We start from the raw sequence: 121070 nt of genomic DNA on the forward strand, positions 1-121070 counted from the left end.
CGAACCGCCAACCCTCACAACGACCGACGCGAAGAGCCCATCTCCGCCTACGACGTAACGCCAGGAAAGGAACCGACCTCGCCTTCATAGACAATAAAACTGCGCTACACCTCTGTACTGGAGTATATATATTATATTTCGATAACTATTACAAGGATTCTACGTTATTGAAAGGAAGAAGCCTCCCCGCGCCCTGAATCCTGCTCTTCTCCGCGGATCCCGAACCCAGTGTCGTCCCGCGGCACAACAGAGAAATGATTAAAGCTCTACAAGTATGGAAATTGATATAATCCTCGAAAGCTTCCGACTTAGTTTAGAAATGCATGGATTGATTTATGCTAAATATATTGGTAACGGTGATAGCAATGTATTAAAAAAATTAAGAGATTTCCCGTCGTATGCGAATATTGTTGTGGAGAAGATTGAATGCACGAATCATCTTCTCCGCAATATGTGTAATAAAATACGCGAAGCGGGTAGTAGTGGTGGTAGAAATATGTCCAAATTAAAAAAAATTGTTACGAACAGCGTAATGAAAATTCGGAACGCTGTAGTAAAAGCTGTAAAGTTTCGTCGAAATTGCAAAGGATCTCGAGGTCAAAATGTCGCAGGATTAATAAAAGATTTATTAAATATACTCAGCCATGTATTCGGTGAGCATAAAGGTTGTTCTTCTCTTAAATATTTTTGTACCGGAGAAAGAAGGTGAAAAAAATCTTGTGCCTCAATTACAAAAGGCTGGGCTATTATTAAAAATTGAAATTGCAATGAAACGTGTAATAGAACATGCTGATAGTTTACTGTATCAATTTACAAGTAATTCCGTGGAAAGTGGCAATGGAATTATTAGTAAATTTATTGGTGGCAAACGTATTAATTTTGCAAAAAAAGGTTCTTATCAAGCCTGCGTGAAAACATCTGTAGTACAATTTAATACTGTGCAAGCATTAAGTTCTACTTGTCACGCAATAGGTAAAGAACCTCCTGCGTGTACAAAAATAATAGAAAAAAGGAATATTTAAAAAAATAAAAACTATCAGCAACACGCGCGTGCGGCAAAAGAATTAGGTCTTTCTATTCGTACATCAAAATATTTTGCTAAAACTTTTACGGCCGATAAAGATTACGGACCAAATGCGGAACGACCAAATATAGAAGATCATATGTACGAATAGCTGAGATCTAATCATTATCAATTGTTAAAAGATCAACAATGCAATCGTGCTGTATTGGAATGGTGCTACACGGGGTCAGCATGAAAATCCGGAGTGGCACAACATACAGCGAAATCTTCTCACTGCTTCAAACTTTGGAAAAGTTTGCAGCAAAAGAGAAACAACTTCGTGCCAAAATCTTGTAAAAGCAATTCTTTATCCTCCTCGACTGACGAATGTGGCTGTTGAGTGGGGTAAAGAAAAAGAGATGGTGGCCCGAGAGCAATTGCAGGTAGAGTTGGGAATAGAAATCAATGATGGTGGAATATTTATTGATGAAGAAATTTCATATCTTGCTGCAACGCCTGACGGCATTATCGGAAACGATACTGTCGTTGAGATTAAATGTCCTTATGCGGCGCGGCAAGTGTCTCCTACCGATGCAATGCTTAATAAGATTGCAGATGTTCATCGAATTTTCGATAAAACGAATGACACTCGTATAAATCAAAGACACACGTACTATTTCCAAATACAGGGGCAGCTCCACATAACGCAAAGAAAATATTGCATTTTTGCTGTGTGGACACCCTTTGGATTAAAGTACACGTTTGTCGAGCGTGATGACAGATTTTGGGAATCAAAAATGTTACCACTGCTTAAACGATTTTACGAGGACTGCCTGGTTCCTGAGATAATTGATAGTAGAGCGGAAAGAAATATGCCAATTCGGGAACCGCAGTATGTCATCGAAGCACAGAAAGCGACTCAGAAAAAGAAATAGTGTCATTGAACTATTAAAAATATGTAATTATATTAAATATTTATATATACATATATAATATAATAAAAATGATCAATTTTTTCTGAATATAATGGTCAATGACATCCTGAGTCGCTTGGGAAGAGATGGTGGGAAAATTCTGCTTATTACTATTATGTAAAGAAATGATTTTAAAAAATATATAAATATTATTATAATAATTAAAATATATTTTATTGTTGCAATTTATTTTATGTTATTGTTTTTAATTTTTAAATTATGAAAATAATGCATTGCAGAATCGAGATCGCAATTTAAACTGACAAGTGTGATTGCGTCACAAAGTGTTTGACGTAATAATTTTTATTTTGCAATGCATTGTTTTTGAAAATATATAGTAATAAGCAGATAAAAATGAAACATATTAAATATTTATAAATATATAAGAAACTACGTTGAGAGACATGTATATTAATTAAAAGTACTTTAAATATACTGTATATTAATTATAGTACTTCCCACTATGTGGTTGAAGTCACTTTGCGATGCAATCACTTAACTCAGTTTAAATTGCGATCCAGTCGAATTTATTAATTTGTACTGTATATAACATTATCCACAGAAACAATGGCAATCTTATTATCTCTGAATTATTATTAACTTTAAAATAATTATTAAATTAATAATACCATTTGACACACGCACACCACACACACACATGTTTTCATATATGCATTGCTTGCCATTGTTAAGTGTATACATATTTTTATCCCGTTAAATATCATAAAATAAAATTACACTGAAAAAATTGTACATAATAGTATTTTTATTTTTATCATTTTTAAATTTAAATTATTATTCTTATTTATATTAATATATCTATTATATTATTAAATTTTATTTACATTTATATTTTTATTTATATATTCTATATATATTTTTTGTACACAGCATTTTTTAGGATAAGAATATAAAATCTTTTAGCGCTTTTGTTGTTATGTTTCCGACAAGCGCAAAGGATTATGTTTTTATTATAACAAATTAATAATTTAATATAATACAAATATAATTGATGGTTTTTCAGATTTTAAAATCGATAATTTTAGCACAATTTCTATAATTACTTTGATATTAATTTGTGCACAGCATATTGATACTTATTGCAGATTGAAAATGGAACAGATGTCTGAAGGGCGGATCATTTTAAGCACTCTATGTATATAAGTTAAATATATACATAGAGTGCTTAAAATGAGCACTCTATGTATATATTTAACTTATATACATAGAGTGCTTAAAATTTATTAACCGCACATGAAGGAAGTAAATTTATAAAATTATTTTAATAACAATAAAAATTACTACATAACAATAACTTAACAATAAATTAAATACATAATTTATCAATATTTCAATGTTGATAATTAAATTTAGTGCGGTGACACTTTTAATATGCGACGTGCCTGAGCGCGCGAAGTTTTGTCATGCTAATTGGTCAACTTTAAACTCTTACGATTTGAAAACTATTGTAGCCTTGACATTTTGGTATTAGGATTTTCGTCTCTAAATGACCTCAGGAATCCATCATTAACAGGTGATTCGGTAAGTCTGGGATACCCTGTATATAATTTTAGTTACAATTTGGATACATATATACATATATATATATATATATATATATATATATATATATATATATATAAATATGTAAATATAAATTTTATAAAAAGTGGGCGCCCATTAGCCTTGTTACATTACTGCTTTCTGCCACAAGAGACCAGAAAGTATTTTCAGGCCGTATCTCGATAATCCTATATGCTTGAAGAGGAACAAGGAACAGCGCAATTGCGCGATCTTTTTCTATCTTACAAGCGTCCACGCGAGCAATACAATAGTGTTGGTACGTATATCATTTCTCAATGTTGGTGACAGTGACGCTGGAATTTTCTCGTCGGTCCTGTCGATCCTTAAGGGTCTACCGGAGCGACGAGAAAATTCCAGCGTCACTGCTACCAAATTGAAAAATGAACTATTATTCAATGTGTTGGTGTACGTCTGTATACGTACAAACATTATTGCATTTTAAGAAAGACGAAGACGACATTATTGTCTTTCATTGTCTCTTCTTAGCAAGCGGTGCTGCCAACTCAATTTCTTACAATTAGCTGTACTTGCACTTTAGGTACAGATACAATATTCTATTCGGTAATATTTTGCCTCGAAAAAGTTATATTTCTTTATAAAACTTTTTTTGCAACATTTCTTGCAAAGTTTATTACCCCGCTAAAGAGCCGGATTTTGCATTTTGGCTTTTAAAAAATTTATAATAATTACAATCGGTGCATCTGGTCTATATGCTTCATTCACGATCAGTATACCTTATTCATGTCAATTTTATGAAATTTTATTTTAAGCCTTTTTTCCAAAAAATCGCTCTTTAGCGGGCTGCGAGAAATCCTCCTGAATAAGAATATCATTGTTAAATATGATTCTTTCTTAATTTATAGCCGAAATATCGTCGAAAAGAATTTGTAGTTCCGAAGTCTCCACATGAGGTCTCCACCGTGGGTCCTCTCGACCCTTAAGGGCTGGCAGGGCCGACCAGAAAATTCCAGCGTCAATGTCACCAACATTGAGAAATAAATTCTTATTTAATGTATTGGTGTATGCCTGTATACGTACAAACATCATTGCATTTCAAGAGAGACGAAGACGACATTATTGTCTTTCATTGTCTCTTCTTAGCAAGCGGTGCTGCCAACTCAATTTCTTACAATTAGCTGCACTTGCACTTTAGGTACAAATACAATATTCTATTCGGTAATATTTTGCCTCGAAGAAGTTATATTTCTTTTTAAAACTTTTTTTGCAACATTCCTTGCAAAGTTTATTACCCCGCTAAAGAGCCAGATTTTGCATTTTGGCTTTTAAAAAATTTATAATAATTACAATCGGTGCACCTGGTCTATATGCTTCATTCACAATCAGTATACCTTATTCATGTCAACTTTATGAAATTTTATTTTAAGCCTTTTTTTTCAAAAAATCGCTCTTTAGGGGGCTGCGAGCAATCCTCCTAAATAAGAATATCACTGTTAAATATGATTCTTTCTTAATTTATAGCCGAAATATCGTCGAAAAGAATTTGTAGTTCCGAAGTCTCCGCATGAGATCTCCACCGTGTCGTTTGCCGACCCTTAATAATCCATAGCTTGTTAAAAACTTCTCTGTTATGCAAAAACTGTATTCGTTCCGTTTGTAAAAAAAAAAAAAAATGAAATACCAAATTATTCGAAACTAGTACCAATACGTTGTTTTAAAGAAAACGCATTGTTTTTTGTTAATCAAGCAACATTTAATGCATTTTTACAAATGGAACGTATATTCCGACAATGTGAAAAAAATGTACGATTCTAAACCACATATTAACATAAAAAATGAATTACAAAAACTATTTTTAACTTATATACAGTGCAATTTCATACCCAATTGTCATAAATTAAAATTAAAAATTTTTCAAAGATTTGTTTTATTTAGATGTAAGATCGCATGTAAGACATAAAAAAAAAAAAAAATTTTGATAGCAAAACAATGGCGATGCATAATACGATATAAAAAATAAAATTTATTATTTATATAACTCGTATCTTTTAATTTAAAGCCTTACAAAGGTTAATTTCGCGGCATTAACTGAAACATGGCGGCACCAATCAACATCGAAGACCTTATTTTGCGACTCTTATTTGAGGGTCTCTAGTTCTGTTCAGTGCAGTGGACTATGAACTCAGAGTAACAATAAAGAACAAATCTCGAATTCGCTATTAGCTACGTACAAAGAACAAACCTCACGTACTAGTGTTGAATGACACTTTCGTGGTTAGTTTTGCAATCTTTGATGTTTCGTCAGCCAATTTGTCCAAAGAGTTTCTCTCATTTGAATATAAAACAGGAAAAAGACGGATATTAAATTCTTTTTATTGAAAAAAAGAAAATGTTTAATATGGAAAACGGCGAGACTGCGGAAAATAGTTCTCAGAAAACACCAAAGCAATTGCAAAAGGAAGCCAAAAAGTTGGCAAAGTTGGAAAAATTTAAACAAAAACTAGAGAAAAAGGAAAATGAAAAGCCGACAAAGGTGAAAGAAAAACAAGATGTAAGTATATACTTGGATATATGTTAAATTTTTTGGTTCTAAAATAGTACAGAAAACATGTATATTATTTAATATCTTAATTATCCATATGGATCCTGCTATTCATTATACAGCTTTCGTAAATCTGAATTTAATTACTTTAATTAGTTATGTTTTATGTTTTGGATTATTTAGTTATATCATTATGAATATATCTATGAAATATATATATATATATATATATATATAAAACATTTGTTAATAAGTATCACTAAGAAATCCAAGAAAAGATTCCAAGACATCTGTTTATATTGCTAGCACTCCCTAGAGTTTTTTTTTTTAGAACTTGAACTAAGATTATAAATGCAAGCGTTGAAGAAAGAAAAAGTGAATAAATTGAGTATAAAAAGTGTAAACAAAATAAAACTAAGGTTAACTATATAGGTTTATAATGCAAATAGAAAATATAATTGTATATTTGTATGTACATAGTATCTAATTTAATAATTTAACATATTTTAGAAAAATGATAAGAAGAAAGAGATTACATCAATCTGTACTATTAACGTACCATCTGGAAAGAAAAAAGATGTTTCAGGTCTAATGCCAGATACATATAATCCACAATATGTAGAAACTGCATGGTATGCTTGGTGGGAAAAAGAAGGCTTTTTTAAACCAGAATATGGAGTATGTTAATATATAGAAGACAGATTAAAAACAATTATTTAAATTTATATAAATATACATGCATGCATACACACACATACACAAGATTAAAACATATTTATTTAAAATATTCATCTCTATTTTAGAGAAAAGATATATTCAAAGAAAACATGAAAGAAAAATTTGTAATGATAATACCACCACCTAATGTGACTGGTTTTTTACATCTTGGACATGCTCTGACTAATGCTGTGGAAGATTCTATTACTAGATGGTAGATATTATATAAGTTGGAATAATTTTTTAAGATTTTTTTTTATATAAGTAGAATATTAAAATTACTGTCTTTATTTAGGAATCGTATGAAAGGTCGTATGACCCTTTGGAATCCAGGTTGTGATCATGCAGGTATTGCTACTCAAGTGGTTGTAGAGAAAAAGCTTTGGAAAGAAGAAAAGAAAACTCGTCATGATATTGGTAGAGCAGAATTTATCAAGAGAATATGGCAATGGAAGCATGAGTAAGCATAACCTTTAAAAAAAATATTTCTTTTTGTAAGATTATAAAAAATATAGATGTTAATATAATATTATCTAATAGTGATATTTGAAATATTTTCTAGAAAGGGCGACAGAATTTATTCACAATTAAGGACGATAGGTGGTTCCTTTGATTGGAGTCGTGCTTGTTTTACAATGGATCCTAAATTATGTAAAGCTGTAACAGAAGCGTTTGTGCGCTTGCATGATGAAGGCATTATTTATCGTAGCAATCGTTTAGTTAATTGGTCATGTGCTCTAAAAAGTGCAATATCAGATATTGAAGTGAGTACTATATTCAAATATTTTTTAAACAAATTTATCTATTTTTTTATTTATAAATCAATATGAGAATTTTCTTAAAAATATGTTAAAAATAGGTTGATAAGGTGGAATTAAATGGTCGAACTCTACTGACGATACCTGGCTATGAAAAGAAAGTAGAATTTGGTGTTTTGATATTTTTCGCTTATCAGCTCTTTAATTCGAAAGATAAAATAACTGTAGCAACTACTCGTATTGAAACTATGCTAGGAGATACTGCTATTGCTGTGCATCCAAACGATAGTAGATATGCGCAATATATCGGAAAATACGTGCAGCATCCATTTTGTGATAGATGCATACCTATTATAGCAGATGAATTTGTTGACATAAACTTTGGCACAGGTAAATATGTACTGGTAAATATGTAGCTTAATAAGTTAAGTGAAAATGTTAAAACTGGAGTGATTATGAAACCATATCTAATGAAATTATTCTTTAGGCGCTGTAAAGATTACGCCAGCTCATGATCCAAATGATTATGAAGTAGGGAAAAGACACAATTTATCATTCATAAATATTTTCGATGATGATGGAAATATTGCTGCAAACTGTGGAAAATTTACGGTATGATTTTTTCTTTATATACATATATATATATATATAGCATTGCATTATTCTCTCCTTTCCCTTTCAATTAAAGTATAATCAATAGAAAAATAACTTCTCATGAAAAAATAAAAAATATCGAACTATTTTTTTTAGACAAGATTGTTTCTGAGGAAAATAATTTTAAAAATTTTACAATTAATATATTTTTTATACTTCCTTTTGAATAATGTTTCTAACAATCTTGTTATATGTTTTATATATAATATATAATATAATTGAATTATATATTTCCTTATATTTTATAATTATATATATATATATATGTATACATATGCAGGGTGTCCCATAACTTTGCAACATATTTTTAAATGTATAAAAATATAAGCACGTGTTTTATTCAGTTCTTTTTTTTTTTGCTTGGACACGGCTCTCATCAAGGTACTAAACTAAACATCTGGTCTATTTTCCCAATGACAAGTTATTGTTTCCTTCAGATGATGCTATTGGTATTTCATAGATAGTGTTAATTCTCCAGCGTTAGTTGTTATTTTATACACTATGTGGTGCTCTTGCCCATAGTTATTACTGGTAATTGACAACAAAGCTTTTCGTCTTGTTTCTTGTTATGACTTTGGGAAGTAAACCTTTTTTTTTTTTGCTTTCTTGGACACGTCTCGCATCGAAGCACTAAATATATGATCACTTTAAATTAGAGGAAAAAAATTCTGCAACAATTCTAATCTTTTAACGTGAAAGCTTGAAGTTTTTACTACAAAATCGTTTTTTAAAAATTTTTCTACGATTGTTTTTTACTGAGTTACCTTTGATTAAATAAAAAGTAAATACGGTAAATATGTATATTAGGGGACCCCTCGCCGATAACCTTGACCTTGACATATGTTGTCAAGGTCATGACCCTGAGTAACGTTCAAAAGGTTTTAGTCGGCGCTCGTTGTTTATTAAAAAGTTATAAACAAAAATAGTTTCAGTTATTATATCTTAGCCCTTTGATATATGTATATGTAAAGGAAAAGAGACAAAAAAAGTTTACATACACACACACACACACACACACACACACACACACACGCGCGCGCGCGGAGGGGTGCAAGGAAGGGCCTTCGGTCTCCCCTCCCGCACCTACCCCGTCCACCTCGCTTCGCGTGGAAAGTTGCAAATGCCATATTGCATAGATTACTCTATTGACATAAATGACATGTTACATATAGTTTACATTGTTTACACATAGACTATCATAATTTATGGATAAATGCCTAATCCAGATAAAAATAATTTTGATATTTTAAATGTAAAGCCACTCGCGAGCCCTTTTTTAAGTGTATAATTTAAATTTTAAATATTTTTAAAAAAAATAAGAAAATATTATTACCTGTATATTACTAATGGAACTTTTTTACTTATATATTAAAAGCTATAGTCCAGATTAATTTGATGACAAATGACATAAAAAGTTATTAAAGGTTAAATTAAACTTGAAAATTTATATTAATTTTTCAAATTAAATTTTTTTAAAAACAAAGTCTTGTATAAAAAGATTTTATTTTACATTTTCTAACTTATTTTCGCACAAATAGTTACTTCTTTCCCTTTTGTGAATTTTGGATGTGTCTTTGTATTATATACATAAAATACTTTATTTAAATTGTATTACAGTCGGACCTCTTATCCTACGACATTTTCGATCCGGAATCTTCCCCTTAAACCTCTGATCCTACGACAAAAATTTGAGAGTGGGGATATAATTCCCCTTTTGCGGCCGTAGCATGAGAGGATTTTTTGTCGTAGGATAAGAGGTTTCGTAGCATAAGAGGGTCGTAGGATAAAAGGTCTGACTGTATATGCATGTATATGAAATGTATATAAGATAAACATATATTATCTTATTTATAGGGAATGAAAAGATTCGAAGCCAGGGTGGCTATCATCAAAGAATTGACAGAGAGAAACCTCTTGATTAGTATAAAAGATAATGCAATGATAATACCCATATGCAGTCGATCGAAAGATGTCGTTGAGCCTCTCGTGAAACCACAATGGTATGTAACATATTGTATATACTATAACTATCAACTTTTAAAATCATCTAATATTTTTAGGTATGTCAAGTGTAATGAAATGGCTGCTCAAGCTAAGGAAGCAGTAAGCAAAGGTGCCCTGAAAATAATTCCAGAGCAGTTTAAAAAAACTTGGTACATTTGGATGGATGGTATCCGAGACTGGTGTATCTCGCGTCAACTCTGGTGGGGTCATCGTATTCCTGCTTATGCAATTAAATGTATTAATTCTCATATGAATAAAAACGAGGTAATTTTGAAGAAATAACTCGCGAGTGGCTTTACAATTTGTATGTATCAAATCTTTTAATCAGCTATATGTAGATATAATTAATCAAAGATGTGAAAATTTTATATAGGCAGATGAATATTGGGTCAGTGCACATTCTGAAGCTGAAGCCAGAGACAAAGCAGCCAAGAGATTAGGTGTTAACATAGATGACATTATTGCAGAACAAGATCCTGATGTATTAGACACTTGGTTCTCTTCTGCTCTTTTTCCATTCTCCATTTTTGGCTGGCCAGATGAAGTATGTACATACTACTTATAGATACTACATATTATTGAATTTTCTTCTAAGAAACAAAACTATATAACTTAGGTTGTGATCAAGATTACTATGAATGCTTTAAAACATCATTTTATCTTTATTTTCATGAAATATAGAACGAAAGTAGAATGATGTTTTAAAATATACACCTTGAGCACAGTCTTGACCAGAGCTTATAAAAATGTATATATTTAAGTATTTATAAGAGTAAATAATACATATATTTCAGTTTATGTAAAATTATGTCAAATTATACTTACCTACTTTTTACTTATCTATCCTCTATATTTTATGTCGAAATTTATGAGGAATCGATTTATATTAAAAAATTAGAATGATCTCATTTAAGAAATCTAGGTTGATATGTTCATGTAACCTTGAAATAACTTTGAAATAACCTTTAAGATTACCTTTTTTCTTTTTTAAAACCCTATAAATTTTTTCTGAAATATTTTGTACGACATTAAATTTTGGAAAAAAATATCTTATGATACTTTATGCAAAACATCCTGTATACATAACTTCAATATATTGACTAGGATATATTTTTCAGACTCCTGAGCTCAAGACATTTTATCCAGGTACACTGTTAGAAACTGGCCATGATATACTTTTCTTTTGGGTAGCTAGGATGGTTTTTATGGGTCAAAAACTATTGGGACAGTTGCCTTTCAAGTATGTTATAATGCTATCTAATATATCATATAATTTGTTTTGAAAAAAAAGAGAGAGTATGTATGTGTATGCATGTGTGTAAACAAAATGTATGTTCTGTTTGTAAAAATAACATTAAAATATTTTATATAGAGAAGTATATCTACATGCAATGGTGAGAGATGCACATGGAAGAAAAATGAGTAAATCTTTGGGAAATGTAATAGATCCTATGGATGTAATTAAAGGAATATCTTTAGAAGTATGTATGAATAATTTTATTTATATATGTATGAACAATTAATAATTTTACAAGATTTTTAAACAAGATAATTAAACAAGATTTTTCCTTGTTTTATTTAAAAAAATAAATATAAATATTCGAGATAGGACGCATACTTATATACACACATATATATATATATATATATATATATATATATATATATATATACACACAATATATATATGCATGTTTAATATGTATGTATGTATGTATATTAGTATAGTATTTTTTAATTGTCAAAATATTTCAGAATCTCCAAAAGCAATTGCTGGATTCGAATTTAGATCCGAAAGAACTAGAACGAGCTCGAGAAGGTCAAAGGCGTGATTATCCACAAGGCATTCCTGAATGTGGTACAGATGCTTTGCGATTCGCTCTCTGTGCTTATACCACTCAAGGACGAGATATAAATCTTGATATACTCCGTGTACAAGGGTACAGATTTTTCTGCAACAAAATATGGAATGCTACTAAATTTGCACTTATCTATCTTGGACCTAAATTTGAACATAATACGAATGATGTAATAAATTTTAGTATTTTTTTAAAAGAGCCATTTGTAATCTAATAAGAAGTTAAAAGTTTAATTGAATTTTTATTTAGAAATACAATAATAATGCTACTTCTAATATTGACATGATTGGCGATGGCGAGTGGTATCAACGAGCTTTGAATGAGGCCTGTGTACAGGAAGCGCTAAATAATTATTTAGCAACTTATTCATATCTTGATGGTTATACACCCTCACAACTTGATTCGAAAGTTTACCAAACATTAAAGGAATTAAATATTAATTTTACAAATTATTTGCATCTTAAACGTTGGTATAATCATATTGCAACATTTACGGATGAAGAAAAAATTACATTCCGTACAGAACAAAATAAAATAATACCACAACTTACATATACATGTCAAAGAAATAATAATAATATGTTTACGGTAATATCCTGTTTAATATATAAATAATAATTTAATAATTAAATAATAACAAATATCTTATTACTATAAAAAAAGCAAAAGTTCAACTTTTTTGGTACTTATATATATATTTTCTATTATATTATAGCTGAGTGGACATGAGACAAATGTAGATTTATGGATGTTATCACGACTTAGTTATGCTGCAAAAACTTGTGATGAAGCATTAGCACAATATGATTTTGCATTAGCTACTTCTGTCTGTTACAATTTATGGTTATATGACTTATGCGATATTTATTTGGTGAGTAACATTTTTTAAATATATGATATATACATAATAAAAATATCTTAAATATAATATATGCATAAGATAAAAAGATATTTTTGTGTACAATTTAAGTAATAACAATTCACATTTTTAGGAATATCTTAAACCTATATTTCAAAATGAGAATAAAATGGCAAAGTGGACGGCGCAAAAAGTATTATTTAAAACATTAGATGTCGGATTACGTTTATTGAATCCATTTATGCCATTTATAACAGAAGAACTCTACCAACGCTTACATTATAAAAAATTAATATATCCAAGTATATGTATAAGTCCATATCCAGATAGTTCTGAGGTAATTATTTTACTTATAATATTAATAATGACTTATTAAAATAAATCAATTAAAATGAAATTTTAATTCCATAGAGTCAGAACATACATCAAAATGTAAATATACATGTATATATATTTTTTAATTTGATATTTGATCTATTGATACATGTGACATATTTCAGTGCCGTTGGAGAAACCAGGAAATTGAAAAGAATGTTGACTTTGTGCAAAAAATAATTAAAAATATTAGATCTACCCGAGCGACTTACAATTTGCTTAATAAAATGAAAACTGAAGCATATATCATATGTGACAATTCAATTTTGAAAAAAACGATTGTTCAATACAAATTACTCATAGAAACTCTTGCATATTCTATTCTTAGCACAAAGAAACTCCTGGAAGGTTGTGCTATCATTACTATAAATGATAAAGTTCAAGTGCATCTTTTACTTAAGGTAATTAATGTACTATGTATATGTTATATATATATATATATATATATATATATATATATATATATATATATATATTATATTAATTGTAATTATAAATATTTATTATGTTAATATGAATATTTTATAGGGTTTGGTTGAACCAAAGAAGGAGTTAGAAAAACTAAAAAAAAAAGAAAAACAATTGATTGAACTTATACAGAAATTAAAACAAGATTTAGCTGTACCCAATTATAATACAAAAGTCCCACTTGATGTTCAAAAAAATAACAGAGAAAAATTGGCAAACAGTGAACGCGAATTGCAACAAATAATGGATGCAGTAATAGTCTTACAAAAAATGTAAAAGTATATACATAAAATAGAAAATTTTACAAACTCTACAACTGAATATAGATATATAATTTATTTATTGAGTTACTTAATAGTAAGTACCTTATTTATTGACCTATTTAATAGTAAAAAGAATATAAAAAGAGATTATATATAATTATGCTTTTTTTTTAATTATGTTTATAAATTAAATATAAAAAAATAAGAATGTGTGTGTAAATGATTTAAAACGTATTTATACAAAGTATACGCGAATTCATTTGTAAAAAAATAGATATTTTTTTAGAGATATTTAATCCATATTTATAGATACTTAATACAGAAAAAAGAAAGACAATACATAAAAAAAGGTTCTTTAAAATATATTTTTGCATATGCAGAACATTATGAAATGTACTCTAAAAATGCTCTAACTTTAATTATAATTTGCAGAAACAAATTATAATTAAAAATTTCGGTTTATTAAATTATCTTCTAAATTTCTGTTTATTAAATTATCTTCTACTACAGATATAACATTGACGAAAAATCATATTAATTTTATTTCTTGTCAAAAATTTTGTATACCGTTACTCGAGTTCAATAACACAATTTGATATAATTTTTTTCTTTTTTATGAATTAATAAATAAACTATGAATTTCGATTAATTAGAAGATATTTGTTGGAAATGTCGATGTGCAAATTGAAACGTATGCACATTTATTAATGTAAAAACTAATTAAAAAAGAAATTCTCACATAAAATATTTTACGAATCTATTGAGCTCATGAACAGTGGTATACTAAAAAGAAATAATTTATTTCGATGTTAATCATACCAAACAAAATTAAATAATTTCTTGTTTTTGACATAATTCAATATGATTACTATAGTAGGAAAACAACAGCCTTAAAAGTATTAAAAATATAAGTTAAGTATTAAAAATATAAATTAAATATATGATACATGAAAAACGACATATCCATATGTATGAATTATATGTATTTCATAAAAATAATATTTCAATATAATATGCTGAATATATAAGATGTAATAATAAGCTATATATAATAAAACAAGTATATGATAAGTATCTTGCACTGCAATGGTATCTTGAATGAATAAAGGCAATTATATTGTCTGAAAATCTTCTCAAAAATAATAATTTACAACGCAAGAATATATAACCATGTACACATTAAGGGCCGGTTGTTTCAACAATAGGTAACTTTTACCTTGTTGGTAACTATATCTTTGTCTCTTTTTTTTAAATTTTATCTGAAAGAGATGAGTTACCAACAAGGTAAAAGTTACCCAACGTTGGAACAACCGGCCCTAAAACATTTGAAAGTATACAAAAACGCAAAATATAATAAGTTTCTTACCGGCTCCAAACTTTACAAACAAAAATACCGAACGCGTGCACTAAATACACTTCTCTATATAACGCTATAACGGTAAAAATTGAAAGAAAAACAACAAGAACCAGAAAGAAACTCATCTCACAGATCTCAAACGCAATATATGTATAATGTGACAAAGCGCACATAATCGTCGCTCAATACACTGGACAACTGAAAATAACAAAATCGGACGTTGTTTATAAGTCGCTAATAATAAATCAAAACTTCTAAATAATTAAATAGAGGAAATCTCAAAGCGCGAAGTTTCTTAAACTCTTAACATATTTTCGACAATAGACAGACGTGTATGCATAATGTAAGCATTCTGTATCTTCCTATCGATTTAAACTTTTTTTAGCATATATAAAACAGCACTTCCGATATAAGCCTCTTATTCAGAATAAAGAGCTTCGCATCTAAAATTTCTACATTATTCCAATAAAATTCGTGATTATTCTGTCTGTGATCCGCGATAACAGATTTTTGTTTTTGTTAATATGATTTTTATGTTCAGTGATTCTTGTTTTTAAAAGTCTGCTCGTCTGACCGACATGCGAGGCATCGTAGTCTTTACATGAAATTTTGTACACTACATTGTTATATAAAAAATTATGGAAAAACATTCTTATATCTTTATGAACGTAGCTTATTCATTTATTCGAGTACAAGATTCTTATTACATTTTGCGTGTCGGCGTACTTTTAAGTATTTTAATGTGTTATATGAATTATATGTATTATAAGAATATTTATTCTTATGTTGTATTGCTGAAGATGGTCCAAAAATGAACCGAAAATAAATGCGTTTTTTTTATTTAAAAAAAGTTGAGTTTTTATTTGCGTTTTTACATCCTACGCTGATCTTAATATATGTTTCTCTATAACGTAATTCTTATAAAACATTGCAATAAATATGCAATAGTAATTAAAATTGATATAATTATTTTACAACAATGATTTATAAATTATAAAATGATATATTTTTTTACTTATTCCCTGCTCATTATCACTTTTGCCTTAATAATACGTGTTAACATTTTCATTTAAATGTGTAAACGAGTAAACGTGTTTTCGTTTAAACGTATAGTATTCAAAAACACGTATTCGGAAATAAACGTTTCTAATAAATGGATATGCTAATTACACGTATAATAACGAATATCCGTTTATTCGAATATCGTTTATTAAACGGTATAAAGTATACGCGGCATAAAATGTACTTATTACTATGAATGTATCCTCTGACTCTTCGCGGCATGAAGTATGAGAGAAATGACATATAATAAACGTATAATATATAAATATAATAAAATATAAATGTAATAGTATATAAATATAAAATATAATACAATATAATAATAAATAATATAGTATAATATAATAATATATAAATATAATAAACGTATAATAGTAAACGTTCTTTTTTTAAGTAAATCAACGGATAAATGTTTCACGATTACACGTATATATTCGAAAAACGGTATAAAATCTGAACCCTAGTTTTAAATTGATATCTATGTAAATATATAAAATTCACGCGTAATTGAATATTTAATAAAAATGTAGACAAAAAAAATAAACGAAATCAATGTAAAATTATAATAATGGCATCTTATACAGATTGCGCGCGCGCGCGCGCGAGAGAGAGAGAGAGAGGGAGGGAGAGGGAAAGGGAGAGGGAGAGGGAGAGAGGGAAAGGGAGAGAGAGAGAGCACTCTGATAGCATAATGACGATAAATTTGTATCATAAAATGATCAAAATTAGACGTCCTAAGTGAGGTCTTTATCGAGTTCTGAAAATGTGAATACATCACATCCATTTTATTGACCGTAAAAATAGGATATTAGACTAATAATATAATTACCGAAATTTTGTAAATAAAACTGAATATTATACTCGCATTTTACATCTCAAAAAGACAATATACAAATAAAGACTATTTTCTCATTTCACTATATGAACCTACACATGTCTAAAATAATTAAAGAGTAAAAAGAAACAGGAGGGAGCATATGGCTCGAGCTAAACGGACGGAAATGCCTATATATACCAGCATAAAAGTGGACACTCAAAATGGCTGCTTATAGGCGCCAAAATTGAATGGCTTTTCGGAGATGCTGAAAGAATAAAGTTTTAAATACAAAAATATAGAATATACTTAATATTTTTAATAAAATCAACTCAATAAGATTAAATTGAAATATATAATTTTAATATGCAACAAATAAAATAATATATATTAATAATATTGAAATTTTAACACATTGTTTACTGTTCTTTAAATAGTATATCTAAATAAAATATTAAATTCTTGTTATTATATTGATAACAATTATTAACCAATGAAATGTTATCCCATAATTTCGCGCTGTTGTTATGCCACAAGTCTGATAATGCACCATAATTTTATTTCATTATTTTTTTTAGAATTAATAATTGTGCAAAATAATACGCGCATGCGTGTCTCTCTGACGACAGTAGCAGACGATGCTAATAAGCGTCAAAAAAGTGGACACTCAAAATGGCGGCTTCCGTCAGCGATTTGACTAGCCCCCACCACCGATACATTCCCTCCTGTTTCTTTTTACTCTTTGAAAATAATATATAGAAGTCTGTAAGCTGATCTAAAAAATGACATTTTATAAGTGTTCATTATTAGTGACTAATGTCTTAGACGACTAAAATAGATACCTAAAACTAGATGTTATTTGACGTCACTCTTCTATTTCTACTAGGGTAATAATATACAATACTGTTATTTTTATGATTACAATATATTTTTTCACAGGTTTTTTTTCAACATTTGAATTATATGTTTTAAACACACAAAATATTATAATATTAAATTATATTTAAATTTTGTGGTTTTTCAGATTTATCATTTTTTTTTAGTTCTTTTGTTATATTAATTGTTCTCCAATAGAAATTATGCAACAAATGACATTCTCGCAATATATATATAATCTGCTTGATAACAAAAATGTAATTGAAAATATTGATAATAAAAATAGAAAAACCACTTTAATAAAATATAATATAACAAATATTAATAGTTTTAATACAAAAAATATACAGAGAGGAATTATACAAAAGTATGCTCTTATAATCTAAAAAAAATATATAAAATTTATTGTGTAAAACAGCACTTGACGGTTGACTATATATATGTGTAGTATAACATAATTATTGGCTAATTCTGAGGATTTTATAACAAAGTATTAATGCGGATAATTGATGGTAAAGATATTTAAATGTATAACAAAAACAAAACTAATGATATATTTACAATTATGATATATATGCATGTATATGTGTATATATAAATTATACTAATATTTACTCAAACTTTGTCCAATTATTTGGTGATTTAATAGCAGATGTGTTTAGTGTTAAATTGAATGTGTCTATCGTATCAACATTATTAATGTTGTTATCTGGTACACTTCGATTACATATAGCAGTGTTTTTTATAGATGGATTATCACTATTAGTTAAGCTAAATTTACTAAAATCTATACCATACGCTTGTAATAAGTCCATATCACCTACGTTATCGGATACCTTCGGCTTGTCATTGTTTTTGTGCGATGATTGTTGAAAATAAGGATATAAAGGGTTACTAAGACCTTCATTCATTTCAGGTAAATGTAACGATTGACTCATCTGTTTTGTGCTTGAAAGCTCGGGAATCTTAGATAGAAGTGGATCAAAATCGTCATTACTAGTCGTTGAATCTAAGCGTATTAAATCTGGGACATCAGAAGAATCCTGTAAAAAAATACATACTGATAATTAAATTTTAATATTTAATTGAAGCAATAAATAAGAAACTTAAGTACAAGTTTTACCTTGTAGTCTAAAAATGTTCTTTCTCATTTAATGTTAATGTTCGATTTTATCTAAATATGTAAATTCTATTATGTGTATGTACGGGCACGTCGTGTGTGTGCGTGTGCGCGCACGCGCGCGTGTGTGTGTGCGTGTATGCGTGCATGTGCGCGTGTTTATGTTTCAGGATTAAATATTCTAACTTAAAATACGAGTTCAGAATTCCAAAATAAGTAAGAAAGTTTATCTATTAGAGAATATGCATGCAAACGCTTTGTCCAAAAAATATTGATATTTAAATATTTTAAATATAATTCACACTCTTTTTTGACTAGAAAATATGAAAAATCGAAAATATTTATAAATTTTGTTCAAAATAATAGTTTAAACACAGAGACAAACTTAGTATCTTTTTCTCACAACATCAATGACAAAAGCGGACAGGTATAAAGAAAAATAATGTATAGAAGAAACGATACCGCTTCCCTCAAATTTTACGGTATGGAAGTGAAGTAAAGACCTCTGTCTCGCGCGCTATTATGTTTACAGTACCACAAACTGCACGTTGTTATGAATTTCAGGTATTTTCAAGTAAAAAACGAGAATCACAACTTCTGAGGCGTATTTAAATATATGTGAGTGATACATATTAAATGTAATAATTTTATTCAGATAATTATAATATAAATATAAATTAATAAAATAAATAATTAAGATAGTTTATAATTAAATGAAAAAATTATTCCTTATTAAATGATTTTAAGGAAAATCCTAATGTTTTTACGTTTCATCATTTAGTTATTATTGTTTTTAATTATTATTTTAACATTTACTTGTTGTATAATTAGTATTCTTTTGCAGTTATATATTGTTAATATTGTTATTATAAAGTCCACACTGACCACACAAAAAGGCCTAAAGTTTAATTAGGCTCTTGCCAAAAAAAATCTGGGTAGATTTAAATTAGTATCAAAAGCAACTCGCTAAGGAAATTTTCGAGAAGTATATAATAAGAGTAATAATTACATTTTGCAGACTTAATATTCATTTCTAAAAGCTTTAAACGATTTATAATTTGCGACAAAATAATTCAAAACAGAGTTCTATTTATAATTTTATGCGTTTTAATGTATATGTGTATTTTAATATATATTTTGATTTGTATGTATTTTACGTGTTCAAATGTGTGTTTTCTGTATTATATTTATAAATAGGTCTTGATTTTTATCGTAAATTATATATCATCTAAAAAGACAGAAATATTAAATTAAATTTGAATATGAAAAAGTAGTAAGCGAATGAACTATTGAAAATATAAAAAGGTTTTAAATATCGATCTATATTCCACTTAAATAACTAAAAAATCCAGATCCTCGATTTTTGTCAATTTGTTAAATTGTATATGTACAATTCCTGCTCGCCAATTTAATGTAAAATTATGTTAATAGATCCTACTTGATTTCTCCACTCAATCTGTCAACTTTAGCAATAATAATAGTTTAATAGTTAATAGTTAATATTTTAATAGTTAAAGAATTTATATGACAATTTGTTCTCGATAGACTTGTCTATTTCGGCAGTTGTATTTTTTATATCATATTTTTGTAGAGTTTGTGCTTTCTACGAGTTATATAGAGATAACTTTGTATTAATAGTCATACAATAACTTTTCATTTATCATCCTTAGCAATAACTTTGAATATTTCTTAAATAAAGCGTTTATGGGCATATCTCTACAGAAATTTTTTTTTTATTTTGAGTAATTCTTTACAAAAACTTTCACAAAACGGATCACTTTTGACATATATTATAGAGAGTTTATTCCTGAGTACTTGAAATCAATCGGCGCTCTCTTAAAGTTTTTGAAATATTTTATATTAAAATTCAGTTATTTTTAAACTACATTAAGAGTAGGAATCAGAAAAAAATAGTCTTGATTTTCATACCTATATGTTGACAAAATAATGATTCTGAGTAATTTTAAAAAAATGTTCGCTAATTATTAATAAACAATTATATTTATTAACAAAAATTTATTTATTAACGAATAAAGTTAATGATGTAACTAAGTGTTAAAACGTTCTAATTTGAGCTTCACTGAACATAATATTTCAACATTAGTTACATATTCACAAGTTATGTAAACAATAAAATAATTTAAAAAATAAACAAAAAAATAATTAAAAAAGAGATAATAAATAAATTTCAGTTGGAACGCAAAGACTACTATATTAGTATTAAATATTAAAGTATTAAGTAAAATGTATTGACAAAGAGAGATCGGAAATATCCCTCACTGATTATGCTGAGCTTTAAATATGTTGCAGTTTAGGGCAAAATAAAAAATACACATAAAATACAACATCTTTTTTAATTTATATAAAATTATTTTTAAAATTATTTTGAAATAATTTTTTAAGTCATTCATGGTTCATCAAGAGGTGATATTTCCTTAAAAATCAATTTTTATTAGTTGTCATCGAAAAAAGATGAGAGATAAAATAATATTTTCAATATAAGTTTATTCAATATTATTTTATTTGTATAATACTTATTTTTCATACATATAAAACACCGAAAATAGTATAGAATATATCACAATACATTATCTGGACTTTTATAACATTATTCTTTTTTTTATTCAAGAAAAATTTACAGTAACAAAATTCTTGCACTATTATTGAATTTAAAATTTAAATTTTGCATACAGGGTGGGCCAAATAACCTGTGACAGGCTATTTTCTCCGAAATTATTGGAGATAGAGACTTGAATTTTTTTTTACGTTAAATGGCAAATGGGGGCTGCTTACGTGGCGCGTAGGAAAATTTTTTGGAGGACTTTTAGAGAGACAAAAAAATAGTACCCCTTATTTTTTAAATGGAACACCCTACATATTTTTTTATATTCTTGTAGCTTATCTCGAGAGCTTTTCGAAACACTATAATAAAATGTTTTTTCATTAAATATTTTTCGAATTATAAGGCTTATAAATTGCAATATTTTGACATAAGATACAAGATATCTCATAAAATATTCATTTTTCGATTATCTTACCATATACTTTTATGCACAGAATAATGAGACAAATTAATTGGCGTAATTAAAACACATAATTATATTAAAGTAAAAATGTGTAACTTGCTAGTCGCAAATTCAAATTTTTTCTTAAAGATAACTATGTGTTTTTTACGCCAATTGATTTGTCTCATTATTCTGTACATAAAAGTATCAAGGTAAAATAATCGAAAAATGAATATTTTACGAGATATCTTATATTTTATGTCAAAATATTGCAACTTTGAAGCCTTATAACTCGAAAAATATTTAATGAAAAAACATTTTATTATAGTGTTTCGGAAAGCTCTCGAGATAAACTACAAGAATATACAAAAATATATAGGGTGTTCCATTTAAAAAATAAGAGGTACCATTTTTTTGTCCCCCTAAAAGTCCTCCCATAAAATTTTCCTACTCGCCACGTAATCAGCCCCCATGTACCATTTAACGTAAAAAAAATTCAAGTCTCTATCTCCAATAGTTTCGGAGAAAATAGCCTGTCACAGGTTATTTGGCCACCCTGTATATTCTCTTGATAATAAAATATTGGTAAAACTGCATAAAAGGTTACACCTCTCCGATTTTCTTGCTACTTACATATATTGTTCAGGGAGTTGTTCTGAATAATTCCCCACAAGAATTAAGTGGGGGACGGCATACCTGTGTGAAGTTAGCCTTTCAATATTAAAAAATCCTAAATTTTCTTTTTACAAACGTTTGTCCATCGTTTGCTCATGAATGCCCCGTTTGAATTTTCGTTTGCCTCTCTCTAGTTTAAAAGTTACAAGACAAAGCAAAGTTCACATGGGTTTGCAACTTTCCACGCGAAGCGAGGTGGACGGGATGAGTGCGGAAGGGGGGAGCCGAAGGCTCCCCTTGCACCCTTCGTGTGTGTGTGTGTGTGTGTGTGTGTGTGTATGTTATGAAAATATTGAAAATATTTATCATCAATAAAAATTAATATCAAGTGGTTCATTCAACAGTATAGAATCCCTCAAATAATAGAAACAAAAACTTTTTCCGTGTCGCACACATTAATAGGACGTAAATAAACCTTACTGTTGGTTTTATCAGTTTATAAAACCGAAGGAACAGCATGGAAAATATGAAATTTCATTTTGTTATATCTCCTAAACCAATGCCGTCCCCCACTTAATTCTTGCGGGGAATTACTCAGAACACCCCTCCCCTACAATATATTTAAGTAGCGATAAAATCCGTGAGGTGTAACCTTTTATGCAGTTTTACCAAAATATTATAATTATGTATGATAATAAAATATTATATTGTTATAATTCTTTATTAATAATTATTTTTTAAAAACATATTTATTGTAATATTTTAGAGAATTTAGAATATTTTTAGAGGATAATATAATTTTGCAAAATTAATAATGATACCAAATATGTATCATCCTTATTTATTATTTCTGAATCAAAAATTAATTTTCTTACTATGAGCTGTATTCACCTTTACCTTGAGCATGATACATATTGTGGTCTAAGATATGATAGAGCAATATAATGAGCAAAAATATCTTAGTTCATTTATTAATCATGAAAAGAGCTTATAGGTAGCATATTTAGAATAATAATTAATTTTGGTTTAATAAATCGAATTTTTTTTCTCACCTAATAGTTATTTTTGACATTTCTATAATGATTATACTTACAATATAAAAAAGAAATTATTTTCTGAAAATTTTGAAGAGACAAAAAAGATTATACTGTATCTAAAGCTTTATCAAAATTGGAGATACTTCCGATTTTTTTCTTGTAAGTAGTAAATATAAATAACGATATAAAAAATGCAAGCACATATATGTATGTGTATATTACGAGAGAATAACATTCTAAAGCGTTCTACAACTTTTATTTTTAATTGTAGTCATATATATTTTAATTTAAAATAATAAAAAACTAAAAGAAAAGACTACTTAATTTCAAGCAATGTTACTCATGAACTTTCTACAATATATACAGGGTGTCCCATAAAGATTGAATCAACGTTCGTGAGCAGGTAGAGCGCATTAAACTGAACAGAAAAGTCCTGTACTATTTTGCGATTTTCAGAATAATTATTGAAAAATTAATTTACAAAGATCGGCAAATCCGGCGCGAGTATTAGCTCGCCGCAAAAAAGATGGCGAGAAGGCGGCCCTAAGGACGGTCGCTAAGCGCGCGCGGCGTAAATAGGTGCCATTGCCTCGCGGTTACCAGGGGAATAGACGAGAAACGTTGATAAGAACAATAGATTAGCGATTATTATTTAGCGACCAGCCTAGCGGTGGGCCGCCTTTCTCGCCATTTTTTTTGAAGTGCGCCATCCTTCTTGCCATCTTTTTTGCGGCGGGCTGATACCCGCGCCGAATTTGCCGATCTTTGTAAATTAATTTCTCAATAATTATTCCAAAAATCGCAAAATGGTACAGAACTTTTCTATTCCATTTAATCCGTTCTACCTGCTCACGAACATTGATTCAATCTTTATGGGACACCCTGTATAATGATTAAAATAATCCGTACAATCTGTGCAAGCTTTTGTAAATATTCATCTTATTTTAAAGTTCTAAATTCATATTTTGGGTTTGGATGTTTAATACTAAAACATTTCCCAGACAGCACAGAAAACTAAAAGATGACGAAAAGATGTCTTTTTTGGTCATCTTTCCGACAAGGCTAAAAGATGTCTTTCTGCCTACACAAGAAAGTCATCTTTTGAAAGATGTCTAAAAGATGTCTTCTAAAAGTGATAATTAATTTTAGTCGACGAAAAGATGTCTTTTTGGTCATCTTTTCGACAAGACAAAAAGATCTATTTTATAATATATGTGTTTCTTTGTTTGCCACTATACGTGGCGCGCTCAGACTTGACTAATTCGTTTTCAAGTTTTCATAAAATGTATATAAAGCCTACTAAGAATAGGTATTACTAAATATAAAATTTAAAGTATGTCTTTTTTGTCAGTTTAATTTCTGATATGATCTCAACAAGAGATCCAGAACATGATAAAAATAGATTATTTGCAACTGGTCGGATAAATTGTAAGAAATCCGTTTTATTGTCTATTTGAAACACAAAATCGAAATTTCAATACAACTTAAATATATATATATATATACACATATATACAGGGTGGCCCATTTTAAACAATACGGTCAATTTTCTCGTAAATTAAGGGAAATATCGAAAAATGTTTCAGACAAAAGTTGTATGGTTTCGAGGGAGCCATAAAATGGTACCATTGGTTTGACCTTGGATAGTCACTTGAACGTCACGTAAAGGTTACCTCAATTTTTTTAAATGGCACCCCTCATTTTTTATTACATATTCTTGTAGCTGACCTCGAGAGCTTTACACTATAACACAATAATAAAATATTTTTTTATTAAATACTTTTCGAATTATAAGGCTTATAAATTGCAATATTTTGACATAAGATACAAGATATCTCGTAAAATATTCATTTTTCGATTATCTTATCCTAATATTTTTATGCACAGAATAACGAGGAATCAATTGGTGTAAAGAAAACACATAGTTATCTTTAAGAAAAAATCTGAATTTGCAACTAGCAATTACACATTTTTACTTTAACATAATTATGTGTTTTAATTACGCCAATTGATTTATCTCATTATTCTGTGCATAAAAGTATTAGAGTAAGATAGTCGGAAAGTGAATATTTTACGAGATATTTTGTATTTTTATCAAAATATTACAACTTTCGAGCTTTATAACTTGAAACCAACGGTACCATTTTATGGCCTCCTCGAAACCATACAACTTTTGTCTGAAACATTTTTCGATATTTCGCTTAGTTTACGAGAAAATTGACCGTACTGTTTAAAATAAGCCACCCTGTATATATGTATATATGTATAGATATAAATATATGATTTATTATAATTATAATATTAATTATAATCAATTCTAAATGGAATTACAAAGAATATGAATTTTAAACTGACCATATTTTGACATCAAAATGTCGTGTGCTTGCTACCTGAGGTCTAAAATATAATTTTAAAAAATAACTGAAAGATGTCTAAATTAGACGTCTTTCAGATATCTTATGAATTAACGCTATAAGATGACTTTTAGTGGGATATAAGACATCTTTTAGTCATCTTTTCGTTGACCACACGCTCAGACTAAAAGATGTCCATGCCGAAAATCCATCATCTTTTAGTCATCTTTTAGACATCTATGTGCTGTTTGTGTTGTTATATGCATCTAATTATCAAATATTATTTGACAATTTTTTTCCATGCATCCATTCATACATAAATCACAACTATATTTATTATATCTAAAAATTGAGAACATTGACCACATAACAGCAAAATAAATAAGAGAAGCAAAATTTGCACAAAGATAGATTTGCCGAATTTATTTTTCTAGCTTCTTCAAATGCTTGATAATTAAATGTTAAATTTTCTTTGCAAAGAAAACAAAATTTTATTATCTAATTATATCATAATTTAATTCGCTACAATCTTTAGATTCACGGATAATAAATCTAAATTTATAATTGTCTCAATATATTGAATAATGTCTCATATTTTGAAATAACAAATATTCTTTTTAATCCGTCTTCTAATATTTGCTCATTCTAGTGACTGGGAGATGATTCGGTAAATCTAAAACATTTTAAGTATTATACATACATATTGTACTTGTACATACTTTGTGGCTCAAATAATTGTATAAAAATTAATCAAAATATGTATTTCGTAGATATAAAAAATAATGGACGATGTTATGTTTACCTTAATATGTGCAGAGCAGGATGTACTATTAAATTGTGATAATGGATGAAATGGAGCAGGCATTGAAGGAATTCTGGATTTAAAAAGTGGTGCAGTTTGCACATAGATAGGCATTAATACTTTACTTGTATCAAAAGGATCATCTTCATTTACTTTATGGAAAAAATTTGACGTTTTGTAAGGTTTATCAAGTAATTCGCTATTCGTATGTGACACTAAATTAGAATTTGCAAAAATGTCTTTACAAATAAACTTTCTATTGTTTGAAGAAAAATTGTCTTCTGTTTTAGGATTCTCTTTTTCATGAACACATAATGATAAGTCAGCGACAGGTTTTATTAAATTATTATGTATATTTAATTCATGTAAAAATCGATTTGAATCAATATTTTGATTGTATGATGTAGATGACATAGATAAAAGTGATGTTTTATCTACTTCTTTTACAATTCTATTTGAAGTTAGTAAATTAGAAGTAAGCATTTTTGATTGATTAAACAAAGTATCTGATGGAAGAGGACAAGGAGAAGAAATTAAAATTGGTTTCTTTGAGGAAACTTCGTATGAATTTGTAACGATAGTACTAGGTGAAGGACTGTGCCGTAAATGCCCACTCCATGCAGGTCTCAAGTTGTCTAAACTGCGTACTGGTTTCAACTGAAAGTGAGGCATGATAAATTTTTACTTTTCTTTTTTATAAGAAATTATTAATACAAATTATGAAATATCTCTAATAATAATTCTATAATAAATCGATATATTAGAGCAGCACGCTATGCAAAAGCAACTACACTACGTATGATTTTTAAGGGTCGACAGGAATGACAGGCAAATTCCAGTCATTACTACTAATATTGAAGTTTTATTCGATGTATTGGTGTATGTTCGTTATACACACAAACATTACTGCATTGCAAGAGAGACAAAGATGACAATTGTCTCTCATAGAGTTCCTCTAGTAAAAGTTAAGACAATCGGCCATATATAGTCAAACACCGGAAGTTGTATGCGTGCCATATTTGAATTAATTATTTTACAAGATATCTCTTTGCTGGTTATTTTATTGAAATATCTATTTATATATATAAAATACCTTTCTTTACACCATGAAACTTATATTTATTTATGATACTAATTCTCACGCATGTGTGCGTGCGTGCGCGCGGGCGTGCGTGCGCGCGCGCGTGTATGTGTATAGTACAATAGTTTACCTTATATATAATAGGATATATCTAGTATAAAATTATCAAAGAAAAAATTACCTAAAAATTGTGCTAAAAAATATGTAAAAATGATATTAGAACAATATGATAATCATATATGGTTATCAAGGAAATAATGAATATAATATTAATACTATATACAAATTGTTTAGTTTTCTTTAAAAAGATGATTTTTATTATCATAAGATTTCTATATATTATTCAAAAGATTGGTATGTAGAAAAGTTGATTTTTATTATTATCAGATTTGTTGCAATTCAAAAGAATGATATATAGAATTCAAAAGATTTATACAAAAAATAGTTAAGATAAATATCAATTATTTAAAACTAAATTAATATCTACTGTTTTGAAACAAGAATAAGTTTATAAAAACATTTATCAATAAATTTCCGAAAGAATAAATTTAAATCCGCCAGCTTTGGCTATTACATATGGCAGACTGGATCACCAATCAGTAATTGATAGCCCGGTGTCTTAACTCTTACTAGAGGAACTCTAGTCTCTCAGTGTCTTTCTTTATCAGGCAGTGTTACCAACATGATTTGTTAACTACACATTAGATACTACACATTAGATACAAATAGCGATATCCACTAGTACATTATTTTTCCTCGAAGTTTTATTGCTTCGTGAAATTTTTTAAAAATATATTTTTTATACAATTATGCAAGTTACGATAGAACCGGATTTTGCATTTCACTTCTTAAAAATTTATAATAAATGAAATACTAATTCGTGGTGCAGCTATCCCGTGGTTAATTGCACATTTTGAATGTTTAGTAGAAATTTTGTTTTAACTTTTTATTAAAAAATGGCTCTGTCACGACCTGTGGATGATTTTACTGATTACGAATGTTATTATTTTAATTCTTCTTCATTCTTCCTGTAGTTTAGCTATAATAATGTTTTTGCAAAACCAGAGTTCACAATTGGCCAACAGGATTATCCATAATGTTTCATGTTGACTCTTAAAGGTCAGCAGGAGTAACGGGTGAACTCTGGCGTCAGAGTTACTAACATTGAGAAATAACCCAGGTAGCAAAAATAATCATTTTGACGTCAAAATGACTACTTTTGCTAGCTGGGAAATACTCATTCAATGTATAGATATGTCCATATAGAGTGTTTCAGACTACTCGTCCACCCCTTTTATTTTGAAAAGAGGTGATACTAAAAAGTTGGAAAAGACATATTTATCATGAAAACCTATTTGAAGTTTCTGATGGTGGTACTTTCAGTTTTGGAAACCTCTCAGAAATACCAGAATGGGGGGGAGGAGCAACTCAAAAATTTTAAATTGCAACATGGGGGCAACTTGGATATCGTTGGATAGAGGTTTTAAAAAGAAACAACTTTTGTTTGAAAAAAATTTGATATCACTTAACATTAGAGAGAAATAATTAAAAAAACACTTGCAATGATTGTAAAGCTCAAATTTCTATGATAATTGTCTTAAAATATCGATATTTTGGTACGAGCCAAACATAAACATGAGTCAAACTCGTGATACGGATCATGAAGCAAACATAAACATGGATGATTTGTCATGTGGTTTCAAGAAGACGGTTGTTCGGCGCATTTCTTATTAATTATTCATAATTGCAACACATACAATTAACCAGCTTTTACTTCTGTAGAAGTCTTGAGGGCGATTAACAGCATGAGACAAAGAATGAAAAGGTGTCTCCATCAAGGCGACGTTTTGAACATTTGTAATTAATTTTTTATCATTTCCGAGCGTTACAATAATTGCAAATGTTTTTGTTCATTTCTTGGTAACAATAAAAGATATCAAATTTTTTTCAACAAAAGTTATTTAAAGCTTTTTAAAAGCTCTATCCAATGATATCCATGTTGCCCCATGTTGCAATAAAATTTTTTAGTTGCCTTTCCGTTTCTGGTATTTCCAGGAGGTTCCCAAAACTGAAAGTACCACCATCAGAAACTTCAGGTAGGCTTTCATGATAAATATGTCTTCCCAATTTCTAAGCATCACCCTTTTTCAAAATAAGAGAAGTGAACGGATGGTTTGAAACACCCTGTATATACAAACACCATTACATTGTAAAAGAGACAAAAATTGCGTTATTTTTTACTTGTCCATACAATCTACATTAGCTGCACTTTAAGTGTAGATAATGATGTTCATTAAATATAGATATGATATTCGCCTGCAAATTACGTTTCGCGAAAAATTTATATTTTCTTATAAACCTTGTTTTGACGTTTATTTATATTGCTAAAATTTGTATTAAAGAGCCAAATTTTGCAATATAGCTTTTAAAAATTTATAATAAATTGTACACTGATTTACATTCCTAACTTTTAGTAATGCAAAACCGGCCAACCACATTTTCTGCCCGAAAGAAACAATATTTTTTCATAAATTTTTTTTATGTATTCTTTGTAAATTCAGGATTTTCGCTAGAGATAAATTTTGCAATTTGCTTCTTCAAAATTTATACTAAATAAGAAACAAAATTATGGTCATGCACTTTGTTCCGTAAGTACTGTACAGCTGTCTACCGAATCATCAGGTTTTTTTATTTTTTATCGAAAAATTGCTTTTTAACGAAAAAAAATCAATGCTTCTGATTATGAATATCATAATTATAATGTTAATCTATGCATATTTTGACTGTATAATATGTAGAAAACGAAATTGTAATTTGCTGCCAGCTGACAAAAGTTTCTAAAATGTCTCCTGCTGACTCTTAATGACACATGCATCAATAATCATAAGTCCATTTATTCAAATATTAAAATTTATTACTATTATTCGTATTATTACCAGTTAGCACAAATAACATACATGGTAGGTACAAAAAATTCCCGAACTGATATTTTCATAAGATGTATTAGTAGTACTATTTTTCGAACAACTATGGAACTTGGTGCTCAAGGTGATTTTCTCATCGGCGAATATTCAATTTTCTTACGAAAATTTAAGGTACTGTTCGTCCGCAGATCATACGATTTTCTCTCCCAGTACAGGCTCGTCCTGCTGGATAAAATCTGACGGACTCCTCGTAAGATCCTTCCTCCTGAGTACATAAAACCGCTCTGCCTCAAAGTGCATTAACCTTTCTTTTGTTGTGATAACGAGCGCTATGTAGAAATAGTTCTCAAAGACGAATTGGAATCTTTCATTCCTGCAAGGCTTCCCTGTTATACGTTGATTTTGTTCGAGCCTGCGGGAATCGTCTTTATCGTTGAGATGTGATAATAATTTATTATTTTCAAAGCATTATTTTCACAATTTTATTTTATTTGTTTTCTCAATCAAACCTCGCTAAACTCTTAGCCTAATTACTATATTTAATTAATCACTTTTATTTTCAGGTTAAGGTTAGACAATTGATAAAGATTATTAGTCTAAGTTTTCTTCGTTAATTTACTTAAGTTTAAATAACATATCTAAATAAAAATACTATCATTTTACAGTTAAATTTAAATTGCCTTTTATTTCTCATTCTTTTGTGACATTTAAATATTGATATAATTTTATCACCGTTTGTCCGTCCCCTAATATCTCTACATTAAATTCTGGTCCTTCGAGTCGGATAGAACGGACGGTGGTCAAAATGAGAGTTAGTCACGTTGAAAACAAACTCGAGCAACAGCTCACATTACGAGACCTTATCGTCAATTCCGTCGACAGTCTCACTAAAATCGGGCCCTTAAACATCACATCTCAACATGTACATGCTCGATTATCTGCTCTCAAAAAGAATTGGGAAAAATTCTTACTGGTGTATGATGCGATTAATCTCTCAATCACTAAACTTACTCCTGATGAAAAGGCGCTAGAATGAATTCTTTTCTTGATCATGACTCTGAGAGTAATAACGACGTTCCGTCTACGTCTCATACTTCAAGTATGCCTGTATATTTTCATCATGCTCGACTGCCTCGAATCGACATATCGAAGTTTAACGGCACTCCATCAGATTGGTTGTCTTTCAAAGATCTTTTCAGCTCTCTCATTCTAGCCAATCCGACCTTATCATCTATAGAGAAGTTACAATATCTTAAAATGAGTCTCGTTGGGTCCGCTGCACATCTCTTGAAAAACATGACCCTTACTGCGGAAAACTTTCAAAAAGCTTGGCAAGCACTGATCGCATTCTATGAGAATAAGCGCCTTCTAGTTAACTCAGCATTAAACTCGCTTTTGACTTTAAAACACATGACAAAAGATTCCGCCAGCGAAATGGAACAGCTTTACACGAACATCATACAAATCCATCGCACTTTGGAAACGTTGAAACGCCCGATACACCACTGGGACGATTTTTTCGTCTTTATAGCGGTACAGCGCTTGGATTCGGAATCTGTGAAAGCATGGGAGCATCACTTAGGCTCGTCAAAGGACCCCCCTACTTGGACTCAGTTTAGCGAGTTTCTAATTACGAGATTATTATCTCTTCAAGCCTTTGAAAAATCTCGAACGGGTAAATCTAGCACATTATTTGATCAACACTCATTCAAAAATCTCATTTTCAGGGAAAAGTAAAGGAGACCCATTTGCAAAAACCTAGTTCGTGCACGTTGTGCTTCTCCAACCACTATATAGCAAGTTGTCCGCAATACAATGCTAAATCCGTTCCGCAAAGAAAAGAAATTCTCAAAAAATATAACCTCTGCTATAACTGCCTCGGATCTCATCGAGCATCGGCCTGCCGGATAACGAAGCGATGCCTGAAATATAGTCATAAACACCACACCACAATTTATCAGAAGGAAGCCACTAAATCAACTTCTTCTGACTCTACTACGTCAACATCGAATTCAAAATCAACCCAATCAGCCTCGACTGACACTCACATTCTCCAGGTGGCGTGTCACACTCAACCAAACAACTCAGGCGTTCTTCTCGCAACTGCACAGGTTTTAGCAATTTTATCAGGTGGAAACAGCGGTTCGTGCCCTTATAAACCAAGGGTCGGAAATATCCCTCGTTGCTGAACGACTAGTTCAGATGCTTCACATTCCAAGAACCTCCTCTACCATCCCTCTCACCGGAATTCGTGCACAATGATCGAGCACCACAAAAGGTGCTCTAACTCACTTTACAGTGAGATCTCACAATAATAATTTTGAAATTCCAATATCAGCGTATATTCTTCCAAAGTTGACCTCCCCTCTCCCATCAACTGACTTCCAACAAAGATACTGGTCTCACCTCGACAGACTTACTCTTGCTGACTACAATTATAAATCTCCAGGATCAATCGATATAATTCTGGGATCCAATGTTTTCTATCAAATTATAGAAGGATTCATCAAAGGAGACGATAATTCTCCAATCGTCCAATTGACTAAGCTTGGATAGATTATCTTTGACCCTGCAGGCAATCACTCTTCTCGGAATGAATTACACGGATATCACACTATGGTTGACAGAGAACTTCATGACCTTCTACAACGATTCTGGCAAGTTGATGAAATACCAAGTTTATCATCATCATTATCAAAGGAAGAGCAAGAATACGAACAACATTTCAAATCTACGCATTCCCGTGATAATCAGGGACGATATAACGTTCGTCTTCCATTCAAAAAATCCATCAACGCATTAGGAGAGTCTCGTTCAAAAGCGATTCGGATGCTCTACCGTTTATCAAATCAATTCTCAACCAATCAAGATTTCGCAGACTTACTATGAATTTTTACAAAATTACCTGGGACATATAATAGGACATATGACGAGTTCCCTCTTCTCAACCAGAACTGGAAACGTATTATCTCCCTTATCATGGAGTCTTCCGAGAGTACAGCTTAACAACAAAGCTTAAAGTAGTATTCAACGGATCAAGCCGAACCAGTAGCGGAACCTTATTGAATGATTTACTCCATACGGGAGCCAAGCTACAGACAGACGTCTTTGATGTACTAATCTGGTCCCGGCAATTTCGATGTCTTCTCATGCAATATAGAGAAGATGTATCAACAAATCAATGTCCACCAAGAAGATTGGAACAATCAGCGAAGCCTTTGGATGAATCAAGACCATGAAATTTCAACGTATTAATTAATAACAGTAACGTACGGAAGGCTTTCGGCCCCCCTCTCGTACCTACCTTGCTTCGCGTGGAAAGTTGCAAACCCATGTGGAACCTCGCTTCGCATAGAAAAGTTTTCACCATGAAAATTAAATTAGCGTCAATTTTCATTATCATATTCGTAATCAGCACGTCAAAATACGTAAGTATACGTAGTTTCAAAAAAATCGAACATATGTCCTATTCGGAAGTGCACCCATATCTTCACTTGTATGGTAAAAATGAATACGGCATAAAATGCATATTTCGGAGAGATCTACAACTTTTGTTTGAAACGTTTTTTGAATTTTCCAGTATTTAAAATAAACGCCAATTTTTGACGATTTTTTATGGTTTTCACCATGAAAATAAAATTTGCACCAATTTTCACTATCATATTCGTAATCAGCACGTCAAAATACCTAAGTATACGTTGTTTCAAGAAAATCGGACATGTTCTATTCGGAAGTTTATCCATGGTTTTCACCATAAAAATGAAATTTACAACAATTTTCACTATGATATTCGTAATCAGCACGTCAAAATACGTAAGAATACGTGATGACAGCAAAATTTGGAGTTTTATCTTTTCGGAACTTTATCCAAATAGCGCTATTAGTACACTTTACGAAAAATCAATTCGAGAACTTTTAGTACACATCATGTATGTGAAGTATTCTATGTTAAGTGGATCATCTTTTTCCGTCGACAAATTTAATCGACCCTATGATAGATAGTAATATTCTATGACATAAGTGACTGTGCGTCATATTTTGACATTCTATTAAATAATATGTTTAATAAACTGACACCTAAAACTTTGAGTTAGATATAAACAAATTCTTTTATATTCTCACATATTTGGAAAGTTTGAGAAACTTATTTTAAAATACTTCGAATATAAAGTTCTTAATATTTACAAACAAATAATTAGAAAACTTGGCGAATAAGAGCTAAACGCGAATGTTAATGCGTCAATTTCGCAGAAAATAATTTCCAGGATATGTAGTGAGGAGAGGATAGACAGTATGTAGGAAGAAAGTGTACAGAAGCATGGTGTATAATTGAAGTACTTTTTAGATTGTAAAGGATTTGGTGTATCCCTGAGAACACCCCGGCAATCTGTAAAGGAGTTCAGAATAAGGTATGGGAGGGAGAGTGAGGGGCAGAGAAGGAGGGAGAGAGGGGGAAGAGAGGGTGAGAAAAAGAGAGGGAGAGAGGGAAAGAAAGAGGGGGAGAGAGAGAGAGAGGGCGGGAGGGTGGGAATAAGGAGGGAAAGGAGGGCGGAGGGAGAGGGAGGGAGGGGAAGGGAGGGAGAGAGGGGAAGCGGGAGATAGAAGAGGAGGTCCATAAGTATTAGAATGTAGAGTCACAAAATGGCCAGATAGTGAAATGAGGGATGAGTGGGGGTAAGAAGATGTATAGGAGGCTGCATGAAATGGACATGAGTAAAGATTTATATTTATATAAGTGTAATGAATATGTACAGAGTCTATGTGTAGATGTATGATAGGAGAAAATGGAGAGATGAGAGGAGGGGACGAGAATCGGAAGAAGGAAGGAAGGAGTAGCGGATGGAAGCGGAAGAAGGAGAAAAGAGAAAAAATACGGAAGTAGAGAAGCTGAAGGATAGTAAGGGGAAGGAGAAAGGGGCAAAGGGTAAGAAGCAAAGAAGCAGAGGGAATAGGAGGAAGGAGGGGAGAGAGAGGAAGAAGAAAGAAGAGAAGTGAAGGAAAGAGGAAGGGAGAAGGAAAGGAGCGGAGGGTAGAAAAGATGAGAGGAAAGACATGGGACGTAGGGTAGGGAGAGAAGTATAAAATGTGAGGTCGCTCAATGGCCAGGATCGTGAATGGGGATATGTATTTTTGTTAAATTTGTACAAAGGATATATGGATAGGTTTTGTGAAATAAGATCGTCATCCTAAGGGAAACAATAAAGTATCTATATATTTATCTATCTATCTTAGTTTGTATAGAACGGTTATTTTAAAAAACTGTCACATTACAAAAAGTTGCTGATCATCTATAAGAAAAACTAAAAATTTTTCCTTATTATCCCTAAAATTTTAACTTGCTCATTTAAAAAAAAACAAAATTATTTATAAGATTTTTTTATATGTATAAAAGTTTGTTGAAATTGTTGAAATACATATAGAAGTTTGTTTATCTAACAAGAGTACTATCAAATCTATTAAGAACAGATTTTGATGAGTGTTACATATATTGTGAGGAGTCTTTTCTGTACACGAGAATAATATATCAGATATGACGCAACGGGCATTAGTTTCCGAAAAAAATTAAAAAAAAAGGATCAATAAATTTTTCTGATCTCAAAAGATTTTCAAAAATAATTTTGATCTCAAAAATTTTCAAAAAATAAGTAATATATTTAGACTAATATTTAATTTTGGTTTAATAAATCGAGCTTTTCTATCTAATGATTACTTTTGACATTCCTAATGATCATATAATACAAAAAATTGTTTTTTTTAATCCTGTAGAATCAGAAAAATATTTTTTTTTAACCTTCTTCTTTTAATTTTTTTGAAAACTAATGCCCGTTACATCATATCCGGTTACCCTTGTGCACAGAGAAGACCCCTCTACGACATATGTAACACTCATCAAAATCCATTCTTAACAGGCTTGATGATTTTGTAAGTTGAAGATAGGGAAAGAAAATGCTACAGATTATCAATCATTGTACGTTCAAATTATTCAATCTTTTGATGAGATGTCTTTGATATTTTGACAATCAAACAATAAAGAAAAACTTAATATAATGCACAATTATATCATTAATACTCTATTTTCTGTTAGAAATTTATTAAATTTGTTGACATCGACGGAAAAAAGAAGCTCCCCCTTTGGCATAAAATTCTCATGTGTTGTTATATGTATTTTTTAACAATACAGAAATAGTGCACAAAAATAAAATTAATATTTGTAACTATATTTTCTATATACAAAATGTGCCACCAGAAACAGGATACTTAATTATTTTTTTACTTTTAACAATTATAAAAATATTTCGAACATAATTTGAATAACTTCGAAAGCGAATATAACGCAAGGAAAATTTTTTTTCCAATAAGGTTCAATAAGATCATTTTTTTAGAATTATCTAAATCTTTTATTTAAAAAAATGTGTGTGTGCGCGCGCACGCGTGTGTGTGTATTTACATTAAAAAGTCATTTTAAAAACTTTAAAAAATTAAAAACCAAAAGAAACCTTAAACAGAAAATTTTTTTGCACAATTTGCTCTCCACATCATTTAAGTTATGTTTGAAATATTTTTCCATCGATTTTTTATCTTCAGAAGTAAAGAAATAATTACATATCCTGTTTTTTATATGAGACATTCTGTACATTAAAAAAATATTATAAAAATATTAATAATAAATATTTTATCCTAACAGCACACATATTAAAAAAATGTTTATAAAAGATCCATAGAATATTAAAACATGTTTTAACATCCTATGGATCTCATAAACACCTGTTAGAGATCTGCTGTTAGAGTATATATATTATTTCATATCTATTATATATATATTAGGTTAGGTTCAAAGATCGAAAACGCTCACTGAGCGACAAAACCAACCACAACGCGTTCTGGCTGCTCAAATTCAGCCACAACCCGAAATTCGTGACTTGACACTTCCAAAAACGCTCATAACGCGTTTTGGCAAATTCGAAAAGGCCACAAAGCGAAATTCGTGTTATGGTTCTCTTAATATTGTACCAGAACGCGTGGAAACGTCCCGTTTGACCACGTCACGATTGACCACAGCCACTTATATCGACCGATGCCTAGGGTCATCAGCAACGATTAACCAATTAGAGAGCCTCATTTTAAACTGGCCAATTGGCGACGTGGTCAATAGACTCCCACCCGAACGCGTTCTGGCAATAAACAAATATCGCAACGTGTTGTGGCCACTTATGTTGCAGTCGTGACGCGATGTTTTTAAGACAAATTACAACCTGTCATCAATGGAGTCGACGGATTCATGTACAATTCTTGTTCGTCACTTTATTTAATGTTTTGTTATTACAGAGCCAACACATTTATAAGTGATTTTGTCTATTGGTTTCAAATTTAGTTTAATAAAAAAGAGATCCTTGAACAGACAACTGTAACGAATATATTGATATTAGTAAAAGAAATTTCGATGACTGAAAGTTTCTATTATAGAAAATTTATTGTTCTGTTTGTTTTATTATTAGAACTACAAATAAGATTAATAATTCTCGTTGTAGAAAATAGTTAATAATTGTTATCAATTATTATAACGTATTTAAGTATTGTTTTAATTTTAACAATAGTATAAGAGTACTACATATTATTCATTACTAATTTTAATAAATTATTTTAATAAAGAAAATAATTGTAATAATGTTGTTAATTAAGGTATTTTTATCATATAACGTCAAACAGCCTCAATAAACGTCTACAACGTTTTGTGGCCTTTTTTATTATTATAAGCGTTTTTAGAAGTGCCACGTCACGAATTTCGCGTAGTGACTGAATCTGAGAAGTCAGAACGCTTTGTGGTCGGTTTTTTCGCTTAGTGAGCGTTTTCGATCTTTGAGCCCAACATATATATTTTAAAATATTATATACAGGGTGTCCATGACCACCCGTACCACCCTTTTATTTTGGAAACAGAGCATTTTAGAGAAAAATATTTCAGACAAAAGTTGTACGGTTTCAAGGAGGCCATAAAATGGTACCATTGGTTTGATCTTGAATTTTCATTTGAAGGTCATGTGAAGGTCACGTCAATTTATTTAAATGGAACACCCTATATATTATTGCATATTCTTGTATTTTATCTCAAGAGCTTTCCAAAACACTATAATAAAATATTTTTTCATTAAATACTTTTTGAGTTATAAGGCTTCAAAGTTGCAGTATTCTGACATAAAATACGAGATATCTCGTAAAATATTCATTTCTCGATTATCGTACCCCAATACTTTTATGCACAGAATAATGAGACAAATCAATTGGCGTAATTAAAACACATAATTATGTTAAAGTAAAAATGTGTAACTGCTAGCTGCAAATTCAGATTTTTTCTTAAAGATAACTATGTGTTTTCTTTACACCAATTGATTTGTTTCATTATTCTGTGTATAAAAGTATTAAGGTAAGATTGCCGAAAACTGAATGTTTTACAAAATATTTTGTATTTTAAAACAAAATGTTGAAACTTTCAAATCTCATAACTCGAAAAGTATTTAATTAAAAAAACATTTTATTATAGTGTTTCGGAAAGCTCTCGAGATAAGCTACAAGAATATGCAATAATATATAAGATGTTCCATTTAAAAAAATCGACGTGCCCTTCACATGAAAATTCAAGATCAAACCAATAACACCGTCTTCCCTCGTGTATCCCTCGAAACCATGCAACTTTTGTCTGAAACATTTTTCAATAAAATCATCGATTCGCAAGATTATTTTTTATATTATTTTTTATATATTTTCTATATATTTTCTATATATTTTATACATATTAGTCGTAATATCTAACTTTTTTCAAGTTTTTTGAGTAAGACAAATATTTTTAAAAAATTTATATATTTTTGAAAAAACTATAAAATGTTAAAAAAAATTTAAGAAAAAATACTATTAATGCTTAAAAAATATTGTCAATGGAAAAAAGTGCAATACTATCAATGCTAAAAAGTATTGTCAATGGAAAAAGATGTACGAAGACGATTTAAATACAAGTACATGCAACATTTTTTTACAGACTAAACACATTTCTATGCATATTATATTTAAGAATGCATTACATATAATTCAGGAAAACGTGCTCTGCACATAATTATATTTTCATTGCATATAAGATTTGAAATAAAATCCATTATTTAAAGGACAATAAATGATTGACAAAAAACAATAGAAATTTACAAAGTTAATGTAAATAATTAATAAACAATTTATTCTAAAAAGTAGCATTTGTCAAATTTATATATATCGTGTTTTATTGTTATAATTTTTGCTACAATTAAAATTTCAGAATGTAAATTAGACAGTAAATATAAGAAATGAAGAAATTCAGTTCGAATCATTTTGACCTCGATATGTTTTGTCAAGATTATGGCTATAAATAACCTCCAAAAAGTTTTAACTATCGCTCGTTGTTTATGTATACATTTATTCCTCCATAGCAAAAATTGTCACAATGACGTCACAATAAACTCACAATAGAATCACAAGGTGACAAAAAAATGTGATGTCACTGTGATGTCACTGTGAAATTATTGGAAGGTCACAATGATATCATTAATCACAGTTGGTGTGATATCATCAAAAAATGTCATAATGATATAACCAGTATATCACAAAATGTGTAACAATAATAAAAAAATAACTTTTGCTAGAAGACATTCCATTTCATATCGCAACGATGTTATGGTGACATCACAACTGTGACAAAACGGACATTCGCATGTCACCATGACATCATTGTGACATATTTTTTGTCACAGCGCAATATCTTTATGATGTCATTGTGATATTTTTTGCTATGGGGGTTATTTATTATATATTTTTAATATATGTATACATATATTATATACATATATATTATATACATATGTATGTATATAATTATATCCAGTATCAATTTATTAGATGTAGATTGTTGCCAAATTGGCATCAAAGGACCACGCACACATACAGGGTGTCCGGTAATAATCGCGGGAGAGTCCCGTTAGCACATATCCCGATAGCACACAACCATACATATTGACCGATGCCTAAGGTAACCAGCACGGTTAGCCAATCAGAAGGTTCTAATGTTCATTGGCCAATTAGCATTGTGCGCTATCGGATCCCGTCCATAATCGCGGGCTACTCATACACAGCGATTGCCAGTCGTAGACCACTCCTCCTGTCATTCAATGAGCGCCTAATATCCGCGTAGCAGTAGGATGGGCCTTCTTACCGCGCGCTTGTACTCGGCTGGATTTGTCAATCTTTGTTAATTAATTTCTTGGTAATTATTACGAAGATTGCAAAATGGTAGAGGACTTTTCTATTCGGTTTGATTTGCTCTATCTGCCCATGAAAGGTTGGGCGATTATTACCGGACACTGTATATAAGTGCAATAAAATATTAATAATATGAATGAATAAGTGTTACTGGTGAGAATTAATTAATTATAATTTTTTCTTTATAAATACAATATACAACGTAACATATGTTATATATTGTATATCCTACATAATAAACAATAAGTTTAATTTCATTAAATAAATAATAAAATAAATTATGGAAATAATTAAATTAAATTTATAAATTTGAAGGTATAATTTATATAGGAATTAAACTACTTTATGCTTTAAATAGGCAATAAATATGAATAATTTTCCATTTATCTTTTCAAAAGTAAAAGTACATCACTTAGCGGCAAAGGGACTATCAAATTGAATATTAAAAGCCTTTCAATACCAATCAATCTCAGATTTCTATTTAAATAACTATAACTATAAAATGCAGATTCTGCTGGCAATCTACCATTAGATTATGGGCAATCCTGTTCAATTTCTGCCATCAATGTGGTGTCAGATTACGTAAGCAGGCTTTATTTTTGCTGACAATTTGTTAATATAGGCAAAATTAACAGATTCTGTAATAAATTTGTAGTCAACTTTGTTAACAAAAATTGCAGTAAACACTTGACAAATCCAACAAACATGGCTAATTAGAAGTATATATGTATATTCATACATACTTTGCCCAATATTGAATTTTTCGAGTTTACATTCGAAAACTTGCTTTGCATGTAACTTTATTTGTGAATAACTAAAAAACAAATAACAGCTAAAACTATTTGAAGGTTACTCAAGGTCTGACCTTAATAAATAAATCAGAATATATTAAAGCTGTTTCGGATAAAACTAAGTTGCTTTTAGAATCCAAAAATGTAATTTTATATTGTAGAGGGTTCTACTTAAGATTTTAAAGTTAATCCTCGTCCCACCCAACCGGGATTTTGAAACCAACTTCTATTCACGTTTGAAGGCTCATCAGACCAGTACAATTTAGGACCTAAATCTTTAAAATCGATGGCATACTTTTCGAAATATCAAACTGTAGAGAGTTATTTGAACCACCTTTTATATCAAAGTCAAAATGTTTCAAGCTGAGGTCTCTTCTCGGTATATTTATCTTACAAAAATTATATTATATATATATATATATAAATACAGATTATTACCGGATATCTTGTACATATGTATAATATTGTTCGCTAAGCGTTTTTAATTAATATTTTAATAACTATTGCGAAAATCGCAAAATGACTTAATTTTTTTTTTTGTTTAATTCACTGTACTCTACCCACTCACGAGCGTTGGCTCATTAGTTATGAGACACCTTATATATATATATATATATATATATATATATATATACAGGGTGTCCCGTAAAGATTGAATCAACGTTCGTGAGCAGGTAGAGCGCATTAAACTGAACAAAAAAGTCCTGTACCATTTTACGATTTTCAGAATAATTATTGAGAAATTAATTTATAAAAATCGGCAAATCTGGCCTGAGTATCAGTCCGCCGCAAAAAAGATGGCGAGAAGAACGGCCCACCGCTAGGCCGGTCGCTAAATAATAATCGCTAATCTATTGTTCTTATCAACGCTTCTCATCTATGCCCCTGGTAACTGCGAGGCAATGGCGCCTATTTACGCCACGCAGGCTTAGCGACCGTCCTTAGGGCCGTCTTTCCCGCCATCTTTTTTGCGGCGAGCTGATACTCGTGCCGGATTTGCCGATCTTTGTAAATTAATTTCTCAATAATTATTCCGAAAATCGCAAAATGGTACAGGACTTTTTTGTTCAGTTTAATGCGCTCTGACCTGCTCATGAACGTTGATTCAATCTTTATGGGACACTCTGTATATATATATATACAGGGTGTCTCATAACTAACGAGCCAACGCTCGTAAGCGGATAGAGTACAGTGAACTGAACAAAAAAGTATTAGGTCATTTTGCGATTTCGCAATAATTATTAAAATATTAATAAAAACGCTTAGCGAACAATATTATACATATCTACAAGATGTCCGGTAATAATCGCCCCACCTCTCTAGGGCTGATAGAGCAGATCAAACTGAACATAAAAGTCCTGTATCATTTTTCGATTTTCGCAATAATTATTGAACTATTAATTAAAAACGCTCAGGGTATGCTGAGCGCTATATGCGACGCGCGCTCATACGCTGAGCGTTTTTAATTAATATTTTAATAATTATTGCGCTAATCGCAAAATGATACAGGACTTTTTTATGTTCAGTTTGACCTGCTCTATCTGCCCTAGAGAGGTGAGGCAATTATTATCGGACATCTTGTAGATATGTATAATATTATTCGCTAAACGGTTTTAATTAATATTTTAATAACTATTGCGAAAATCGCAAGATGACTTAACACTTTTTTGTTTATTTCACTGTACTTTACCCACTCACGAGCGTTGGCTCATTAGTTATGAGACACCCTGTATATGTATGTACTTATAATTATATATAAAATATATATAATAATTATATTAATATATATTGTATACAGGGTGTCCGGTAATTACCGCTCCACCTTTCTAGGGCAGATAGAGCAGGTCAAACTGAACAAAAAAGTCCTCTACTATTTTGCGATTTTCGCAATAATTATTAAATATTAATTAAAAATAGCATATGCTGAGTGCTGTACATATGCGGAGCGCGCTCATACGCTGAGTATTTTTAATTAATATTTTAATAATTATTGCGCAAATCGCAAAATGGTAGAGGACTTTTATGTTCAATTTGACCTGCTCTATCAGCCTTAGAGAGGGCGATTATTACTAAACATTTTGTGTATATATATATATACATATAATATCGTTCGCTGAGTGTTTTTAATTAATAGTTCAATAATTATTGCGCAAATCGCAAAATGGTAGAAAACTTTTATGTTCAGTTTGACCTGTTCTATCTGCAATAAAGAGGTGGGGCGATAATTACCGGACACCCTGTATAATATATATATATATATATATATATATATATATACATATATACACATATAATTATACAGGGTGTCCAGTAATTCGTAAAAAATCTCTCGTGTAGAGCGAATCAAACTAAGCAAAAAAGTTCTGTTTCGTTTTGCGATTTTCGGTATAATTATTGAGAAATTAATTAAAAAATATCGACCAATTCGTGTGAGTATTTGCACGTGGCGAGAAAAGCCAGCCCATTGTCACGCCGTTGCAGTCACACGCATAGTAACCGTGTAACAGCGGGCTGACTCTTTTCGCGGTGCTCCTAGCGACCGCTTGGCAACGGGCTGTCTTTTCGCAGAGCGCTAATATATTGACGCAAATTGATCAATATTTTTAATTAATTTCTCAATAATTATTGCGAAAATCGTAAAAGAAATGGTAAAGGACTTTTTTGCTCAGTTTAATCCGCTCTACTATCTGTACACGAGAGATTTTTTACGAATTACCGGACATCCTGTATATGTATATGTAATTATGAAAAATAAAATATGGAATCACATCTCATTATTTATAAGAATACATATTTTATCTTGATTGACAATAAATAATATTAAATTTTCTTTTTGTGAAAATTATAAAAATAATAGTATATATAAATATTACATAAAAAATGTATAAATACTGTATGTATTAATATATTAATACTAATAACGTCAAGGAGAAAGGTGCTAGAAGCCAGGGTATAGGGGCACAAATAAAAACTCAAGTTTTTTACGGTAATAAAAAAAGACGCATTTATTTGAACGTTTCAGTCCATCAGCAATACAATGTACTCAAATGTACTTCGCAATATAATGCTATAATGGCACAATTGAAAGAACAATAGAAACATTCAAATAAATACGTTTTTTTTTTTATTGAAAAAACTTGAGTTTTTATTTGGGCCCTTACATCTTACACTACTTACTTGGCTGCTATCGCCTTTCTCCTTGATATTACTAGTTTTAAGAACTTTATAAATTATTATTTTATAATATTAATAAATTATAAATAATAATATATAATAAATAATAAATAATGACAATTACAATGTAAAACTTACCGTCCTATCCAATGATGGTATCTTTGGAAATATCACATCTTGAAGTTCGTGCATAAGGTCTATATTTATACGCTCTGGTGGAGAGTCTGATTCTTCAGGAGAACTGGGGTTTAAAGGTGAGTATTGTTTTTTACTGCAATACATATACATATGTACGTGTGTTGGGCGCATATGTTATACAGAGTAATTCAAAACAACCTGATGTCCTTAAAATGAGATATTCTTGAGTGAATTCTAAAATGATTTTTCCTTTTACAAAATTTTATCTGAAATTTAGTTTCTGAGTTATAATTGAAAATAGTTAGCCATTTATGAGCCGGATACAACGGGCATGGGACGGCGCAACGCATCATCAGACTAATGGCCTCTCTACGATCAATAATATTGTATAATATCGTATAGAATGCAATAATAATTCAATAAACTTTAAACAATAATATTGTGTAATAATAATTATTATTATGTAATATTATTAGCCCTCTAGAGGTGTCATTTGTTTTATGACGCGTTGTGCCGTCCCTGCTTCCCCTTTGTACTTGGCTCGTAAATAGCTAACTATTTTCAATTATAACTCAGAAACTAAGCTTCAGACAAAATTTTGTAAAAGAAAAAATTGTCTCAGAATTTGCTCAAGAATATGTCATTTTAAGGACATCAGGTTGTTTTAAATCACCCTTATACGACTACATATGTTTCGCAAGAAAACTGACAAATTTTAACGATATAATCTAGAATTGTCACTGAAAAAAGTCACTATGTGTCTGTTTGGCTCATTATCAAATTAAATGTACCTTAATATAAATTATCATATATGTATATTGCTTTAAATTTTTTTGTTTCAACTAAATTATCAAAATATTATTTTTACAAATATCATTTATTTTATGAAACGAACGCAAGCAAATTAATATCATGTAAGATTTGAATAAGTGAAGTAATAGCATGCTTGCAAGATAGATATTTCGAATTACTTAAGTACTTAAAAACTCGACTTCGAAGTACTTAAAGTAATATGTTATTTTGATAATAGTGACAAAATTATTTTGATAATAGTGAAAATGAAAGTAACAAGAATATTAAAGTAATATTCATTCATTCACGACTTTTATTTTGACCTGTATAATATACTTCTAATTTAATAATAAAATCAAAGGAGGAGGGTCAATAAGGCCCGATTTTGGCCCCTTCACGATTTCGTTGTAAATCATCAGAATTACCTACTTCTTAATACATAAGAAACTAAATTTAATTGATTTTAGCTTAAACGGACATGTTCAACGTACTTGTTATCCTGTTTAAAGACAGAAATTCGTATTTATAGATATTGTATTTAATACTACACAACTCGCCTGAAAATCGTCAATATTATATTGGACATCATTAATATCATAATTTAAAATTATTTTTATACGTAAAATTAATAATGTCAGTGAAATACGTAAGACAATGCACACACCCAGATAGCCAAATGTTCCAATTTTGCAATCATGTTGCCGATAACCATTGCAGCAACTAATTTTGAAAAACTAGGGACAAGGTGCGACAGCATTATGCTTGTCGTGTTGAGCTCACATAATTTCTAATTCTCAGAACAGCAAACTGATAGCAATATGGTAACATTGATTGCTGTCAGCAAACAAGAGATTTGACAGCAACTTGATGACAACCTATATTCATCGATTTGTCATCCATGATTAACCGCATTGATAATCTGGCGATAATTTTTCAGGGGATCAATCATGTAATTTTTGTTTTAGTAAGACAGAAACAAAAAAGTTAAAAATTCTTATTAATTACGCATTCAAGGATAAGAAATTTTAACTTTTCGTTTCTACCCAGACAACATTATGTCGTCTTAAAGACGTCTAAAAGACATCCTAAAATTGCTAAGACATCTTAAAAGATTATCAGAAAGACGTATCTATGACGTCTTTAAGACGAATAATCTTTACTTATTCGGACAATCTATCCGAAATGTTACAATTTCATTTATTTGGATAGAAACTGTCCGAAATGAAATTAGTCGAAATAGTTGTTACAATAATCTTATTCAATAGTTGCGATTTTATATATTTTTGGTAACTCAATTTTAAATACGAGATAGATGCCTTATGCAGCGCTGCATAGTGGTAAGAAAATGAACTTTTTTTGTCCGAAAAGACATCTTTTAGTCATCTTTTTGCTTTGTCAGGAAAACAACTATAAAAAGATGATGAAAAGATATCTTTTTTAATTTGTCTTTTCGATAAAGCAAAAAAATGTATTATAGACATCTTTCAGATGGCGTCTTAAATTAAATGTTTTTTAGACGTCTTTAAGACATCTTAAAAATGACATCTTAAATTACAAATTACAATGTCTTTAAGACGTCAGAAAGACGTCTTTTGGTCAAGTCTTAAAGGCGTCATAAGAAAGACGTCTTTAATACGTCTTTAAGACATGCATGTTGTCTGGGAATATTATATATGTATTGTTGCTATCATAATGCTGTAGTCAGCTGTAGACGAAATGGCCAATCATCAGATGTTACCATATTGCTGACAATATAACGTTTCAGTATCTCAAATCGTTTGCTTTAAACATTTCGTAAATTAATTGTTTATAATATACTCTCATGTTGCTGAATTCAGTAGCGCGTTTTAATTTGATGTCAGCAAACATACAACAAGCATATAACAACTCATGCATTGCATTAGTTTGTTTTTAATGATCAATCACGCTTGGCTATCTGGGCATGTCTGGCCACAAAACTGAGAAAAATGAGTACTTTTCATTATCACGAATGGAGTGCTTTATTTATGTGAGTCCCCTTGCCTCTCACGTATGAGATGCTTTATTTAAGTGAATTATAATTTCCTACATAATAGCCTACATTATTAAAGTCAGATTTTTTTGCATCTTATAGATTCGATATAATGAAAAGTACTCATTTTTCACAGTTTTGTGACCAGATATATGTGCATTAGCTTACGTATTTCACTGACATTATCAATTTTACGTATAAAAATAATTTACGATTTTCGGACGAGTTATGTAGTATTAAACACAATATCCATAAATACGAATTTTTGTCTTTAAACAGGATAACGAGTACGTTGAACATATCCGTCTAGGCTAAAATTAACTAAATTTAATTTCTTATGTATTAAGAAGTAATTCTGATGATTTACAACGAAATCGTGAAGGGGCGAAAATCGGGTCTTATTGACCCTCCTCCTTTCATTCGTATAAAATTTTGCTGTAGGCAAATATGATATTTTTAACTTTTGATGGGACTGTTCTTATGTATAATTTCTAAAAATATCAATTCTTTTAAGTTTCACTTCATATATTTGCAATAACAATATATTTGAGCAATATAAATTTCAAATTTCTTTTTAACACTTTTACCCACTGATAAACGCATCAAACATAATTGACCTACTTACGATTTGAAGATACCAAAAACAACAATATGGAATAAGGGTCAAAATACGTTATTAAAATTTGTCAGTTTTCTATTTGTCATTTTTATATGTATATACAGACGCGTGCGTACTATATATATTGTGTACATAGAGTATATTAATAATTGCAGTACAAGTAAAATGGAGATTCTTATGCAGATACCAGTTGAAAATATAAAAGTTTTCCATACAAGACTTTACTTTAAAAAAAATCAATATTTTAAATATGTGTTTTTAATTAACAAGAATCATAGCTCGCTACAACTATTTCTATTCGTATTTATAAAAAATGTCATAATTTAATAGATTAAAGTAATGTAACATTCTCTCCAATAATACATTTATTTCATTAAATTATCAATTATTGAAAATATGTTGCTTTTCTTATTACATATAATAAGCTCGACAGATTAAAAAAGTGTGAAGTAATTGTTTACAATTGTTTAATTGTTCAAAATATAATACAGACACAAATACACGCCAAAATAGTGTAGCAAGATCTATTGTGCAGATTCTCGTTGTTAGTCAAGTGCATGTATACGTGGTAAAAGTCAATTTTTCTTGAAAATAAAACCTTGTAAAAAATTTAGTCTTTATTTATTTTTACTTGTATTTGCATGAAGATCATCTCCATTTCACTTATATATTATGATTTCTGATATACCTTATATGTATTGTACTAAGCGAGTTACTAAAATTTATCAAATCGAATTCGAGTCACTAGTAATTATCAACTCGAATATCTTCGAAGAAACGAATTATTTACTTTACTTTAAAGACTAATAATTCAGAATATTCTCAACAAAAAGGGGCTTATAATTAATCACAATTCCAAAATTGTTCTAACTATCTACATCTGCTATAAATGATCCTATTTAAACATTTTAATGTGACCTTTACAAGATCATTCGAGATCATTCCAGTTATCGTTTTCTTTTGTCCAAACCAAGTAACCATTTTGTTTGAACCATTTTTTTCGAATAAACTCTTTTAACGATATTTAAAAAATAGTAATTTATAATAACTCGCCCTATGCATAAGAGCTTTTTAAATCTGATCAATCAGACTACATTTAACAAATCGCTTGCTCGTCGAATCTTACATATGCTACTAATCTAGCGCACACACGATTCACGAACAGGCAACTATCTAATGTAGCTGTAATGTTCTGTATATACAAGGTATCCACTTTAAACAACTCAGTCGAATATCTCGAAAACTAACAAAGAAACTTCATAAACACGGAAATTCTGATTTTAATGAAATTTGCACACATGTATAGAGGGAATAAATAGATGAATTTAGAAATTTTCAATTTTGGCGGAAAAACGATTTTAAGGAGTGTAATCCTCACATACATATAAAGCGGCTTTGTTTGTGCAAGTTTCATTAAAATCAGAATTTCCGGTTCACGAGGTTCCCTTGTAAGACTAACATACATAAAATTTTTCAGATAAAATTTATAAAGTTTTGAAAAAAAAGTTGATAATCTTGAATTTTAACTAAGATCATTTTTCAAGATTTATATAGTTAACTTATTTCTTTTTATAGAAAGAAGTATTTTTTGTAGCAGATTTTTAAAAATCGTTCAATTTTGCGTAGAAAACCTAAATGTATAGGCTTAAATTCAATAGTTTAAACTGTTATTTAGCAAAGAAAAATATGATTTCCCACAATAATCCGTGCATAAATTTATATGTGTATATATGTGCGAATGATAAGTGCTTGAATCTAGATGGAGCATATGCATGAATATGAATAGATATGTGTATAAATATTAAGAATTTAACTTTATTAATTTCTTAAAGGTTCAATGAGGTAGCACTTGTTATATTTTTTCCTTTTTCTCTACTCTTTATTAGTTAATCTACGCCAAAGATTTTTACAGTATGCTGCTCGCAATTGTTCTGTGATATTTGAGAATAAAGTATATCTATTTAAATTAAAAATTAATTCTAATGACGCTCGCAATCAAGTAATTACAAACAAAAAACAATGATTAGACCAACTGACGAGCAAAGTGAAAGGGTGTTATTAACAATATTTATTATTCTTTAGTATTTGAATCTAAACATCTAATATATACGTTTCGGCTGTACGCAGCCTTCCTCAGTATTAAACAAGAAGAAACGCGCAAATTAATCTCTTAGATTCTTAACGCCTAGACTTTCTTTATATTATGTTACAAAGCAACCGCTAAATTGAACCCGAATCTATCCAAGTATCCATTGTAATGTCTAACTAACGCTAACGATTCGAGTAATAAAAAGAAGCTAAACATATTGTAGATACATTACGACCATAATGCCTGCTTACTCTTTTGAACATGACATTAAGACTCAATGACTAGGTCCTGGGTCACGTTATTTTATAGTTAGACATTACAATGGATACTTGGACAGATTCGGGTTCAATTTAGCGGTTGCTTTGTAACATAATATAAAGAAAGTCTAGGCGTTAAGAATCTAAGAGATTAATTTGATTTGCGTGTTTCTTCTTGTTTAATACTGAGGAAGGCTGCGTACAGCCGAAACGTATATATTAGATGTTTAGATTCAAATACTAAAGAATAATAAATATTGTTAATAACACCCTTTCACTTTGCTCGTCAGTTGGCCTAACCATTGTTTTTTGTTTATATGTATTTAGTTTCTACATACATTTTTTCCCCATCAACAAATTTCTCTTTTTAGCCAAATCCAGAACGGACGATTAAAATGTGATCATTATAATCCTTTTGAGATGTTTGTTTACAAGAATTCTCTTGCCGCTCACGTGGCTATGTGTTATTTATCTGTTCGTCTGTCCTTTTGCAAGTACGTGTACCTTCAAGTGTGTAAAAACTTCGTAATAAATTTTAACGTAAATAAGAAAAGACTATGTGTAGGATATGACAGAAGTGAAGTCAGAACTTTAAAACATTTAGCAACAAATTATATTATAGAGATAAGAAATAGTATAAGAATGAATCATTTATCGGGAGAGAAAGGAAATCAGCTAAATAAAGAAAATTTTAACAGCAAAAAAGAGATTAAGACCAAAGAAAATCTAGAAAAGTAGATTTAGAGAGGAAATAAAATAACTTTAAAAATAATCTAAAAATAATTTTAAACCTAATGCAATGTAATTTACTATAAAATTAAAATTACTATAGAAAGGATAATTAAGCTAACAATAAGTGTAAGCAGCATTGTTATGTCAAACTTCAGATCACTATTGCCTTAAAAACTTACCTTTTTTAAAAAAGAGAAAAAAAGTGTCAAATGCACCAGTTGTAAAAAATTATTATATATATTATTATAAACAACTATTTTTATGAAATGGTGTTATTTAGTCTACAAAACAGTTTATTTTAGTTAAAAAAATTATTAAATTATATTTAAAAAAATTGTACAAAATACTTTAATTTCCTATAAAAATAATGATACAAAAAAATTGCGCTAACTAAGAATAAAAACTTAATTAAAATTGTTAAATTATTTTTTATTTTTTTAAATAGAAACATTTTAACCGAAAAAACTGTTGTATAAAAGTTGATGTATAAAAGTAATTGTTTTAGTTTTGTATAAAAAATAATAATAAAAATTAAAACAATTATAAGTTTTAAGAGCATGATGTTTGTCTGAAAAACAGAAAGGTTGCTCCTCGATCTTTAGATCAACATTATTAGTCTAGTGGTGAATTTGCTGGAAATGAGTTTGTTTCTCTATCTTTTGTAAGAGCATTTCGTGTGAAGTTAAGTTTTTGTGAAAATCATTATGGACAGGAAGAGTAAGCTCAAAAAAAAAATTTTTTTAATTCAGTTCCACATTTGCAATACGACTTTATTTCGAGCGATCATTATTGTGAGACTCTTCCTTTTCTCTTTTTCATAGAAAGCATGGCCTCGCTCTTTATTGAAAAAACGCATGATTTTTCAACAGTGGACGATTATTGTTTCTCGCCCTCTATCGAAGAAGTAATGATTGTCCCACGAAGAAAAGAAAAAAATTATGATGATCGTTGCGTATTAGCCAAAAAATTATTGGTGTGAGACGTGCGGTTTTACGAGGGACTTTGATTTGCGTTGAATTTGTAATGTGGGTTTATCTTTTTTGGTACATTGACGTCGGAATTTTTTTATATTTTTATATTAATGTGACCCAGTTGACATGCTAACTATCTTTACTTTGGCTTTTTGCGTTTCAATTTATACAGGTTACATAGTATTGATAAAGGCTGCGTACAGCCGAAACGTTTACTTTAATATGTTTTCAAAGGTTTGAACAATAAATTTTATTTAATTTTTCAACATATATTGAAATTTGCTCGATTATTGGCCATCTTTCTTATTGATTATTTGTTGTTAGAATTACGAGCGTGTGTAGAGTTTTGTCATTTCTTATTTGAATTATAAGTTTTTTTAGTTGAAATTTTTTTAATAAAAATTTGTTTTTTATAAAAAGCATAATTTTTTATTTATATCGCAACTTTTTTACATCGTTATTTATGTTGAGAAAATTAAAAATATTTTACACATTTTTTTAAAATAACAAATTTTTTTTTAATTAAAACAATTATTTTGTACAAATTAAAATAATACTATCTTGTAAAACAGTTATGTATAGAAATGCATATAAGTTTCTCACAACTGTTGCACGCGCCATTTTTTTTAAAGGTAAATATTTAAAAATTATATTGTTTTTATATATATGTATATAGTACATGTTAAAGCAAAAATATAAACGTTTTTTAGTACAACTTTAAGCAAAAAGAGAAAAAACCCTTCACTCACTATCTTATTTTTTTACAATATAGGACAATTAAATCACAATTGTCATTACTCGATATCAGAAAACTCTTTTTGGTGTAGATAGATAGATTTCCAAAATTAATCTGAATATCTCATGGAATAGTGAATGATTACCTCATAAGACTTTTTTTTTCGTAGAATAGAAATGCTAGAAAATATCTTCGAGTTTTTAATATTAAATTACCTATTTTATTACAAAATGTTAAATTATAAACTAGGAAACGAATGCGGTATCAGCATGATGGTGTTCAACAGATAAAACGTACATGCGTTTGTATGTACAGATATTTCTCAATAAATGGATCGTGAAAGATTAATATATGGCCTTGATCACCGGATTTATCCTCTAATTTCTTTTTATAAGAATTTATTATTATTAAATATGCTGTTTTTGTCGACCAACAAACACGAGAAATTATATGAAAAGTGAAATACATATGTGTGATTTGCAAAAATATTCTCTGCAAAATTTTGCTTTAGATTGTAGATATTTTTAAAAAATAAACTTGTGTATAGATAAGAATAGAAGGAAATTTTTGAATATTTGATTAATGATTAAGCACTTCCTTAATATAAGGGTGTAACCCCTTAATTACACTACTCTTGCGTGCTGAAAAATGAGGCTTTTTTTTAGGAATTTTTTTCTCCACTACTAATAAAGCAATCAAAGTAGAGTTTTTTAGGGTTTATTGTATGTGTTTTAGGTATACAAAAATATTTTTTATTTTGATTTATGTACAAAATGGCGTCGTGGCAGTAGGTAATGTTAGAAGGTTTTTTTTCGAGGAGATAAACGGTGTGCAGAGTAACAATCTCCAGACAGCACTTAGAGGGGTGAAAAAATTTTTTTCATAATCTACATTAGTTTTTCTTTGGAAGTATCCACCATTATTAAAAAATATTGATTTTTGCAAATTTGGCATCAATTTAATTTTTTTTTCTTTTTTTTGGGTAAAAAATCGATCTTATATTGTTTATAAAAAATGTAATTGTTTATCGATCGTAAAAATCGTGGGTACTTTCAAAGAAAAACTAATGTAGATTATGAAAAAAATTTTTTCACTCCTCTAGGTGCTGTCTGGAGATTGTTACCCTGCACACCGTTTAGAGACGAACCTTTTTACGTTACCTACTACCACGACGCCATTTTGTACCTTAAATCGAAATAAAAAATATTTTTGTATACCTTAAAACATATATAATAAACCCTGAAAAACTCTACTTTGATTGCTTTATTAGTAGTGGAAAAAAAATTCCTAAAAAAAGCCTCATTTTTCAGCACGCAAGAGTAAGTAAGAGTAGTATAACCCCTTAATACATAAAAGACAAGGAAACACATTAAATGTGAAAGACAAAAGGATATACATTAATCAAGCATTCCAAAGGTTTTTATCGTTAGTTTTGGATAATTAATAAATGTTCAAAATAGGAATTTATATCTATACTTATTCATGCACACGCAGATGCAAGCACACGTACATACACAAGTGCAAGCGCGTATACATATATTTGTGCACGCATCATTGTTAATGAAAATTAGCGAAGTTTCACTGAAAAATAACTCCCTAAACTATTGGACTTAAACCATACACGTCTTAGGAATTTTCTACACAAAATAAAGCGATTTTTCCCAGGTAGCAAGAACATGTCATTTTGACATTGAAAACTGGTCATTTCTGGTTCAATGACGTCACGTGACCAAATAATTTAAAACAGCTTTTTGGTGACGTCTTAATGATGTTGTAAAAAAACGTCATAATCGTAATTCTTAAGTCATTATTATAAATCGCCTAAGTATCACTATTTTTTAACTAAAAACTCATTTAATTTTTTATATCTTAAATTATTAAAACAATTTTGTGTATAAATTTGATATTCAAATTCTCTATACCTCAGGGCCTTAACATGAATTTCCTCTATAACCTGGAACTTGATCATGACTCATGACATTTGATCATGAATCTTTTCCTCTAGCGTGAACTTGTGAAAAGTTTCATTAACGAATTCAATATTTGTGAATGAATTTTTCATTTCTTACGAATTCACGCTAGAAGAAAAGATTCATGATCAAATGTCATTAAAACGTCACTAATACTACAAAAAAGTTTTCTATTAAAAAAAAAATACAAAGTTGTTTACATGATCTTTACATGATCTTAAACAATTTTTAAATAAAATTTAAGGTTACCAACTTTTTTTCTTCCAAAATCTTATTGTTTAAAACATTTTTACCTATCGGGTACAATTTTCGATATATTCGACTGGACTGTTTAAAATGAGATACTCTGTGTATACACAAAGTACACACAAAGTGTGAAAAGGTGAGTAATCTCTCAAATATATAAAACAGATAAAAATAATCCCATAAGCTCGACACAGATCTTCTCACATCTAATTAGATGCGGATAAAGTCATATGACTCTAGAGCGATGCGTTTGATGTATGGTATCTTATTTTATACCAAGAAATCGATGGCTGTAAGCCAGTCAAACTTGAAAATTGTTCATTACGTAGCTTTAAGCCTATTATTTTTTGTTCAGCAGTTATGAGAAAATCAGCTGATTTTATTGAGATCTACAAAACCTTTCTGCGTATAAAATTGGATCTGGCAAAATCAGCTGGTTTTCTCATATGTTATAGTATATAACCTGCTAAACAAAAAATTAAAAGACATATAAGATATAAAGTTTGTCAAAAGTATAGAATATATATATATATATATATCTCATAAGTATTTCATATATGTATCTTCCTCACGGAGCGACCTTAAAGTGTTATTTTCTATGACAGCTACGTCAACCACATTACTGAAGATAATCTCTTTAAATCAACTAAATAACTATAGTTCGTCAATGACATAGTCATTTAATAATTTATTGTTTAATAGAATAAAAATTAAATAAGATTTTCCACCATAAAAGAGTCTATTAAGAAAACTCAAATTAGAACTCTCGTATCTAAGACTGGATCTACAGCAAAAAATAAACAATAGTAATTGATAACAATAGTAACTGAAATAGTAATTGATTTTAATGGAGATTTCTAAACAAATCTATCTATTTAAGTTTGGATTAACATAGCTATTATTGCTTATTAGCGCTTATTGCTATAGCAATATTGGCTAACAATAAGAAAAATTCTAGTATTTTGTTATTATTGGAAAGAGTTAAAAAGCAAAAAAGCTTTTTACTATTTTGCAGATTTTAATAAATTCATTATTAAACATTTTACTTAGGTCTGATTGCATCAATTTATTTTGAAATATGAACAAGCAACTATCAATTTGACGAATAAGAGATGCGTAGGCGAGAAAAATATTGAGGCGAAGTCGCTGAATCGGGAATCGAACCCGAGTCTTTCGCTTGCCGGGCGACTGCTCTTACCACTGAGCTATTCAGCCCCACACCGATATCTCTCTCGTCTATTTGTTTATAAATCTATCGATAACAGAAGACGCGATTTTCAGCCCATGTGAATTTAGGAGGGGGGGGAGGGGGGTAAAGAGGGGTTTATAGAATTCTAAAAAATGAGAATCTTCTTTGCTAAATACACCAAGTAAAATATATGCCCTGTGCACGTTTCAATTTTCGCGGAAAAAAGAAAAGAAAAAAAAATTAATTTCTAAGAAATTTACGCATTAACATCCGCGTCTGGCTCTTATTCGCCAAGTTGATAGTTGCTTGTTTGTAAATAATAAGAGCCTTATATTCGAAATATTTGAAATATTAAACTTTGAAAAATATTTTAAAGAATATTTTATTTTGAAAAATAAATTAGCCAATGTCGCAATAATATAGGTATGTAATTATTATTATTAGTATAGAGGAACAAAATGATATACTAACAAGTGAATTATATCACTATGAATTAATTTCAATATTATTGATCGATTTTCACATTTCTACAAATGCTAGTAAAATATAAGAAGCTCGCACAATACCGGGTAGTTTAAGCTAGTACCTAATAAAGTTCATTTAAAACAGGAAAACCATAAATAATAATAAGTTTCTTTATCTGTAGTGGCTAGAAATTCGTAAAGCTGCATTGTCACACTTATTTAGAAACTTTAACAAAACTAAACAATTCTGAAATGTACTAACAGTGACATAATGACAAGCAAATATAAACAAAATGTAACAAAAAGAAACTTTTAGTGAAATTAAACAATAATACAAAATCCAGGAACATATTAACACAATAACGAACTAATGTAAAAAAAAATATATATATATACAGGGTGTCCCCGAATTGCCAGATCAACTCTCGTGGGTAGATAGAGCGTGTTAAATTGAAAACAAAAGTCATATCATTTTGCTAAATTTGCAATAATTAATGATATAAATTAATAAAAATCGGCCAATTCGTGTCAGTATAAGCGCGCGGCGCGAAGAAGCCTCCTACTTGTTACTTGATACTAGGCGCGCGACGACACAGTAGGCGGAGCGCTCTACAAAGGACATACAAAGGTCGTACTGAAAGAGACACATATAGTGCGCGCTGCGTTTATGTCTTGCCGCGCGCCTAGTATCAAGTAACAATTGGGAGGTTTCTTCGCGCTGCGCGCTTATACTGGCACGGATTGGCCGATCTTTATTAATTTATATCTCATTAATTATTGCGAATTTAGCAAAATGATATAAGACTTTTGTTTTCAATTTAACACGCTCTATCTACCCACGAAAGTTGATCTGGCAATTCAGGGACATCCTGTATTGTAAGATATAATTTTGTATACCCGTTATATTAATCGACGTTTACGCATCGAAGAATGAAGCGCGCACAGGATGCCGTCGGTGGCGTGATTTCGGAGCGAGAATCAATATAAAAAGACAGATTTTATTGCGTGCTCTCTTTTCTGTCTGCGAGCGATCCGAGTATTTTGTATCAGTAAAAGTATATTTTATATTATCGAATCGTTATTTCGAACAGTATCGAAGTTTGTGGTTCGTGTTATCGCTGCCGTTTATCTGAATAAATTCAATGAAATTAGAACAATCAAAACTACCTCAGTGATTTTTTATCCTGACATTGTTAATTATCCTGGTGTATCCACACATGGCCTATCAACGCTCAAAGTTATCTATCCTTACGGATATTCGATAATCATTTTTCCTCATTAGATTCTTACAGTATATACAGGGTGTGCCATTTTAATTCCTCTAGTCGAATATCTCGAAAAATCAAGCCTGGGAGAGAAAAATATTTCAGGCAAAAGTTGTATGGTTTCGAAGGCCACAATATGGTACCATTGGTCTGACGTTGAAGAGCCATTTGAAGATCATCTGAAGGTTACTTCAATTTTTTTAAATGGCACCCCATATTTTTTGTTACATATTCTTGTAGCTGATTTCGAGAGCTTTCCAAAACACTATGATAAAATGTTTTTTCATTAAACAATTTTCGAGTTATAAAGCTTCAAAGTTGCAATATTTTGACATAAAATACAAGATATCTCGTAAAATATTCGTTTCTCGATTATCTTACCCTAATACTTTTATGCACAGAATAATGAGACGAATCAATTGGTGTAAAGAAAACACATAGTTATCTTTAAGAAAAAATCTAAATTTGCAATTAGCAGTTACATATTTTTACTTTAACGTAACTATGTGTTTTAATTACGCCAATTGATTTGTCTCATTATTCTGTGCATAAAAGTATTAGGGTAAGATAATCGAAAAATGAATATTTTATGAGATATCTTGTATTTTATGTCAAAATATTGCAACTTTGAAGCTTTATAACTCGAAAAGTGTTTAATGAAGAAACATTTTATCATAGTGTTTTGGAAAGCTCTCAAGATAAACTACAAGAATATGCAAAAATATATAGGGTGTTCCATTTAAAAAATTCAAAATGACTTTCACGTGACCTTCATGTGACTCTTCAAGGTCAAACTAATGGCATCATCATCTTATGTCTCCTTAGAAACTATACAACTTTTGTCTGAAACATTTTTTCGAATTTTCCATATTTTTCGAGATATTTCACTGGAGGAATTAAAATGGGTCACCCTGTATATATATATATATATATATATATATATATATATATATATATAAACACAAGTAGAATATAACAAAAAGATGAGTAAGTATGAAAATTATGTATATATATATTACTTCAAAATCGCATATCTCAGAAACAAAAAAAGAGCGCCATAAAAAAAAAACAAAAAAAACAAAAAAAAACGTATTATTTAGAAATATATCCTCTACAAAAATATCAAATATAAGATTTGTAATATAAATAGATATATATTTATAATATATTTTAAACATATAATTCACAACTTGTTTATTAGCAGATTACTGACTGCTTACAGTACATAGAGCTTATATTAATAGAAAGGCCTTGTTATGCTGAACATAGGAGGACCTACTGAAGAAGAATCAACAAAGAGGATATTATATACTCTCTTTTTATATTCTTTCACTCTGGGTTGTCCCAGAAAAAAAAGGATAGCGTATGTAGGAAAATTACTACAGTATAGATCTGTCATTGTTTATCCAGTATTTTCTCATTTTGTCGATTCTATGTCAGTGCGCCAGAACTTTTCCATTAGTATAAACCTTATGTTACAATATAAGAGTAACATTATTAAAGAGAGAATTTTTTGAAAAATTTCATGAGAAAAATTCCCTGATTTTTCCAGACACAAAAGAAATCTCTGAGAATTCCAGATTTTTCAAGTTTTTACTTAACATCACTATTGAATAGCGCTACATTCCTAAAATAATATTTAAAAAACTTTAAAAGCTGGTGGATCTTTTTTATTTTTATACATTTTCTTAGATTCTCCATATTTTTTTATAAAAAAGGATACTCTTGTTTTATTTTGGAAAAATTATTTATTTTTGAAAAAATTAGAGCATTTTTTGGTAATTTCGATTAAATTTTTTTCGTTTCAATAAGTCTTAATGCAATCAATTTTGTATCATTTAAAGCATTACTTTATTGTCTGAATTTTATAGTGATCAATTATACTTTTTTTCAAAAAGAATTAGTTTTTCCCAAAATAAAATTTACTTGCTTTCTTTTACAAAAAAATGTAGAAAATCTAAGAAAATATAAATAAAGACCCACCAGCTTTAAAGTTCTGTAAATTAGATATAAATAGATATTTAAAAGTTGGGCCATATCTTTTCGACATGATATGAAAACATCTATCGCGCTATTTTAAAAACTTTCATTTAATATAAAAATAATTAAATATTTCAATTATCAAAATCTACAAAGCATAAAGGTATGAAAGTAGAGTATAAAAATTATTTACAAAAAATATTTTTTAAATCTTAGCTTTAAAAATAAATATCTCAAAAATGTTGTAGAAAAAAATTTTATAACAACTTATGGGGTTATTTTTATCTGCTCTACATGCCTATGAGAGATTGCCTTCCTTTTCTCTATATATGTATAATAAAAATTTCTTTATCCTATAATAACAATATTATTAAACAATAATATATTATAGGATTATATATGTATGATATATATGTATAGTAACGCATAGAGACACATCTAAATATCTATAAATGTATATAGAGTAAGGAAAAAATATGAAACCCTGAAAAATTTCGAAAAATATAAGTTTTACAGAAAAAGAATCGAAGGCATCAATGATGGTTATCACCATCTAAGGCAAGATCTATTAATTTTTTTTCATTTATTTCATATTTTATATTAAAAAGTATCATAACAAATTTTAAAATATCTCATCAAGAAATTCTTAACCAAAAAAAGTTAAATATTTTGGAAAGTTCTCGATATAAGCTACAAGAATATGCACTTAAAAATTGGTTGTTCCATCTAAGAGGGCACCTGCGGGTCAGAAAAAAAAGCTTTCTTTTGGGGAGAAATTTTTCTGTCCAAACTATTGGTCATTTATTCTAAAAGTTCTACATAATATCAAAGAACATTAAAACTACATTTCAGAATTTTTTCGTGGCAGAATGTCACATAGTGTCCAAGTAACGAGCAATCTCTGAGAGGTACTTTTAAGAAAAGTTCGTTTGCGGTGACCACTCCAGCTCTGAGTAGCGTTATCTAAAATGAACAAACCAAAGAAATTTAATTAGTATGTTACTTTATCTAATGCTTAATCGAAGCTTTTTTAAATCAAAAATCTCTCCATTTTATAGATATTGATAGATTTTTTTGGGTCAAAAAATGAATTTTGACTTTAAACTTCCGCCATTTTGTGAAAAATACGAATTTTCAATAAAGCTTCGATTAAGCATTAGATAAACTAATATATTAACTAAATTTCTTTGGTTTGTTCATTTCAGATAACCCTACTCGGAGCTGGAGTGGTCACCGCAAACAAACTTTTTTAAAAGTGCCTTTCAGAGATTGCTCATTACTTGGACACTATAATATAAGACATTCTTTTACGAAAAAATTCTGAAATATAGTTTTACCGTTGTTTGATACCGTGTAGAAGTTTTAGAATAAGTTACACAATAGTTTTGACAGAAAAAAATTCCCTAAAAAAGAAAAGCTTTTTTTCCGACCCGCAACTGTAGATGCCTTCTTAAGAAATTAAAAATGACCTTCACACGACTATTCAAGGTCAAATCAAATCAATGACACCATCTTGTGTCCCTCTTGAAACCATACAACTTTTGTCTAAAACATTTTTTTGTAAAACATATTTTTTGAGATTTTTCAGGGTTTCCATACTTTCTCCTCACCCTGTATATGTATAAACAATTATATATACCTTGCATCAAAATTACTATTCCGCAAACGCAATTCCTTTCGGTAACTAGTTGTTGCTGATACTCCATTTGGAGATTTTGGTGGAGATGTAAATCCAATAGGTCTTCTATCTAAAGTAGGTGAGTTGGGAGCCGATCGTGGTTGATGAAATCTCATATTCGTTTCACTACTATTAGGTCGTCCTATTCACATAAACAATTATTTAACAATCAATATCTAATATTTAGAATAAAGTGATAAAGATTATTAATATCAAAATAAAGCACACCTTTCCATTTTAGTCCCTTATATGCCGTTTTCATATCTTTCCCTTTATCTTTCACCTGTTGATATTAATCTATATAATTCACTTTTTTCTATTAGTATTAATTATTATTATATTATAATAGATAGAAAATGACACAGAAAGCAAGATTGAGAAAGTTACATTATAAAAATAACTCCTCATCGTTCTTTTTTTTAAAAGTAACTCGTTATCATTACTTGAAACTAATTTTTAAAAGTAACTCGTTAACGTAATCGTTATTCAAATAGTAATGGATCGTTACAATTCCCAGTAAATGTTTAAAATAGAACAGCCAAATCAAATCATTTTGACTTTGACATATGTTGTCAAGGTCATTACCATGAGTAACCACCAAAAATTTTAACCGTTGTTCGTTATTTATTTAAAAGTTATAAACAAAAATAACTTTTGCAAATTACATGTAATTTTCGGACACTATGTATATTTAATAAAACATACTCTTAGCATATTTGTGTATTTAAATGTAATAAATCGAACGCGTGAAACCTAGTTTCCTGCACTCCTTTTCCCGAAAAAATCAATTCTCATCTTTTTCTGAAAAGCATGAGAGAAGCAACTTCTGCCCGCATGTTTAATTTCCCAAACAGCACATAGACGTCTAAAAGATGACTAAAAGATAATGAATTTTCGGCATGGACATCTTTTAGTCTGAGCGTATAGTTAATGAACAGATGACTAAAAGATGTCTTATGTCCTACTTCAAGTCATCTTGCGTTAATTCATAAGATATCTACAAGTCTAATTTTAAACATTTTTTAGTTATTTTTAAAATTATATTTTACACATCCCAGGTAGCAAGCACACGACATTTTGCCATCAAAATATGGCCAACATTAAAATGCTTTGTAATTTAGAATTAATTATAATTAATAATATAATTATAATAATTTATGTATATATATATGTATATATACAGGGTGTAACTAAAAAAATTTATATGATACATACCATCAGATAGAGGACAAAAATCCAAGTCGAAAAGTCCTGAACCATTTTTTGATTTGAGCTCTCTATTCGCTGTTATACGATGTTAAAGTTAGCCAATGAGCGGCTGGTTACAACGGAAGAGAAGGCCGGGCGGCGCGCCGCGGAGTGAAGCTGACGCGCTACGCGGCGGGATGAAAACAACGGTGAGCAGCAAAACAATTGTAGCTGTCATTTATTGCTCTCCTCTCCTCTCTCTCTTTTTCTCTCTATTGCTTATTTATGGAGGTTTTATGTCATCGTTTAGAAATCTAAATATGTAGATTATCATTAGCAACTGATTATTAGTAAATGATTATTAACAACATCTTAAATTTGAGAAAAAAAGGTGCTGGGTGGAAATTTTGTAATAATTCAATTTTAATAATACGAATTTTATTGCAAATTTATTAAAAAAAAAGAAATATTTCAATTATCATTCTTTTATGCAACTCTATTATGAACTAGCAAAAAAAATTTTTTTGGAGAAAATTATTTTTATACATAATCATATTTTTTCATTACTAATAAATATTTTTTTTTTTAAATAAATTATTGATTTTGTAACAATAAATCATAAATTTATTTCAAATTCTTTATATAAAAGTAATTTATAATGTATTTATACATAAAATTACAGTAAATGTTCCAAATGAGCCCCTCCTACTGCAATACATGCTTCTGCTGTTTTTTGCACGTTTTCCGTAGCTCTTCGGATTTGATTATTATCGAATCTCTTGATAGTATGGAATACTAATTCTTCCATCTCGTCGGCCGTTTCGATGTTTGGATTCAAAAATACTTTTTCTTTGGTTGCTCCCCAAAGAAAAAAGTCACACGGATTATAATCCGGAGATCGAGCAGGCCACGGAGTTGCTGAACTTTTTCCGAACCATCCTTGTGGAAAAACTTCATCGAGATAACGGCTAACGATACCTTTTGAATACGATTTATTGAGAAGTAAATAGTTAATGCAGAAATGATTAATTTCAGACAATTGCAGTTGAATGTTAAATTTATTTTAAGCGAAAAGTTTTTTACTTTTACCACAATTAATGAAAAACTTGATTGTATAATGTATGAAAAAAAAATTATTATTATATATGTAGCAATAACTATTATTATTAATATAAAATCAAATTAAGATGAGCTGGTTAATTAAAATTAATGTCTAAATATAAAATCTAAAGCCTATTACGAGCTGAATACTAGGATGGAATTTATTATTAAAATTTAGCGGTTTCTTAAACTTAAAAAACGCTTTAATGAAATTTAGCTCGTAATAGGTTTTAGATTTTATATTTTGACATTTAATTTTACTTTTACTAAGCTTTTCAATCTTGATAAAGCATGATATAAAAATTAAGAAAGTAAACGACAATCTTGAAACTGAGATCTTCACTAATTTTCATAGCTTTTTTTAAACTATATGCAATCAATATTTTTATGAAAAAAATTCTTACGTGCAGAATGAGCAGGTGCGCCATCTTGCATAAATATCGGAGCTCGTCTATTTAATGGTATATCTTCTAAATCATTCCCTGCCGGAATTAACAAATCCGGCAGATCATTTCGCAAGAAATAGAGATAGTCTGGAGCATTCAAACGCGGTGGTAATATAAAAAGTCCAATCTAATAATAAATTTAATATTAGTAACAGTATATGTATTAGTAACAAAAATTAACAATATTATAGCACTGAGAGAAAAGATTTAGCAGTGTTAATTAAATGTGTTTCGTTAAAATCATATTTCATCAAGTTATGTTTACTTAATGTATAGTGTTATACTTTTAGTAAAACGTTTGTTTGAAACAGCGATATTTGATTCGTAACGAACTAATCTTTTTTTTTCAAATATTTCGTACGCATAATTATTTCAAAGAAAGCCTTGTAAAAGAAAGAAGATGTCTAATCAGAGACATTAATAAAGATATTTAACTAAAATTAAATTGGAAAGAAAGGATTAAAAAGGGGAGAATACAAATAGTTTCAATTAAATTTGAATTACAATTTCTTTTTTTTAATACTTACGATTTGATCTCCCAACAATCCACACCAAACATTTACGGAATATCGATGTTGAAACAAAACACGTGATTTAAATAATCCCTGATGGAATCATAGCCAATAATCGTAGTCGCTCGATTTCGAGATCCAATAAACAAGTCGGTTTCTAAATACACTCGATGAACGCGGTTCATCGTTTTTTAACGTAAATGAAGACAAAACACAAACCAAAGTTTTTTTCAATATAATCTTGTTTTTTGGATTCTTTTTTTTTCTTGGATTGTTGGGAGATCAAATCGTAAGTATTAAAAAAAAGAAATTGTAATTCAAATTTAATTGAAACTATTTGTATTCTCCCCTTTTTAATCCTTTCTTTCCAATTTAATTTTAGTTAAATATCTTTATTAATGTCTCTGATTAGACATCTTCTTTCTTTTACAAGGCTTTCTTTGAAATAATTATGCATACGAAATATTTGAAAAAAAAAGATTAGTTCGTTACGAATCAAATATCGCTATTTCAAACAAACGTTTTACTAAAAGTATAACACTATACATTAAGTAAACATAACTTGATGAAATATGATTTTAACGAAACACATTTAATTAACACTGCTAAATCTTTTCTCTCAGTGCTATAATATTGTTAATTTTTGTTACTAATACATATACTGTTACTAATATTAAATTTATTATTAGATTGGACTTTTTATATTACCACCGCGTTTGAATGCTCCAGACTATCTCTATTTCTTGCGAAATGATCTGCCGGATTTGTTAATTCCGGCAGGGAATGATTTAGAAGATATACCATTAAATAGACGAGCTCCGATATTTATGCACGATGGCGCACCTGCTCATTCTGCACGTAAGAATTTTTTTCATAAAAATATTGATTGCATATAGTTTAAAAAAAGCTATGAAAATTAGTGAAGATCTCAGTTTCAAGATTGTCGTTTACTTTCTTAATTTTTATATCATGCTTTATCAAGATTGAAAAGCTTAGTAAAAGTAAAATTAAATGTCAAAATATAAAATCTAAAACCTATTACGAGCTAAATTTCATTAAAGCGTTTTTTAAGTTTAAGAAACCGCTAAATTTTAATAATAAATTCCATCCTAGTATTCAGCTCGTAATAGGCTTTAGATTTTATATTTAGACATTAATTTTAATTAACCAGCTCATCTTAATTTGATTTTATATTAATAATAATAGTTATTGCTACATATATAATAATAATTTTTTTTTCATACATTATACAATCAAGTTTTTCATTAATTGTGGTAAAAGTAAAAAACTTTTCGCTTAAAATAAATTTAACATTCAACTGCAATTGTCTGAAATTAATCATTTCTGTATTAACTATTTACTTCTCAATAAATCGTATTCAAAAGGTATCGTTAGCCGTTATCTCGATGAAGTTTTTCCACAAGGATGGTTCGGAAAAAGTTCAGCAACTCCGTGGCCTGCTCGATCTCCGGATTATAATCCGTGTGACTTTTTTCTTTGGGGAGCAACCAAAGAAAAAGTATTTTTGAATCCAAACATCGAAACGGCCGACGAGATGGAAGAATTAGTATTCCATACTATCAAGAGATTCGATAATAATCAAATCCGAAGAGCTACGGAAAACGTGCAAAAAACAGCAGAAGCATGTATTGCAGTAGGAGGGGCTCATTTGGAACATTTACTGTAATTTTATGTATAAATACATTATAAATTACTTTTATATAAAGAATTTGAAATAAATTTATGATTTATTGTTACAAAATCAATAATTTATTTAAAAAAAAAAATATTTATTAGTAATGAAAAAATATGATTATGTATAAAAATAATTTTCTCCAAAAAAATTTTTTTTGCTAGTTCATAATAGAGTTGCATAAAAGAATGATAATTGAAATATTTCTTTTTTTTTAATAAATTTGCAATAAAATTCGTATTATTAAAATTGAATTATTACAAAATTTCCACCCAGCACCTTTTTTTCTCAAATTTAAGATGTTGTTAATAATCATTTACTAATAATCAGTTGCTAATGATAATCTACATATTTAGATTTCTAAACGATGACATAAAACCTCCATAAATAAGCAATAGAGAGAAAAAGAGAGAGAGGAGAGGAGAGCAATAAATGACAGCTACAATTGTTTTGCTGCTCACCGTTGTTTTCATCCCGCCGCGTAGCGCGTCAGCTTCACTCCGCGGCGCGCCGCCCGGCCTTCTCTTCCGTTGTAACCAGCCGCTCATTGGCTAACTTTAACATCGTATAACAGCGAATAGAGAGCTCAAATCAAAAAATGGTTCAGGACTTTTCGACTTGGATTTTTGTCCTCTATCTGATGGTATGTATCATATACATTTTTTTAGTTACACCCTGTATGTATATATATATATATATATATATATATATATATATATACACTGTATATACTGTATATATATATATACAGGGTGGACCATTTTAATCCATCCAGTCGAATATCTCGAAAACCAAGCCCGGGAGAGAAAAATGTTTCAGACAAAAGTTGTTATGGTTTCGAGGGGGCTACAAGACGATACCATTGGTTTGACCTTGAAAAGTCATTTGAAGGTCACGTGAAGATCACTTCAAGTTTTTTAAATGGAACATCCTATATATTTTTACATATTCTTGTAGCTCATCTCGAGAGCTTTCCAAAACACTTATGACAAAGTATTTTTCATTAAGTATTTTTTGAGTTATAAGGCTTCAAAGTTGCAGTATTTTGACATAAAATACAAGATATCTCGTAAAATATTCATTTTTTGATTATCTTACTCTAATACTTTTATGCACAGAATAACGAGACAAATCAATTGGCATAATTAAAACACATAATTATATTAAAGTAAAAATCTGAATTTGCAACTAACAGTTACACATTTTTACTTTAACATAATTATGTGTTTTTTTACACCAATTTATTCATCTCATTATTCTGTGCATAAAAGTATTAGAGTAAGATAATCAAAAAATGAATCTTTTAGGAGATATCTTGTATTTTATGTCAAAATACTGCAACTTTGAAGTCTTATAACTCAAAAAATACTTAATGAAAAAACATTTGATTATAGTGTTTTGGAAAGCTCTCAAGATAGACTACAAGAATATGCAAAAATATATAGGGTGTTCCATTTAAGAAATTCAAAATGATCTTCACGTGACCTTCATGTGACTCTTCAAGGTCAAACTAATGGCACCATCTTATGAGCCCCTTAGAACCGAACAACTTTTGAAACATTTCTTTCTATCTTTATTTTTTAGATATTTAGGTGTCTCAATATAAATGCCCCACCCTGTATATATACAAGGTGTCCGGTAATAATCGCCCGACCTTTCATGGGCAGATAGAGCAGGTCAAATTATTATCCCTTTTCTAAAAAAAGGCTTGTTATTTACATATTGTTGCCTTTTTTCCGAAATGCTGATTGGTTGTCTCGTTATCATGTGCGACTTGCTTCTCGCCTGCAAAAATGATTATAAAGGTCCCCGTTTTGCTCCAGTGTGTGATGTGAATCAGATATCACAGCCCAATCTACCAAATACACGTAAAAGTGTAGAATGTTACCTTTCAAATGGTTCTTTACAGAGCTCGATGCGATAATTATTCGCTGAACTGCAAATTGAAGAAGAAAAACAGCGTTCTTAATTAAATTTGGAATAACTCAGCAAATAATGATCGCATCGAGCTCGGTAAAAAAGCATTTTAAAAGTAACACTCCACACTTTTACATGCATTTGATCCCATTGGGCTGCGATACCTGATTCAGGCCACCGTCCCAAACTCGGACTTTTAATAATCAATTTTGTATTCTCTCACATCGTTATACGCCATTTTGAAAAAAATGGCCGAGCATAATTGCTATTTAAATATTCTTAAAGTGGACATTAAAAGCTTCATTTTGCATTTTTACACATATTTTTATCATTATTATTTACCAAGTTATGATTATTTAAAATTTGATGAATTTTTCCCACATTTTAAGTGTATCGCTTTTTTTAAGACTGAGTATATATTCACATTCAAAGCTTTATGCCATTTTTTATAAAGAGAAAAATTAGATTAGAAATTATTATTATATAAATATATAAATAATCATTATTAGGTAAATATGCTGAATAAGGGTCCCAGCTCTGATGACCTTGACCTTGACACATGTTGTCAAGGTCACTGTCCTAAGTAACGTTCAAAAGGTTTTAGTTGTCGCTCGTTGTTTGTTAGAAAGTTATAAACAAAAAATGTTTTATTTTGAAATGCCATAATTATTGTATTTGTTGCTTTATCTTGATATATTTTCCATATTTTCATAATCACACACGCACGCACGCACGCACGCACGCACGCACGCACGCACGCACACACAGGGGATGTAAATGGGGGGCTTTTGGGCCCCCTTCCCCCACCCACCCCGTGTGTGTGTGTATGTGTGTGATGGCAAAAGAAATCAAAACAGGAAGTAAAGAACAACACATATTGCCCTGTGCTTCGGATGCGTATACATGCGGACACATATATTCCCATGCATATCTGAAATATTGAAACCTTTGTGATATCGTGCAATGATAGTTAACAAATGCGTTTACTGTAAAGTTATTATACATTCTAAAATGTTACTTCACTTTCAAGAAGAACGAAAAATTACATCATATTTTTAAAATTTTTTGTCAATAACTTTTTAATAAACAACGAGCAAAACCTTTTGAGTTACTTAGGACAGTGACCTTGACAACATATGTCAAGGTCAAGGTCGTCGGGGCTAGATCCCTTATTCACCATAATTTCTAATCTACTTTATTATGTATATATTGTTGTATGTATGTGTAAATTTTAAAATCTCTACACGCAAATTTTTATTTTCTCTTGACTAATTACCGAATTATTTAATTAAATTTTTTACAAAATACAAAGAAATAAAATACTAAAAAAATTTTTCACAATTTTTATGTAATGCCACAATTAAAATGTGTTAAAATTCTTGAGCAATATATTTCTTTGTACAAAAATTATACCAAATAGGTTAAAAAAGTAACGATAAAAATAACTGTTAAATTCGAATTCATTACTAAAAAATGTAACAAATTTAATTTTTCCATTACAAGCAAAATTTGTAATATTATTACAATTACTCAAAAAATAACTGTAATAGTAAGAACGTTGTAAATAACGTGTTACTTTTTAAGCCTAAAAGTCATAAATAATGTTCAAATATACTAATAAGAAAAGAGTACATATAAAATATATAATATATAAAATATGCAACATAATGTATGTATATTTAATTTATGGATATATTCAAACTTACTGATTTAACAGCATACTTTACTGCTGGATTGGCCTGCAAGATAAAAGAATAACATACTTTTTTTTATAATAAAAATATATATAAAAGATATATTAGATATGAAAGATTAGTTCTAAGGATATAATACTAATTAATTGAAACTAGTTAAAACTATTAAAATGCTTAACATACTTTATCTTTCACACTACGGAAAAATGCAGAGCTTTCCTTTCGCATAGTGTAAGTCCATTCTCTGTACTGTTGCATAAATTTACTATTCGATTTAGCCGAATAACTGCAGGCTTCCATTTCAAACTCGTCTGAGAAACCAAGTCCTGAATTAAGCATGTTCAATCTTTCTTCTATAAACTAGAAATATTAGAATTTAGTATCAATTATAGTATCAAATAACTATTTATATATTTATATGCTAATTATATACTACATATAAAAGACTTACTTGTTGAAAAATTTGCAATTCTAACATTTTTCGTAAAAAAGGTTGCATGGAAGATGGTCTACTTTCGACAAAGGCATTTTGATTGAATGTAATACGCTCACCCTGTTGTAAAGTTAATGCTTCTCTATAACCAGCAGTTAACTGTACTAATGCACGCAAAAACGCTCTTGACACGCCATCTCCGAGAAGAGTTGATCTATTACGTAACGCTTTCTTCAAATTTGTCACCTACAATATAAAAATTTTTTATTTTATTATTTAAAATATATACATTATCTTATTATGTTATAGTGACGTATAATATATATCATAACAATATGTTGTTCAACGCACTACATCTTGAGGTAAAGACTCCAAATCTTGAAACGGCGATTCAATCGTATTATTATCGGCATCTAAAATAACAACTTCTCCTAAATCACTTTTGGGTATTTTCTGCAAAAAATATTATATAAAAATATGTATTATATGCGTGTATATATATATATATATATATATATATATATATATATATATATACATACATATACATATATATATACATATATATACAAAATAGTAACATACCTCAGCAAAAGAAAATTTTTGTTATAAATACCTGAAGCGTTAGTGTTGGTACTCCAATAAGAAATGGCATAGGCGCTAATAAATAATCTATTAATGATAAAGGCAAAACGGGGATATATATATGCTGCCAAATCATTGGATAAATTAAGGCATTGCATGCTTGAACGCATGCACTTAATCTCGATAAACGTTTTGAAATGAAAATAATACGACGTTCATATAACATAGATGCAAATATTATCATCATATTATACGAATCAATAGCGCTATAATATTCAGTCAAATTTCTCTGAAATAGTAAAATAGTAAAATATTTAGAAAAATAGTTGATAATAGTTTTATATTGTAAACCTATTATTTTGATAAATCCAAATATGATCTTAATACTATTGCTTACATTCTCTGGAATGCTAGGCAGTTGAAACTGTTTTGGACTTTGACAAATAAAATTCTGAAAAGATTTTTAAAATGTTTTAAATACATCGAAGATTATATAAAAAATAATTCAATAAAAATATATTAAAAAGTAATTTATACATGCAAAAAATGCATATTTTAAATTTACTTTACACGTACAAACAACACAAATATATATATAATCATAAAATTCTCTCACGCACTTACTCTCAAACATGCATTTACGCAACACGCAACACGCACACGCATGCACACACACACACACGCAGATTCTATAATTTTAACTAAACATAACTTATATGAATATTAAATAAATATCATTGATCTATTTTTATTCTACTACATCTTATGAACAATAACAACAGATTCGTTATCATTTCTGTTACATTTCATGTTTGTTACAATTATAGTTACAATAAATTACATTATATTTGAATAAAATTTTTATAATGTTTACATTATAATGTAACATCAGGAGGGTGAGAGAGAGGGAGGGGGGAGAGAGAGAGGGAGGGAGGGAGAGATGTTGGCATAAAAATAACAGAGGCATTGCATGTGAGCACAAAACATCAAATGAAGACTAACAAAATATAGTTATCCATCTTAACTGCAGAAGTTACAAAAAATTTAATAAATTTAATAAAATTTAATAAATAAATTTACATGTCTTTGAATTTGCCACACAGTGTACATAAAATAATTTTTTTTATTCGTTACTTTTTCTAATTATAAGTTATTTATTTTTTTAAATAAAACTACTTTAATATTTTATAAATTTATTCCTCTTGAATTTGCAACAAATTACATATTTTTTTTCTTTACACCAATTAATTTTTCTCATTATTCTGTGCATAAAAGAATTGGGGCAAGATAATCGAAAAATGAATTTTTTCGAGATATTTCATATAAAATTATATCAATTTAAAGTATGAAATATCTCATAATCTATTAATTTTTTTGGTAATTATATCCTTATAACTTTTTATGTAGAATTATTGAGAGGAATTAATCTATAATAAAAAAATTAAAGTAGTTCTACTTGAAAAAATAAAAATGATCTTTATAAAAGAGGTCATGATAAAAATTTTTTTACATATACTTTATAGAGAATTCAAAGCCGCGCAAATTTTTCTAATTAAATATTCTTGTAACTTCAATCGGTTGCGAGGTATTTACTCGGACATTTATGGATAGACACATTGTGTATATAGTAATTTCAGATTATACATATAGGGTGTTCTAATTTAATTTATAAAAAAATTTTATATTTATATTTTATAACTTAAGTAAACAATAACAAATAATTTTCACTTATTCGGACAATATTTGTCCGAAATATTATATTTTCACTTATTCAGAAATTTTTCGAAATTAAACTAATAGAAGTGGTTGTTATGATTTTATTATTCGTTCTTTTATATAGTTTGCATGCCTCAATCTTAAATGTGAGATAACTATTGTATAGTGTGTAGCATAGCAATAAGAAAATTAACTATTTTTTGGTCGAAGATATCTTTCAGTCATCTTTTTATTTTATCGAAAAAACAACTATAAGAAAATGACAATAAAATGTCTTTTCTAAGTTGCTGCAAAACTAATAAATTACTCTTTTATTGTATTGTATTGCGGAGTGACACAACCAATAAAAAAAAAAAGATAGTACACTTCTATCTTCGAAGATATTAAGGCTAATAGAATTGTAAATATTAAGGATAATAGGACAAGTACAGACGTAGTTGTGAAAAATGTACTTTAATTAAAAAAAAACTGTTATATTTAAAAATGTTGTACACATTTCTTACAAAAAAAAAATGATATCAAAAAATTGTGCGCCACGTGCCAACTAAGAATAAAAACTTATGAAATTTTAAATAAAAACATTTTAATTGGAAAAACTGTTGTAAAAAATAATTGTTTTAATTTCTTACAAAAATACTTGGCATTGCTAAACTGAACAATATCCTAATAAAATTTCAATATATTCTGTACATTTTACTTTGCAGCTATTGATGTAATTAAATTTATTTCTAAATTAAATTTAATATTTGGTTTAATATAAATTTTGAAATTTAGCAACTGCAGCTGTACTATATATAAATGTACCATTTCTTTACCTTTTTTTAAAAAGAATTTTTTAGAGATATCATTCTTTTTGGTAGTTTTAAATTACATTAATAATTTGAACCCTCTCTGCATTATTGTATATATTTTTAAATCCAATGTGTCCATTAGTGCCAATAATATATGTATCTTAGATTGATTCGCTAGTTAAAAATAGCAAAAATTGTTTATAAGCATATTCAATTATATATTTACTAAATTTTTAACAAATAATCGAAGGGTTGATCACTAACAGTTATAATGTACAAAAATTACCCTTTGATACGGATTACCCTTAAATTATACCTCGGATTACTTAAGATTACCTAATAGTATCTCAAATTAAAAATAAATTTGAAAAAGAAATTTTATTTTAAATTATTTTAACGCTAAAGATTATTTAGATTTACCAAAAATAACCTTAGATTACCCAAAATTTTGCTGGGATTGCCGCTGAATTACCTAGCCCTTCTACAAAAATTACCTCAGTGACCAATCCCTCGCAAATAATATATTTTATAAATATTTCTTACATATAATTCTTGCTATTTTTCAACTAATCAAATTATTCTTAAAGTATATTATATGTTATCTTGCATATGCAATAATAATTTAAAAGTACTAATTATATGTATTAATGATTTATTTCTTACTTGAATTATCTGGAAATTATATAACTTTTTTTTATGTAAACTTCTTTATGAGTAAATTTTTCCTGCAATATTTAAATTAGATTAATAATGTTAAACCTTATCTGCATTAATATGTATATTGTTAAATTATTATTACATATGCAAGATAACATATAATACATACATCTTCAAGAATAACTTAGTTCTTAGTTCGTCGAAAAATAGCAAGAATTATATATAAAAAATATTTATGAAATATATTGTTTGTTCTATTAAACAGTTTAGTGAATATACTTGTTATATACAATTGAATATATAATTCTTGCTAGTTTTGAAAAAATCAAGTCATTGTAAAAATGCATATACTATATATTATATCAATTACTTTGAATATGCTATAATGATATATTTTTTGCATAATTACTATTCAAAAAGTGTATAATAACAGCACACTCTTACAAACTTAACCGATACTTGTTAAAACTGTGTATATGATTATCACTATTATGAGCGTACTACAACAACGCCGCAATATGACAGAAATGAGGAACGTACATTTTTCCGACGAAGAGCAACACGTTTCTTAATCGAAATTTTCACAATTGAAACTTTGCATCATAATACTTCTGTTTGTTTTTTGTTTAATTTTCCTTTGCTTTCTTGTCACCAATTTATTTGTCACTAATCTTTTCATGAGCTTTCCATACATTATAAAAATATTGGTCCAGCTTTTTTCTTGCCAGGTTCGTTTAAAGATTACCTGATATTTTCTTTTTTGTTTTGAGATTTTATAGCTTTCTTAAAGATATAATTCAAAATATCTGTTATAATACTAATGTATATTATATATTATAATTATTATTAATATATTAATAGGTAGTCTTCTCACTATTTTGTATTTCAATTCGTTTATTCTTAAAAATATCCGTTTATTACTTTCTGTTGCTCTTATAACTTCTTCCTTAATTATATCACCATTCGTTTATCTTTCTTATTAGCTATTTTTTTTTAATAAATTGTTTTCTTGAACCTATAGAGTTAATTCCTAAATTCATCCATTACTCATATAAGTTTTTCTTTTTTATTTCTTGCTAATTCTGCTAATTTTCCATTCTGTTATTTTTGATAATTTTTTCAATATATATACCTTTTTATAACTAAAAAAATTCCTTTTTTTTATTTTTTGTTTTAATTGCTATTGTTTTTACTTTCTTAAATTCGATGTAATTGCTATTTCATTGTAATTGTTAAATTTCTTAGTATTTCTTTTTTATATTTCTTATTATTTCTCTGCATTTCTTATTTCACTATTCTATCAAAATTTTAAATTAAATCTTGTTATAAATCTTATTAATTTCTTGTGTTTCTGTGTTTTATTATCTCTTCTTTTGCCTTGACTATATTTTCTATAAAAATATTGTATTATATTTTTCAATGCTCGTTTGATTTTTATTCATAAACTTATAAATCTCCTTATATCTTTTATTATTATCATTATTATATTACAGTTGTACACACTGTCGTAAACTCGTTTCTTTATTTTTTCTGTGCTGATAATCTTGTTTTCATCTATTGCTTCACCAAATGTTATAACAATCTATTCTAGTCTAATTTCCTTCTCCTTCTTCTGATTCTTTCCATTATATCAAACGAGTGGCATCTGATAACTCATATTGCTAATTGGTTAGTGAACACTAGGATCAATTAATCAATCGTACTGGTTATTTAAAGGTTGATATATGTGCTAACTCTCTATCAACTAGATATTTTTTCATGTTTTTTCTTATATACTACGCACAAAAATATAGGGAACACTTTTTATACGCCAAAAAATGGGCTATATTCAACCGATGTGAACCTGGCGCTCGACTTTATGAAAAAAAAAAATTAATAATATAGTTCGTTTGTACGTCGTTTGTACCTGTTTGTACCACACTTTATTTCGTTTGTACCTCAACCGGTTCGGAAATAAAAAATAATCAAAAAATGGCCAGCGCTCGACTTTAAGATATTTTAATTTCATTAATGCCATTCGATAGAGAATCGTTTGTACCTGTTTGTACCTCTTTTCAAATCGTTTGTACCTCAACCGGTTCGGAAACACGGCCATTTTTAGTTTTAGAGTAACGCTATACCGGTATTTCCGCTATTTTTTTTAGATATCGCGAAACGGCCAACGGGGTTCGATAGAGAATCGTTTGTACCTGTTTGTACCTTTTTTCAAATCGTTTGTACCTCAACCGGTTCGGAAACACGGCCATTTTTAGTTTTAGAGTAACGCTATACCGGTATTTCCGCTATTTTTTTAGATATCGCGAAACGGCCAACGGGGTTCGATAGAGAATCGTTTGTACCTGTTTGTACCTTTTTTCAAATCGTTTGTACCTCAACCGGTTCGGAAACACGGCCATTTTTAGTTTTAGAGTAACGCTATACCGGTATTTCCGCTATTTTTTTAGATATCGCGAAACGGCCAACGGGGTTCGAAAGAAAATCATTTGTACCTGTTTGTACCTCTTTTCATTTCGTTTGTACCTCAACCGGTTCGGAAATACGACCATTTTTAATTTTAGAGTAACGCTATACCGGTATTTCCGCTATTTTTTTAGATATCACGAAACGGCCAACGGGGTTCGAAAGAAAATCGTTTGTACTGTTTGTACCTCTTTTAAAGTCGTTTGTACCTCAACCGGTTCGGAAATACGACCATTTTTAGTTTTAGAGTAACGCTATACCGGTTTTTTTTTTTTTTTTTTTTTTTTTTTTTTTTTTTTTTTTTTTAGATATCGCGAAACGGCCAACGGGGTTCGAAAGAGAATCGTTTGTACCTGTTTGTACCTCTTTTCATTTCGTTTGTACCTCAACCGGTTCGGAAATACAGCGATTTTCGAGTTTTGAAATTAACGCTAAACTCGTATTTCCGCTATTTTTTTAGATATCGCGAAACGGCCAACCGGGTTCGATAGAGAATCGTTTGTAGCAGTACTTAACCGCGTTGGCCGTTTTGCGATATCTAAAAAAATAGCGGAAATACGAGTTTAGCGTTAATTTCAAAACTCGAAAATCGCTGTATTTCCGAACCGGTTGAGGTACAAACGATTTGAAAAGAGGAACAAACAGGTACAAACGATTCTCTATCGAACCCCGTTGTCCGTTTCTCGATATCTAAAAAAATAGCGGAAATACGAGTTTAGCGTTAATTTCAAAACTCGAAAATCGCTGTATTTCCGAACCGGTTGAGGTACAAACGAAATGAAAAAAGGTACAAACAGGTACAAACGATTCTCTTTCGAACCCCGTTGGCCGTTTCGCGATATCTAAAAAAAATAGCGGAAATACCGGTATAGCGTTACTCTAAAACTAAAAATGGTCGTATTTCCGAACCGGTTGAGGTACAAACGACTTTAAAAGAGGTACAAACAGGTACAAACGATTTTCTTTCGAACCCCGTTGGCCGTTTCGTGATATCTAAAAAAATAGCGGAAATACCGGTATAGCGTTACTCTAAAACTAAAAATGGTCGTATTTCCGAACCGGTTGAGGTACAAACGAAATGAAAAGAGGTACAAACAGGTACAAACGATTCTCTATCAAACCCCGTTGGCCGTTTCGCGATATCTAAAAAAATAGAGGAAATACCGGTATAGCGTTACTCTAAAACTAAAAATGGCCATGTTTCCGAACCGGTTGAGGTACAAACAAAATGAAAAAAGGTACAAACAGGTACAAACGATTCTCTTTCGAACCCCGTTGGCCGTTTCGCGATATCTAAAAAAAATAGCGGAAATACCGGTATAGCGTTACTCTAAAACTAAAAATGGTCGTATTTCCGAACCGGTTGAGGTACAAACGAAATGAAAAGAGGTACAAACAGGTACAAACGATTCTCTATCAAACCCCGTTGGCCGTTTCGCGATATCTAAAAAAATAGCGGAAATACCGGTATAGCGTTACTCTAAAACTAAAAATGGCCATGTTTCCGAACCGGTTGAGGTACAAACGATTTGAAAAAAGGTACAAACAGGTACAAACGATTCTCTATCGAACCCCGTTGGCCGTTTCGCGATATCTAAAAAAATAGCGGAAATACCGGTATAGCGTTACTCTAAAACTAAAAATGGCCATGTTTCCGAACCGGTTGAGGTACAAACGATTTGAAAAAAGGTACAAACAGGTACAAACGATTCTCTATCGAACCCCGTTGGCCGTTTCGCGATATCTAAAAAAATAGCGGAAATACCGGTATAGTGTTACTCTAAAACTAAAAATGGTCGTATTTCCGAACCGGTTGAGGTACAAACGATTCTCTATCGAATGGCATTAATGAAATTAAAATATCTTAAAGTCGAGCGCTGGCCATTTTTTGATTATTTTTTATTTCCGAACCGGTTGAGGTACAAACGAAATAAAGTGTGGTACAAACAGGTACAAACGACGTACAAACGAACTATATTATTAATTTTTTTTTTCATAAAGTCGGGCGCCAGGTTCACATCGGTCTATATTCAAACTGTTGCAGCTCGATGAAAAATCATCGTAGAAAAGTTAAAAAAAAAAAGCATTTTAAAGCTTGAAGTTTCAACTTTAACGCGCTATCGATAGTTTTTAAAAATGTTTGTATTTTCCTTATTCTATGCTTTAAAAAAAACACATTGTTTTGTTCCTTAAAATTGTGTATTTTTGAAACTCTGCAACTTGATAAGAAAAATTCTCTCAATAAATTTAAGTAAAGTTTCATAAAGTACAATGTTTTTACCTACAAAATGCTTTTTTTTAAACTTTCCTACGATTTTCTTTTGATCGAATTACATTCTCATTTAATCATTTTTAGACAAATTTAAAAAAATATATAGTATTTTATATCATTAAGATTAGGTAGTTTACATTTTCTTTTAGAGTGAAATAAAAATAAACAGCCACATATCTATGTAAAATGTTTCCAAGGCAAAAAAAAATCTTGGGTTGAAATATGTGAACGCAAAAACGTAATAATTCCTATCAAGAAATAGGTAAATATTGACATTAATGAACCAAGCTCCAATGACCTTGACTTTAATATATGTTGTCAAGGTCATGACCCTGAGTAACATCCAAAAGATTTTAGCCATCGTTCGTTGTTTATTAAAAAATTATAAACAAAAAACACGTTTCATAAATAGGACATAATTTTCTCACATCACGTATATTTAATGAAGCGTACTTTTAATGAATCTATTTATTTAAATGTGATATATTAAATGCGTAGGCGGGGGAGGGGCTTTGCTCCTACCCCTGTATCCCCATCCCAAAAAACCTAACCTAACCCAACCTGTGTCTGAGGTATAAAATAGATTTTGCTTCGTAACCTAACCTAGGTTAGGTTAGGTTGAGTTAATTTTTTGGGGGGGATGTTACTCAGGGTCATGATCTTGACAACATATGTCAAGTCCATTGGGGCTTGGTCCGATAATATTTATATTTATGTCTTTTTTCTGCTTTTTGGAATTTAAAAAATTTAAATAAAGGAAAAGATTATATAATTTTACGAGTAGCTAAATCTGAATCAAAAGTTTATCGAGTAGTGACGTCAAGGCAAAAGTTCTCAAATATATACATTTATTTATCTTAAGCTTACTCTGTACTATTATTTTTGGTACAGTTAGAAATTAAAGTTAAAATCTTAAAGAATGATAAAAAATTTGCCATATTAATAAATTATAATAAAATGCTTAACATAAAAAATATTTTTTAATGCATTGAAATCAGGTTTTAAATGCTTTCTTTTGTATTAAACATTCTTATTATTAAAATATAAATATGTTTTCATATATCATATATTTAAAAAATAAACTATAGTGCACTTGTATAATAATTTTAAAAAATCAATAAGCGCAAACTTTCAACATTTTCTAACGTCTTTCGTGTGCCAAAAAAACATCATTTTGTTTTAAATTATATGTCAAAAAAATATGACACACTCGTGATAAGAAAAACAATTTACTTACAAAAATTCACTTATCTTCAGAAAAAGTATACATAAATTGTGTATGTAGTTCTTTAATGTCTTTAGGAAAAGTATACGTTAAGTGTACAGGTGAATCTTAACTATCAAAGAGATTTTTGACTACTCGCTGTATAAAGAGCAATTGCCACAGGAGACAGAGCGTTTGACTTTTCTCACTCCATAATTTTTTTTACAGAACAGCGCGACGATCATACGTTTTGTCTTCTTTATTAGAAATTGATACTCTTAGAAGTTATAAAAATAAAAATGACTATTGAGTAAGAGACTATTGAGACCCATACTGAGTAAGAATTAATATTATTCATTGAATATGTAAAACATTTTTGCTCTTTGCACTTAACATCTTACTTAAAGAAGATAATGAAAATTACGTTATTGAAAGGAAAGTATTCAGTTGTACCACCACCTGACTATCAAATAAAGTTGTTTACTTTATACTATATATAATTCTCTATATTATATAGATGATATAATAAGGAAATTTAGAATAATTAGATATTTCAAAGTTGCATATTTCAGAAAAGAGAACGCCACAAAATTCAAAGTGTGTATTACTGAGGAATATATCCCTATCATATAAAATAAAGACGAAAATGATTCGTGACATGTAAGTTAACTTATTTTATTCTTTTTTTTCGATTTTTTTTTTCTTTCAATTATAAATCTTTTTTAAATTTTCATTCATGTTTCTATATTTTTATTGAAATCTTACTTTTTTCAATTATTTTTATTTATAAACATTTACCAAAATTGCATTTTTATGTATAAAAAATTTGAATTTTGGAACGTTTTTTTCTCATTCCTGTAAAGTTGTAATTTTATGCCTTTATGTGATGAAAGTCTCGATATAAAATAATATAAATTCATAATAATTTTTTATGTCAAATTTTAGTTTTTATAAATTTCTCTTTAAAAATTGATAAAAATAAATTACATAAAAATATTTATTTTAACCAAATAGGTTCAATTAAGTTTAAGTAAGAACGTATTAGTAGAAAAACTACAAAAAGATGATCTAAATTTTTCTAATTAAAATTAAGTACATTTAATCAGAGCTGCAGCTATAATAGTTCATTATTGCAGTGCTTCAAAAACAGATTCATTATTTAGTTTAAATAGTTATTAGCTTTTATATAATGTTAATGTAGTAAAGTTCTGACTATATTCTGACATATACTGTCAACAGAAAATATACCACTAAAGAGAAAATCTATAATATATATAAATTATAGATTTTTAATTCAGTGATATATTGACAGTGTATATCAAAACATGGCAATCACATTAAATTCTGATAGTACTATTTTAACTTCTTTAATTGCTATTGGTTTTAGTTTCACAATTTTATCTATAATTCATAGAAAATTCTCCTTTAATAGAATAATTCTTTAGGTTAAGTTTAGCCGTAATCATTACTTTTTCTTTATGATCTGCTTCAAATATACTTTCCCATTTTCTAACTTTTATTTTTTTTTCGATTTTTTTTTTCTTTCAATTATAAATCTTTCTTAAATTTTCATTCATGTTTCTACATTTTTATTGAAATCTTACCTTTTTCAATTATTTTTATTTTAAATTATTATTGTTATAGTTTTCTATTTGTATTATATTAGTAATATTATTACTTTTTTTTGGACTTCTCTATTTCATTTCTAATTTCTATTCTATTAATTTCATCTTCATATCGGTGCTTATTACCCTTTTTCTCACTCTTGTTGCATTCTTTTTTTCTATTGATATAACTATTTTTGTTCTTTCTTTATTCCCTTTTTTTAAACTTTAAAAATTTTTTTCTTTTTCTCATTGTTACTTAGTTGAGCTTTTTTGTAACTTTCCATAAATAACTGATTTTATAACTCTATATTACCTTCAGAATTTTCATATTTCTTTCGTGCACTTTATTTTTCATTGATATCAAATATGTTTTTTTCAACAGAACTTTTTATTTTTCCACTCCTTTCCAACTTTTAAATATTACATTCTTTTTTTTATTCCATTTAGTTAAAGAATAATTCTATTCTTTGCGTTAATATTTAGTGTACTTACCAATATTTTTCACGTTATCTTTAATCTCGTTTTTCTCATTTACTATGTTTTGTTCTTCCAAACCCACTGTTTAAGACTCATTGCTTCTCTTTTTCCTTTTCCTAGTAGTTTTTAAAGAAAATTAGCATAAAAGTTCGTAGGATAAGAGGTCCGACTGTAAAACCTTTTAGAAATTACTCAAGATAATATTATATGCAAAATAATATGCCAAAATAATTTGATTGATACACTAATGTAAACATTATCAACATTAATCAACATTTCTTTCTAGAAAGCAAACATTTATACACGACTATTTAATATGATTGTCATAAATTTCTTAAAAAGTATGTGTTATATTAAAAAAAGTTTTCAGACAAAAAAACAAAATAAAGTGATATTTATTTGATAACGAGTGAAGTCAAGATGAATTTAAAATTTTAAAATAAGAACCTTTATATTTTATTAAGAATTCTGATCTCTTATGTCGAGACATTATCAAGATGATATGATTAAATTCTTTTTAGAATTTTCCGTATTATGAGTCATAAAAGTTATAGTACTGTCAGCATTAGCATTACTTAAGATTATTAGATTGAATTTATATATATGTATATATGCGCGCGCGCGCGCGCGCGCGCGCGTGTGTGTGTGTATGTGTGTGTGTGTGTGTGTGTGTGTGTGTATGTGTGTGTGTGTGTGTGTGCGCGCGTGTGCGTACGTGTGTGTAGTATATAGAAATTAAGACTTTTGTTTGTCACTTTCACAGTATTTGACTTTAAATTCTCTCGTATATGATTTTAAATTAATTAAAAAAGTTCTTAATGGAAGAGTTTAATCATATCATTTTAAAAATATCGATATAAGTTATAAGATTTGTAATAAAAAAAGGATTATTTGAAAATTTTAAGTTGACTGACTCAATTTTGATTCTTTCACTTAAAATCAAATAAGCATCATTCTCACATTCTGTTAAAATTCTTTAACGTTTAAAACTTTTTTGATTCAATGCATATTTTTTTTTGATATTTGCAATGACTATGTTAAATAATTTACTCTGCATATTTTTTTCTTATTTCTATCCATAAAATATACTGACATAGCTTGGGACAGTTTATATAAATATATATGTCATATCTCTCTCTCTCTCTCTCTCACATACATGTATACATACATTTATACACATACATACACGCACATACCCACACACATATACACACAGTTATATTATAGATTTAAAAACAATTAATTTACTGCTGTAGAATTTGGTAAAGATATAGATATGGAATTTCCAGGAATTGGAACTCCACAGGTATATATATTTTCAAGAAACTTCCATAAATCTTCTCCACTGGCATTACTGGTCAAAGATGCAATATGATTTAACAACCTATGATGCAAATACAGTTTAATATTTTGATTCTGAACACATTTGAGCATTTAATTAATTAATATTTTTACTAACTTGTAAAATGTTTCATGCCATGGAAGTGCACTTAAGATCACTAAAGCTGTTTCTGTTTTAGGATCGTGACGACAAAAACCAAAAGTCCATTTTGAATCTATACTAGTAAGAACAAATGAAAAATGTTGCACCAACAAACTGAAATGATATAATATATAATATATAATAGAAAAATGTTATAATAAAAATATACAAATTTAACCATATATATACTACACTTGATATTTCAACATACTTTTCAAATTCACAAGGATATGTAAATTTAGGAACAGATTTAAGTATCTCTTCATCTGAAAAGGAGTTAGGATATTTCTGGAGTATCCAAGCTGGCTTTTCTCCTACTGGTGCAGCTATCTCACAGAAGCATTCAAACAGTTGTTTGACATTTTCTCTGAAGAAAATATTACAAAAACTAATATTTATGTAATTAAATTCCAAGTAAAGTAAAATTGTAAACTTTGCAGTTATTATGATTATACTTATAGCACACTACTCTTATACACATATAAAAAATGTATATATTGTTAAAACAGAAATATTCTATAAAACTATTCGAGTGGAATCTGAGGGCAGAAATGCTTTCATTGCACTTCACTAAAAAAAATTGATGGTTCTGTACACAGAGGAAAAATGATAAAAGAAACTTACCTTAATCGAGATCCCATGATAACAGATGAAAAAAAAATAAGTACTTCGTATGAACTTGATGTTTATACGTCATGGTATTACATGATAGTGATGATATTCCATTCGTATATAAACTTAAAAATGTTGCAGCCACATGTCGAAACTTAGTCGCTTTCACTTACTAGTTGTCACACGTTTGTGGATTTTATCTTTTTTTACTTCCTAAAGATAAGTAGCCTCAAAAAGCGATAATAAATCACTAGCACTAGGAGATAAAATCTGTGAGTGGACAACTGTGTATCTTTATCAAAGAGTAACTCTTTGATCTTTATCATGAGTTTTATTGAAATTAGATTGAATCAGAATAAACATACGTCATGTAGAAATGCACTTAGGATTCATCAGGATCCATTTCCATTGTTCAACTATTGCAATACATGAGATGCGTTGGTGTAAGGATACAAGGTGTAACATTGCGCATAATGACGGCAGCAGAATGGAATTAGCCAATCAAAATTCGGTCCAAAATGCATCCGCGCAATTCAAATATATAATTAAAATTTGTAAATCTTATGGAAATATCAAAAATAAAATTAATAATAAATAATAATAATTAATAATAAAACTCAATAAAGTCTGTTATCTACTTTTTCTCATTAAATATAAACATAAAATAAGCATATTACTTTTACAACCATATTACTTTTCAGCATTTTGGGCCAATTCCTAATTGGTGAAGAGAGCGGCCATTACTTTGGACGACTGCGCATCCTCAGCTCCGTAAAGTTAGCCGAACCACTTTGATTTTTTTATAATTAAAATTAATTAATCGTTTGGAAATTGTTTGGAGATGATTGGAAGTTTAATTAAAACGTTTGGAGGTTCATCGTTTTTTTTTTAATTAAATAATTAAAATTTCGATGTAAAGCTAGCCGAACATTTTTATTTTTCGTCCAATTGAGTTAAACAAGAGTTTATTCGATGCAGAATCGTTAAGTGGTCACGAATAAATTCTTTACAATGTTTAGAGGTCCATAGTTTATCCGAAAAATGAAAAAAATCATGTGCGGTAAAATTTCAAATTCTTTTAAGGCTGATTCACACTTTGGCAGAAAAGCAGGTAAATGTGAAGATGAGCGGTCCTTCTCACCGATTTTATTGAAAATTTTTTTAGTAATAGATTTTAGCTCGAAACGAACGAATTTGGCAGAAAAAATCGTCGCTTTGCCACGCGAAGCGAGATATAAATTTTTTAAGATGATCACTTTTGAGGCTATGAAACCTGTCATTCGGGCGACGTATAGTGACTTTATTCGCCGACGAAGCGGTGGGAGGAACCTTCGACATTGACAACCTGAAGAGTCACACACACATATCGGCGCGCCTAGTATCAAATAACAGTGGGAGGCTTCTTTGTGCCGCGCGCTCCTGCCGGGCGCCAATTGGCTGATCTCTTATAATTAATATCTCATTAACTATTGCGAAAATTGCAAAATGGTAGATAATTTTTTTACTCAGTTTAACCTATTCTACCTGCACGTAACGGGTGGTTCACGAATTATGGGACACCCTGTATATCAGCCATGCGCACATCGCACAATATTCCTTGCTAGAGCGAGACACGAAGTATCGTCCGCACCGTAATGTTGACTACAGTTCCTCGACTTCCGTTAGCAATATAGTAGTATTACATATATGCAGACTTCTATATAATACTAAACTGCTAACTCCTTATGTATAAGGCAGCTCTAATTTTATATACAAACAAGTATGTATGACATCTCTTTCTGCGCATGCGCTGTGAAGGCGCGTCTTGCACGCATGTATATACATATTAAGTATGATAAACAAGCTTATATAAAAGATATAAAATAATTGCACATTTGTATCTTATAATTTAATATTTATATTTCTTACTTTTTTTACTAACACGACACGTGTTCTGACAAGAATTAGAGACCGAAAGCAGGTTAGAAGTACATGTACTGATCATAAAGGCGTCGGCACATGTCAGCGCATGCGCAGAAAGGGTCACCTTAGCGTTAATAGTATCTCCTCAAACGCGCTCTTAGTACATAAAATCACAGACTTCTATACTATAACTGTGTTCACTCCCCTCGCCTAAACTGGGATTTTAGACTATCCCTATTATTCCTATATTCGTGGTTAAAATCTGGGAAACAAATAGAGGAGTTACCTCGCCCCTCCACAGGTTTCAAAACACAGACTTCTATACTATAACTAGACCGCTAACTTCCTTATATATTAGACCTAAAAAGTGACCCCGAAAAATATGTACAACATTAGTAGAATAGAGAAAAGGAGAGGATAGATATATAATATAGCTACTACAGAAAACTCGTGTGCGAGTGACATTGCTTTAAATTCAACCAATCAGCGTGACTGTCATCCTACTAATGATGACGCATACACATAAGTTTTGTACATACTTTTCGGTGTATGTATTTTGCCGGAGTTAGCAGTCTAGTTATATATAGAAGTCTGTGGTTTCAAACCATCAATGATACATTTCATCCTTATATTACTATATCCATGGTTCCTACAGTCTTTTCCGGGTCCCCATTCTAGTCTGTTTCTTTTGCTTTAGGCATCTTCGGGAAATTGGTTAGAGATTGGTTACTAAACGGCGATAGTTTCATGTCATATGTGGAGAAATTGCTGCCACTTGCTGCCAATTAACTTGTTGACGACACTTAATACAGCGAAATACAAGTAACCAGAATAATAGTGTGCAAAAATCAGCCGGAAAGAAAGAGAGAAGCAGACAATTTTGAGGAATGTGAAAGCTTGTGTATTTTTTGCGCAACAAAAAAAAAACATTCGTCAAACTGATTGCGACCACATCATCTGACCTTGATAAAAATACGATATAATCATGTCCCTATTGTGCCTGTTATTCGTCTCTTCTGACAACAACTGTTTTTTCTCTTCACTTGCCAGTTCAATTTTAATTGGCCTTGATGATTTGTCAGTTACACTAGATATAATAAATTTGTAAAAAGATTCACTGATTTTTAAGCCACGAAAATTATGATTCTCTTTATGATTGCATAATAAATGCATTTGCTACCTAGTCACAGCGATAAATCCATGGAACGAATAAGTTTCACCAAATTGTATGATGTAACATATGTCATTGATTTGAGAAATGATGTCTTCTGTATAAAGAACAATTTAATATAAAAGAAGTGGAAAGAATCTTAAAAACTTATATACTTTTGGTTTATATTTTCTGTGTGACAATGAAATTGTTAAAATGATATGGATTAGTTAAGAAAAATTTTGGTGGACCATGTATACTACTACAAGTATGGAATCTTGACAAAAAGGGGACATATTTTTTTAACGAACAATGGCTTGTGATGCTCTTATTTGGGGGCTATTGTTTGTAGGATGCAGTGTGCAGATATTATGGGCTATATCTGAAGATGATCCATTAGAATACATGAGCAAGGAAGAAAGAGAAACTTTAAAGTTTGTATTATATATGCGATATAATTAATTAAACTTCTGAATCAATCTTTTGATAATTATGCTATTATATTTTACAGAGAAGAAGCAAGGGATATGTTTTATCATGCATACAATGCCTATATGGTAAATAATATTTGACAATCTTTTTTAATTTTTTATTTGTATTAATATTATTTAAGAAAAAAAATGTGTCATGTAATTTATAAATAAATTGAAAGAATAGCACTGAAGCATATTAAATATAGCATATTAAAGAAGTAATTATAAAAATTCAATTAAAAGGAGAAAGTAGTTATAAAAATTAAATTAAAAAAAGGAATTAGTATAAACAATTAATATTTTTTACTGTTTGTGTTAGAAGAAAAACCACTATTTTAACATAATTTATATAAATTTAACAAAAAAATATTTTCTGTAATCTTTATATAAGGACAATGCATATCCTGCTGATGAGTTGATGCCATTAAGCTGTAAAGGGCGATATAGAGGTTCGGAACCAAACAGGGGTGATATAGATTCTACATTGGGAAAGTAAGAACTAAATATACATAAAATTATATGAAATGAATTATATTTTGATAATAGTTATGTATTTTGTTGATTATTTTTTATCAAGAACAGTATTCCAAACAAAAATATTGATAGGTTGGCTGTAAATATATTCATATCAAGATTAGAAAAATTACTTTATAAAAGTAATTTATTGCTGTTATTTGTTACCAATTTTAAAAAATAATTTATTACATAAGTAGTGATCAGTTCTAATTTCTATTCCTTTTTTAAACATTAATACAAGAATAAGTTAAATATAAACTAATAAGTTAAATACTCAAAATTTACATTTTAAATACTATTTTATATTAAAATATAGAACAATATAATTTTTTAATTACAAGTAAAATTGCTAAGTTAAAACTTTGAGATCTTGAATAGAAATATATTTTTAAAATATTCATTATAATCCTTATCAAAAGTATCTTTTAAACGAATATATTATCAGACAGATAAAAAAATATCTAAAACTAGACAACTGAAAACAATATATTAAAAAAATACAAACTTAAAAATAAATTTGAAACTAAATTTGAAATTTAATCACTTTTGAATGTATTCGAGATTTATATATAATAGTATATATAATATTCAAGATTTATATAATAAGATACACTTAAATATTGATTTAAGTCATTTTATTTTATTCTGTCATAAAATCTATTGCAAGTTCTAAGTAATTCTAGTATGTAAAATTCTTTCTCTCTTTCATTCTTGTTTTAATTATAATTTTTGAGAATTTACAAAAAATACTTTTTTTTTTTTTAAAAAGCTAAGCATATGCAAAAATATTTAAATTTTTATATGCAGCAAATAAAATTAAAAAAAAACTGAAATAATTAAAAAATTAATGTTCAAAAACAAGTATATAGTTAATATAACTGGTAAAGTAATTATACATTAGTTTGTAACTTTAAATTTGTGTGAAACAATATAATATGTTTTTCAAACTATAGGTTGTATAAAATGTGCTTTATATATGTATATATGTAGTTATATATATATATATATATATATATGAATTAAAAAAGAATTTTAAATCATATTTAATGTTATAAATTAATAACATATAATCAATTACTTGAGAAGTTATATTGACATTATACTTGTTTTTAAATACATTTATTAATTTTTTAATTATTTAATAATATTTATTTTTACAATTATTTATTATTTATACAAATTGGAAATTTAGTCGAATTTTTATTTTATGTACTTGATATACATATACTTTTTCTATAAAAAGTTTTTTTTAAAATATATTTTAGGCATATATGTATATAATCATAATTTATTCTAATTTATGTTTTATTATTATAGTTTTTCACTTACTTTGGTGGATACACTAGATACATTAGTGGTAAGTTCAGTAACAAATAACAAATTGTGTTATAAATACTAATTCCACTTACATATATAAATATTTTATATATATTAGATATTGGGAGATTTAGAAGAATTTGAGAATGCAGTCAAACTTGTTACTAGAGATGTAAGCTTTGATACAGATATTATTGTTTCGCTGTTTGAAACAAATATTAGAATGCTCGGGTAAGTAAAATCTATGTTATAATCAAAGCATTTACTTATATGTATTTAATATTGTATATATACACAAATATATATTTGATTGTAAATTATTTAATTTTTATATTAAATATAAATGTTTATCTTTTTAAGAGGTCTTCTGAGTGGTCACATATTAGCTGAATATCTACAACAGAGAGCTGATATAATGCCATGGTATAGAGGAGAACTTTTGGACTTAGCTAAAGATTTAGGATATAGATTTTTACCTGCATTTAACACAAGTACTGGAATACCTTATGGCAGAGTAAGTTTGTATATAATACAATATATATAGTTGAGTATTAACATTTGTGTTTTCTTAACTAATAGAAATGTGATAAAAATTCAGGTAAAAGTTATTTTGCTTAAAGATGATAGAGAGAAATCTAAATTAAAAATATTTTATTTAGTTTTTTGATAGATTATTGTAAAATTCATTTTAGTTTCTTAAAATAAAGCAATAATTGTACTGTGCTTAAAAAAATATGATTTTGTATAAAAATATCCAATTAGGAAAAGGTGATTATTCCCACGTGAAAAAAAAGACTAAAAAATATAATAAAATATATTTAATATATATCATAATTATATTTGAATTCAATATAATTTTAGCTGTTTACATTATGTAACGTATGTTTGTTTAATAATGATAATTATTGGGCATTGGATAAAATTGTCACATTTTTTAACCTAACCTAATGTTTCTTCTACATATGTTTAATTATATTTTTACAGAGGATTTGTTCATTATTATCATTACAAGATGAATTACTAATTTAGTTTTTTAATTATGTTTAGATCAATTTTAAATTTAAAAATATAAACAAATTAAAATCTACAAATAAAAATCCATAAAATTGCATTTATATTTTTTATGTTATTAGATATAATACAAGGGGGTGGGCACTTCAAGGTGGGACACGCTGTGCGCGCGCGCGCGTGTGTGTGTGCGTGCGTGCGTGTGTGTGTGTGTGTGTGTGTGTGTGTGTGCGCGCGCGCGCGCGCGCCTGTATGCGTGTGTGGTGTGTGGATAGGTGGGTGCGGGTGCGTGTGTGCATGCGTGCATGCGTGTGTGGGTGTGAGTGTGTGTGTACAGTGTGTCCCATTTTAATTCCTCCAGTCGAATATCTCAAAAACCAAGTCCGGGAGAGAAAAATGTTTCAGGCAAAAGTTATTTGATTTCGAGGGGGCCATAAGATGGTACCATTGATCTGACCTTGAAGAGTCATTTGAAGGTCACATAAAAGTCCTGTTTAATTTTTTAAATGGGACACACTATATATTATTGCATATTTTTGTAGCTTATCTCGAGAGCTTTCCAAAACATAATAAAATATTTTTCAAATACTTTTCGAGTTATAAGGCTTCAAAGTTGCAGTATTTTGACATAAAATACAAGATATCTCGTAAAATATTCATTTTTCAATTATCTTACCCTAATACTTTTATGTACATAATAATGAGACGAATCAATTAGTGTAAAGAAAATACATAGTTATCTTTAAGAAAAAAATCTGAATTTGCAACTAGCAGTTACACATTTTTACTTTAACATGATTATGTGTTTTAATTACACCAATTGAGATTCGTCTCATTATTCTGTGCATAAAAGTATATATATATACACGCTGTATTTATATATATTGTAATGTTAATATGTTAGTATAAAATAGATATATTTTTCCATTTAAAAAGACACAAGTAATTTCAAAGTAAATAATATAACATTTTATAATAAATTTTTACATAGACACTTGTAAATAAAGTTTTGCATAAAGATTTCTTTTTTGAATAAAAGTCTGTTAATCAAAAAAAAAATTAAAATAATTTTACTAAGTAATACAAATACAAAAACAATTAGGTAATAAAGAGTTGACGCGGATGTAGGGCGTGAAATAATTTCAACCAATTATTTTTAAAATATATAATTTATTAATAATCCAAATGTTTCGGACTCCTTTCGAGCCTTCTTTAGTGATTTAAAAACTATAAAATGATAGAAAGCATATAAAATAAAAATAAGATAAAAATGCTATAAACTGATAATTTATCAATATACCTACATATATATTAAGATGCAAATTATGCATCTCCATCGATCTCCACACACGTCCAATATAAGAAGCCTAAAAGGGGCATAATGTAAGGAGTGATGCATTAACAAACAAATCACATTTAAAACTATCAACTAGTTAAATGTAAATTAATTAAACTGAGGCAACTCACTCAGACGGAGAACAAGAGGGACAGGACGAACAATTAACATATGACTGATGGAATTTAATCGCTAATTGAAATAAACATTCAATATCCAATGTCATGAGAACATATTTAATAGCACACATATTTGATTCTAATAGTCAAAAACATGTACGAAAACAATATCATATCTTAAATAAACTGTCAATAATTGGTAAACATACTTCATTTAATTTAACGGTATTGTTCTGGAGATTTAAGGCATTTTTTGGCATTTTATGTGAATCATAATAGATACCAATCTTTTCCCCAAGAACGGTCCCTCGTTTAAGATAATTTTATATCAGAATTTTATATCATTTAGTGGTAATTAAATACATTATATATTTGATGTGAATAAGTATTGTAATATTTTCTAAAAATATTTCCAGGTAAATTTAAAACATGGTATGAAAGGAGTTCCTATGGAAGTATCAAAAGAAACATGTACTGCTTGTGCAGGTAGTATGATATTAGAAATGGCTGCTTTATCTCGATTAACGGGTGAACCAATATTTGAGGTAAAAAAATTCTAGATGTGAAGTAATATGTACCAGAAGCATTTACTACAATAATATAATAAAATATTACATGTATTAGTAATATCTAATTAATATATTAAATAATAAAATTATTCCTGTAGGAAAAAGCGCAGAAAGCTATGGATGTTTTGTGGCGAATGAGACATCGTGGTACAGACTTAATGGGATCAGTACTGAATGTAAACTCTGGGGACTGGGTACGAAGAGATTCTGGTGTCGGTGCTGGCATAGATTCTTATTACGAATACTGTCTTAAGGCATACATTTTACTTGGTAATTCTACATATATATTCGTATACTTTTACGTCTATCTAGTTAAATTACCATAAATATATATTCTGTATGTTTATGCAGGCGATGAAAAATATTTAGGGCGTTTCAACAAACACTACCAGGCTGTAATGAAGTATGTTAGTCAAGGACCTATGTTGTTAGATGTGCATATGCACAGACCAAACACCAACTCTAAAAATTTTATGGATGCTTTATTGGCATTTTGGCCAGGTCTGCAGGTATATGTTATTAATTTTTATATTTAAAAAAACATTTATTTGACACTTATTTATTTAAATTTTATTTTACTTTTCTATAGGTTCTTAAAGGTGATATCAAACCTGCTGTAGAAACACATGAAATGCTATACCAAGTTATGCAAAGACACAACTTTATACCAGAAGCATTTACTACTGATTTCCAGGTATATTATTTAGACATATATACATATTATAATTAATAAAATATGTAGATTTATAAAATATATGAAATTTATAATTTTTATATAATGTGTTGTGTATATATCATAGATATATTAAATATAGATAGAGCTTTGTGCGATCTTTGCTCTAGATCCGTGATGCCAAGGTAATTAGATAAATAGATAATATTTTTCCCCCGTCGCACATGCGCATTCGTATATTTCTCTTGATAGACGTAGATTATTGGTTATTTCTTCTGTCATCCGGCATTTAAAGAACTACGCGATTGTATATTGCACATGCGCGACAGGGGAAAACGTCTCCTCTTGTTCCTTATCTTGGTACCGGCAGGTAAACAAAGCTCTATCTATATTTAATATATCTGGTATATATACACACACATGCACACACACATAAACACGCACGCGCGCGCACGCACACACGCGCGCACGCACGCATGCACGCACGCACGCACAGGATGCCCATGACCATCCGTACCACCCTTTTATTTTGGGAACAGCGTTTTAGAGAAATATGTTTTAGACAAAAATTACATGGTTTCGAGGGATACATAAGACAATGTCATTGGTTTGACCTTGAATTTTCTCATTTGAAGGTCATGTGAAGGTCACGTCGATTTTTTTTAATGGAACACCCTATATATTATTGCATATTCTTGTAGCTTATCTCGAGAGCTTTTCGAAACACAATAATAAAATGTTTTTTCATTAAATATTTTTCGATTTATGAGACTTGAAAGTTTCAACATTTTGTTTCAAAACACAAAATATCTTGTAAAACATTCAGTTTTTGGCAAACTTAATACTTTTACTGTCTCATTATTCTGTGCATAAAAGTATTAGAGTAAGATAATCGAGAAATTAATATTTTACGAGATATCTTGTATTTTATGTCAAAATACTGCAACTTTGAAGCTTTATAACTCGAAAAATACTTAATGAAAAAATATTTTATTATAGTGTTTTGGAAAGCTCTTGAGATAAGAATATACAAGAATATGCAATAATACACACACACGCACACGCACGCACACCCCCCCCCCCACACACACACACACACACACAGGGTGGACCATTTTAATCCATCCAGTCGAATATCTCGAAAACCAAGCCCGGAAGAAAAAAATGTTTCAGACAAAAATTGTATGGTTTCGAGGGGGCCATAAGATGGTACCATTGGTTTGACCTTGAAAAGTCATTTGAAGATCATGTAAAGGTCGCATTGATTTTTTTAAATGGAACACCCTATATATTATTACATATTCTTGTAGCTTATCTCGAGAACTTTCCGAAACACTGTAATAAAATATTTTTTCATTAAATATTTTTCGAGTTATAAAGCTTCAAAGTTGCAGTATTTTGACATAAAATACTGCAACTTTGAAGCTTTATAACTCGAAAAATATTTAATGAAAAAATATTTTATGTCAAAATACTGCAACTTTGAAGATCATGTAAAGGTCGCATTGATTTTTTTAAATGGAACACCCTATATATTATTACATATTCTTGTAGCTTATCTCGAGAACTTTCCGAAACACTGTAATAAAATATTTTTTCATTAAATATTTTTCGAGTTATAAAGCTTCAAAGTTGCAGTATTTTGACATAAAATACTGCAACTTTGAAGCTTTATAACTCGAAAAATATTTAATGAAAAAATATTTTATGTCAAAATACTGCAACTTTGAAGATCATGTAAAGGTCGCATTGATTTTTTTAAATGGAACACCCTATATATTATTACATATTCTTGTAGCTTATCTCGAGAACTTTCCGAAACACTGTAATAAAATATTTTTTCATTAAATATTTTTCGAGTTATAAAGCTTCAAAGTTGCAGTATTTTATGTCAAAATACTGCAACTTTGAAGCTTTATAACTCGAAAAATATTTAATGAAAAAATATTTTATGTCAAAATACTGCAACTTTGAAGCTTTATAACTCGAAAAATATTTAATGAAAAAATATTTTATTACAGTGTTTCGGAAAGTTCTCGAGATAAGCTACAAGAATATGTAATAATATATAGGGTGTTCCATTTAAAAAAATCAATGCGACCTTTATATGATCTTCAAATGAAAATTCAAGGTCAAACCAAAAGTTGCATGGTTTCGAGAGATACATAAGATGGTGTCATTGATTTGACCTTGAATTTTTATTTAAAGGTCATGTGAAGGTTACGTCGATTTTTTTAAATGGTACCATCTTATTATGGCCCCCTCGAAACCGTACAACTTTTATCTGAAACATTTTTCTTTAAAATGCTGTTTTCAAAATAAAAGGATGATATGGGTGGTCATGGACACCCTGCATATATATATATATATATATAATTATAATAATATTCGGAAAAATAGGTACATTGGGGACATCATCCGCTGAGACCAGAATTTTTAGAGTCAACATACTTCTTATATCGTGCCACAGGCGATCATTATTATTTAGGAGTCGGACGTAAAGTACTCAAAAGTTTGCAAACATATGCAAGAGTACCATGTGGTTATGCAGCTGTATCAGATGTTAGAACTAACAAACATGATGATACAATGGATAGCTTTGTATTGTCCGAGACATTTAAATATTTATTTTTACTATTTGCGGAACCAGGAGAATTAGTTTTAGACTTGGATGAATTTATTTTTACTACTGAAGGTCATTTACTGCCACTCACACTTGCTTCCATAAGAACGAATATTTCATCTGTAAGTGTATTATAAAATATAATTAAAATACAAGTGATCGATATTGTTAAATTTTACATTTTTAATTATATAAGCAGGATTTCGAACGAGATATCATGTATGTGGATGAATTTGATCGTACTTGCCCAAATAGCTTACATTTATTTCCTGCATCAGTAAGGCAACCTTTGAGAAATATGGTCGAGGATGTTTGCCCGAGACGATCGATTAAACGACGATTAAGCGCATCACAATTTCAAGTTTGTTTAAATGATATATTCACATACTTATTAGCAAAGAATATCTAGAAATTTATCTTTCTTTTTTCTGTAGGCAAATAACTTGGAACATTTGAAAATATTGAGTGATATGGGAATAACGACTCTAACATTAGCAGATGGGCGGATTCAGCTTTTACATACATTTTCTAATGTAACTTATTTTTTTAATTACATAATAATTTAAATATAAAAATTTTGTTTAATATTTTATTACTATCTATATTATCATATAATATATCTATATTATCATATAATATTTTATTATTATCTATCATTACATGATCGATTATAATACATTTGTTTAAATAGGCAAAAACAACGCAAGATTCAGAAGAAGGACTACTATTCATGCAAGAAATGGTCGAACTTAGTAAAATGCAAATGCAACAACCAGAAACTAAACCACAAACAGTAATGTTCATGAGACCCAATACAGATCCAGTGGAAAAAGTTACACTATTAGCTGGGCCAGCACAATTCGGACCTGAATTACAGAATTTCGATAAGATTACTGGAAAAGTAATGCTCTCATATCCACCTGCAGCTTGCACTGATCTGCAAAACACGGACAAATTGGCAGGCAAAATAGTGATCGTAAATCGCGGAAACTGCATGTTCATAGAAAAAGTATATATTTTTGAACGTAAAACGTTTTCCCAATCAGTTTTCTATCTCGATTTTATATTTTTTTATGCGTGATTTTAGGCACGCAGAATTCAAAAAGCCGGTGCACTCGCTGGAATAGTGTTGGATAATATTGCCGGTTCGAGCGCGGCAACATCACCCATGTTTGCAATGTCCGGCGATGGAAAGGAGATAGATGACGTTACAATACCTGTTGTATTTCTTTTTTTTACAGAAGCAGCTGAGTTGATGAAGGCTATTAATGCAGCAAATGGCGATCTTACTGTCACGCTTGGTAATAATAATTGAATATATACTAGACACAAAGTGAAATATATACATACATATAAGTTTTGTCCTATTTCTCAGGCATTATTTTGTAAAAATATTTTACCACGATTTTTAACACTTTGATCAATTTAGAATCGATTCCTCTTTAGAAAACATATTGAGAAACATCAGCCAAATTATAAATAAGTCAAAAAGAAGAGACTTCTCAAATTAAATTTCAGGGAACTGGATAATCAAGCTATATTTTTTAACTCATTTTAGATACTTTATTTTATTACAATTATAAAGATATGTATATAAAGCTCAGAACTGAAAAGTTGTGATAAATGATAATTTAGTTAAAGATAAATTTTATATTTTTTTGTAAAGAATAAAATAACTTCAAAAAAATGTGTTTTTAAAAATCTGAATGCTATTTTTCACTATAGATACATTTCAGCCAATGTAGAATCGATTTTTCTTCAGTAAGATAATATTTATACTATGAAAGATATTAAAAGATATAGAGTTTTTTTTAAATAATTGAAAAATAAAAATATGTAAAGAATTTTTAAGTAAATTACTTTAAAATAAACGTATGTGTGATAGAATTACTTTTTTAAGTTAATTTTAAATAAACTTTAATAAGATTCTAATTTAGAGATTACACACATATTACAAATTATATATTGAAAATTTCAAAATATGAAAAATTGTGATAAATGACATTCTTAATATTAAAAAAAAATGCCTTTCAAGCGAATGTAAAAATTACGATTAAAAAGACATTCAATGATTTTAAAAAAACAAAATATATTAAGACAAATGTTTTTCTTTTTAGTTGCGGATTTTTTCATTCATTAAAAATTTCTTGTTTTCTTATTTTTCTGTACACTATTTATATGTGAATATTTTCTATGAATATACTGTATGTATTTTGAAAATTTTATGGGATTTTTTTCGTTTATAATTTTTAAATTTCTACTATATTAAATACTTCGTTTAAGTAATTAAAAAGCAATAAATTCTGTTATAAAGTAAGCATTTTAAGTTATCTAAATTTAAATTCTGTAATTTTGCTTTTGTTTTAAAATATAATTTGCGAGCAGATTTTTATTTTTAATTTATTTTTAACTACTAATTCGAAAACTAACGATATTTTTGTTAAAAAACATTAATTTAAGGATGCATATGTGTATGTGTATATGTATGTGTGCACTAAAAGAATCTGCAATTAATAAGAAATATCTGACTTATTATAGTCTGAGTATACTGGAAAATACTAATTTATATAGTATACAGTATACATACATATGTACACACACACACGCACGCAAGCGCACATACACATACACATACACATACACATACACATACACATACACATACACATACACATACACACACACACACACAGGGTGCTCAAAATAAAGTATTGGCGAATTTTTATCTCCAAAAATATTATTTTGAAAGAAAAAAGAAAAATGTAATTTCGAGAGAAACATGATGCCATTAATTTCACCTTGGATGTATGTGTTAAGGTCATATAGAAATGAATTTTTTTTTAAATGAAATTACTTTAATTTCTTTATATAAACCAATTCCTCGCAATAGTCGCTGAGTAAAAAAAGTTATAAGGGTATGATGACCAAAAATTAAAATTAGTTTACAAGATATTTCATACTTTAATTTGACATAATTTTAATTATGAAATATCTAAAACTGTTCATTTTTTGAAAAATTCATTTATCCTGCCTCAATTCCTAACAGCACACTTGTTCAAAAGATGTTTATAAGAGATCCACAGGATAATAAAATATGTTTTAATATTTTATAGATCTCTTATAAACATCTTTTGAACATGTCTGCTGTTAGGGATATTTTTTATGCACAGACTAATGAGATGAATCAATTGGTGTAAAAAACACAATGTTGTCTTTAAGAAAAAATATGTAACTGCTCGTTACAAATCAAATTACATATTTTTTTCTTTAAGACAATATGTTTTTTTTACATCAATTGACTCTTCTCATTATTCTGTACCAAATATTGAACCAAGCTAATCGAAAAAGGATATTTTACGAGATATTTTATAGTTTATGCATCTCATTAACTCAATTTAATTTTTGGTCATTATATCCTTATAACTTTTTATGCAGAATATTGCAAGAAATTAATCAATTTATAAAATAAAGTCAAGGCAGTTCCATTTAAAAAACTAAGATTGATCTCCATATAAGTTTGTCACATATAGCCAAAGTCAAATTAATATGCCTACTTTTTTCCCCTTTCGAAAACCACTTTTATCTAAAAATCTTTTTTCTTAAATTCATGGATTATAATATATTCTAGTGGATTGATTAAAATGAGCCATCCTATATGTACACACAGATACACCCGCACGCACACAAATGTGTTTTACTATCGTATATGTTTCACACATGATTATAGGGATATATTCTTCAAAAGAAGAAATTCAACTTAAAGCACCTACTGATTTATCACTATTTGAACGTCTAAAAGGGTCATTAAAATCATTTCTCAGTCGACATGTGACTCCACAGGTCTGTTACTTTCTTTGAAGTTTGATATGAGATTTATTTTATATTTTATATGAAATTTAATTATTTTTTACATTTTATATTTTAAATTATAAAAAATTATGGATATATTTTTTTATAGGCGACTATTGGATCCAGTTTGGATATAACGGTTCCTGTAATTGAATCACAAGAAGATCAAGAAGATGCAGTTGATTTTCATTATTTTCATGCAGAAATTATCAAAGATTCGCTTGGTGGTGAGGTCAGAATTACTGCCGCGTCTGAAGCTACAATTATCATCTTAAGACCAGTTTCTACACAAATAGAAATTTTATGGCATCAGTTGAAGGAAGTGTTTGTTAATCAGATATTCCTTAATAGAAAACAAAATAAAGGTATAAGAATCAGGAGTTTTATTTTAGAGAGCTATTACAATTGGGTGAACAAAGCGCGTGGAGTGCTTACGAAAACGTCGCTGTCTTACAAAGTTCGATGGTTCTTAAGTGAACTGTTAGTAGTTGCACCAAATTCATCTATTAAAAAAATGGGGCAACTATTAGAATTAAATAAGCAAAAGTTATTGAAACAATATTTACTTACAAATATGGATACTATGATATTGAATTTAAAAACGGTAGCAACAAAATTGAAGAGTATAAAATCAGTAAGACCCAAAATGCAACAATTATTAAAAATTTCAGAGTCTGGTATTACACAAGTTGAAAATTATTCATTCTTGCGTCATTTATTAGTTAAGTTGTTCGACGAAGAAGATGAAATTATTAATCAACATATTGTTCTTTTGGATCATATTCATGCAGAAGTGCATACTATATATCAAGAAATATTAATTGATGGAGTACAAAGGCATCTGGAGAAATTAGGAGAAGAAGATAATTCATATTATGATATATTAATTGCTGATCTACAAAAGAATTTAAAAAATGTAGATAAAGAAGAAAATTTACTTGGAAAAATTAAAGAGAGTGATTTGGCAGTCGCAGAATTTATAAATGATAGTAATGGAGGTAAAGGAGAAATTGAAGCTAAAAACATAAACATTTTAAAGAAAGATAAGAAGTCAAGCACTGAGAAAATAGAGGATTTCGAATATTTCATACTGACAGAAATAGAAAAAGCTGTAAAATATTCTGAGCAAAATATCTTAGAAAAGTATGAAGATGTAAATAGTGAATCGAAAAGTGCTGTTATACAAGATAAGAAAAATAAGGATGTTGTTAAATCTGATGATATTATTCTGCATTTCTCTAAAAATCAAAGTGAAGGCAATGATAGAAAAAGTACAGTTCAAAGTTTACATCAGGAAAAAATAGACTTACAAACAACAAAAACAGTAAATATGAAATTTGACAAAGTAACTATCAAGAAAAAACAAGAGAAAAAATCTTCTACAGACTCTATATCCGATACTAACAAATACCATGTTTCTGAGATATCTACAACTGTAGATACCAATGTAGGTACAGCTTTTTCCAATAAAAGACATATTTTATTGCAGGGAATACAGAAAGACATTAATAACATGCAACATTCTTATAAAACTATTTTAAAAAAAAAATCATTTAATAAGAAAGATATTACGAATAAAATTATATTTACTAATCCATTGGAAGAGTTTAAAAAACTTATATCAATTACCAACGAACAGAAAGTATTTCAAAAAAAGCTGCAGATTTCAGATACACGATATAATACTATAAAACTAAGTGAATTGAAATATGGAAAAAAATATATGAGTAAAAGCAAAAATGAGGAAACTAAACCAAAATTATATATAGCTAAACATATCGATGACGAATTATAACAATAGCTTTTAAGATTTAGGTTAAATTATAGTTATTATATAAATGAGAATTAATTTCCAATGGTCAAAAGAGCTATCTGCATAAGGCTGCATTGCAAATGATATTTTTGCACTGTGATTTATGTGTGTGTGCAATAAATTTTAATTGATTTCTATATATACAAGATAATCTAGAAAAATTTCAATTATTCGATAAAAAAAAAGATAAAATTGTCAGATTATAACAATGCTATAACTTCATAGAGGAAATCTGTAGATTTTAGATTAATGCTTATAAGAAAATCTATTTCTATTTGTTATTTAGAGGATGGCGGTGATATTACGATAGAATGCATAATATATACTATGAACATAACGTATGTAAATGTGTGTGTGTTGTGCGTGTGTATGTTGTGTACGCGCGCGCGTGATCCACATGTGTTAAAGTGGTTGTGAAGGCATATTCTGAATAGATAGTTAACTGATATATGTACATTTCGTGTATTATAGTGTAATCTTTTACATGCATTCTTACTAAAATGTGATAGTAGATTCTTTTTTTTCCATGAAAACAGAATGAAAATGATTTGTGTCTTGATGAATCTATTCTATGATTTATATTATATAATTGTATTATAAGATTGTGTGTGTATATTAAGAATTTAAAAAAAGAGAATATTACTTAAATATTCCTTGTAAGTGTATAAAATGATAACATCACAAATCAGAACAGATACAATAATTTCTTTCTATTAATATTTTGTATAATTTCATTTAAAGATGTGCCATGAATATTGATATGTTTATGCAGTTTAAGATAACATTAAGTGTAAAACCAAAAACGCTCAAACACAGTTTTCAATTTGTTGTAAAGACTTTAATGTTAATCTTCTTTGGTTTTAATATAATGTTAAAAATCCATTTACAAAATGGTATTTTATAACAAGTTATATAATATTTTAAACTAACTATATATTTTTGTATAAGCTTTTTATTCATATAGGAATTTCGTTAAAACTGTCAATTTAAAAATTAAATTTTGTGCTAAAATTTTTGAGTATATTTTTAATTTTATAATAATATGAATATATTTTTATTTTATTTGATATACTAAATAATGAAAAAAATATATGTCAAATATAACAATTTAAAAGTTTTATGTTGCAATCTATACATTAAAATATGCCTTAAATGTACATAATATGTACAAAGAAATATATGTCAATGTGTGTACATAATGTATAAGAAATACTGTGTTATATAAAGTAAACTTTATTATGGTGTTACAAATAATTGAAATAAGTTTGGCCTTTTGATGACTTTCCACATTACATATTCTTTATTTTGTATACATTATTTATATGTGAATATATTCTATGAATTAAGAACATTATTAATATCTTGTAGTAGTATACAAACTTATTTATAATGATGTCATATAATATGTTATGTAATTATACCAGGGGTCTCGTCCGAAATAAATTATTGTGAACAGAGGCATGACCACACATAATTCATCCGGACAAGACTCTCCGGCATAATTAAGATCGAACTTCACTTAATAAGTTCGTTTGATCCTTAAAATATTCACTGTTATGCTGATTTCATGCTATTTCTATCTTTTTATTTTTGCTATGATTCATTCAGTTGATTATGCTGCCAAAAATTTAAAATACCGTTTGAGATTAGGACAGTTTTATATTTTGCAGAGTTCAAAGTAAAAGAATTTTTATATGGAGATGTTGCTTTTTCGGAGAAAAACCTTGGAGTAATAATTTTTCTTTTTCTTTAGGTTTAATTGGCCACGCCCCTATAGGGTGTAATCCGGCCATAAACTGGTTATCAAGATGAAAAAAGAATTAAACATAGTCTTGGATTTGAGTTCTTTTAACTTCTTCCTAGAGATTAAATGGACACTTTTCACTTCAAAGTGAATAAATCGACGAGTGAGTGTTTTTTGTGATGTCAGGTTAGTGTAGTCTAGAATGTAGATGGTAAAGAATGAGATGATTGTCATATTAATGATAGTCAAGATTGTTGAAAATATAAAGAATGAGAATATAGAAGAGTTTAGAACATAGTAATTATATGGACATATCGATTTTTTTTTAGGAAGGAATAAATGAGTTGAATGACCCCAAGGGTAGGTTTTTTTAAAATATCTTGAATCTGGTATGGGGATTGAATCTTCAGGTAATGGAGTTGTTTGATCAGAGTTTTTCTGGGTGTTTTTGAAATGTAGGGCAGTCCCAAGATATATGTTCCACGTCTTGAAAAGGATGTCCACAATGGCAGGAAGGATTGCGTATTATGTTACATCTGTATAAGCTTGCGTTTAGTGCGTAGTGATTGGCTCTAACTCTGACGCAAATGACGATGGCTTTCCAACCAATGTCGAAGGAGTGGAATAAGGGTTTGGTTTGAAGTCTGTTGAAAGTACTTTTTGCCCTTGTAGTGTGCTTGCAGCCGTAGAAACTTGGACGAGTTTTCGAAGTATTTTATTCTTGTAATGGTATAGAAGTCCGAATGTGGAATCGGGTCGGTAATGAATGTTCCTTGTGAGGTGGCGTTTTTTGCTAGGCAGTCTGCAGTTTCATTTCCCAGGATGCCGCAGTGGGAAGGGAAGCTCCGTACAGTTAGCTGAACCACTTTGATTTTTTTATAATTAACATTAACTAATGGTTTGGTCATCGTTTGGTGATGATTGGTTATCCAATTAAAACGTTTGGTCATTCATCATTTTTTTAAATTAAATAATTAAAATTTCGAAGTAAAGTTAGCCAAACATTTTTATTTTTTGTCCAATCGAATTAAATAAGAGATTATTCGATGCAGAATCGTTAGGTCGTCACGAATAAATTCTTTACAATGTTTGGTGATCCATAGTTTATCCATAGTTTATTTTATAGAAAAATGAAAAAAATCGTGTGGTAAAATAACGACGGGCGACGTATAGTGACATGGATGTACGCTGCGGTAACGCGCGCATGCGTTTTAGTAACTTATACAAAATTTTAAATAAATCTTTTTTAATTTTAAATAAATCCTTTTTAATAATGTAGCTATGCAAGTTGCAAACCCATGTGGAATCGTATATGCATTGCAAAGTACATGCTTAGATGGGAGTGCATAGGGGGACGGGGCTTCGCCCCGTTCCCATAAGAAAATATAACAAAACTTGAGAGCGTACAAACTATCAAGGCTGACAGTACTGTATCACCAAATGTTGTAAAAAATTTATTCGTGACGACCTAACGATTCTGCATCGAATAAGCTCTTGTTTAACTCGATTGGACGAAAAATAAAAATGTTCGGTTAATTTTACTTCGAAATTTTAATTATTTAATTAAAAAAAACGATGAATGACCAAACGTTTTAATTGGATGACTCTCATCACTGTAAGAGTCTCATTCACGTAAGATTATTTGCAAGAATCACATACAACGACTGGCGCGAACAGTCTTACAATAGCGACCTCTCGTATCAGGTCCGACATTATACCCCGTAGGCCCTACCTACTCTTACAATATCGGTCAGCCTGACTTATGTTCGATCTCGAACATTTGTGATGTACATATATATAACTTAAGACTAGTTTTATAATTACTAATAATGGCGCAAAAATAACCTTTATAAAATTTGCTTAAGATTAAATTTATGAAATATAATAACGCAAAAGTAACATTTTATAAAGTTTGCTTAAACTTAAATTTGAAATATAATAACGCAAAAGTAACATTTTATAAAGTTTGCTTAAACTTAAATTTAAAATATAATAACGCAAAAGTAACATTTTATAAAGTTTGCTTAAACTTAAATTTATGAAATATAATGACGCAAAAGTAACATTTTATAAAGTTTGCTTAAACTTAAATTTGAAATATAATAACGCAAAAGTAACATTAAAATTTTCGCAACAACTATCGATATAATATACATACAATAAAAATATAATAATGTAATATTCCTAATCTAGTTAGTTTAATTATTTTTCTTTCCATGGACGCATATTACATGCTTGCCAAACTCCTTGATACATTCTATGAGAGTTTTGATAACCTTCTACGTCTGATACAATGTATCTATCGTTTTTTAAACATTTTGCGATTTTGTAAGGTCCTTTAAATTGTGAAATTATTTTTTTAGAAATACCGGGTGTACTTTCAAAGTTTTTTAGCATAACTAGATCTCCTTCCTCATATTCGTGTGGACGTTTTCGGTTCTTATTCACTCTAATTTCGTTACGTTTTTTGTGATACTATAATTTTATCTGCTACTTTAGTTCTAATTGTATCTAGCTTTAGTTCGTCGTCGCGTACATTATTTTGTAAATAGTCTGCTATCGCATCTTTAATTTTTCCTCTTTGGTTTATACCAAATAAAATTTTACTAGGCGTTTCGCCTGTACTTTTATTTATAGTGTTATTTATGGCATATTCTACATCTGCTAATACTTTATACCAGTATTTTCCTGTTTTATTGTCAATTAACTTAGCTATCATTGGTGCAATAATTCTATTTATACGCTCCACCTGTCCATTAGCCTGAGGTGAGCCTGTTGCTATAAGTACGTGTTTGATATCATTTTCTTTAACGCAATTTTTAAATTCCTGTGACGTAACTGAAGAGCCTCTATCGGAGATTCTAATCTCAGGACGACTATAATTAGAAAAGTAACTATCTAAACATTGTATTACTTCTGCAGTAGACGTAGTTTTTGTAGCAAATAGTTTGATATACTTTGAGAATGCATTAATAACAAGAAAAACATACTGTTTAATTGATCGTTTTTTATCAATAGGTCTGAAATGATCTATGTGAATTGTATGAAATGGTAATGTTCCTTTAGGAATGGAATGTAAATATCCCTCTTTAGGATCGTAAACGGGTGAATAAGCTATGCATTTTAAACAATTTCGAATATGTGTCTCTACTTTCTGTTTAAGTTTAGGAAACCAATAATTTTGCAGAATAGCATTGACTGTTTTTTCTACACCTAAATGACCTAATTTATTATGATATTTGTATAAAATATTTTGTTCTATAGCTGATGGTACATAATATAATATTTGATTGTTTTTCTTCCTATAAATTAATCCATTACGCATTTCAAATTTAGAATCTTCTGTATTTTCTAATTTTGTTTTTTGCTCCATAATTAATGGATCTTGAGTTTGAGCCATAATAAGATTATATTCTAATGGATTATCTTCAATAACCAAGATATTTGTGGCTCTGCTAAGTGCGTCCACGTGACGCATTCGCGAACCTGATCTGTGCTCTATTACATAGTCATAATTTTGAAGCTTTAATGCTCATCTGACTATTCGTGAGTTTATCTCTTTTTTATTTAAGGTGAGTTTTAATGATTCACAGTCTGTTACTATCTTAAACTGTCTTCCTTGTAAATAAATATGAAATCTACGTAGCGCGTAGATGACAGTTAGTGTTTCTAGTTCGAAACTATGATAGCGGCTTTTAGTTTCTGTCGTATGCTTCGAAAAATAAAATATTGGATGATATTTAAGATCTGCTTTGTGTTGCATCAATATTGCACCGTATCCTAATGCGCTCGCGTCACAATGTAATTCTATTTCATCTTTAGGACTATAAGTAGCAAGTACTGGACTAGATATTAATTTAGCTTTTATTTTTTTGAACGCCTCTAATTCTTTAGCATTAAAAACAAAAGGTACGTTTTTCTTTAAGAGGTCATATAACGGTTTTGCCGTAACTGCAAAATTTTCGATAAATTTCCTAAAATATGAGCTTAATCCTAAGAAACTTTGTACTTCTCGCATATGTCTTGGAATCGGAAATTCTTTTATAGCTTTCAAACCGTCTAATGCCGGCTGTATTCCTTCTTTTGATATTTTATATCCAAGATATTTAATGTTTGTACACAAAAATTTACATTTATCTAGTTTTAAGTCCATTTCATTTTTTTACTAACAAACGAAAAACTTGTTTTAATATTTTAAAATGATGCTCTATTGTTTCTGACATTACAAGTATATCGTCTAAATAAACTGTAATATCACCTTTTTCGATTAATTCTTTGAAAAATTCATATATGAAACATTGAAATCTTGCCGGGCCAATTTTTAAGCCAAACGGCATCTTAAGAAACTCGTATTGATCAAGTGGTGTGATAAAAGCAGTATATTTAACTGACTCTTCTGCTATACTAATGTGAAAAAATGCATTTCTCAAATCTAAGTGATTAAAATATTTTTTTCCGTGTAATAGTAGAATTTGATCTTCAATTAACGGTAAAGGTTGATTGTCTCGCGCTAAGACCTTATTTAATGTATGAAAATCAACGCATAATCTTATCTCATTATTTTTCTTTCTTACTAATACTATGGGTAATGCATATTCCGAATTGCTGAGTCTTATGATTCCTTTCTCCTGCCAATCATCTAAAATAGGACGTAATTTTTCTTTTCCTGCAAAAGAAAGCCGTCGAGGTTGAAAATTAAATGCCTGTTTGTTCTTTACTGTTAATTTGACCTCAGCTTTAACTTCTGGAAATTCAGGTCGCTCTGACAAGACGTAGTAAATACATCTGTTTTAAATTATCTTTATCCGCATTAGATAGTTTATCATTTATATTTAATAAATTTGCAGCATCCGATTCCTGCGAACAAATATCTATATTGAGAATCGCTTGAATTGCTTCTGTTTCTTCCTTTCTCGCATCTGTTAAATTTATATTGAACAATTTTAACACGTCCCTTCCTAATACTGCTTGAGATGCCATGGTGCTATCTTTTTTTTTTTTTTTTTTTTAACGTCTGGAAAATGCTTTACGCATCCCCCGAGGAGCGGGAACTCCCCGGGGGTATGTGAGACTCCCCCTATAGACGGGGTATACCCAATAAAAACCAGACGGTGGTTCTCTGCACTGCAGTTGAAATGGGTGGGCCCTGGGTTCGCTTTCACATTCTACCAGGACCCACCCCCGCATTTCCCCCCTTACGAGGAGGAACTCCATCCCATGGTGCGCCATTGAGAATAACCTCAATGACGCACTGTTGGCGACGTTGCGGAACCACACACAACGCCGCCCCTTCTTTGGGGTCAAGGTGCAATGGGGGAGTAAGTGTTCCCGCACCTACTCCCCCCTTGACCTCTGAGAGGGGGGGATTATATCCCGTCCCTTTCACTTTGGCCGCAGATGTTAGCGGTCCTTTTGGGGCGAGGGGGGCTTAGAGCTCCCCGTGTTCACGGCCCCGTCGGATGTTTGAGGGGGAAAGAAATATTGGGGGTAGGCATAGCCTGGTCCCTCTCACCCTTACCCCCCCCCCGGAACCGTTATCCGACCCCCTTCCTGGCTCCCCTCGGTTTCAATGAGTCGGAGAGAGCCGGGCAAGCCCCCGGTGATCGCCGCCGTCACGCCTCCGCCGGGAGAGGAGCACACAACTCCCTCTCCCAGGGCGTGACCGCAATCACCTTTCCCGTTTTTACAGACGGGGCAGCAAGGATGCATACGGCATCCCTGCATTTTGTGTCCAGGGGATCCACACCTGTAACACAGGCGTCCCCTGGACACATTCGAGGTGCACCCGGAGCCCACATGCCCCAAGATGAGGCAGTTGTAGCACCTGGGAATCCAGGTGCTACCCTTCCTAGACCAGGCCCGGGCACTACCGCTTCTTCCCGTGAAAGTTGAGGGGACGGACGGCCCTGTCCGCACAAGGTTCCACCTCTCCACCCTCAGAAAGGGGAGAAATGGCTATATTGCCATTCCCTCCACCTTTCCTCTTCCTCCTTTTAGGGCCCACTATGCCCCCATCTTTAACAACGGAGGCCCAGGAACCCCTTCCCACGCCCTCCTTCCCCACAGCTATCTGCGGGCATGGAGGTGATATTGCTCCGGCTGGCGGAGTAATCACCAGCCTCCTTCCTAATAAGGGCGCCGATTCTCTCCCAGTCTACCGGAAGAATAACCGACGCCCTCGGCCGTGTTGCCCTGTAGACATCACCGGGGACCTCCCCCGGTGAGGGCAACGGTGTGGAGGCTAACTCCTCCACCTCCATCACCTCGGTGGTATCCGACGTGGCTTCCACCATTTCTACCTCCGCAACCGTTGGGGAGGAAAACCCCCCCTCCAGCGCGGAGGCAGCCTGCCCGGCCATTTTCGCGAACTCAGTGGGAGAGGTCTGCGACATTTCGTCGCGAGACTCCCCCCTCCACTGAGTCGCTACCTCCTCAGTAAGAGGGGAAGTTTGCACCTCCACCTCTTTGTTCTCCTTCATGGAGGTCCTCCCGCCTCCATCTCTAGAGGCCAGGAAGGCCGCCCTTGAGAAGGATCGCATCCTCTCGGCGACCTTCCCCTCCTCATCAACCCGAAATACTCCTCAAGGGACAGGCTGTAATCGTCAAGAATGACTACCGCGGCGTGGAAGTGCTCCAACATCTGGAAGCACCTATCACGGTCTCCGCGGCAGTCGTTCATGCGTTCCCCAGTTCGGCCGACAATAGCTCTCGCCTTGCCGACCGATGACTGTAAAGCGCCACCATCAGTAAGCTCCTTCGCTTCGGCCAAGGCCTCCGCGAAGGAGTCATACTGACTCATAACGGCGGTCGCCAGTTAGCCCAGGGACCCCGCCGTCAAATCCCTGGGTGGCCCATCGCTTGATGACGACTGGAGGGAGCTGGGACAATACCCTCTCTGTGCCGTTGCCCGGTATCCGACCCCGAGCACTTCTTTTTTTTATTCTGTAACATCCATCATAGTCGACGCACTTTTAGCACCCTTCGGGGTCACCCGGGGGTTGTGGGCCCTAAGACCCGACAACCACACCGGGATCGCCCTCCGGATGAGCCCCCCCACCACGGCAAGGTGGTGCGTCATCGGGGGCGGGGGGGGCCATAGTGCTATCTGGTACAACTAGTATTAATATATTATTTTTCTCTACTTCGTTGATAACAATATTTACTTTTGCAGTACCTAAAATAATTAATTTTGAATTATTTATTCCTTTAAATTTATTTGCATAGTGAGACGTATTAACTGATTCATAATTTTTTATATGCTTTTCCTTAACCGTTTGAGTGCGGTGAAGCGCTATCGCGCTTCGCTTGTCCTATGCCAAAAATGCGGAGAAGCGCGATCGCGCTTCTCTTGTCTAGCCAGGAATGCGGAGACGCGTGATCACGTTGCTGTTCATTAGTATAATTTTCGTATTAATTGAGAACAGTTGTATTTATATCCATTTCAGTTTATTATTAATTTCGTTTAATTGTGGTTTTTAGTAATATAAAAATTAAAATTTACTTCAAGCATTATTCATGCTATAGAGAAGGAATGGTTAGCAAGCAAAAATGAAACAGAAAGACTACCAATAAGTAAAAAGTTTTCTTTAGAAAAATTGCCTGGACGAAACTTGCGACAGTGTGAGGTTTGCAGTAAAAAAAATGGAAATGGAATTAAACGATCCAACTTAATTTGTGCTATATGTAAAAAAGGAATTCATGGAATTTGTGCAGCAAAACACTCATGTAATAAGTGAGAATAAAAAACATTTTTGTTAGTAAAAATTCCTTTTTTTATAATAATTAGAGTTAATTATAACCATTTTTATTATTTTCCAAAAAAAATAACTACGCATTTCATTCCGCAATTTTAGCATATACATAAGAAAATTCTTCCGCACTCAAACGGTTAATAAAACTAACCGGACTTCCTGTATCTAAAAGAGTATCTAAATAAAATATTGCAGTATTATTAATATTATCGCTTATCTGAAATCCGACTTTTCTGAACTCGTTTTCTTCTGGATGAAAATCGACGTTGTGGACTTCCTTCTCCTCATTCTTAGCTTCTCTCTTAGGACAATGCTTCATTTGATGGTCCGTCTCACCGCATTCGTAACAGGATCCACGTTCACGCTTGGGCTCTTTATATTCTTTGAATACATGTCCTGGTTTGTTGCAATTAAAACATCGTAAGCTTTCCCGAGTGTTTTGCTTTGATTTTCATCTTTTGGCCGGATTCCTTTCGTTTCCATTCTTCCTTTCTCATTTTATTTCATTAAGCCTTTTGAATCCGGACGTAATGAAATCTTCTTAAATGCTTGCAGTAATTAGGAGGTTGCTAAGAAATTCTGCATTCTGCATAGCGTCGTTTCGTAATTGATAATTTGGAATACCTACGATTAGGTAATCTATCAGCTCGTCTTCTGGTATTGGGATCTTATTAGCTTTAACAATTTTATCGTGATAGTAGTCACTAAAGTTCTCTGTCATTTTCCAAACTCTGGCTTCAAATTGTTTACGTAGCTCAAACTTGTTGGATCGGAAATCGTACATTTCTCTCAATTTATTTAATAATTCTTCGCTATTGTTTTCTAAATTTTCAAGTCAAGAGTAAAACTAACTCTGTGCCTTTCCTTTTAAATGTGAAACTATCACCAATTTAGCAGTTTTGTCATCTAAATCATAAGTGTTGCATAACAGGCGAACTTGTTTTTCCCACTTAGCAAACGATTGCTTGTCTCCATAAAAATCATTAATTAACGCTCCAAATGCTTTAATGTTAGTGCTTGTTCTCGCATCCTGATCACTTAATGACGGAAAAATTCTTAATAACTCATTCTCGCGTCTAAATAACTCTATTTCTCTTTCCATAAGGCGTCGCTCTCTCTGCAAAAATTCCAAGTTTAAAGCATAATTTTGAGCATTTACCTCTCTACGCTGATTAGTAATGCCACTAGCTCCTTGAAGATCCGTTGTACTCTCATTTGCATCATTTGCATCTTGATGCGTATCATTACATTCTGCTACATTCTGAGTCACGAATTCGTATATCTGCTGTCCGTTGGGGTCAACCTCTAATATTCTGGCAATTAGTTCCACTTTAAGGCCAAACATTGACAACTTGCGACTTTTCAAAAAACACTTTAACTGATGGACGGTATATTCGTTTAACGGCTTCATACTGCAGTTCTTTGTTCGTCTAACCTCTTTCCATTAGGTTCTATATGCTTCTAATCGCGACACTTTAGCCATAGTCCTAGCTATTTTTGCTTAACTAATACCTTCTTAATGTACTTTTGGATTCTAATCCCACTTCTGATGATTGTGAGAGTCTCATTTCTGTAAGATTATTCAGCAAGAAATCACATACAACGACTGGCGCGAACGGTCTTACGATAGCGACCTCTCGTATCAGGTCCGACATCATACCCCGTGGGCCCTACCTACTCTTACATCACCAAACAATGACCAAACGATTAGTTAATATTAATTATAAAAAAATCAAAGTGGTTCGGCTAACTGTACGGAGCTGGGAAAGGATTCATATGATGGTGACTAAGTGGTCTGGAGATTTCTAATAATTTCTGACGTATAATGTAGATGATGTAGTTGCAAGAGTGGCCAAAGTTATATGAAGTGTCTATAACACTCTTGGAGTCTGAGAAGATCACCGCTTTGGAAATGGAGTTGTCAAACATGTAAATAAGGGCATAGAGGATGGCTAAGGCTTCAGCGGAAAAGATAGAAAAATGAGAAGAAGCCTTGTGTATTATTTGTAAGTTGATTGTTGGAGAATAAATGGAGAAGCCCACAAGAGATCCTGAGTCTGACTTGGAGGCATCTGTATAGAAGATAGTTCTGTCCTGTATAAAGGAATGATGAATGTTTAAGAAGATACGGGTGGAAAACAAAATTTTTTTATTTTATTAGTTTGACTTGGTGTGGTGTAAACTAGTTCTGGGATTTGAACGAGAGCTACGAATTCTACCGAGTAAGGTGAAGGGTGATTGAAGTCCGTAATGGAGTTTTTGTATTTCAACATTTCCCTAAACATAGAGAACAATAGGAATAACTCACCTGGGTTTTTCCTCCTCTTTTTAACATTGGAGTACCATTGTAGTTCAGAGAGCTTATTCAGGATAATGTGCAAATACAATGAGAAGGTTTTCAAAATATATCTCGCAGTTAAGAGCTTAAATCTTTCCTTCAGAGGACCCTCTACAGCTTCAGCAAGTATTACTTTTTCTTCTTCTATTTGTTTGATGGCTCCGAACTGTCCCAGCTCTTGCGGCCAATTGGAAAGGCGATTTAGATTTCCTTGAATGCAGTTTGTAACATGATTGTTTTTATGAGGTAATGAATTATATGTCGAGTTAGGAAGATGTTAAGGCGGGGAATTGAATGGGAAGATTTGAGATGTAAAAGAGTTAGATTTGGAGATGATGAGAATGAAGGAATGAAAGTATGACATTTATGATGGAGGGAAGGGGATTTTTAATCAGAGTAGAGATGACGTAAGGAGGGGGTTTCTTAAGTTCAGCTCAAAGAGAGGAAAAGAGGAGACTGCGACCAGATTGAAAGGATGGGCAGTCCCATAGTACATGATCAATGTCCTGATGCGCAAAGCCACAGGGACAAGTAGGAGAAGGAATTATATTAAATTTTGATAAGTTGGCATTTAAATTATAGTGGTTAGTCCGAATTCGACATGTTGTAGTGACCTTCTCTCTGCTCATTCTGAAATTAGAAAACCAAGGTTTAGAAGAGGATAGGAAGTAAGAATTAAAGTAGATTTTAAAGTGGTTTTATTTAACAGAGATGTCATGATGAGGGCTTTAAGTTTCTCGTGAGAGAGGGAAATGAAGTCATTAAATGGTATTGTGTCGGGGATTGTATTACCCAGACTGATGGCTCTCTTAGCCAACATATCGGCTGTCTCATTTCCAAGGATTCCCACATGAGAAGGGATCCAGAAGATAAAAACATCTAGATGGAGAGATTCGGCTATCCTGAATTTGTCTTTGATGGAGAAAATGAGGTATCCTAGGTCTTTACCTAGTTTAAAAGAAGTAAGAGTTTCGACGACACTGCGTGAGTCAGTGAAGATCGTAGAGGATTTAAGATTTTGGCAAATGATTATGTCAATACAATGTGAGATGGCTAGGGCTTCTCCTGTGTAAATCGATGCAGAAGAAGAGATCCTAAACATTTTTTGAAGTTTAAGTGAGGGTGAGTAGATAGCAAAACCAACATAAATAGCGGATAAAGTCTTCGAGGCATCAGTGAAAAAAATAATGCGACCGGAAATTTGTTTCTTGAAGGAAGTCATAAAAGTGACTTGAGGAATAGGAGATTTAGCGAGAGTGTCAGCGAAATTCTTTGGTGCAAATTTGGTTTGGGGTCGAGAGATAGAAGATTCGTAGGGGTAGCTATAAATAGGAGGACCGTCAAAAGAGGTGATTTTAGATTTGTATTTTTGCAATTCATAAAGGCCTGGAAAAGTGGGAAATTTATTAAAATTAGTTGTTTATTTTTATTTAAGAGAGTATATTGCAAATTGTACATACTATCAACGATTGGGTTACTATCAGAGGAAAATGATTTGAGAATATATTTTTCTGAGAGGTGGGCAAAACGGAGTTTTAGAGGAGGAATACAAGCCTTCGCTAAGACAATATTTGATGAAGTAGAAGTGCGTAAACCTAGACATACTTTTAAGGCCTTTCTTTGTACCTTCTCGAGTTTTTCTATTTTTGTCGAGTGATCGATGGGGAGAAATTGACAACTATATTCTATGCTACCTCTTATGAAGGACTTATAGATGTTTAATAGTAGGGAGGGATCAGAGCCCCACCATGTTCTGCATAGCGATTAGGACATTAACGAGTTTGGTGGTTTTATGAACCAAAAAATTCACCTGGTTGTGGCCTTGAAGTTTAGAATCCAAAAATATTCCAAGAAATCTGTAAGAAGATACAGATTTGATTATGGAACCTTTGAGCTGAATTATAGGAGAAGAGGAATTGAGTTTGGATCTGGAAAAAATCATTAGGGCTGATTTGTTGGGAGATATGGTAAGACCTTTGGACTCAAGAAAGTCGGAAAGTTTTGAAAGTGAAGATTCTAGTTTTTTTGTATATTGTTTGGTTTTGGAGACACAACAGGACAACTCATATACAAGGCTATGTCGTCGGCAAATTGGACAATTTTACAATCTCTGGGTATATGTGAACAGATCTTTGCAACGTATAGGTTGAAAAGAAGGGGGCTGAGGATAGAGCCCTGCGGGACTCCTTTGTAGGAGTGATATTGACTAGAAATCTCCCCACTGATAACAAATTGCAGCTCTCTCTAGTGAATAAGGTTGTAGACGAAGAAACAAATCTTAGGAGGAATTCCGATGTCTAGCAGATCATACACTAGAAGACTGGGAATAACATTATCAAATGCGTCCATGATATCGACGAATATGCAAATGGTAGCTTGGCCTTTGGCAAAGCTGTTATGAATTTCAGAAGTTAGGACACCTAGATTCTATCAATCTGGATTTAGGAAGGGTAGATCATGCATATCGAAGCATCTAATTATGAAACCCCTCCATCTATTAGCCTTCTATCGAATAGCATTCTATCGAAAGGGTAGATCCTGCCTCGATAGGCAGGATCTATCCTTTTTAAATCCAGATTGATAGAAAGGAATAATATGATTCGCTTCGATCACCCAATCCAGCCGAGAAAGTATCAATCTCTCAAGAAGTTTTAGAAAACAGGAGTTGAGGGATATAGATCGAAATTTATCTGGAATATTTTTAGGGATCAGAAAAGCTAAAGAGTGGGACCAAGATTTGGGAAAAGAGCCTTCGAGAATACTGTTTAAGATATCAAGAATAGTGAGATAATGAATTGAAAGAAGGGAGATCATCTCATAATTCAATCCGTCTATTCCAGGAGAAGAGCAGGTTTTAAGGTTGTTTACGATATGAAGAAATTCGTTCATGGAGAAAGGAGTGTTGAATATAGGATGGGAATTAGTTTTGGGAAAATCATTGAGAGAAGAGAAAGTTTTATGAAGGACATAGGGAGGACAGAGGGATTCGATTAGAAGGCTAATAGATGGAGGGGTTTCATAATTAGATAAAGGAGGAGGAGGAAGAAGGCCAAGTTGCATACGTTTGAATTGCTTTATCATGCACCATAATTGTGTAATCAAAGAGTTATAGTTAAGGGAAGTACAATATGAGCGCCAGCTATTTCTTTTAGTTTTTTTAAGTACTTTTTTAGTGATGGCTTCTTGTTTTTTGAGTTCCAAAATGTGTACAAAGGTGGGAGATCTTTTAAAAACTGAGAATGCGAGCTTTCTATGTTGCACTGCTTTGTCACAGTTTTCATTCCACCAGGGATTAGGAGGTTTGATGCGGGAGGATTTAATAGAGTTAGAAGCGGGAGAGAGAGGGAGAGAGGAAGAGGAAGAAGGAGGAGAGGAAGAGGGAAAAGAATTAGAGATATTTTTATTATTATTGTTGTTTTTATTTTTAGGTTTTCGTGTGTATTGTGAAGAAAGAAGATTAAACAGATGATGAGTAGAGATTTTATATTTTTCAGAGGAGGTGTTAGAAAGAGTGTTATTCATAGCGGATTCCAGTTCCGGGATAGCCAGAGAGTCAGAAAAAAAATCTTTTTTGGATTGAGTCCATTTGATTTTATGAGAAAAGAAGGATCGTTTTTGAAACGAGCAGTCGAGAGAAATGAGGATGAGATAGTGGTCGCTCATCATATTGTCATTTAAAACTTGCCATTGGTAGTTAAAGAAGAAGGGAGAGGAGATGAAAGAGAGATCAATAGATGACTTGGCCTGATCAGGTCGAGTGAGGAAGGTACTAGAGCCATCATTAATGTATCGCAGGGAGTGAGAGGAGGCTGATTTAAAGAATAAAGATCCAGAAGAATCAGAGCGGCTGCAACCCCAAGAAGAGTGATGAGCGTTGAAGTCACCTAGTATGATTGAAGAGAGGGTAAAGGAAGAGCAGTATTGGAAGAAGTCATTCCAGTCCTTGAGGGAGAAAGAGCCGTGTGGGTATCTATAAATAGACAAAATAAGTAGCGGTTCGTGTTCATGAGGTATAATTATACCCATACAATCAAATCTATATATAAACAATTTGTGATTATTGTGTAGGGAATTGTTTTTTATAGCCAGGAGCAAGCCTCCAGAGCGGTGAACATCGTTGTTCTTTCTGAGAATATGAGTCTTTTAAAAAGAAGTGGTGTGAAGGTTTGAGCCAAGTTTCTGAGAAGGCTACGATGTGAACGTCAAGATCAGAGATAGCTTTACGAAGAAGGTCTATTTTATTCATTGCCGAGTGGTAGTTCCACTGCATGATATTGATAGTAGATATAGAGTAAATATCAGGAGAAGAGGCCATGACAAAGTTAAGATTGAAGGGATGAATGAATAGATTGAACAGTTTCAAACAAGCCTAATGATTTAAGAAGGGGGGAGAAATCTTTAAGGAGAACGTTTAAGAGTTTAATAAGAACGGGGAGAAATAAAAGAAGAGACATGTAAGAGGGAGAAGAGAGAGGGAGGGGAAGAGGAAGAAGAAGAAGAGATGTTGGAAACAAGATTAGGTTGTGAAAAAGAGTGGAAGGGAGGGCAATAGGAAAAGAGGAGACCAGGATCTGTATCACTATACATACCGATTCTGGAATCATGTGGGGATATATTTGGTTGCGAATGGTAAAGAGGAAAGTTTGTATTTTGGGAGGGAATTCGGAAATAGACACCAGCAGATGGTTGGGATTCTCTTTCATTGGGGGCGTTAGAGAGAGAGTGAGGTGGATGGGAGGAGAAAGGAGTGGGATGGGAAGAAACGCGGGGGGTAGAAGTGAAGGGATGGCGAGGAAGTTTAGGGTGCGGGAATTTGGATTGAGATGAAAATGTATTGTTTACATTAGTGTTGTAATTGATATAATCGTTAGTGAAGCTATTATTGGGATAGAGGGAGGGGGGAGAAGATGAAGGACTAAGAGAAGATATATTAAGTTCGGTAGGGCTATGCCTGGCTGCATCAGAGAAAGATTGAAGTGGGAATCTGTTTGTATTAGATTTTAGAGGTGTAGAGAATGGTGAAAGTGAAGGATTAGAAGAGAAGGGGTGAAAAAGATTTGGAAAGTTATAATAATCCGTCAGGGGATTATTGTTTAGTTGTGAATTATGATTGTAGACTATTTTTTTGGCCTCGACAAAGGGGATATTTTTTACAGCGGCAAGTTCGCGAATTTGTTTCTGTCTAAAAAGTTCAATGTATGCAGGATCAGATGGCTTGTGAGGCCCTTTACAGTTAGCGCAGGTTGGAGGAAGGTTGGCTTTAGGACATTTGATTCCTTCATTGTGTTTATTTTCATCACATTGTGAGCACCTTAAAGGTCCCTTGCATTGAGAACCTGAGTGACCGTAACGCAAACATGAGATACAAAAAGGAACTTTAGCGACAAAAGGAGAAACTTCATATCTAACCCAGTAAAGTTGGATATATTTAGGAAGATGTTGTCCTTTGAAATTGATAGACACTGTTTTAGAAGGAATGAAATTTGGTTCGGAGGAATTGTCAGCGTTCGTACACCTTCGGTTGAGTCTCCTTACAGAAGAGATCTCGAGGGGGGAGAGAACCTCAGCGATTTCTTGATTACTTAGTTCAAGTAGTACACCTCGTATTATATCTTGTCTTATAATGCGGAAAGAGGGGATGAAGGCAACCAAGAACTTGGTTTTGAGAGAGGAGAGATTCACTAGAGAGTTAACGGCGTCGCGAGATTTCAACTGAACCAACACTTTAGAAAAACCTATTTTTTCTATTTCGATTATTTCGTTTTTATAAGAGGCAGCAATGAGTTTGCCAGCCATTAGCGGGTGAAGAGCTACCTTTTCTTGTGCTTGAATAATAACCTCAAAAGGTCCTTGTGAGTGACTATCGTATCTGTTTGTAAGGGATGCTTCAGAGATGGTTAGGTATGTCTTTTGATGTTTAGAAGTGCTTACATTGGAAGCTGAGTCAGGAGAGTTATTCTTAGGATCGTCAGAGGTACGTTTTCTATTAGAAGGAGGAACATGAGGTCGATTAGAGGAGGATGAGGCAGAGAGAGGGTCGCATGACTTATTATCCCTTTTTTTGGGACTTACCAATTTCGAGGTCAAAATGTTACCTGGGGAAGACTGAAGTTTCTGTCTTGATTCCCCCGCGGGTCGCACAGCAGAGGCAGAGATACAGGAGACTTCAAATTCCATGGAATCGTCGGTTAATTGTCCTTCGTCGTCTGACGATGGGATGGGAGGGTATACGCTGGAAATAGAAATTAGTATTTTTACAGCTGTGTCAGTTTCCTTGTAATCGTAAGTGAAGGAGATGTTAGGATTAGGATGATGAGAAGATCCTCCCGGATCTGATGCGGAAGCAGCGGGATGCATGGTGACTTCGTGAGGAGGAGGGGGAATGGCGGACAATGCCGCGTGATGCGCCCAAGGCGCTAGGCTATTAGTGCAAAGCAGATTCGTAATTATAACTTTGTCCACTTATGAAAATGAGAGATTTGAGCAATTGAAATAGAAATATCTTATGAAAAAGCACTTTAATCACTAACTATAGCCGATTAAAATAAGTAGCCAAGAGCGGGCGATGTACATCGTCTCGGTTCTCGAACAGCACT

General features: G+C 30.4%; 3 protein-coding genes and 1 non-coding gene across 11 annotated transcripts; 2 read left to right on the forward strand and 2 right to left on the reverse strand.

Moving 5' to 3' along the window:
- The first annotated feature begins 5737 nt into the window (after window positions 1–5737).
- On the forward strand, window positions 5738–14098 carry Valrs (Valyl-tRNA synthetase). The gene is made up of 18 exons (XM_072910130.1): window positions 5738–6070; window positions 6572–6739; window positions 6865–6992; window positions 7074–7238; window positions 7341–7542; window positions 7638–7926; window positions 8024–8148; window positions 10045–10190; window positions 10251–10458; window positions 10568–10738; window positions 11313–11434; window positions 11567–11675; window positions 11950–12222; window positions 12303–12641; window positions 12769–12924; window positions 13046–13249; window positions 13413–13688; window positions 13816–14098. Exons 1-18 carry the CDS (start codon window positions 5909–5911, stop codon window positions 14029–14031), a joined length of 3459 nt encoding a protein of 1152 aa, XP_072766231.1. The 5' UTR covers window positions 5738–5908; the 3' UTR covers window positions 14032–14098.
- Window positions 14099–16873: 2775 nt separating this feature from the next.
- LOC140675560 (DENN domain-containing protein 1A) lies at window positions 16874–85745 on the reverse strand. 6 transcript variants are annotated; one of them, XM_072910145.1, is made up of 15 exons: window positions 85306–85745; window positions 84893–85048; window positions 84658–84795; window positions 84447–84582; window positions 72412–72465; window positions 72046–72303; window positions 71781–71882; window positions 71448–71675; window positions 71180–71356; window positions 71009–71041; window positions 62674–62728; window positions 62407–62587; window positions 45447–45579; window positions 27061–27717; window positions 18486–19170 (listed from the first exon to the last, which is right to left on the reverse strand). In XM_072910145.1, exons 1-15 carry the CDS (start codon window positions 85320–85322, stop codon window positions 18739–18741), a joined length of 2757 nt encoding a protein of 918 aa, XP_072766246.1. In that variant the 5' UTR covers window positions 85323–85745; the 3' UTR covers window positions 18486–18738. The 6 variants fall into 6 exon arrangements, with proteins under 6 accessions (XP_072766249.1, XP_072766246.1, XP_072766252.1 ...); XM_072910147.1 differs by lacking the exon at window positions 18486–19170 and adding an exon at window positions 25906–26931 and having other exon boundaries at window positions 85306–85744; XM_072910151.1 differs by lacking the exon at window positions 27061–27717 and having other exon boundaries at window positions 18504–19170; window positions 85306–85325.
- Trnaa-ggc (transfer RNA alanine (anticodon GGC)) lies at window positions 57013–57084 on the reverse strand. Its single transcript has one exon. It is a non-coding gene; the product is annotated as a tRNA-Ala (tRNA).
- Window positions 85746–87831: 2086 nt separating the features above from the next.
- Edem2 (ER degradation enhancer, mannosidase alpha-like 2) lies at window positions 87832–103326 on the forward strand. Of its 3 annotated transcripts, none has more exons than XM_072910107.1 (17): window positions 87832–88779; window positions 88857–88902; window positions 89210–89310; window positions 90652–90691; window positions 90770–90882; window positions 91012–91165; window positions 93531–93659; window positions 93782–93953; window positions 94035–94192; window positions 94273–94377; window positions 96757–97101; window positions 97176–97340; window positions 97414–97512; window positions 97671–97988; window positions 98067–98280; window positions 100707–100819; window positions 100938–103326. In XM_072910107.1, exons 1-17 carry the CDS (start codon window positions 88658–88660, stop codon window positions 102621–102623), a joined length of 4080 nt encoding a protein of 1359 aa, XP_072766208.1. In that variant the 5' UTR covers window positions 87832–88657; the 3' UTR covers window positions 102624–103326. The 3 variants fall into 3 exon arrangements, with proteins under 3 accessions (XP_072766208.1, XP_072766209.1, XP_072766210.1); XM_072910108.1 differs by having other exon boundaries at window positions 87833–88779; window positions 97179–97340; XM_072910109.1 differs by lacking the exons at window positions 100707–100819; window positions 100938–103326 and adding an exon at window positions 98426–98577 and having other exon boundaries at window positions 87834–88779.
- The last annotated feature ends 17744 nt before the right edge of the window (window positions 103327–121070 follow it).

The sequence above is a fragment of the Anoplolepis gracilipes genome, unplaced genomic scaffold, assembly GCF_047496725.1.
Source record: "Anoplolepis gracilipes unplaced genomic scaffold, ASM4749672v1 Contig19, whole genome shotgun sequence".
In the NCBI taxonomy this organism is placed as follows: Eukaryota; Metazoa; Arthropoda; class Insecta; order Hymenoptera; family Formicidae; genus Anoplolepis; species Anoplolepis gracilipes.

What these genes read in the sequence shown, in the direction of transcription:
- Valrs (XM_072910130.1), top strand. Translation starts at nt 5,909, where the DNA reads ATGTTTAATATGGAAAACGGCGAGACTGCGGAAAATAGTTCTCAGAAA. An exon ending in TTGGGACAGTTGCCTTTCAA is followed by an intron (nt 11,435 to 11,566) that starts GTATGTTATAAT and finishes TATTTTATATAG; the next exon opens with AGAAGTATATCTACATGCAA. An exon ending in ACTTATGCGATATTTATTTG is followed by an intron (nt 12,925 to 13,045) that starts GTGAGTAACATT and finishes TCACATTTTTAG; the next exon opens with GAATATCTTAAACCTATATT.
- LOC140675560 (XM_072910145.1), bottom strand. An exon ending in CTTTACCAAATTCTACAGCA is followed by an intron (nt 72,466 to 84,446) that starts GTAAATTAATTG and finishes AAATCTTTTCAG; the next exon opens with AATTTTATTTGTCAAAGTCC. An exon ending in TAAGGGACTAAAATGGAAAG is followed by an intron (nt 62,588 to 62,673) that starts GTGTGCTTTATT and finishes TTATGTGAATAG; the next exon opens with GACGACCTAATAGTAGTGAA.
- Edem2 (XM_072910107.1), top strand. Translation starts at nt 88,658, where the DNA reads ATGGCTTGTGATGCTCTTATTTGGGGGCTATTGTTTGTAGGATGCAGT. An exon ending in TAAGGCATACATTTTACTTG is followed by an intron (nt 93,954 to 94,034) that starts GTAATTCTACAT and finishes ATGTTTATGCAG; the next exon opens with GCGATGAAAAATATTTAGGG. An exon ending in TAAGAACGAATATTTCATCT is followed by an intron (nt 97,102 to 97,175) that starts GTAAGTGTATTA and finishes TAATTATATAAG; the next exon opens with CAGGATTTCGAACGAGATAT.